A 144,179-nucleotide genomic window follows, 5' to 3' on the forward strand; every position below is an offset into this window, starting at 1 on the left:
AGGTGAGAATGGTGGTGCATTGCTGTGAAGATTCTGCACCTGAACAAATATCTTTGCCTCAAACATCAAGGCTGGATGACATCTATGTCAAGGAAAGTGGCATGTGATTCAGAATAGGGCCATGCGAAATTTTACAGATTGCATTAAGAGTTTCCAAAAATTTTAACAGGTCAGCTTCACTGTGACATCATAGGGCAAAGATATCATCAATGTATCTAAACCAAACCTGGGGCTGAAGGCTTATTGATCCCAGGAAGTCCTCACCAAGAAACCTATGAAGAAATTGCCATTGGAAGGAGCCATTCTTGTTTCCAAGGTCTTGCCTCTGATCGGTTTGCATGTCTACTCCTCAAAGGTAAAGTAGTTGTTGGTAAGTATAAAGTTGATTAAGGTCACCAGAAAGGATGTCATGGGTGTGTAATCAAAAGGCACTGGTTAAAGTAATGTTCAGCAGCAGACAGGTCATATACATGGGGGATGTTGATATAGAGGGAGGTGGCATCAGTGGTGGCAAGAAAGGTGTGTGATGGGAGTGGGATAGGCACAGGTTTCAGATGATCTAGGAAATAGTTGGTGTCTGTAACATAGAATGGCAGTCTTTGCATTATAGGTTGCAAGTGTTGATTAACTAAGGCAGATACATGTCGGTGTGTGCTTTGAACCCAGCAACTCTGGGACAGCTGGGCTGATTGGGTTTGTGTGTATTTGGAAGAAGGTAAAAAGTGAGAGTTTGTGGTTTGGGTGGGGTAAGAAGTTGTATGGACTGAGGTGTTAGTCCTTGTGAGTGGTCTGATGTTTTAAGGAGGGATTGTAGTTCGGTTTGCATCACAGGGAAGAGATATTGATGTCAGATGCCGTACATAGAGGTGTCAGACAGCTGATGTAGACCCTCACTTACATATTCCCTTCAGCCAAGTACCACAGTGGTAGATCCCATTTCTGTTGGAAGGATAATGATGAAGTCATACGTTTTTAGAGAGTGAAGAGCCTGGTGTTCTCCAAAGGAAAGGTTAGGTCTTGTCATAGGGTACTGAGAAATGGTTGTGAAGCAATGCTGGATGTTAGGAATTATTGGAAGGCTTGTAAGGGTTGGTTTTGAAGTAGTGGTGATGGATCAAGATGACATTGTGGTTGGAACTACTCAAGACAGGGTTCAGCGTCAAGTTTACTGCAGGAAAGGTTTTGGAATTGGGTTGCAACGTAATGTCAACTGGAATTACCACTTTCAACTTACAAATATCACTTTTGTGCTTGCTTCCCACTGACTTGGGATGCAACAAGTTTTCCTATAGGTGAAGTGGATCACACTGATTCAGTTTGTTTTGCAGCAAGGCACCTCCAACTTACTGGTCAGGGGGGCACCATGGCCACTGTAGACACAGACAGTGGTCGTGTGTGTGTGTGTGTGTGTGTGTGTGTGTGAGTGTGTGTGTTTGTAGTATTTCAGAAGAAGGTCTTTTGGCCAAAAGCTTAAATGTATAGCAGTCTCTTCGTGTACCTGCCTGTGACTCAACATCTCTTCTATATGGTGAGTAGCAGTCTATCCTTTTCTAATATTGTCGTTATTCCATCCTGGACTTTCCATCGTTTTATTGGTTATGAGGATGGTAATAATGTACTGAGTTCTCCCTGGTTCCTCCTTCTCACTTACACAACATCCACTGTAAAATCAATGATTGTTGATAAGTCCAGTATTTCCTGGAAAGGAGACAGTAGCCATAGGAGATGAGGATTTGAGGTAACTTTAGTGTATCTGGCATGTGCATCTCAGTAGTTTACCCAAAATACATTTGCAGCAGCTTCTAATCATGTGGCAGCAATCAGCATGATTTCTGTGTGTTTACAAAAAGTAGTAAACTCAACTTATGCCCAAGAACAGCACACACTTATGGGCTGCATTTTAGCTGGTGCTATTTATTTCTGAATAATAACAATCATATCATGGATATTAATTTTTGTTATTTATTTGATTGGAAATTTTGATTGTAAGGGTAGACTCATGTCCAAGAAATTACAGTTTTGAAAACTAAAATTAATATAGTAGTAACACTCTTGTATCAAAATATTGCATATATTATATAATGAAAACACAAAATATTAAAGCAAGCAACATTTACCAAACTCACAACTACATATTAACACATTTATGTGACTGTTCACTTTTCTTATGTTGATAAACACACTGAGTTTGATTGTGTATTTGCTCATTAATGAGTTTCTGACTGAACAAACTGCCTTGGCAGACTAAAAGTCAACGCTAGACACAGAAACATACAAAAAGCTGAGAAATGAAAGACTGTTGAACAGTATATTGTATACCAGTATTCTATGAACATTAATTTTAAAGATTGCTACTGTTAGTTGAAAACCTTGAGATCTTTACCTTCGTACAAACACTTAAATATTGGACAGTTTCATCTTTATCACTCCATTTCACAAGTATATTCTTCATACCATTTTGATTCAAACTACCTATTCTTAAAATACGTACGGCGTGTATGAGAAATGTATATGCCATAAGAATTAAATTTAAGGAGATACAAACCAGAAATGCGGCGTGTGTGTTCCCTATTTAATTGAATATTTTTTCTTCCCCTTGATGGAGCAAACAGTACGTTTTGGCGGCAAATCAAGATGGAGATCTTATTATCAGCTCCACTTAATTTTACAAAATCACGAGACTTATGACTGACATTGAAAATTAGAAGAAAAGCGGAATGCTTAGTAGACAAAAACTTAAGAAAAAGGAAACGCGGAATGCTTAGTAGACAAAAATTTAAGAAAAAGTTTCAATGCCACAATCCAATAAAATAGTCTATAAAAGTGGGCCTACATATACTTCGTCCACAATATATATTATTCTTAAGGCAATTAATACTTCAATTTCAAACACACAAGACATGAAAGCAAATTACTTCTTCCAATTTACTCCGGAAAGGTGGAAAGCTGACTACGTACGCAAATGAGCTGTAAATGTCTCACCTACAATACCTAGGCCTTCTTGGTTACTTAGAAGGCACATTTAATAACAACATGTGAAAATAAAGTATTGAGAAAGTGATGGTTCCTTGACAGAACACAGATAACCATGAACAAAATTCTTGATGTGATTATTCTTCACATGGATGTCTCATCCTGAAAAATGCATACTCGTCGCTTTTTGGATCAAAATTATGTATCTTCTCGAAGTTGCAAAGCTGTGCTTTTTCTTCGAGTGTATCTGAATATTCTTTCAGGTGGTCCTTTGTTAGTGATAAAAGATACTTCCTGCTCTCAATTATTACTGTCGCATCCTTACTCGCTACAGATAGTGTTTCTTTACTCAGCACATGTGTCATATTTTGTGATACAACGATAATGTCAAATAACCCCTTGAATTCGCGTTTTTGCAGACAATCTACTTTCTCTGGACTTGTCAAAAATATCACTGTACCATTTTCAACCGGTATTGTTTCATGCTCTTCCGCAGAAGCATTTGACACGGGTACCTTCGTAACTTTCATATCCTTGTCGTCCTCTGAGACCAATGGAGCACTTGTTATTTCTGTAATAACGACTCCACTGTTCGTTTCTCCTTTCACTGGCACATGGACGTACGGAGACTTATTCTGCAGTTCATGGAAATATTGCATCAGATTTCTTTCAGAGATATCAGTTGCTTTCTTCATATACACGCCGTTAGATTTACGATTCATATCTGTCTGGTCGGTTTCCATTCCAAATGCGTAAAATGGGCCACTGACAACATCGCCAATGTATCCGTGATGTCGGAGTTTTCCTTCCATTCTGATGACATAAGCGGCGAGTGTAGGATTGCTAATAGCGTACTCTGTTTCCAGCCACGTAAAGCCAACGCCATTGGTTCTGAATTGTTTGTATTCCTGGAAATTAATGTATTCACTGCCACGGTCTTTCAGAACCATATAATAGTCCCAATCAAATACCCCTTCTCTTGAGTCGTATCGTGAACCCAACATATTACGCAGCCTTTTATCCCAGAGATCGGTCATATCGAAACTACTATCAAGCGATCTCCAGAATTTGAAAATATCTTCCAAGCGATCGCGGTCTCGATATTTTAAGTGGCTGAAGTCGAATAATGGTAGAACTTTTTTCATATGTTCTTCGTCAGTTATCATACGTATTAGATGATTACATTTTTTCGATAGGTATGAGGCCGTGCTTGCTCTGAGGAATGCATTTCCGTATAGCTCCATGAAGATCCTCGTCTTTTCTAAAAGACCCAGTTTCTCAGGAGGTTCAAGAGCCACGGATAGCAGCAACATCTGACGTGCAAGCACTTCAAGATGAAGTTCATAGACAAAAAATCTAACGTGTCTTTTACTATGCGTGTACGACTTTGCTAAGGTTTTTATTACGTGTCTAGCATCACTAGTTCCGATAAGCAAAATATTCAAAGGTGTTCTTTCTGGTAACTCATCTGGAATGAGATTGTCTCCAACACGTTTGGGCTGATTTGTATATAAAACGTGTTGTAAATCAAGAGCTCTTGTCACACCCCAGAACATCCTGGACGAAAGAGAACCTGCAAATAGTAAATATAGCAAGATTTTCTTGCCAAAATAATTTCATGGGAAGGTTTCGATAGAACAGAACAGTTGCTTGGAGTTTTGCTATTGCAATCATTAAAGATGATGTAAAAACTTACTGCGTTATGTCTTTGTTGTACTTAGAAGAAATGCAACCCACTGCGAGCGAAGCATAAGCTTGTTTAAAATTTGGTCTCCTAGGCACACCCAGAGATTAAAGATCCAAGAAGCTGTTGACATATTCTTGCCTAGATACCGTAGCAAGTTGCAACGAAATTGCTTCCTGTAGGTACTGTCACTGGAGAAAAATTTCACTGGATTATTTTCACGCTAACTGCAAACATTAGTTAGCAGATAACTTTTATTCAAAATAAACTCTGTATTAAACTTTTCTTAATATAGTGGCATGGAAAATAGAAATAAAATTGCCCATTGTAATAGCGAATTTTTCACAGGTTAAACGATTCCGTTTTAGAAATGTATAAGTAGACGTCTGATCCCCGAAACCAGTAGTTTGATTTCACTTGTGAGAAAAGTACTCAAGTTAATTTTAATAATTAATATTTGCCATTCACAATGGGTCACCGAGTAGTAAATTCCCCGCAATCTTCAACAATAGTATTGCAAGTCAACGTTACGTCACAACAGTTATGGTTCTACACCACCCAATATACCCATTACGATCTCATCTATTCTCATTTACAAAACTATGAGTGTAAATCATTTGTCGATTACTGGTAGCCATTTAAAAATGTTAATAGACAGGTAGCTTTCATGCAATACACCACAAAAAATTCGCAAAAAGACTGCAACGCACGGGGTCGGCGTCAAATATGTAAATTTTCCTTGTGCAGTGGTTGCACTGTGACCTACGGAGATTGGAGCAAGTAAGTAGTGCATACATAAACATCAACGAAGTTCAGTCCTGAAGTGCAAAAACCGGTTGTTAACAACGTGGAAATTGTTTTATTCATATAGGGCATACTCCAGTTTTTCCTTTTTTTTAGGGTATTCAAATGACGTAGTTTGACGGAAAATACATGATCAAATACAGATGATAATCATAAACGCCGTTTTCTGAAGAGTAGTTTACAAAACAAAATCGCACTCGAGATCTGATGTAAAGCGCCGTCTCTGTTTTCACATGCGTGGGTGCTAAAATTAGGATCATTAAGAACTTTAGCTTGGCGACGGGACCATACGGATCATGAGCCAGTAAGATAAAAGATTCATTTGTCTACGTGTGCTGTGATTAGTGTGTAAATGGCAGTATTCCTCTGAATATCCAAGAAAATGCACGTTTATTTACATATTTGTGGCTGTAGTTCCATGTGCAGGTGTTGGCAACAGACGAACGAAAACACGCTTTGTGTGGGCGATATGGTTCCCGCACTCGCAGAGCTTGTTTGAAATGTTAGTAGAAACTAAGACTGATAACCTTAGTTATCTTGTAGTTTGACCTCTGCCTTTGACTGAATTTCGAAGCATGGAGCCTCACTTACGGTAAGAAAACGGAAAAGATAGAGTTTACTGGATTAAATTATTCATATAACTACAAATAGTTGAACTATTGTGTGTAAAATTTTCATTGCTGTCTAACGTAATTATATATAAAATTGTCGAGGAGATCCCAAATCAATTAGGGAAAACGACGCAGGAGCATGAGTTTTAGTGAGTCCGATAGATACATGTGGTGAATGTTTGTCTGTATGAACTGCAGTGCATCCTGTAGCGAAACTAGCGTCATTTCCTGGTGCACATTGACGTCATAGAAATACGATTTACATTTATATAAACGGCACCTGTAAATCTGGAGAAAAATTGTCCTTCTTGCAGCGACTACTGTCGCTGATCAAAATCTTTTTCTATGTTGGTAAATGTTTGCAGAATACGTACAAACGTTGCAGTATTACATGGTACAGAATTTTTCAGTATTTTGTGGAGATACGTCGCAGCAAAACATTGTTGCATTGTTTTGTTTATTTTGTATTTTACTTTTACGTCATACGTTCCACTGTAGATGGACGTTGAACAACGCCATCTGTTACACAGAGGGAAGTTTATTTTAACGTACCAGTATTCTATCGCTTCCTGTGCATTTGGCAATTTTTCTTTTACCCTTTCTTCCTTCCTTCATATATTATGTTGAGGTAAGTGGAAACGTTCTGCTCATATAATATTATTATTTATTCTAAACTGTGCATGTGGCAAAACATGAGGCCATGATTAAGACAGCCCTGATTCTATTCATCACAGTTGTTTTTCATTGATTTCATGTTAAATTCTTCATAGATACAGGTAGGTCTAACTTTTGTTCTGGAACAGCAAATGCCATCATTTCTCACAAATGAATCTGTGTGATTGCTCTGCATTTATATACCAGGACAAATATTCAGTCTCCCCATGTGAACAGGATGTCAAACAACAGACAAAAGGGACACAATAACTTCATTTCTCAAGGGATAATTTCTTTGAACTTATGAGAACAGCAGCAGCCAATGTGTTTGAAACAGGCTACTTGTACTCTTCTGCTTTGGAAATTGAAATTGGAAGTTTGCCTGTGGGATGCTTAATGCTTTAAAAGATTGAGAAAATTTCAGGTGTTCATAAAAGAAAAATGTCCAAATTGTAGTATGAGAAGAGAGAGGGGAAAAAAAAGGCTTGAGTGTGATAGTATACCTCTCCCTGAAATTTTGACTGTGTTGAAAGGCTGATCTGTAGCCTATCCTGTTATTCTAGGCTTGATTGAAAGTGATAATTTGGTTTTGAGTTGATGAAGCCAACAGATATGATTGTGAAATAAAGATTGTGGTAACATATCTGTAGTGTAACCTGATGTCTGTGTTCTTGCCATATTTAACACATTTTACCATATTCAAGACACTTTATACTAGCAACTAAAACTGCAAGGGCAATTCAGAGAACTTCCATTATGTAAAGGATGAGTCTCAGAGTATATTGGTGCATATTATGTATGTATGTTGTGCAAACTACAAAAAATGCAAGGGGGTCCACTTTGTAACTTTCACCAAAGTAGACACCCGGTAAAGATCTTCTTCCTTGTCCTTCGTCTGTTATCTACATGGGGTTTGCATGTTAAACAGGATTTGATATGTTAGTGGTTTGGGTGGTCAGTTGTCCTTCCAGGCACCGCACACCCCCTCCCACCCTGCAACCCCGCCCCAGTCTGGTATAAAAATTGTGTACCCCATTGTTTGTGTTCCATCTTTGCCATGCTAAAATGTGTGATGTGAGACATGGGTACCAGTCCATTCTTCACCTAGTTGGATGTGGGAGACTGTCTAAAAACCACATCCATGCTGGCTGGCACATTGGTCCTCGCTGTTCATTCAGGGGACGGTTTTAATGTGGGGCCAGTGCTCATGGTGATGTGTGTAGCTTTTTGGGTAAGCCACAATTGGCAAAGATCTAATGATTATTCTTTGAATGAAAGCTTAGAACAAAGGTATGTTTCTTAGCAGAGCAAAAATGAATCGTGTATGCAGACCATGCTGGTTATGTGCAAAGAGAGGAAAATAAAACTAATATACTGTAAGTCACAGTGCATAAAAGTCCAATTTATTTTCAGTATTTGTCTTGGATCATTTTAAAAACAAGATACAAAATATTTTTTGTAGAATGGTTATGTATCTGCAGTCCTATTTTAACTGCAGTAACAGACAGATATTAAGTCTAACAACATTATGAGAAGGATAGTTGCTACTCACCATGTAGTGGAGATGCTGAGTCACAGAGAGGTACAACAAAAAGACTGTCACACAAGAAGCTTTCGCCCAACAAGGCCTTTCTCAGAAACAGAACACACACACACACACACACACACACACACACACACGCACACGCACGACCACAGTCTCTGATAACTAAAGCCAGACTACAAACAGCAGCGCATGATGGGAGAGGCAACCAGATGGGGGTAAGGAAGAGGCTGGGGCAGGGATGGGGAACAATAGCAGGATAAGGGTGGGGGATGATAAAGTGCTTCTGCAGCAGTGTGCAGGGATGACGTGGAAAGAGGGTAGAGCAGCTAGGTGCATTTGGGAGATTAGACAGAGGGTGGGGAGAGAGGGAAGGTAGCGGAGAAGGAGAGAAGCTTGTAGATCACCTACAAATAAATCTGCGTTACAGCTATGGGTACCCACATGGGACCATCCTATGCCAACCTATTCATGAGCCACCTAGAGGAATCCTTCCTAAACACCCAGAATCATAAACTTCTCTCCTGGTTTAGATTCAGTGATAACATCTTCATGATCTGGATTGAGGGTGAAGACACAATATCCACATTCCTCCAGATCCTCAACACTTTCTCCCCCATTTACATCACCTGGTCTTACACATCCCAACAAGCCACCTTCCTCGATAATGACCTCCACCTCAGAAATGGCTACATCATTACCTCTGTCCATATCAAACCTACCAAACACCAGCAATACCTCCACTTCGACAGCTACCACCCATTCCATACCGAGAAGTCCTTTGCATACAACCCAGCCATCCGTGGCTGTCACATCTGTTCTGATGAGTGATCCCTCTCAAAATACACTGAGGGTCTCACCGAGGCCTTTACAGACGCCATCCCCCTCAACCTTCTACAAAAGTAAATCTCCTGTGTCTTATCTTTCCAGCCACCCTCCACCTCGGAAAGTCACACAATCCGGCCACACAGGAGCATTCCCCTCGTGGTTCAGTACCACCCAAGACTGTAGCAACTGAATTACACTCTCCACCAGGGTTTCAACTGTCTCTTATCATGCCCTGAAATAAGAAATGTCCTATCCACTATTCTTCCCACCTCCATCCCCCACAATGGTATTCCTCCCATACATCCTCCCACCTCCATCTACTCTAGTCTGGTCACAAACATTATCTGTCCCGTCAAAGGCAGGGCTACCTGTGAAAGCAGTCATGTGATCTACAAGCTAAGCTGCAACCACTGCGTTTCATTCTACAGGGACATGACAACCAACGAGCTGTCTGTCCGCCTGAATGGCAACTGACAAAGTGTAGCCAAAACCAACTGTACCACCCTGTTGCCGAGAACGCCACCCAACATTACATTCTTCATTTAAATGACTGCTTCACAACCTGTGCCACCTGGATTCTTCCTACCAACACCAGCGTTTCTACAGTGCGCAGGTGGGAACTCTCCGTGCAATATATAACATACGTTCTCATAACCCTAGTGGCCTAAACGTTTGTTAGTCATAGTCCTTACCCATATAGCCCATTCCCTGTTCCCATTCCAGCACTACACAGTCCTGTATTCCACAATCCATCCAGTCTTTTTACTTACCTCCGTCCTGTTGCCTGCTGTTTGTAGACCGTCTTCAGCTGCCAGAGACTGTGGTCATGTGTGTGTGTGTGTTGCATTTCCGTGTGTGTGTGTGTGGGGGGGGGGTTAGATAAAGGCCTTGTTGGCCTTAAGCATATTGTGTGGCAGTCCTTTTGTTGTGCCCATCTGCAACTCAGCATTTCCGCTATATAGTGAGTAGCAACTATCCTTTTTATAATATTGTTTCATTCCATCCCGGATTTACCATTTTAGATATTAATTCTATAAACTTAGTTGAGCTGAAGAACATAATACCTTTTGAGTTTGACTGCTTTATTGAAGTGTTTCCCAGGAAATAGCCAACTTAATCAAGAAGATTGTTGCTAAGATTTATTTCTGAGTCTTCAGCAAGTTAAGAAACCAAGGAGCTCACAATCTAAAAACGGTTTAACATACTGATTCTCCCAGACAGTTAAATCTGCCCTGGTGTTTACCCTTAAGAAATCTGAACCAAACCCTATCCTACCTCATATCAGAGCTCCCAATTCTGTTCCCATATTCTTCTATGCTTACTTCCTCATAATCATGATCCAGCCTCCAGCCCAGCTACATCTATTCCAAATTCAATATTTTGCTATTACCCATACTCATTTTCAAATATCAAACTTACACCTCACAACGCCAAAAGCATTCAACATCTCTTCCAAATTATTCCCTCCTGGAGCAGCTTCTTCTTCTTTTTTTACTTGCTTCATCATTTTTGCCATACTTCTTTCAAGTTATTTACTTTTCTTTTATCTTTTACAAATCACCGTTCTGTAATCAGTATTGTAATAATTTTAAAAACCAAGTAAATATTTTCCCTTTTTTAAATTTTAAAACTATTTATACTAGCTTAAATTCGTGTGCCTGAAGAGTGGCATATTAAACCACTGCCAGCTGACTCTGCTTGCAAGTAACAAGTGAATGAAAGATCAATAGAGGAAAAGAAACAACCACACATTAAAAAAAAAAAAATAATGGCAAGCCTGAAATTTAAAAAGTGCCAGTGCCATTCTTTGAGGGGATTTCTGAACTGCTATTAATATATTTTTCTATATATCATCCATTTGAGCACTGCAACAGTTTTTTCTTACTTTTGGTATATAATAAAGAGCTTCTTTAGATCATCTACCACCCGTTGACCAGGCTACATGTCTGGTTCACCTTTTTTTCTTTGTAATCATTATACATCTTTCACTGATGACTGTTCACCAAGTGGAAGTAGCTCGCTGGAATTTAATTCATTGACAAAATAAAATTATCCATTGAAGTGGAGATGCTGAGTCGCAGATAGGTACAACAAAAAGACACTCACAATTAAAGCTTTCGGTCATTAAGGCCTTTGTCAACAGTAGACATACACATGCACCAGCTAGCGTGTGCACGCACGCGCACACACACACACACACACACACACACACACACACACACACACACACACACAAATGGTTCAAAGGGCTCTGAGCACTATGGGACGTAACTGCTGAGGTCATCAGTCCCCTAGAACTTAGAACTACTTAAACCTAACTAACCTAGGAACATCACACACATCCATTCCCGAGGCAGGATTCGAACCTGCAACCGCAGCAGTCGCGCGGTTCTAGACTGTATCGCCCAGAACCACTCGGTCACTTCGGCCGGCCCCACACAAACATACACACACGTGTGTGTGTGTGTGTGTGTGTGTGTGTGTGTGTGTGTGTGTGTGTGTGTGTGTGTGTGTACGTGTACGTGTGTATGGGCGCACGCGCGCGCATGCGAAAGTGTGTGTCTGGTGTTGACGAAGGCCTTAATGGCTGAAAGCTTTAATTGTGATTCTTTTGGTTCTGCCTATATGCAAATCAGCAGCTCCTAACCTAGGAACATCACACACATCCATGCCCAAGGCAGGATTCGAACCTGCAACCGTAGCGGTCGCGCGGTTCTAGACTGTATTGCCCAGAAGGGCTCGGCCACTTCGGCCGGCTCCACACACACATACGCACACGTGTGTGTGTGTGTGTGTGTGTGTGTGTGTGTGTGTGTGACCGTGTACGTGTACGTGTGTATGGGCGCGCGCATGCGTGCGCGTGTGACACACGCGCGCATGCGAAAGTGTGTGTCTGGTGTTGACGAAAGCCTTAATGGCAGAAAGCTTTAATTGTGATTCTTTTGGCTCTGCCTATATGCAAATCAGCAGCTCCGTTCTATGGTGTATTCTCCTAATATTGTTACGTTCCATCCTGGATTTTCCACTGTATCCAGTGAAGGCATTCCATTTGTTTAGCTTCATCACCTGTTTGAAGGTACTGCACTTGTTGATAATGATAAAGAACTAGTTTATATATTGTTTGACACATTTTTAGACGTGGATCACCCATAGGTGTTGAAACTCTTTGCAGATTTTCATAGGCATACAGTTGTTGAGTATTTCATCCATAATTTGTACAGCTGTGTCAGAACAAATGTGTGTCCTGGTAACTGCACCAGTCTTATGAAGTTTGTATTTTTATACCTCACAAGTAATGAGATAACTTCCACTATGCAACCTGTAAATAGATAATACATGACTTGAGGAAAAACGTTACACACCAGCCCACAGTAAGACCATTACACAACCCGAGAGGCATACTGTTAGAAGAGATTAAGGGTTATGAGTTTCCTGCAAACACAGTTCTGCTTCATTTCAAGTAACAGGTGCATCACAGTGTATGAGTGAAATGGCATAGCAACTGGAAATGCACTCCAAAATTGAAGTATGTGGGACAGTGCGATTCTTTCAAGCAAAACATCTAAATAGCATACACATTCACTGTGAAATTCTGGTTGTATGTGGATCAAATCTAATTTCATATTCAGCTGTAATGAAGTGATGCCAACAATTTATCAAGGCCACACAAACATTTGTAATGTTGATTGTGAAGAAAGGTGAACGACACCGACCACAGATGACAATGTGCAGGCAATCAGAGAAACGATTCATAGCAATCCCAGGTGTCTGTCGCAGACATTGCTCAACAGATGTACATCTCTATAGGCAGTGTCATTCCGTTGTCCAAGATTGTCTGTAGCATCAAAAGTTGTGTTCATGCTGAGTTCTGTGATCAGTGTCACCTACATGAAAAGGGGCAAGGTTTATGTCGTCTCTGGACTTCCTTGAATGTTATTTGTGGGAAGCAATACTTTCTTAAGCTGCATCATTACGGGTGATGAGACATAGGTCCATCATTTCACACCTGCCCCAAAAAATAGACACATCCTCTCACCTCTGTGGAAGAAATGCAAAGTTTCGCCATCGAGAGTGAAGGTTGTGACCATTGTTTTCTTAGGAGTGTGTGTGTGTGCAGGGTTTACATCAAAGTGCACAACCATTATGCAACACTGAGATCTCTGCACACAATGCCCTAAATAACAAGTGGTATGGAAAATTAAGCAAATAGGTTGTTCTCCTACACGAGAAACCATCGCCATACACAATGCGTCCAATGCAGGCTTTGCTTTAAAATTTTCGGTGGTGGTTCTTGAAGCATCCATGATACAGTCCAGATATTGCACAACGCACTTTCATCTTTCTGGTACGCTGAAAGAACATCTGCGACAAAAGAGACGTTTCATTAATGAGGATATTTACACAGCGATTCTCAAATGGTTTTGTGACCAAGGAGCAGGTTTCTATCCTCGAGAAATTTAACTGTTAAATTGTTTACAGAGAAATGGTGACTCTGTGGAAAAATAGTGTCCTGTATCGGTGTCACATTAAAATGTAGTATGGGATTCAATAAAAGTTACTTGGCCTCCCATATTACTGTGTAACTTAAATTTTGAATTAAAAAACAAACCATATATTTAAAGTATCTGCATGACCACAGTTAGCTGGAAGATGTTGTTTCATTTGATTCAGATATCAGAATTGCGATCACTTGTCATTTGACCTCAACACTTCATCCTCAGCCAGCCGCATCCCTGTTCTGTTGACAATTGGACACAATGTTTATACGAGTCTATTGTTTAAATTTCGATGCAGCCACATTCTAAGGGCATGAATGGAGAAGACAGAGCGAGGGACGAAGAGGTATTGAGAAGAGTTGCAGAGAACAGAAACCTCTTAGATACCACAAGAACAAAAAAGAAAAATTGACTGGGCCACATTTTGAGATGGCATTGCTTACTCCAGCAAGGAACTGAAGGGGTGTGTAATGGAAAGACGGGGGAGAAAGAAAGAGATTTCAGCTAAAGGACAGTGTTAGTGAGGAAAGCAATAATGACATGGAGCTAAAAAAGAAAGTGCAAGACAGGTAGAGGTGGCAGAGACCATGCCCAAACTTGCTGCAAGACAGAACAAGTATTGATGATGACATTGTGAGATATATACATTACATTGCAAAGCAGAGGGAATTCTACAATTCAGAAATGCATAAGCAGTTGACGTATTGAAGATACCTTAGAAATATAAAGGGGAAAAAAGACATGCTGTATGTGAATCTTCCTATTGCACCAAATTGTTTTGCCACCCATCGTGGTAACCTTGCAGGGGGTAGTAATTTTGATTTTTAGAGCTCATTTTACAGTTTCATTAACAGAATGAATATGAGCAAGGTATTTCATAACCAGAGTCCATCTTAAAAAAACATTTTATTAGGTGTGTGACCACGTCACTTAAAACTGCCAATGTTTCATATATTGTAACAGACAGTCGTAAGTGGTCACATGCCCAAAAGAATTTTATTGAAAATACCAGTTTCATTCAGGAAATGTAGACAGCATTGCCAAACATGTGGAATTCTAAAGACAACTGGAAGGATATGTAATGAATTAGGGCTTTGAAATACTATATAAGGTTGCCCAGAAATATGTACTTTGCATCAACAGCTAACAAAAGCTGTCATCTAAGGTTTATGTATTGCATTAGTTTGAATGTAAATTACATGTTTCTTTTGCACCCTTTACCATTATTACATGAGTATGGAAGAGATCTGTAGATCAGCTATAGATTCGGTCATTTTGTAAGCTCAGTAGCGTCAGCGTGCCTTCATTGTGTCCTGAAGCTACCCAGGTTCTTCTGCCTCTTTCACATATTTCTGCCACTATCACACGTTTGTGTCTCTATCACATTCCTGCATTACTTTAGGCATTCTGAGTCTTCACATAAAAAATAATATGTCAGAACAAGAGAGATTCTGTCGTGTCCCACGTTTTAGTCACTCCATGCTATTGCATGTTATTGCAATAAAGTCTGATGAGATCCCTCGTGGTGTCAATTTGTAGCGAGTTCTCGCTTTGAAATGCACACTCCCCCTTCCGTCTTCTAACCAAATCATCATATTAGTCATTTTTCATTTTAAAAAAAGCTGTTTTGCATGTCAAATTCAATGGGCCAAATTTGCATACCTCGTCAACTTATTCCAAGTGACAAGCACCATTTTAAATGTATAAAGACATACATTGATAAAAGTGTGTTTTCAGAGGAGAGTATTTCACAATGCTTGGGAGTGGAATGATGGTGAGACTTAGTGCATGGCAACAAAAGTTCCTGATGAACATATTGAACAAGTTGTTACAGTATACGGAAAATAAATAAGCATTTGAATGAATAATGCAGGAAAATTAATGGACATGTAAAATGCATGTACAGCTTTTTTCTTTAAAAAATCACTGTATTAGGGGATTTATTAATAGTGATAAATAATAGGTATTGTATTCTTCAACACTTCTTACCAGAGGTCGTGCTTGCACATCCAGAGTTGGAAACCTTGTAAGAGAGTTGCTGTCATATATAGAAGGCATCATGGAGATTATGGTAACAGTTCATGAATTTCCTGTCTATGCATATAAGGTGACATAAGAAATTAAACATCATTGCATAAGTGTGTAGAATCTTCTTAGTGTATAGAATGTAGAATCAGCTTGTTAATATGGATTTGGCAACATTAGTGGTAGAGGGTGGTTAGGTTTCTTTCCTGTCACGCACGCACTCCCTCCCTCCCTCCCTCCCTTTCTTCCTGGGACAGAATTTGTGTATCCTACCTTTCTGTGTCCCACATGAAAGTCAGAGAATGTTTCCAAATGTTTGTGAATCATGTAACTGAGGGAAGAGGTAGGTACCAGCCCATTATTCACTTAGTCAGATATAATCTGCCTAAAAATCACATCCAGGCTGGCGGGCACACTAGCGCTTGTCATAAATGCACTGGTTGGATTTGATCCAGGGCCGGTGTATGTCCACAAATCCTGGAAGCAGCATGCTGATGCGTGCAGCTGTTCAACTGGGTCCATACGTATATCGAATAATCTAGTAAAACACTTACTGTAAAAAAAAAAAACTGCCCTCATGCCATACATATTATCCTTTAATACTTTATCAAATTTATTCAAAACTGTAAAAACTGAAAAAAAAATAGTTCTTGTGTTCAGGTTAATGTCTAGGCTTTCCTGTAAATGATTCTGGGATCATACCTAGGTATGATACCTTTGGATAGGACATATGCCATTTTATTATCCATCCTCATCCACATAAGCTAGTACACAGTTTATAAAAACTTCAGTGTTGATGATACATTAAGTGCCTAATCTACCTTCTTCTAAGGTATGTGTTAGTCTGTTATTGATACAGTTGTATTCTGGCTTCTCTGTAACTTTTGCTGCATGCTCAAGATTTTGTGTGTGTATGTTGCCTGTGCACATATCTGTAACTGTTGTGCATTTTGTGGTGATCACATGTTTTACTATGTAGCACGTCACTCATAGATTGGTCTTGTGTTCAAAGCTTTTTAGTCACTTCATAGCTAATAACTGTAAGAGAGAGAATGGTTTATTCCATTGGTAACATTGTGTTACAGCAGATACCTGTAAATAGGCAATGTTCGATTTTCAGGGATTGAGTTAAGTAGCACACAAGGTGTGAAAGCTATCATATTTCAACTGTTACAATATGTTGTTGAAAAGGGTGTATTTTTTACTGCTAGTTAGTTCTAACAAGAGAGATTTTTGTAAAATTAACATTAATGGATATTTATTCTTCTTTCATTAGCACTTATTGTGTGAAAGTGTCTTCAGTTTTTTTTATTTCAGAACTTATTTGCAAAACTCCTCTGAAATAGTACATTTTATAATTGTTTCAGTTATCAGCAGTCTCCACATCAAAATCATGTTGTCTGACGCCAATCAGTTTAATGCTGTAGTAATCAAGTTGCATTTTTTGTAGGATACAGTCACTGAATACACACGAAGTCAACAGTTGATAATAATACTTGTTTCTTAACTCCACAGCAAAGGTCTTATCCTGGGGATGGGAAATCCCTTGCTGGACATATCAGCCAAAGTACAAGAATCATTTCTGAAAAAATATGATATGAAACCTAACAATCAAATACTGGCAGAGGAAAAGCACAAACCATTGTATGAAGAGTTAGTGGAAAATTATAAAGTTGAATATACTGTTGGGGGCTCTACACAAAATGCACTCAGAGTTGCACAGGTAAATTGAAAATATAAATGTGAAACACATTTTGTCCCAATATATGTGTGAAATGATTGTAGTGTTAAAATGTTTATCAGTTGCTGTGTTGCCATTTATGAATTGTTGTTGCAATTTTAATGTCTTCCAATAAACTTGTGTAGAAATATTGTTTGTAATATAACTGTTGAGTGGTGTGTGAGTGTGTGTGTGTGTGTGTGTGTGTGTGTGTGTGTGTGTGTGACATATATGTTGAATAATAATAATAAGTCTAATTCAGCCTGTTCCCTTGGTAGTTTCAAATGAGATGTCGTGTATTTGCAAGGTCACATAGTTTTAATCCTTTCAAAGATATATGAGCAGCATTGTGTTATGGATGGGGAAAGGGTTACGAGAGAGAGTTAGTAGCAGACAGAAATACAGCCACAACAGAGCCAACAGAAAAATCAAGAAAAATTTAATAAGATCAGTGGAAACAAGAAAACTGAGTCCTGTAGAATTAAATGATGATTAATTTTATTCTTTTATCTTCTTAACCTTTGACTAAAATTTTCATTTTGTTACCATCTCTCCCTGCTTCTGAAATGGGTAATGTAGTTACTAGATACATTTCAAATGTCTAATCAAAGCAGGAAATCCTGCTGAATGAAATTTTAGTTACACTCCAGCAGCAACATGGAGATGTCACAGCTATTGGAGATCGATCTTTGCCTCCAGCCTTCACAACTGGTGGTGCCGCAGTCTATAAGCTGTCTTCACAAGAAGCACTCTAGGAAGAGGCTATCGCCTCGGAGCTCCTGTTTTGTCACCTAGTTGGACCTCACGACCTCCAGTTGACTATAACCACACACCTACCACATAGAGGACTCACTCTCTTGTGTACTCACATGATGGAATGTTCATTGTACCAGCTACTATCTGTCGTTAACTTTTGCACTGATCTAGGACCGTGTGAGGCTGGCTATCTTCTATTTGTGCAACATCAAACTTATACATTATTGTGTTTCTGCTGTGTCAGTTTAGTAAGTCCAATATACTTGATGAAAAAAATTTCCAACTTTTGCTGCAATTGGTCACTGAAATAACTCAGTGATGACAGATGACAATTTGTTCTGAATTGGGATTCAAACCTGGATTTCCCACTTTACGCAGAGCAGTCGCCTTAACCGCTTTAGCTATCTGAGCACGTCTCCTGCCCAACCTAAATCTCTCTATGCTGAGTAGTGCCCCATATCCATTATTCTTCACACACAGCTGTACTGTATTCCCTCGAGAGATCAAACATTATTGTGCATCTGCACTGAAAGATAAATATGCCGTCAGATGCTTATTTGGGTATGGTGCTTGTTCTTTCATATGTGTATGACTGAACAACATACCATACCTATACAATGAGGTAACAAAAGTCATGGTATAGCGGTATGCACATATGTGGAGCTTGTTTCCAAAAGATACCAAATCCAAATGGGCAAATTGTTGAGTTGTTGCTTTGTTGTGCTTCATGACTTTCCCTGTTTTTAGAAGACCAAATTGATGGTGCAGTGTTTATCTTTAGCATACTAGTGTAGAAGGGGATACAAAATCAACTAAGTGCAAAGTCTATGCATTTCACTCATTTATTTGTGTACATAGAATGAACTAGCCAGAATGCAACCTCAATATGAGTTCTATTTTTGGATGTAGGTTGAGTTAGTTGCTTTTTCTAAGGAGATGGAAATTGCCCTGACTGCTGTGAAGTGATTCGAAGCAGCTACAAGTGTGTGTGTGTGTGTGTGTGTGTGTGTGTGTGTGTGTGTGTGTGCGCGCGTCAGGCTCCTGATAGACAGGTACCAGAGATATCAGACTTAAAGTACTATCCTCAGGAATATAGGACAGGTCATCTCTTGTCAACTCAACTGAGAGTCAGGGAAAATTGAAACTTAGCAAGTGCAACACAACTTTACCTGTTGGGAACCAGGTGGGAAATTTTAGGTGTCTGTCATCAACAGTTGAAACATTTGGTGAAGAGCGGTACGCTGTTGGGAAATAAGAACCACCATGTGCACTCAGTTTTAATAACTGGAGAGGGCCACATTCAACATGTTGTGGAGGCTGTTCTGGCAGCCATTGAGGGTAAAGTGTGCAACCAGTTGCAGACTACACTAGAAAAGACAATGCCTGTCATCTGGGCTCCAGCAGCCATACTTAATAATTTCAGCAACTGCTGAGGGAGGTTGACAAGATTAGCATTGCCCACAGAATGTTATTGAAGTTCATAATATGTAGCTTTGTCTTCAGAACTGAGTCCCCCTAGTTCAGGGTTACCTGGAAGGCATGAACCAGAGACTTCATAGGTTCTGTGTCAAGCTATAGTCTGCTCAAATTTACCTTAGGATTGACAGCTACAATGGAAGTGGTGGTTTGATGGCCATGCAGAAAGCACAGCAAACATTAGGTCAATCTGACAAAACTTGTAGCCACAGCAACCACCCCCAGCTGACAAACATTCACCCCCAGTACTTCCCACATACACTGTGCTTGAGTTTCAGGCCGCTTGCTGTCCTGTATGATCATTCATTGCATCCTGTGCTTTTGTTTTGTTTTTCAAACAATGGAAAATCCAGTATGGAATGTAACAATACCAGAAAAGGAAAGTTGCTACTCACCATATAGCGGAGATGCTGAGTCGCAATAGGCACAATAAAAAGATTCACACAATCATAGCTTTCAGCCATTAAGGCCTTTGTCAGCAGTAGACACACACACACACACACACACACACACACACACACATAAATGCAACTTGCACACACGTCTGCAGTCTCAAAGAGCTGAAACTACCAGCTGCTTGAGTGTATGTGTGTGTGTGTGTGTGTGTGTGTGTGTGTGTGTGTGTGTGTGTCTGCTGCTGACAAAGACCTTAATGGCCGAAAGCAATGATTGTGTGAATCTTTTTATTGTGCCTATCGTGACACAGCATCTCCGCTATATGGTGAGTAGCAAATTTCCTTCTCTAGTATTCTTTTGTTTTTCATGTGTACAGGAATTATTTGATTTGTTGTGACTGTTACTTCTGTGATAATGAACACTGTTAAAGCAGGTTCATCAAAAGTTACGAGAATGAATGAGTACATTGTCATTCTCTTCGCTGGGGTGTACCCATACAAGCTCATTAAACCCCCCAGGGGGTCCACAACTCTTTTGTGGATACGTGCGTAGCGAGCACGGGATCCTAAGCTAATGTGGCCCTCCTTCCTTTCCGGGCTGCATACCTTCCTTTTCCGCATCCTTCCACCCCCATCATCGCCCCCCCCCCTCCCCCCCGCAACCTCTGCCTCTTTCCTTCCCTTTCCCCCCCTCTGAGAGTATGTTTTGTGCCTACATCCGGAGACGAACGCTCGAAAATGTAACACATTCTTTGCTTTCTCTGCTTGCAAGTCTTGGTCCTTCCTTTGTCCTTCTCTTTTCCTTACCTCTTCTCTTTACCCTTTTCTCCGCTGTGGCGTTTGAGACCTCTCTTCTTTCCTTTCCCTTTCTTTGTTTTTCCTCGCTGTGTGTGTCTGAAGGCCAACTCACGCATTTCCATGCGTAGCCGGTGACGGGGTAACGCGTAATTCCCCGCCCCGTGTAGACAGGTAGGACACGTACGTACCCCCTGGTAACGGCCGGGCCCAGGGAGGGGCGATTACCCGAGCTGATACCTTCCGAAAGTGCCGATTGGTCCCTCCGTCCATTTCTCAGGAGGTGTGACCTGAGGTGTGAACAATCACCTAAAGCGGGAGTGCCCTCAGAGAGGCCCCCCACAAGGGAGGAGCGCACCATCGGAGGTGCCGGTAACCATGGGGGATACTTCCGCAATGGTTTCCTCATCTTCTACTATGTCTGCTCACAAGCGTAAGTTCAATGAGTCTCAGCCACAGACAGTTCTTCCATCGTTGCCACAGTTCCTTGTTGTTTCTCGGTCTGACGAAGGTCACGACTTCTCCACAGTCAACCCTTTCATTATTCAGAAAGGTGTCGACACAATTGCAGGTCCTGTAAAGACTTGTTCCAGATTACAAAATGGCACCTTGTTGTTAGAAACAGTCAGTGCCCTCCAGGCACAAAAATTGCTGCATACTTCACTGCTACACACCTTCTCTGTCCGGGTGGAAGCGCACCACACTTTAAATTCCTCACATGGGGTCGTTTATACATGCTCCCTCGACGGATTGTCCGACGAGGAAATTCAACACTACCTCTCTGACCAGGGCATAACGGCTGTTCAATGAGTCATGAAAAGGGTTGACACGAACATCGTTCCAACCCGTACTGTCTTCTTGACATTTGACAGAGTTCAACTCCCATCGAACATAAAAGCAGGCTATGAGATAATTTCCATTCGCCCTTACATCCCAAACCCTACACATTGCTATCAGTGTCAGTGGTTCAATCATATCAGCCAGTCCTGTTCCAATCCGGCCAAATGTGTTACGTGTGGTAAGGATGCCCATGAGGGTGCTTGTCCATCTCCATCCCCTCGTTGCATCAACTGTATGGGTGACCACGCTGCTTCCTCTAGAGATTTCCCCATTTTTAAAGACGAAAAAGTCTTTTAGGAAATCAGAGTGAAGGAAAAGGTGTCGAACTTTGCTGCTCGAAAATTATTGTGATCTCACCTTTAGTGCCACGGTCGTCAGATCGGCCAGTGCAAAGATCGCCCATTCCACCTCCCCACTTTCGCCTGCTCGCTGTATGGCTCACCCTTCATCGGGTTCTGCTAAATCTCGAGCCCAAAAGTCAGGCACCCGGATTTCCAAAAAAGAGCCTACTCGTGAAGATTTTTTACGTACCCCAACTTCACAACCATCGGTTCCTCCTTCATCTAAATATCCTGTTTCCAAGAAGGCTAATAAGAAACCCAGTTCCTCTCCTTCTCCGCCACGGCGTGTCTCATCTACTGCACCACCTTGCGGTAGCCGCTCTCGGCCATCTTCTGTGTCGCCGAGGCGCACTGCTGGCGGCCGATCAACCGACCAATGCCTAGTGGCAGGAGCTGCTCCTGAACAACCTATGGATCAGGATCTTCTGCCTTCGGCTGAATGCCGTTCCACGCTGTCGGTCGCAAGCTCTGAGCAGCCATTGAGTTGAGGGCAACCTTGGTCACATTCTTCCATTTTCTGTCGACCCTATGTCCATTATCCATATGAATATCCGCGGCATTCGAGCCAATCGGGATGAAGTCTCGATCCTCTTACGATCCTACTTGCCGGTCATCTTCTGTCTTCAGGAAACAAAGCTGCGTCCCCACGACCGCTTTGTTTTCCCCCATTTTCAGTCAGTCCGATTTGATCTCCCCTCTGTTGAAGGCACTCCACTACATGGAGGACTCATGATTCTTCTCCATGATACTCTCCATTATCACCCAATCCCCTTAAACACTTCCTTCCAAGCTGTCGCTGTCCGTCTTTCCCTTTCTGGATACACCTTCTCTCTTTGTACTGTTTACATTCCATCGTCCACACCAATGGCACGAGCTGATCTCCTTCATCTTCTTGGTCAGCTTCCACCCCCCTATTTGCTGGTTGGGGACTTCAATGCCCACCACCCGCTTTGGGGATCTCCACATCCTTATCCGTGTGGCTCACTATTGATAGACGTCTTCCTCCAACCGGATCTTGTATGCCTCAACACTGGGGACCCAACATTTTTGTCTGTCTCCATGAAATATTTCTCTCATTCGGACCTTTCGGTCGATATTGTTCCGCTAGCTCGGCGCTTCGAATGGTTCGCCCTTGCTGATACACACTAGAGTGACCACTTTCCATGTGTCCTTCGATTGCAGCCACAACTGCCATATATGCGCCCGCGACACTGGAAGTTTGCCCAAGCCGATTGGACACTTTTTTCGATGACCGTCACTTTCCTAGCGTCGACGATGAGGTCACTCATATTACAGACGTTATTCTTACAGCTGCGGAACGTTCAATACAAGGTTTTGCTTTACTCCTGGAGCAGGAGCAGGGTGGTTGTGGTTGGGGCCTCTCTTCATGTTTTCTCGGTCTGAGACCCAGTGACCACTCCCTGGTGGAAAATTCTTTTTCCAATTTTTAGATTTGGTCTCACCTTTTATGCCATTTACTCTGTGCTTTAACTTCCTTGTTTTATAGTTTGACTCCCCTTACTGGATCCATCCACTTTTAGCAGACCCTCTTTCTTCTGTGAGTAACTTTGGAATCACAGGGCTGATGACTATGCTGTTTGGTCCCATAAACCCCCTCAATTAACCAATCAATTTCAAAATGTGTCAGGGAAAAATGCTATAACTTGTCTGGAAATCAGGGAATTTCACTTGGAAAAACTTGTGGCAACCATGTATACAGATATTAATATTGGTGCCATGAAAGAGTTGAGACTGCTAAAATTGAACAAGATCCCAGGGCTTGATGAAATACTTACCAGATTCTACAGGGAATTTGCATCGGAGTTAACCCCTCTTTTAGCCATAATATACTGCAAATCATTCATACTTTGTGAAGTCGCTAAAAGAAAGCACACATCACACCCTTTAGAAGAACGTCGGAAGTGATCCACAAAACTACTGTCCAACAAAAATGAAATCCGCCTGTTGTAGATTCTTAGAACATCATCTCCACATAAAAAGGTAACTTTAAAAATTTAAAAAAAAGGCAAGGATTCTTGAATAGCCAGTCATTTGAATCCAACTCTTTACTTTTTCTCACATCATTGTGAAAGCCATTGGCCAAGTACCCACTACCACACCAGCAGATATTAACAAAAATACAATCATATTGGATAACAAACAAAATTTGTTACTGGATTTATCATTTTTTGTGGGGAGGACACAGCATGCTATTTTACATGAAGTCTTCAACAGATTTTGAAGTAGCTGCAGGTGTGCCCCAGAGAAATGTTTTGGGATCCTTGCTATTTGCATAGTATAAGAATGACCTAAGACTTTTTACAAATGATGTGTTCTGTGTTATAAAGTAGTGCCTGAAAGAATCTGCAGAAATATACAGTCAGTGCTTTTAAGAGGTGCAAAGATCTTGCTTCAAATTTTCAGAAATGTAAAATTGAGCACTTCTCAAAATGCATAAAACTGTTATCCTATCACAGCAGTAGCAGTGAGTCACAATTGGAATAACTCAACTTAAACAAATATCTAAGTGTAACAATGTGTGGGCATATGAACTGGAATGATCACATTGAATCAGTCATAGGTGAAGCAGGTTCATTGATAGGGTACAAACTCTCACGCAGATCATCCTAGAACCTTGTTGAAATATGTGCAACCCACACAAAATACTGTAGGTTTGTCGGGAGATACTGATCATATGCAAAGAAATGCAACATGAATAGTCACAGGTTTGTTTTACCTATGGCAGAGCATCACAGAAGTTGCCAAAAAACCTGGACCTGCAAAAACCTGTGTATTTAGTTTGAAGGACCAGTGTGAAGTGTGAAATTGCAATGAATTACAAACATCAGCTGTGTACAGGACATCGATAGAAATCAACGGGGAGAGTTGACTGGAATTCGAACCTGGGATATCCTGCTTACTATGCAGGCACTCTAACCCCTAAGCCACTGAGGTCACAGGAATTAGCTCGGCTGCGTGGGCTTATCCCAAGGCCCCCCCCATCCCCAGGCAGACCCACATTCTAAACTTACTCCAGAAACTATGAAAGTAGTGCTCCCTGCCCATTAATCTCAATGCTCATGGCAAGGCGTATTCCTGCAAGAGTTCAAGCATATGTGTGCATTCGTATAGAAATGATCCTTGGCTTGTGATCTCCGTAATTATATGTGTATGTTGTCTGTTCTTTTGGACATGTCCGAAAGAATTGACACAATGGTGGATCATGACAGCCATGAAGAATGAAATTTCAATGAATTGCAAACATCAGCTGTGCACGGAACATTGATAGAAATCAATGGTAGGAGCACCTGCCTGGTAAGCAGGAGATCCCGGGTTCGAATCCCAGTGTGGCACATTTTCAACTCTCCCCGTTGATTTCTATCAACGTCCCATACACAGCTGATGTTTGTAATTCAATGAGATTTCATTCTTTACAGCTGTCATGATCCACCGTGGTGTCTGTTCTTTTGGACATGTCCGAAAGAACAGAAACCATACATATACCAGTATGAAGTGATGAATCTAGAAATAATTACAACTCTTTAATAATCAACTGCAAAGGGATTGCAAAGATAAGATTAGACAAAGTACTGTGTGCACAGAGACATTTAATCAATCATTCTTGGAAAATATGGAATGGGAAAATACTTTATTTTGCTGTGCACTTCACAGTGGTTTGCAGAGTATTGATGTAGATGTTGATAAATTTGTTGAAGGCAGGAGCACCAGAATGCAGAGCCCCACCGTGAACCATAGAAAAGAATAAGGACTCCACATGAGAACAGATGTTATGTTTTGTTATTGCAGTAGTGTAAACACAGATCATCGTAAATTGATTTCTGTTGTTGACAATAAATGATATAGAGGACATGTGTACTGGGAAGTGACTGCAACATGTCTTTGATTACAATTCTTTTCAATTTTTCATTATTATTTTAAGAAGAGGAGTGTTTCCATTTGGCCTGCAGTATGTTATCTGTACTTACTTTAATATTCTTCGAGCCAAGGTGGAAAGAATAATTTCATGTGCAGGAACAGACATGCAAAAACAAACTGTGAGAAATGCTTGCTTTCAGAATTTGAAGTTCCTGTCTGCACTAGAATGGATGGAAGAATGGAGGAAACATGATTGTTAAAGGATAAAGTAAGAGTACCCCCGGGAAATGCTATAGGGCAGGAAGAGAGGGAAATTGGCAGTTGATTGTGTCAAGTTTTGTTGAAATGTCTGTAGCGTGTCATTTGATAAGCATTAGATTTGGCTTTTCTTTTTCTTTTATTTTGCAGTTACTTTTACATATGTTGAATCATTTATCCCCATCTTAAAAGCACCCTAGGAAAAATTATTATAGAAGTATAACTAACAGTTAACATCTGACCTAATTCATTCTTTTCTTTTCACTTCTAGTGGATTCTTTGTGAACCTAATGTTACAGTTTTCATGGGTTGTGTTGGCAAAGACAAATTCAGCACAATTATGGAAACAAAGGCCCGAGCAGAGGGAGTAGATGTGAAATACCAGTATACAGATAAAGAACCTACAGGTTTGTGCTCATTAATTTAGGTCTAATATACAGCTTTAATTGCTCCTCTCATGTAAATATTTATGCTTTTCTTTTTCTCTCAGCTCTCTACTCATGAATGGACATCCATTTTAAGATTTGCATTAAAAAATGTGCTCTCATCAGCTCTTGCCTACATTTGCAGTTAAACAGCACAGTTGTATCCAAGGAATACAGAACAAATGTCCTTTCCTCTGTTACATTTGTTGTGAAATGTAAAGAAAATTATTTGTGAAAATAAGTGATGGGGGAGTTCCTAGTTCATTGCAGCCATCATATTGAATCCTAGTACATTAAATATCTTCGAACTACAATTGCATATGCCACTGAGCTACTGGTTTTATTCCTCTCGTTGGCAGCACCATACAAGTGAAATATAGATTACTCGTTCTACACCCCATGGTACACTCTCCTCGCACCCTGGCTGATCTTTCCATACCTCACCTAACATAAAAATCTTTTGACTTCTTCACCTTGAGCTAACAGAGCATTTAAATCTCACATTTGACAGCTTACCGTAATAAATCTTCGTATTAAAACATGATATGATCAGCACTTCACTATGTTTTAGGACATATGCCCATCATATTAGTTAGTTATGAACTTATGAAACCAATAAGCAATTGCTTACTTTTTAGCATTATGGTATGTTAAAGTAAAATTGGTTGGAGAAAAACCTATATTAATATCAATAGCTCAGATGGAAAACCAGTCCTAAGCAAAGAAGGAAAAGCAGAAAGGTTGAGAGGAGTATATAGAGAGTCTATACAAGGGAGATGTACTTGAAGGCAATATTATGGAAATGCAAGAGGATCTAGATGAAGATGTGAAGGGAGATATAATACTGTGTGAAGAATTTGATAAAGCACTGAAAGACTTAAGCTGAAACAAAGGCCCCGGGAGTAGATAACATTCCATTAGAACTACTGATAGCCTTGGGAGAGCCAGCCATGACAAAACTCTTCCATCTGGTGAGCAAGATCTATGACACAGGAGAACTACCTCCAGATTTTAAAAAGGATATAATAGTTCCAATTTCAAAGAAAGCGGTTGGTGACAGGTGTGAAAATTGTAGAATTATGAGTTTAGTAAGTCACAGTTGCAAATTACTAACACAAATCCTTTACAAAACAATGGAAAAACTGGTAGAAGCTGACCCCGAGGAAGATAAGTTTGGATTCTGGAGAAATGTAGAAACATGTGAGGCAATACTGACCCTACGACTTCTCATAGAAGACAGGATAGGGAAAGGAAAACCTACATTTATAACATTTTTAGATTTGGTGAAACCTTTTGACTATGTTTGACTGGAGTAGTCTCTTTTCAATTCTAAGTATGGCAGGGGTAAAATAAAGGAAGTGAAAAGCTATTTACAATTTACACAGGAACCAGATGGCAGTTATGAGAGTCGAGGGGCGAGAAAGGGAAGCAGTGGTTGAGAAGGGAATGAGCAAGGGTTCTAGCCGATCCTCGATGTTATTCAATCTGCGTATTGAGCAAACATAAATGGAAACAAAGAAAAGTTTCGAGTTGGAATTAAAGTCCAGGGTGGAGAAATAAAAACTTTTAGGTTTGCTAATGATATTGTAATTCTGGCAGAGACAGCAAAGGACTTGGAAGAGCAGTTGAATGGAATGGACAGTGTCTTGAAAGGAAGATATAATATGAACATCAACAAAAGCAAAACAAGGATAATGGAATGTAGTCAAATTAAATCAGGTGATGCTGATGGAATCAGATTAGGAAATGAGACTCTTAAAGTGGTAAAGGAGTTTTGCTATTTGGGGAGCAAAATAACTGATGAGGGTCGAAGTAGAGAGGATATAAAATGTAGACTGGCAATGGCAAGAAAATCATTTCTGAAGAAGAGAAATTTGTTGACAGTGAGTACAGATTTAAGTGTCTTGAAGTCCTTTCTGGAAGTATTTGTATGGAGTGTAGCCCTGTATGGATGTGAAACATGGATGATAGATAGTTTAGTCAAGAAGACAGTAGAGGCTCTTGAAATGTGGTGCTACAGAAGAATGCTGAAGATTAGATGGATAGATCGTGTAACTAATGAGGAAGTACTGAATAGAATTGGGGAGAGGAGGAATTTGTGGTACAGCCTGACCAGAAGAGAAATTTGTGGTACAACCTGACCGGAAGAAGGTATTGGTTGGTAGGACACATTCTGAGACATCAAGGAACCATCAGTTTAGTACTGTAGGGAAGTGTGGAAGGTAAAAATCATAGGCGGAGACCAAGAGATGAGTACACGAAGCGGATTGAGAAGGATGTATGTTACAGCAGATACTCAGAGATGAAGAGGCTTGCACAGGATAGAATAGGATGGAGAGCTGCATCAAACCAGTCTTTGGACTGAAGACGACAACAACAACAACAACAACAAAGTGAAACTGCTTTCCATTTATATGCCAGTTTGCAGGTCACAAAATTACAAACAGTAACAAGGATTTTGAGTTCAGGAAATGGAAATGAGATGGCTGTAGTGAAAGTTGATGCTGTGTCCTGCAATAACAAGTGTCATTTCACTAAATGAAAAGTCAACCCACCCTCAACAGAAATAACATGGGAACGTGTTAAGTAGACGGCGTGAGTGCTGTTATTCAGCCACCATTTCAAAAGAGCAGATAAAATTTGTTTCCATTATTTGAGAATTTGTAGCCCTGTTAAATTTGTAAATGTTTCTTATAAATGTTATGGCTGCACTAGAATGTTATATATTTCACTGCACATCTGACTCCAATGATTATTTCTGTTTTTGTTTAAGGTACCTGTGCCGTTCTCATTACATCAAATGGTGCTGAACGCTCTTTATGTGCCAATCTGGCTGCTGCAAATTGTTTCACAATTGATCATATCAGACATCCAGAGAACAGGAAACTCATAGATAATGCATTGTACTACTATGTATCGGTGCGTAATGTTTTATCGGATATTTTGCCACCATTATTTTTAAATACCTCTAACGTAATATTGAAGCACATACTTTTATATCAATTCATAATCATAGTGATTTCATCTGCACTCATAGTGCAAGTATTTTTTATGGACTCCATATAATGCTGTTAGTTCTGGTTTTGCCAAATATTTGTTTCTTTTGTCTAGTTATACCTTTCCAGGTCACATTATTAACAGAAGGTGCTTCCAGTACAAAAATATGGGTGGCATAATTTTGTTTATGAACTACTGATTGGTGTAATATGCTTGGTTGGAGCAAAATTTAATTTTTTCATGTTTAATATAATAAGTGCTGCAACTGAGTAAAAATTAAAACTATTTTTCGCCAATGAGGAAGAGTATTTGAAGGGGAAGTGACAACCCTTGACTACAGGATTTACAGGCACAATTATTATTAGCATTGTTCGTCCTGACAGAACTGAAATGTCTTGTTTTTTTGGCAGTGATTTTTTTTCTATTGTGTCAATAAAATTATGTAGCAGAAATTCCATTGTGGGATCTGTAACTAATACCACAATTCGTAATTTTGTTTGACTAGTTGATGGCAACAAATACTAAAGCCCCTTTTACACGATCAATTTTCTTGTGTGAGCTGACTATTTGAGACAAGTGAGTCTACTGCAGTGCCTGTGGCGTTTTATTCCTGTAGTGAGTCTTGTCTCTTTCAAGTGGTCATTTTTCGTTTACACATTGATGCCAGAATTGAGTGTGTGGTATGAGCTGTCCGCTGTGCAGTTTGTCATCTGAATAGTGAAAGTGAGGTTATGAGAGATTATCCTTCTCATGAAAAAATCGAAATACTGTAACAAAATGTAGCAACAATCAGAATTGTATGAAGTAGCAAGACTTTTACACAGCCAAGATATAATCATTTGTAGTATATTTTATTTGCAAAGCTCTCACTGAATATTCTTATAGCTTCATGAGAGGTGAATGTTAGGCCAGAAATATAATGGAAATTGGAGCTTGACTCATTGTCTTCATGGTATCACAGGGCTGGGGACAACTGGGAATTTTGGGAAAAACCCGGGAATTTTTAATCTGGGAGAAAACCATGAAAATCCTGGGAATCTTTTAGAACTCTGGGAATTTTTCATTGTTTTAGTCTTGAGTTAAATTTTTGTAATTTTGACTGGTAAAAACTGATACTCTAACAAAGAATACTGCTGTATTCCGCTACTGCAGAATAATACTATGGCAGTAAGATATAAACAAGAGGAAAATACCAGTATGAAACTTAAGATACAAAGAAAATTTGCCATTTACAACAATCAAACATAGTTCGCACACAAGCGTCCACCGACAGCAAAATTTGTCAATCGCTGTAGGACAAAGAGTATACAATACTTCGTAACAACAAACTTCTTTCAATGAGTGTGGTGTCACAACTGCTTAAATTAGGTTTGTTTGAGCAGTTGGCAGTGGTCGCATGCAGAGAGCTGAGCAGGACCTTCTCCTGCTTCTCACTGTTTTGAAATGTGGCTCTTGGGTGTATAAGCTGTAGCTGTAAGCAGCAAGATACTACCCAGAAAAATTGTTCTGGCATACCCAAGCTGCCATATGTGCGGTTGCACAGAGCAGTCGAAGTTGTAGTGGCGAGTAGTCTCCATGTGACCCGCATTTACGTTTTCCGCTTTTGCTGTTCTCTCTTCATTTATGGCTCTCACATTAGATGAAAACAAAACTGATTTGTTTGGCTGGGAGTTATCAAATGAATTAAAATACAGTCTCGTAGTTATGGAAGGCTAAAATATGTTATTAGTTTCAATTTTCTGATTGTATTTTATTTCCATGTTATTGGCAATCAAGTATTAATCACTTTGCAGAACAATCATGCTATTTTTGTTGGTTTGCTAAATAAAAGTGGCTTTTCTTAATCTTTCCTGCAGAGACAGTAAATTTATTTGAAATGAAGTGTTTCATTGCACACCGTTAGCTAATTTCAACTGCTCACTGCATTTCAAGTGCCGTTTTCATTTCTGCCATATGTGGTATTATGGCATAATAAAGAACCAAGCATGAGATAATACAGTGGTGGTACTCCAAGAACATTGGCTTTCCGAAAAACACACTGTAAAGCTTTAACAGAATTTTACATATCTGCCTTCCGTGAGACATTGTGTTTTTCGATCACAGGACATGTTTCAACACTTGTATGGTACCTCTTCAAGGCCTGACTTTATTTCTTAATTTATGTTGTTTATGTCTTAAATTTACAGAACATCATTCTTCAGTAAATTGGAGACTGGTAGCACACCATGTTTTATCAATGTAGCTCCCCACAAGGCTTTATATTTACTCCTAGAGTAGATTATAAACTGCCAATTGCAAAGTTTCTTGGCTTCACACATAACCTTGTTAATTTTATACACTTTGAAACAGTCACAAAAGCTTATTATTCTTAGTTCTGGTGTGTAAAAACAACAGTTTTTTATTTTCTCAAGAAATTGGTATTTGTTCTTACTAGCTTTTTGCAGTGCAAAGTATATGTAAACTTGATTGGAAATGCTACATAACAGTATTTCAGAGTAAAAAAAAAATAAGTATCTGTGATAAAGCCACCTCATAGCAAAATATTAGGGTATGTTAAGGTGTAATGTCTAATTTTTGCCGGCCGGAGTGGCCGAGCGGTTCTAGTCGCTACAGTCTGGAACTGCATGACTGTTACGGTCGCAGGTTCGAATCCTGCCTCGGGCATGGATGTTGTGTTGTCCTTAGGTTAGTTAGGTTTAAGTAGTTGTAAGTTCTAGGGGACTGATGACCTCAGCAGTTATGTCCCGATGTGCTCAGAGCCATTTGAACCATTTGAAATTTGTATAATTTTTAAAAAAATATTGTGCCAAGGACTGCTTTCTAATTTTGCATATCTTGGATAGGATATGATAAAACAATTGTCGTAAGTACAAGAACTCCATATGTCCCATCTGAACAATGTGCCGCACTGCTGCGCATGGTCTTGTGATGCTCCACTGTGCATGAAATCCCAAACAGAAATTGTAGTGATTCGAGAATTTCTGTGTAAATTCTAGAACCACTCAGCCTTCTACCACCTCGAACACATGATATTCTGGATATGAGTGTGGGATGGTAGAATCCTACCTACTGGGCATCACATGTTTCAGTCGCGGGAAGAAAGTAGATGCGACGGACGAAAGGCACCGACAAGTACCTGTCAGGCAATCCATAGATGGATTAGTGAGTGTGTAAGGAAGAACCATGGAGTTTATTTGCAGCTCAGTGCTTATTGTGTCATTGACTATTGTTATTAAAACAAGGACAGTTGAAAAAAACTCTTGACATAGCCTTGCTATAGGCAAGACATTTTTTCTGATTCATGTTCAGAGAAGTTATGGTATCTAACCTAACTTTCTTTTAACTGTAACCCAATTTGTTTCCGATGTTCGGCGGTATGAGAGACTTACAGGAAGTTACATATTTATGTGGAAAGTGAGAGTTTTATTGTGTATGGAGGTTAAATACATTGTTAATTGACGAAAAGTAAAGTTTGTGTGTCTGCTTATTTCATAAGTAGAAAGAGTCAAAAAATTCCTGTACCTAGCGTTTTTCTACGGAGAAGAAGTCAAGAGGGTTTCCAGCACCTGGTAGCCAGTGGAGAAGAGTGGCTGCAAGTTCCAAATAAGTCACCTCGTAAAGAAGTGGAAGGTGGTTTGGGGGAATAAACTGATCCACACTTACACTCTAAGTCATTAGAACATTAGAAAATGCAGTGAAAGGTGTATGAGCAGAGTAAACGCCAAGCAAGGTCTCCCTGTGTCGTCATAGTTGCGCATGTGCAGTGACGCCTTACTTCTGGCACTCTCTGGCAACTGCTCAGACAAACCTATTTGTAACAGGTTGGGGGAAAATGTTGCGAATGGTAGTCTGAGAAGCATTACTTTCAAAGTAAATTTTGTTCTAAGCAAGATGAATTGTGTTACATGTGAGAATGTGTACTGAATTTCTTAAATCACAGATCATTTGACTGTCGTTCAAAACGTAACACTTTATGGGCCAGCCACTTAGAATAGTTTTGGGCCGTAAGACCAGGCATTTACATCATCATTTAAAATTTTACTGGCACATTTGTATTTGATATATCTTAAAGGATAACACACTGTAGCTATACTATGTGTATATTAACGTAAACCATGAAATATGCCTATTTGTGCTGCTATTCGAGAAGTACATCATGTGTCATATGCTCTGAATATCTGTTGTCATTTGCTTGCGAGATAATAAGACATGAGCTATGACTGGCTTAAAAAAGCACATCACAATAACGATTCCAGTGATTTGGAAACCAACATGCTGTTCGGTGGAATTCATAGGTATACTTTCATAATAAAAAAATGTGCGGTGTGTATGTTGCTGCAGGTCAAAGATCTTTCCAAAACACATTTTTTTCTTCTGGATTTCATTTCCTAAAGTTCTGGGAAGCTCTACGCTGGTGTATGAAACCTTTACCTTTCCAAAACACATTTTTTTCTTCTGAATTTCATTTCCTAAAGTTCTGGGAAGCTCTACGCTGGTGTATGAAACCTTTACCTTTCAAAATATTGTTAAATTTTACAGTTCCGACAGAAAGTGTACTATCACTTACCACAGAGAAAGAGTATGTTCACCCAGGAAAAAATTTATTTATAACTGGGAAATCCATGAAAATCTGGAAATTTTTTCTTTCCTTGTCCACTTGTATGATCTGTGTTACCAGCAGTTCTATGGAGACTGTATATAATGTATAATTTGTAGAAATAATAAATTTGTATATAATGTATAATTTGTAGAAATAAAAACCAAAATCTTTGCAAGATTAACAGTAATTGAGGAATTTTGTGGAATGACGACTTAAGTAAAATATATTGAAATCAAGATACGGAACATCAAACATTTTAAATTTTTTTGTGTATTCATTTCAGTCTCTTGCATATGGACTTAATTTTCATTCAAATATAAATGAAATATTGCGGTTTCAAAATATATCATGTAGTAGTATAATATATAAGACCTACTGATTAATTTTAAGACATAATACAGTACCAGACTCATCTTTCTCCATAGATCACTGTATAACACAAAAAATGCAGCGAGAGACAGTGGTCATATTGTGGGAGCTACATTTGTGTTTATGTATGTATGTTGTCTAATTCAGGAGAAGGCCTTTCAGGCGAAAGCTTATTTGTTTAGCAGTCTTTTTGTTGTGCCTGTCTGTGACTCATTATCTCCATTATGTGGTGACCAGCAATCTATTCTTTTCATAGTAATGTCAAAGCAAAATTTCCCATATTTTACCATGACATAATTGTTAAAATCAAAAGTAGTGTTCCCACACATTAAAGTAACAAAGACTATGTTTTTACTAACACATTGCATATCGGCTGCTGCACCATGCTTATTGTTGCAGTTCCTGGTGATTTTCGTAAGACACGCACGAAATGAGCACACCTTTCTTATTTGAAAGTAGCTGTATAATTTGGTTTCTGTGCGATTTCCCCTTGTCATGTCCGCCCCCCTCCCTCCCCTCTGTTGTAATCATGGGCTCATCATGAATTATTGTTATCATTCACACCTCCCTTTTATCTTTCCAAATATACAGCAAAATGTCACCTTGTCTTTGAAATGTAGTGTCACCTATCTATAGATATTTGGCTTCTGTTTGTAGATACTTAAGGAGACCTCTGTTGATTTGCATTGTACCACAATTTCTTGTTTCCCTTTCTAGAAGTGTTTTGGTAATAGCTGTACTGTTGTAATAATTGTTGTAATAAACATGGCACCACATGCCAAGGTGAGATGAAAGTACAGAGAGTATAGCGTCTTGAGGCTTTTTTCCTTCCTCACTATATATATCCAGGTTGGAGAACCATTTACACTTTCACGAACGATATTTCATAAGTTTCCCAGGATTATACATCTGGAAACAAAGCCGCTCTCTCCGTGGTATCAGTGCTTCATCAAGAAAAAGCTCCTGTTCAGGTTTAAATATGGTCAGAAATTTATCTAGTAGTTAGTTTAGCACAGATTCGGATTTGTAAAGTTTGTTTTCCTGACCACACTGTCATTGAAATGCTACTATTTCCTTGTCTACTCAGATCAATTTCTGCTCATTAGCTTCCAGAAAATCTGTGTGTGTATTACAAGATCTGTTGATCAATAGTCCTTCAAATAATCTTTTTTTATTTGCCCCGTCAAGATAATCATGCCCAGAAGTTTTTTTTCATTTCAATAGCAGTGATATTTGTAAATTTGGGATACTTTGGAAATTTTTTATAATGGTTTTCATTTTGTTCATAATACAAGTTTGATTGTGTCCACATCTCATCAAACAGTTCATTCCCTAGAAATAATTCCACCATGCTTATAACGCCATTGATCTTACTGGAATTTCCCTAAATGTTTCTAAAATAATGATCTTGTCCTTTTTCAACCAACTTCCACTGATAGAAGCTTCGTCATCTAAATTGTTCACAATTGTCTCACTTTGGTTGATTATAGCCATGTTTTTTTCTTCTTCACTTCCACTACCACTATCAGTAAAATCATTTGAATCGCTTGGAATGTCAGAACAATTGTCTGCAAACAGTTCAACGAGAATCTCACTTTCCGTCAAATGTTTTCGCATCGTATAGCTCAAGGCAACAACTGCAGTATTGACTGTTATGTTGTACTGATTGTTGGGAGTAAAACAAAAGATAAAAATAAGTTCATGCTGTTGTTCACTGCACTGAACCCTCTAATTCATGGATAACCTTTTGTTAAATTGGAATAGTTACTGGCATGAGTAACAGGTCTCAGAAAACGTGCAGAGCAAAAAACCTAAATTTACGTGATCCATCCACACCAGTTGGACGTGGCAACATGTAAAACTATGAGAGCTGTACGCAATGTGTTAAACAGACATACACAGTCCAATCATTGCTTATGTTTTACGTCAGTATGCAGTAACCACTCACAGACACAGGTGGTAGCACTACCAGTGGAGGATATATAAAGCGTGTGGGAGAATGCAAATAACACTGCAGTCACTGTCGTAATGTAGAAACAGAGCAATTTGTCTGATGTCCAAAAGGGCATGATCGTTGGCTAACTTTTTTAAACTGTTCGCTTGCCGCCATGGTCAAAGTATACCCTGCGTGGCAAAATGGTGCTATCCACAACCGGCGCCAAGGCAACTGTGGTGCACTGTGGACTATAGATGATGGGTGAATGACAGCTGTGGAAACGTGTACAGGCGAGTAAACATGCAACTGTTTAGCAACTGACCACCTGGATGAACCAAGGGGCTTCCAACAGTGTCTCCTCAATGACTGCTCAGTGAACATTTCTGCGTATGGGCCTCCACAACAGGCATCTGGTTCATGCACCCATCTTGACTGCTATTCATTGGTTACGAAGGGTGGAATTTGCATGCTAATACCGCAAGTGTACTTCCACTGAGTGGCCCTGTGGTCTTTTCAGATGAATCACGTTTTATACTCCATCAGACAGACAGCCATTGGTGTGAAACATCTGATAGTAAATACCCTGCAACCAGGAGGGAGTATTATGGTCTGGGGAATGGTTTCGTAGCATTCCCTGGGTGATCTCGTCATTCTGAAGACACAGTGAATCAACACAAGTATGTTTCTATCCCTGGGGACCACATCCATTCCTGCATGCAGTTTGTTCTTCATCAGCATGATGGTATCTTATAGTAGGACAGTAAAATGTGTTCCACAGCTCACAGTATGTGTGGTTCAGAGAGCACCAGGATCAGTTTTCATACTCCCCTATCCACCAAACTTCCAGATTTAAACCCAATTAAGAATCTGTGGTACCATCTCACCAATCGGGCTGTTTGCACCATGGATCCTCAACTGGTACTCTCCAGAAACTCATTGACTCTCTTCCTGCATGTCTTGCAGCAGTCCATGCTGTAAAAGATGATTGTTCAGGCTTTTGACAAGTGGTCACATCAGTATGACTGTACAGTGTATTTACAAAAGTAATAATATATTTAAAAACAAAGATGATGTTACTTACCATATGAAAGCGCTGGCAGGTCGATAGAAACACAAACAGACACATACATACACACAAAATTCAAGCTTTCGCAACAAACTGTTGCCTCATCAGGAAAGAGGGAAGGAGAGGGAAAGACGAAAGTGGGTTTTAAGGGAGAGGGTAAGGAATCATTCCAATCCCGGGAGCGGAAAGACTTACCTTAGGGGGAAAAAAGGACGGGTATACACTCCCGCGCGCACGCACACACACACACACACACACACACACACACACACACATATATATCCATCCACACATATACAGACACAAGCAGACATATTTAAAGACCAAATATGTCTGCTTGTGTCTGTATATGTGTGGATGGATATGTGTGTGTGAGGTGCAAGTGTATACCCGTCCTTTTTTCCCCCTAAGGTAAGTCTTTCCGCTCCCGGGATTGGAATGACTCCTTACCCTCTCCCTTAAAACCCACTTCCTTTCGTCTTTCCCTCTCCTTCCCTCTTTCCTGATGAGGCAACAGTTTGTTGCGAAAGCTTGAATTTTGTGTGTATGTATGTGTCTGTTTGTGTTTCTATCGACCTGCCAGCGCTTTCATATGGTAAGTCACATCATCTTTGTTTTTAAATATATTTTTCCCGCGTGGAATGTTTCCCTCTATTATACAAAAGTAATAACATATGTTAAAGTTGTTAGTTAAGTATTTTTTATAGTAACAAACAAAATGTACGATATTTCTCTTTAAAAAGCTATTAGTAACAATATCATTCACAGTGTGATGTAAATGCATTTTTCCAATTAAGTAAGCAAATAATCATCATCATTATCTTGAACATTTTCCATCCCCAGGCTGGCTCTGTTAGGAATGTAAGCCTCCATCAAGTCCTTTTTTCCCCAGCGCCTTTCTCTATTCATTTTCGTCCAGTCCTTGCCTCTTTTTTCAACACACTCCTCCACACTTTTGAGCCACCTGTCCCTTAGTGTTCCTATTGGTCATTTCCTTCGCATCTCCATTTCTTCTTTTTCGTATGCGCCCATACCGTCTTAGCCGTGATATTTCTGTCCTGCCCTGCAAGTGTTCCTCTTTCACCATTTCCCTTACTCTGCCATTCCTCATCCTCTTCTTGTTAGTCCCATCCTATTTCTGAGGAACTTCATTTCACATGGCTATAATCTGCTTACTGCTCTTTCCTTCATTACCCATCTTTCAGATGCATAGGTCAGTATTGGGGCATAGTAACTTATATATACACTCCTGGAAATTGAAATAAGAACACCGTGAATTCATTGTCCCAGGAAGGGGAAACTTTATTGACACATTCCTGGGGTCAGATACATCACATGATCACACTGACAGAACCACAGGCACATACACACAGACAACAGAGCATGCACAATGTCGGCACTAGTACAGTGTATATCCACCTTTCGCAGCAATGCAGGCTACTATTCTCCCATGGAGACGATCGTAGAGATGCTGGATGTAGTCCTGTGGAACGGCTTGCCATGCCATTTCCACCTGGCGCCTCAGCTGGACCAGCGTTCGTGCTGGACGTGCAGACCGCGTGAGACGACGCTTCATCCAGTCCCAAACATGCTCAATGGGGGACAGATCCGGAGATCTTGCTGGCCAGGGTAGTTGACTTACACCTTCTAGAGCACGTTGGGTGGCACGGGATACATGCGGACGTGCATTGTCCTGTTGGAACAGCAAGTTCCCTTGCCGGTCTAGGAATGGTAGAACGATGGGTTCGATGACGGTTTGGATGTACCGTGCACTATTCAGTGTCCCCTCGACGATCACCAGTGGTGTACGGGCAGTGTAGGAGATCGCTCCCCACACCATGATGCCGGGTGTTGGCCCTGTGTGCCTCGGTCGTATGCAGTCCTGATTGTGGCGCTCACCTGCACGGCGCCAAACACGCATACGACCATCATTGGCACCAAGGCAGAAGCGACTCTCATCGCTGAAGACAACACGTCTCCATTCGTCCCTCCATTCACGCCTGTCGCGACACCACTGGAGGCGGGCTGCACGATGTTGGGGCGTGAGCGGAAGACGGCCTAACGGTGTGCGGGACCGTAGCCCAGCTTCATGGAGACGGTTGCGAATGGTCCTCGCCGATACCCCAGGAGCAACAGTGTCCCTAATTTGCTGGGAAGTGGCGGTGCAGTCCCCTACGGCACTGTGTAGGATCCTACAGTCTTGGCGTGCATCCGTGCGTCGCTGCGGTCCGGTCCCAGGTCGACGGACACGTGCACCTTCCGCCGACCACTGGCGACAACATCGATGTACTGTGGAGACCTCACGCCCCACGTGTTGAGCAATTCGGCGGTATGTCCACCCGGCCTCCCGCATGCCCACTATACGCCCTCGCTCAAAGTCCGTCAACTGCACATACGGTTCACGTCCACGCTGTCGCGGCATGCTACCAGTGTTAAAGACTGCGATGGAGCTCCGTATGCCACGGCAAACTGGCTGACACTGACGGCGGCGGTGCACAAATGCTGCGCAGCTAGCGCCATTCGACGGCCAACACCGCGGTTCCTGGTGTGTCCGCTGTGCCGTGCGTGTGATCATTGCTTGTACAGCCCTCTCGCAGTGTCTGGAGCAAGTATGGTGGGTCTGACACACCGGTGTCAATGTGTTCTTTTTTCCATTTCCAGGAGTGTATATTACTTTTTTTCCACTTTGTGGGACATCTTTGTTCCAAACCATGCTCCTAACGCTTCACAGGAATGCTTCTGCCTGTCTGGCACATTCACTGATCTCCTTATCATTTCTTCTATTTTTGTCTATCATACTTCCCAAGTACTTGACACTTTCCACCTTCATCAGTTGTTCACCTCCGATCCGTATTCAGCTAGTTGGTGTATCTTTCTTTCTAGTTGTAACCAGGATCTCACATTTGTTGTCATTAAATTTCATTCCAGACTGTCTCACAATTTTGTTCCCAAGCATCCAGCTGTTCCTGAATCTCCTCCACTGTGTTTCCCCGGATCATCAAGTCACCTTCGAACACCATTGCTTTTGTCTTGTCTTCCAGTTTTTTCTGCCACATTAGTCATTCTCATCAAAGACTACAATAAAGAGGAGAGGTGACAATGCAGTGCGCTGTTTCACACCAGGCATTTGCTGGAACCAATCCGTCGTTTCATTTCCCACTTTCACGCAAATTTCCTCAGTACACAGGATAAATAAACAAATAAATAGCACAAAATGGCTTCCTCTCAAATGATCTTCATGCAAGGTTATCATCAATCATTTTCTGTTTCACATTCTGAGTATTCATTTTCTTTCACAGGCGCATAGTCTTCTACAGTAGTCTTTAGCATTTCTTGTTCAAAAATATCTTCCTTTTTTGCGTTAGTAATCCCAGCATGTGGTGTATTCACATCACCATTTCAGTCTTCAGCATTGGCCATGTACATTCTCCTTTTCTTAAAAGGAATAAATGTTTCAGTATAAGAAGATGAGACTGAAAGTGAGTTTCTGCTGCAATATAAAATAACATATTTTTATGTTGCAAATTGTCTTTCCTTTGGTTTTCTTGATGTAGTGTGGTGATGAAGCTGATGCCCAGTCCTCAATAATGTCCACTCTTTCTATCACTTCAAAGAATGCTGAATTCTTTCTGCAGCTCTGAAGCACTGTAATATATGGGTGCACATTCTCATTGTTTTCAAAATATCTTAGAATCTTTCTCTGTAGGCCCAATTAAAGTTACACTGAAACGCAGGCAGTGTAGTGCAGCAATGTGAGAAAGTGGCAATCAGTGACGTGATGAAGTCACAATATTGCAAATATCACACACAATACTGTGCAATAATACAACTACATAGCAGATTGCATGTGGTGGTGTTGCTACCTTATTCAGAGGAGTTATAGCACAGTTACTTTGTTTGCGTACAGTATACCGAATAAATTTGGTTGACTTTTACAGCACTGTATTAATTCTTTTTGTTCATAAACTAAGTTAACACTCTACATATAAAATTGGTGTTATATTGTACAGTACAATGTCAAGCAGTCGAAAACATAGCTCCTATACATTAAAAGAAAAACTGGAAGTGCTAAAGCTGCTTGACAACAGGGAAAGTGCAACAAAATTGCCTATTGAATCTGGTGTAGGAAAAGCCACTGTCAGTAGGAAAAAATGGGAGAAAATTGAAAGCTTCTGCAACACATTTGATGATAAAACTTTGGAACAATGCCACAACTCCATAGTGTTGTTGTACGATAAAATTGTTGAAGCTACTTTCTTGTGGTTCACTCAGGAAAGACAAAAAGGTGTTCCTATTAGTGCTACATAGCATCAAGAAAAGACATTACAGCTGAACAAACTCGTGAATGGTGAATCACTGCCAGATATGGTTGGTTAGAGGCTGTTGGAAGAAGAGACACTAGGTATGACAATAATAAATGGAGAAAAGTTGTCAGCTGATGTTGTCATTGCAGATGCATTGTTAGATGAGTTGACACAATTGATATCATCAGAAAATTACTCACCACAGCTAGTTTACAACGCTGATGTAACTAGACTGAGTGTCAAAGCATTCCCTACAAAAGTCTTGCTTCGAAAGAGCATCATCTGCACCAGATTGTGAAATGAATAAATAACAACGTACTGTAGTAGCCCGTAGCAATGACATGTCAAACAAACAAATTGTCACTCATGGTAATTGGAAAGTCTGCAAAACCGTGAGCCCTAAAAGACGCGAATATGAATGCTCTCCTTGTGTACTACAAAACTCAAAAGCTTGGATAATCGGTGTTCAGTTTAGTGAGTGGTTCAAAAAACAATTTATTCCCACTGTCAGAAGATTCAGTACAGAAAATGGACCGCCACCTCGAGCTGTACTTTTGATTGGCACTGCTCCATCTCATCCTTCAAAAATGCAGCTGATCAACATCAAAGCATCTTTTTGCAGCCACATATAATCTCTTTATCTTGAAATCAATGGATAAAGGTGCATTAGAAAACCTATAGCTGAATAACAGGAAAAAGCTTCCGTGATTTGTAACTGAAAGAGAGGACTGTTCTGTCTTAGAAGAAATGAGAAACATAACAATTAAAGACAGCATCTGCTGGCTAGACGAGGCATGGGACACTTCGAACAAACGTCTAATACACGTCATGGAGGAAACTGTGGCCAAATCCCGTGTTGGAAGAAACCCCATCCACTCCCGCATCAGACAACAGTTATATTCTTTAACTTGTTCAAGAAAACCAGGAAGCAAAGATGCATGTGAAAATTACTTTCGAGAATCAGTAATGGATCCATTGTCTCTGTAGACCAAAATTGGCATGACAGCAACTACAAAGGTCATGAAGGAGAAAACTGCAGTTGCCATTAAGCTATGTAGAACCGCACATTGTTGCCATACCAAAGACATGATGTTCTTGAGACACTAGCTCAGTATCGCGTCATAAAGCACATTCAGTTCGTTATGGCAAAAGGAGAATACTTACTTTCCTTTCTTTACACTAAAAATGAGCCTTTTATTTATTTTTTCCTCCATCCCAGATTTTGATCGGATTATCCGAACTTTCAAATCTGTAGGTTTTGTATTATCAGGGTTCCACAGTACTCGTATCTTTAATTTGCCCTCTGTATGAATTCCATAGCAGTATAATGGTTTTAATGTTGTTTAGATCCTGAAGTTTACTCTTTATGACATCACATGGAAAGGAACAAACAGAAGTTCAATCTTCTTTGCTACATCTTCTACAAAATAATAAAATTTGACTGATCATTGTGACAGTGAACATTAAATACGTAGAACGACAGTGCCCTTTTGTAGAATTCACTAACTCTCAGTTTAAGAAGAGGCATTTTACGTGCGTAACCAAATGCGAGCACTAAGGTATCTGTGTTTTCCAAGTTTGGCTGACCTCAAATACATTTCCTTTACTTTATTGTACTGTACAACTCTTATTTTGTTCTCCTAATATACTTCTTTTTCTGAATATCATTTGCTTTGACACGCAGTACAGCTTCGCATTCCCAGCAGATATCATAGGGATCCGTTCTGGTTTTCAAAATAAATACTGGCTATTTCCTCTGAAGAACTTATGAAAAGTTTTATTCTTCACCTGGAGTAACATATTAGGTTAGTGGCGAAAATAATTTTGGAAAAAATTGAATAATTTTGCAGTGCTAAGCTCAGGGTGTCAAAATATTTCCTTTGAGATTTGCCTTGCCAATAATGGAATGAAACAGGTCCCAATTAGATCAGACCATTCCCCATATTTCTGTTGCTACTTTATACAGTCTGTTGCTGTGTTCCCCACTATTATCTTCTGCTGTAAGAGCACTAACATTCAAAATATTTAAAATTGCTTTTAAATTACCCTTCTTAACTTGCCAAATTCTCTGCAATAGAGATTTACACCCTATAGTACAATTCTTGTAGCAGTTTAGGTGATAAATGTATGAAGAGCTACAGTTTCGACTAGACTTAGTTTCATTAGATGTTCTATCATTTCTTCGTTTAGATTCGAACTTAAAATCAATGTTTCTTGCGTGTTCTTTTTTCCTGTAGCCCAAAACCTTTCATGGATCTCTTGTTGACCTTTTGGGATTATTTTTGTAAAACATTCCTTTGCACGGCGTTCCTTACAGACTTAAAATTTCGTAGAACTTACTTGCATTACAGTTTTTGGCGAAACATAACGTTGTCCAGAATTTCTCTTCTTCTTTGCAACCTCTTTCTTCCACTTCCTTTCCTGAATTTTACATTTCCTTGCAATAGTGTGGTTCTCATATTCACTCTCAATATTGGATGTGTTATCATAGTCACTTCCCATATGTTTTTTACAGTTTCTAAGTTAATCTTCCAGTGTGATATTATCAAAAGTCAATTCCATGTTAAACATACCCCATCACTACTAAATAAGTTTCAGCATGGTGCATACGGAACTTATGTTTGTGTGGCATGGAAGTTGTTTGTGTACTATCAGCCTGCTTAGCTGAGTGGTAACGTGCTTGCCTCTCATACAGCTGGCCCAGGTTCGATACACGACCGGGTTGGAGATTTTCTCCGCACATGGACTGGGTGTTGTGTTCTCTTCATCATCATTTCATCCTCATCACCAGCACGCGAGTCGCCTGCCCAATTTGGTGTCGAATGAAATAAGACTTGTGCCCGCCGGCCATACTTGGATACATACGGATGGGGCCTCCGGGCCAACAATGCCATTCGATCATTTCTTTCTTTCTTTCTTTCTTTCTTTCTTCTTCTTCTTCTTCTTCTTCTTCTTCTTCTTCTTCTTCCCCCCCTACTGCCTGCAGAGACCCTTATAACAACAACTTGGCACAGCACAGCTGTCAAATGTTTGTAGTAACCATTGTGTCTGACAAGAGTAATAATATTTTCTCAACAAGAACTTGTTAGTACAGATTCAATATTTGCAGGAAATGGAGAAATGACTCAATGGACTTAAAGTTGTTATTCCAAGAAACGCCTCGATTTATTTTGCCCCAGTCAGCTTATGGGGAAACCACAGCCAAATGAGTTTTTCTGTGTATTAAAAAAAGTACTCATCCCATTTAATCAAATCATTAATTTTTAATTATTGTAATTGATTTGAAATATTTGTGCTAAACTCAAAATAATTTCTGCTTGCATGGGAAATATTTTATTTGAAAAATGTTGAAAATGCAATCATAACAATGGTAAAGGCACCAAAGGTCAGACCTGAAGATTAGATTAGATTTACTTTCATTCCAATTGATCCGTAGTGAGGAGGTCCTCCAGGATGTGGAACATGTCAGAAAAACAACAATACATGACAAATATTTACAACTAAAACAAATAAGCTTATGTACCATTCCACAGGTCCCAAGTTGAATGATCGTCATTTTTTAATGAAAACTATATGAAAGAGTCATTTTACAAATACTAATGCACTGAATTTAAAATTAAAAAGATTTTTTTATTTATTTATATGGTAGTGAATATGTAATATGTAATACAACTACTATAATACTTATTTACAATGAACACATTACTGCACTGAAATTGTGCAGAAGTTATATTGTGCTTTTACACACACACACACACACACACACACACACACACACACAGTGCTGGCAGGTCGATAGACACACAAACACACACACAAAATTCAAGCTTTCGCAACCAACGGTTGCTTCATCAGGAAAGAGGGAAGGAGAGGGAAAGACGAAAGGATGTGGGTTTTAAGGGAGAGGGTAAGGAGTCATTCCAATCCCGGGAGCGGAAAGACTTACCTTAGGGGATTGGAATGACTCCTTACCCTCTCCCTTAAAACCCACATCCTTTCGTCTTTCCCTCTCCTTCCCTCTTTCCTGATGCAGCAACCGTTGGTTGCGAAAGCTTGAATTTTGTGTGTTTGTTTGTGTGTCTGTCAACATGCCAACGCTTTTGTTTGGTAAGTTACATCATCTTTGTATATGAAACGTTCCACGTGGGAAAAATTTATCAAAAAACAAAGATGATGTGACTTACCAAACGAAAGCGCTGGCAGGTCGAAAGACACACAAACATACACACAAAATTCAAGCTTTCGCAACAAACTGTTGCCTCATCAGGAAAGAGGGAAGGAGAGGGAAAGACGAAAGGATGTGGGTTTTAAGGGAGAGGGTAAGGAGTCATTCCAATCCCGGGAGTGGAAAGACTTACCTTAGGGGGAAAAAAGGACGGGTATACACTCGCGCACACACACACATATCCATCCACACATATACATACACAAGCAGACATATTTAAAGGCCAAATATGTCTGCTTGTGTCTGTATATGTGTGGATGGATATGTGTGTGTGTGCGAGTGTATACCCGTCCTTTTTTCCCCCTAAGGTAAGTCTTTCCGCTCCCGGGATTGGAATGACTCCTTACCCTCTCCCTTAAAACCCACATCCTTTTGTCTTTCCCTCTCCTTCCCTCTTTCCTGATGAGGCAACCGTTTGTTGCGAAAGCTTGAATTTGTGTGTGTATGTTTGTATTTGTTTGTGTGTCTTTCGACCTGCCAGCGCTTTCGTTTGGGGTAAGTCACATCATCTTTGTTTTTTGATATATATTATATATACACATATATAATAGAGGGACACATTCCACGTGGGAAAAATATATCTAAAAACAAAGATGATGAGACTTACCAAACAAAAGCGCTGGCAGGTCGATAGACACGCAAACTTTAGCTTGGCGTGATGAATTACCCCAAAAAATAATCCCATATGACATTATGGAATGAAAGTAAGCATAGTAAGCCAGCTTTTTCATTTTTATATCCCCTATGTCTGACAAAATTCACATTGCAAACAGAGATTTGTTAAGACGCTTCAGCAGTTCTGTGGTGTGCTCCTCCCAGTTGAATTCATTATCAAGCTGTAATCCCAAGAATTTAACACTGTCCATTTCTTCTATCTTCTTGTCATCGTATGTTAGACATATACTTGTGGGACACCCCTTACAAGTTCTGAACTGCATGTAGTGTGTTTTTTCAAAGTTTAGTGCCAAGGAATTGGCTATGAACCAGTGATTAATGTCCACAAATATTTTATTTGCTGATCTTTCTAAGACTACACTTGATTTGCTATTTATTGCAATGTTTGTATCATCGGCAAACAAAACGAACTTGGCATCTGGTAATGTTACTGATGAAAGGTCATTGATATACACAAGAAAAAGTAAGGGCCCCAAAATGGAACCTTGTGGGACCCCACATGTAATTAGTTCCCAGTTGGATGATGCCTGATGGCTTGATACATGTCTCTTTCCTAATAACACCCTTTGTTTCCTGCCAGAGATATAAGATTTGAACCATTTTGCAGCATTTCCTGTTACTCTATAATATTCTGATTTACTTGAAAGGATATTGTGATTTACACAGTCAAATGCCTTTGACAGATCACAAAATATACCAGTTGCCTGCAATTTTTTGTCTAATGAATTAAGCACATTTTCACTGTAAGTGTAGATAGCCTTCTCAATATCAGAACCTTTTAGAAATCCAACCTGTGACTTTGACAGTATGTTACTTGAGATAAGATGGTTATAAAGCCGACTGTGCATTACTTTTTCTAAAATTTTTGAGAATGCTGGCAACAGTGAAATTGGACGGAAATTTGATGCTATTTCTTTATCTCCCTTCTTAAACAGTGGCTTAACTTCAGCATATTTCAGCCATTCAGGAAATATTCCACTGATAAACGACTGGTTACACAGATAGCTTAATATGTTACTTAGCTCAGAATCACATTCTTTAATTAACTTTGTTGATATTTCATCATACCCACAAGATGTTTTTGATTTTAAAGATTTTATGATGGACATTATTTCTGTTGCGGTAGTGAGGGTCAAATTCATATTATGGAAGTTACTTGAAATGTCTGCTCTGAAGTATTCCATAGCCGCATCTACCGAACCTGCCAACCCCATCTTTTCAGTAACAGTTATAAAATATTTGTTAAAAAGTTCTGCAACACTATACACATCTGTCATCAATGTATCATTTACTCTTAATGCTATTTGCTCCTCTTCATATCTGGTTCTACCGGTCTCCTCCTTCACTATATCCCATATTGTCTTTATTTTGTTATCTGATATGACTATCTTTTCCTTGTGATATATTTGCTTTGATGTCCGTATTACAGTCTTTAATATTTTGCAGTATTTCTTGTAATGTGCTATAGCATCAACATTGGAACTGTTTCAGATTGACAGATACAGTTTTCTTTATGTTTTACAAGATGCCCCTATTCCTTGAGTAATCCACGGCTTCTTTGTAGACTTTGCTCTAACCTTGGTTACTTTTGGGGGAAAACAGTGTTCGAATAAGGTAAGCACTTTATTAGCAAAAGTGTTATATTTTTCATTCATGCTATGAGTGCTGTAAACACCAATCCAGTGAATGTCTCTGAGGAGTGTCCTAAAATAATCAATTACCCTCTTGAGCTCAGATTTAACAGATTCTATATCCTGTTCAGTATTAACATTTAACAGAAGGATCTGCATGTCATGGTCTGAGAGGCCATTGACTATTGGTTTTATAATATAATTTTGTTCATTGGACTTTTCTATAAAGATATTATCAATGGCTGTTTGTGAGCAATTGGCTACCCTAGTGGGGAACTTTACAGTGGGAATTAAGTTGAATGATAGTGTTACTAACTCAAATAAGTTCTTATTGGGAGAGTCTTTAAGGAAATCTACATTGAAATCACCAGAAACCACTATTTCTTTGTTTTTGGTTGTTAAATGGGCCAGTACAGCTTCAAGGTGGTTTACAAACAGATTAAAGTTACCTGCAGGTGCTTGATATACACTTAATATTATGAAGGATTTTTTGTGAAATTCTACTTCTGTTGCACATGCTTCCATATGCTGTTCTAGGCAAAATTTATGAATGTCTATGTTCTTAAATTTATGACAGTTCCTGATGAATGTGGCAACTCCTCCTTTCTCCATTTCTGATCTACAAAAGTGAGATGCTAACCTAAACCCTGTAACACTTAAAAGTTCTATACACGTGGTCACATGATGTTCAGAGAGGCAGATTATGTCAGCTGGGTTTGAAGACTCTAATTCATTTATGCACATAGTTAATTCATTAATTTTATTTCTCAGTCCTCGAATATTTTGATGCAATAAAGATAGCTGACATTTCACATTAACTGAGTTAAAATTGGGTAGAGTTAAAATATCTGCTGGCTGTTGAAAATTCTTAACCAATAGCTGTTTATGCTGATGTAATAAGCTGGAATTATGTTTTTTGATTTCTTTCTCAAACTGAAGGTTTGTCTTAGTTCTAACCTTTCTTAAAGTTTGCTTTCTTTCTATCCTCCCTACCCTAAAAAAGGGTCTTTTCTGAACCCTATAACGACTGGTATTTTACCACTCATGACAGTGCCTCCCCCCTTTAACTTTCCTGCTATTTCCCCAGCCAATTTACCCTGCCCCTTCCCATTGAGGTGAAGGCCATGCTTGGTATAATCCCACCTACTGAGAGAATCAGCAGGAACCACACCAATATGTGACCCTGCACCCGACATAAGCAGCCATTCCAGCTCCAAATTAATTCTCTTGACAGAAGAGTTCAAATGAGGTCGGTCATGGCACCCAAGAACAGATGCAAACTCAACACTAGTATGCTTCAATGCTGATGCTATCTTTGCCGGGTCACACTCTATACTGTACCCAGGATCTCTGTCAATACTGTTACCTGCCCCACCTACTATAACCATGGTGTCTTCCTTAGTGAAATCTTTGCAAAGTGATCCTACATCCTCTGTCACCTGCTCCAGACCAGCACTAGGTTTAAAAAAATTGGTGACCTGGTATTCTGATCCTAGTTCATCCTGCAAAAGTTGGCCAACACCTCTTCCATGGGAACTACCTAACAACAACACTTTCTTTCTCTTTACTGATTTCCCTACATTCTAACTTCCCTACATTCAATTTGCTGCTGCAAGTTTGTTGTGCTCTGTCTACACCTGCAACTGCTTGAGGTTCACCAGCTTCTAACTGAAGCAACAGGTCAAATCTATTTTCCATATTCACCATGAAGCTGTCAGACAAACTTCTAGGCCTGTTCCTCCTGTTGCCACTTCCCACCTCTCTTTACCCTTCTCCCTCCTTAACCTGTCAAGATCTCCCCTGGCCTCGTCTAACTCAGCCTGAAGGGCGGCAATTTTCCCCTCCTGTTCTAGTATCTTCCTACCTCTACTACAAATCCTACAAAACCACTGATGAATCTCATTTACTTCCCCTATTCCCACGCCACTACAGTCACCCACATGGAAAAAAACTACAGCACCCATCACACCAAAGCCCCGACCTAACAATTCTACGGCAAGTCAAGCACTTTTCACTCATGATAAACGTAATAGTTTATTAAGAATAAGTCAGTTAAATTACAGATAAACACGAAAATATGGTTCCGTTCCACAAATTTGGTCTATACGCAACTATGTGTAAACAAAAACAACAGTGCAAAGTTTCTGAAACAACAGCTTAAACTTTAAGCTACTTTCCGGAAATGCTAGTTAAATAATGAATAGGTATGCTAAGTTAAACTGCTGGAGAGAGCAAAGAACAACTAAACGAAATTCTATAGACTTGATGCAGCAAAACGTAAACAGAAAATACGACTGTACGATCTTTTCGCGTTTTCTGCTATATTACGCAAAGAAAAATGAAACCTTTAATGGTACACTTAAAAGGCACACTAATATACCTATTTACCATGTAATCAGTACTAAACTATATGTTTTATAATCTAAAATGACTTATCTTTACGAGAACACCAAAACTCGCGCTAGTCGCCTGGCTGCAGGATGAAAGAATATTTCATTTTCCGGGAATGGGATAGACTGTTCTGTAAGGAACTTCTCTTAGATCAGACACAAAAAAATGCCCCTTTCACATTTCATCTAGCAAATATACTAAAATATTACGATGAAAATAATCAGTTTTTGACAATATAATGTAACCAGTTAGTTAAAAAAATGCACTCACCAAGCGGTGGCAGGACGACACATACATGAATAAGGGTTTTACTTATGCAAGCTTTCAGAGCCAGTGGCTCCTTCTTCCAACAGAGGGGTTTGGGGAGAAGGAAGAGGGGTGAAGGAAAAGTACTGGATAGGATAGGTAAAGGGGTAGACCTCAGAGCAGTCACCCAGAACCGCAGCTCGGGGGATCCTTTCCGTCCTGTAAGGATCACAGGTTTATGTGGCGCAGGCAGATGTGCAAAATTAAATTCTGAAGTACATGGGGAGGGTGATGGAAGTGGGGTCAACAGGAATAAATATAATTACCGGAGGACAGAATTTGGGGCATCAGATGCTGCAACAATCCACACAGCCATGAAGCTGATGTGGTGTGGAAGGCAGTGAATAAATACAGTAAAGAAGAGATAGAACATAAACTGAGAAAAGTAATGCTATAGAGAATAGCAACAAGTAAAACAGAGGATTGTATTGTGGAAGAAAAGCTGTTCGGCAAAATCAGACAATGGCAATGCCAGGTTGGAATGTCAACAAAGTTAGTAAAAGATAGATTACTACTTGCTGTAAAGGTGTCACATTAAGTTGCAGACAAGTACAATTAAGACACCCATTAGCTATCAGTCTTGTGTAAGTGTCTTTTAATTGTGCCTCTGTGCTACATAATGTATCATCTTGACAGTAAGAAGCAGTGTATCTTTTCCTTACAGAGTTAGTTGTATAATTTGTAATTGTTTCCTAACATACCAGTTTATAAGCAACAGAATGAAAAAAAGTTAATAACAAACTGTTAATGGGAGGCACTGAGTAAGGGATGCACAAGAACTGCAGTGTGTGGGCATTCTGTTTTCTACAGGATGACACTCGGGAGACGGACGGTTTTGAACTGCGTAGTACTGAGGGCTCAGTGGTGGGAGGTGGTCGTGGTGGGGATACTTCTTATCCACACAACACGCCATTTCATTTACTCAGTCACTATGGAGCAGTGGGACTTGCAACCTCGAGTGTTTGTCTGTGACAGTTTCGTGAAAAGTGGTGAGTCTATTATTGCTACACAGCGATTGTTTCATGTGCAGTTTAATGTCGGTCGACATGGATCTGTTCCAAGCCGTAACACAATCCTGAGATGGGACAGAAAACTTCAGATCAACTGGAAACGTACTGGATAAGAAGCATCCTGGCTCGAGACGAAGAGTAACGACACCAGAAAATGTTGAAAGGGGAAGGCAAGCGGCAGTCAGAACCCCAGGATGGTCAGCTATACATCATGCTAGTGAGTTATGAATCAATCGTGAATCGGTTAGACAAATTTTGCATAAAGAATAAAAATTCCATCCCTAGAAAATGCTCATTGTCCAACAACTTAAGGAAACTGATTTTGCTGTATGAGAAGACTTCCCTTACAGAATGCAAGTGATTTTGGGATCGAATGAAAATAAAATTTTATTGATGAGCCATGAAGCTCATTTTCATTTAAAAGGGACTGTGAATAAGCAAAACCTATGTTACGGGGCTCCAGAACATCCACACCTTATCCACCAGTATCCTCTGCACTCAGAAAAAGTAACAGTCTGATGTGCTCTGTTGGCATTATTGGACCTTATTTTTTGAAGAGAACAGGGCCATAGTTACTGTTAATTCGGTTCGTTACATTCGTATTCTTGAAACCAGAACTAAGAAGACGACGAATCCCTTTAAAACACGTTTGGTTCCAGCAGGATGGGGCAACATCGCACACCGCAAACACTTCAATGAAAGTTCTTAGATGCATGTTTCCTGGCCGAATTATCTCATGTTTTGGCAATGTTCCTTAGTCTCCCAGGTCTCCCGACTTGTCAGTATGTGACTTTTTTCTGTGGGGGTACCTTAAGAACTGTGTCTATGACCACAAACTATGGAATTTGGATGAGTTGAAGAATGCAAACATTCAAGAAATTGCTGCCATCCCTGCAGAGGTTTTAGTCTGTGTGATGGAGGATTTTGAGAAGAGTCCTGCATTCGAAATGGTGGACATCACCTTGACGACATTATTTTTCACAAATAACCTTGTTAACTAAAATGGCAAATAATGAGCTTTGATTTTGTGTAAATAAACATGCATTAATTTTAAAGTTGGCTGAGTATTATTTCATTAACAACTGTCCGTCTCTCGTGTGTCACTCTATATGTTCCTCTCAGCATCTCAGTTTCTTAGTGTCAGTTTTGAAGTCAACACGTGATTTTGTGGAACTGATTTTGTGCCAAGAACTGTTTGAAAATTTTATAGATGTACAAATTGATTTCACGAGTTTTTGGGACCTATAAGAAAACTCTGCTAAACATTGAAGCATTCTTAATTTTTCACATATACCTTATTTTAAAAGGAAAAATAAAGAAAAAATGTGTATACAGTGTTCACATGATTTCACCATTTATTTTTTTCCTCAGGGTTTCTTCCTCACTGTGAGCCCAGAATCCATCCTTGAAGTTGCTGATTGTGCACTTAAGAAAGATTCTTTGTTTATGATGAATCTCAGTGCTCCCTTTCTGTCACAATATTACAGTAAGCCAATGATGGAAGCCATGCCCTATGTTGATATTCTGTTTGGAAATGAATTAGTAAGTTTCTTCCTATGAACATTAATTTTTACTATCTTTTTTTCACATATGAATTTCAGAATTTTTTAAATTTATTTTTTTAATTATTGAATTCATTAAATTAATTAGACATAATTTTGTAATTTTAAGAATTATGTTTTACATAGCTAATGCCAATCAGAGTTCTTATTCATACAGAACTTATTGAATGTTTTTTTTTTTCTGGGAATCCATCCTGTTTGTGTTCTGCACACTCCTCCCTTCTCTCCTAAACTTCTCAGTGTACCTTTTTGGCATAATACTCCTTGAAACTAACTATAATGTTTTAAAATAATAACTGAGTGCCTTTAATCACAGTTTGAATCAAAATTATAATGCTTTGATGTCAACAAAACATTGCCAATTTTTGAAAATATAATGTAATTGGATAGATTATAAAACCAAGCAGCGGCAGGAGAACACACATACAAAAATATTGAAATTTGCAAGCTTCTGGAGTCAGTGGCCCCTTCTTCTGGCAGAAGTGTTGAAGGGGAAGGAAGAGGGGTAAAGGAAAAGGATTCATGAGGTGTAGAAAATGGGGAGAGTTTGGAAAAGTCACCCAGAACTCCGGATCAGGGGAGGCTAATCAGATGGGATGAGAAGGAAAGACTGATTGTTGGGGACTTTCCTCCGATGAAGTGGTCCTAGTTTGGCATGTTTTGTCAGGTGAGGAGAATAAGGACACACCATCTGATGAAGAGATGGATTCAATGTAGGCAGCCTCATGTACCTGTGATTAAACTCAGGAAGATGTGCAAATGAAAGACAGTCCTCAGCAATCAGTCTTTGCTTCTCATCCTGTTCGGTAAGTCTCCCCTGACCTGAGGTTCTAGGCAACTTTCTCAAACTCTCCCCATTTCCTCACAAGTTGCTTTTCCTTCACCCCTCTTCCTTCCCCTTCAACCCTTCTGCCAGGTGGAGGAGCCATTTTCAATATCTGTATACATATGTTCTGCTACCAGTGCTTGCTGAGTATATTTTATCTATCCAGTTGCATTATATTTTCAGTAACAAATTGTGTCAGTCTTGATAAATAGACCTTTTTTATTCTGTGCAGCTTCACAATTTAATTAGAAAAATATGGGCAAATGAGAGTGCAGTAGAGCTGTAACCAAGTCCATATCTGGAAAGTGTGAGACTGAGGCTGCCAAGGATTATGTGAGCTAGTGTAAACAATCTAGTAACGTTCGATGTGAAATCCAAATACACGAGCAGGGTCGTTATCAACAGACTGTTATTTTGTGAACTATTAAGTTTCAGAAACAGCAGTGTCGGATGCAACTGACACAGTTGGGTATTTTGCAGAACTGGCTGCACCCATTCCACATGCCTGTTGTGGTCCTGTTGACAAACTTTCAATATGTATACCAGCCGACAGGTCCATATCAATGTCATGGTTGACACGAAAACTAGATCCCTCCCCATTTAACTGACACATGGAGTCGGTAATATCCATATGTCATCTAGATAATCAGTGTGGCGAAAGGAGAGGTACCCGTATCCCTGTCAGGAGATCAGGCAGATGGGCTGCTTGATGGAGTGAATGGTATTAGGCATGGTGTACTTTACATCCAGCCTTGTCAATGGTATCTGCATGGTTGCCTCTGTTAAGGTGAACTGTGGCCTGAGGACAGCAGTCAATTTCTGTATGGCTCCAAACAGGCTGTTAGAGGTCTCAACTTGGCACCATACTGGAGGACAGTAATGTGGGCGTAGGTTGTATAGACGTTGGACAGGAGACAGGAGTGAAGGTGATGGCCTTTGCTAATTGGTATGCTTGGTATTGGGAAGGCAGCTGGGTGGACAGTGTGCCATAGTTGTCAGGGGGGTGTGCTCTGTGCAATGGTGTGGCCAGACCTGATTCCGGTGGCATGTTGGGTGGTCCTGACCAGCTGTGATTTTGATCATTTGGTTCCCCCTTCTCAAAGACGACATCTGGAGCCCATGCAGAAGTATACCTAAATGTGTGGGATAGATGTTGTAGCTGATATAGTAGTAGTAAGGGCTGCTGCTTGGTTCTGGGGGCTCATTGGGCTGGCTGCAGGCATAAAGCAGCATGTATAGCCTGTCTGGCTGCAGCTCTTGACCAGGATGGAACAGCAGGTGTGAGAAAGCTTGTCAGGCCATCATTGCTCACAGCATATCTGCATCTTGAATGTCCTGACCAACTGCTGTACCTCAGAATTGGGCATTGGGAAGGATGATATGGTAGTTGGGTACTGATTTTGAAGGTTGATTCTGTTGAAGGTCCAGATGGCTTGTTAATGTTGAGCCAACAAATTAATGCAGAATATTTTCCAGTGCAGTTAGGGGTGTAACTGAAGAATTTGAGGCCAAAGTGTACACAGAATAATGATCTGACATCCTGCTGCTTCTGTAGTCAAATGTATTGCCACCCTCTTGCATTCAAACAATGACGCAAGGAAAAATCAGACAAGCCAGTGTCCATGGTTTTAGACAAGTGCTTCGGTTACCCTTATTGTGTCAACAACTGTACCTGGTAAAGCAGCAGATTTTGTCATGGTACTTGGGCTCCGTAATGAAATGTAATCCGGAATTTGTCCAACATGTGCCACGTAATCTCTAATCTGAAACCATACGGATTCCATCTAATCAATGTTGGTGTCTATTTTGGTGTCTGTTTTGCATAACAGATTTTGCATGTCAACTTGCTACATGTCAGTTGTAATTAAGACTTTTGCATGTGTAATCATTGCTAGGCAAGGCACAGCTGCATAAAGGCTTCCTGGGGGGCTTCGAACCATTGAAAACTGATATCTTATTTATGAAAGTGATCCAAGAAGTAGGCAATGGGACCACTTTAGTAATTAATTTTCCATAATACTGGACTTTACTCGCAAATGAGATAAGTTCATTCAAATTTTTGTGGGCAAGAAATCTGTCTGTGGCATCTACTTTTTCTGTTGTTGTGGTCAGCCCTGATTCACTTAATAAGTGCCCCAATTAATTACTCCTAGGTTGAAAGAAACTGCATTTACGGAAAAGGCAGTAGAAACTATTTGATTGAAGCTGATGAAAAATAACTAACTAGATTTCGCAAATGTTGCTTTGATATAGTCCCTGTCACTGTATCATCTAAGAAATTCACACACTGTGGTTCCTCTTCCATGAGTTGCACATGAGTGTGGGATGTCCGGGGATAGTTACATGATCATGCTGAATTTTACAGTGTACGACCAGTGACCAGATATCAAATCGGACACAAGCTGGTACTGGAGGTGTCCACATTGTCGTTTTCCAACTCCCTTGATCATTTCATCCTTAGGATCCAAGTCAAGTGTCAGGCCATCAAAAACTTTAGGTCCATACGATCTGGGTCTAGTGCACAGCTAGTGGAAATAGGTTGCAGGCGGTCTCCCCCCCCCCCCCCCCCCCCTCCCAATGAAAATATCCATGTTTAAATGTTGAAAACAGTCAGATGGAAGTTAGAATCAAACTGTAGCTTGAGGGATAATCAAGGCAACATTTAAGTGAAGTGTAGCATTAGTTTTGCAGATAATTCTGCATGTTACCTGACAACATTTCTGAGACATCAAACTCCTGCATCACTTCCTTTATAGTCCAACTTTAAGGTGATAATGTGTTTTGTAATATTGGGCTTCAACAGGAGACAGACTAAACTCATGGTGGGGCTAATGACAGGTCACGGGAACTTTAAAAAGTGCACATATAGTTGCTATAGAAAAAGAAGTCCCATAGCTGTGTGGTGGTGAGACTGATGAAAATGCATCACACCTTATCTTCCAGTGCAAAGTGTTGAAGATAAAAACACAAAATAGTAGGGTCATCTGTTGTCAAGAAATTGTATCTAAAATTAGCAGTAAAGGGCTTTTTAATGCTCTTTAAAGATACTTATTAGCTTTACTAAAATCAAAGGGAGTGAAATAACACAGTAAACCTTGTTTTGGTACAGGTAATAGTGGGCAACGACTGCTGTTATTTTTATCTCCCTGTTCAAATCAACTTGAGATGATAACATCAAAATCTGCTATTTTTCTGACTGCTTTGACAACTGAAACTTTTCTTTCAGTTCTTTAATTGGCAGTCTATGGTCTAAGCATTCAGGACATTCTCTACCTGTACTAGACGTATGAAAATCATTTAGCTCAAAGCCCCCAGCAGCAGCAATCTTACGTGAAGTTGCTTCTTGACTTTCACTTATCTTTCTTTTTGCATAACATCTGACATCCATTGAAATTTCAGGTGAGTTATTGCAGTAGGGTCAAGCCATATGAAGTGATCCAGTTATGGTTGCTTGACTATTTTTAAATGTTTAATCGACATGTAATTATCCATAATTGAGAAGTTCAAAACAGTTTTTAAATAAATTTTTACCTTGCACCACTACTGAATGGTGGCCATTTTTATTTGTAAACGCACAGCGATTTTTCAGTTTGGAGACATTAGCATTAATTTGAATGTCTGTGTGCTGGGTTAAGTTTCAGCACTGCAGTTGACATGATTGGTTTTAGAAAAGTCTTTTCTACAACATTGCTTATTACCCAAAATTCAAAAATAAGCAGTTGAAATGCCCTCAAAAGTTTAGTATTCAAAATTTAGAAAATCCACTTTTTAGACCCAAAAATAAGAACAAGGGGTGATTTATTAGTGTATTTTTTATCTAGTTAGTTATCATAAACTTCTGGCCGTATATAGAGCAAGAACACCGACAAATGTTTCCTTCATTTTTTGTAAATTTTTGGAATGTGAAAATCTTTATTTTTTAAAAAAAGTTTGGGGCTAGTTATGTCTGGTGGGAGTGAATATAAAAATTCGATTTTTGCACATTCTGTGCACTAATGTAATAGCAAAGTACTGTAAAACTTTCAACATTGATATGTGAATGTGAACAAAGATATGAATTTTTGGAAGTGATGAAATATTGACATTATTCTACAATTGATCTTATGGCTGTTGCTTCTTTGAATGGCCTGTTGTTTGATTGTAATATAATTTAGTTAACACTGTCATCCCATATTTAGTTAGTATTATTTATTTTGTTAAATGGTAGGAGCTTTTGGTTTGGTTCTGTGTTGAAAGAAAATTTGCCCATTTATACCTAGGTTTATTCTCAATTAAGTAGCACATTATTACAAGTTCAAAATGATACAAGTAAAATAATAAACATTTAGGATTTCTCTATTATTGAGAAGGCTACAGTTTTGTGCATAAGTTGAATCCTCAAGACAAGTGTGTACAGAAGCTCAGTGGACAGAGTTACAAGTCTGCAGAGGAGCCCAGTAGTCAGTGATAAATCTTTACGTGAACTGTGCACACCCCCCCTACATTTGCTGGGTGTGTCATTGTTGTAGTCAGTCTGTTTAGAAACATTTGTAAGAGTGGGTGTGCATACTTCACTGAGAGTGTAGAATATTTTATGTGCTTTTGTCGTGAATGCATTTTTAACTAACTAAAATAATTTTAACATTAAATAATAAATAAATTTGAAAGGCTAGTCAGAATGCAATAAAATGGATCAACAGTACTCTGTTGGACACATAGTAAGTGAAGTGTGTCACGAAACAGGTTATGGTTCAGTTTCAAAAAACCTTCCAAAATGTTAATGACTTTGATTGAGACAGACAAACTTTGTTTAAATAACGAGCAGGTTCTTTTGTATCACCAGTTTGTGAATATCATGTGGAAAAATATAATGTGAAATACAATCACATTTTTGGGAAAAAATGCTCTTCTCCACTCAAAAAAGCCAGTTATTAGAGGTTTGGGGGAAATAAAGATTGAACATTTATCCTTGTTAAGTGCAAGTAAAACAGCTTCTTGAGTGAAACTTAATGTGATTCCTGGAAATTCCATGAGCACAACTGTTATTCAAATATATTTATTGTGAATCCAAGACCAGATTCATGTAACCTTGTTACTGACTTTTATTCCCAGTGAGGAAGCTATTAGCAAACTGGATTTTGCTTGTTCTAGAAAGAGGTACCTTCTGCATTGAAAATAAGAAAATTGAGTAGCAGAAAAAGAAAAGCAGCTATTGGAAGCAAGGTACAACAAATTTCAGACAAAATTAGAAAAGACTTAGACTCATGCTTCAATAATGCAGATACCAGCAGTAGTTCTTAAAAAGAAGAAAACCTACCTCCAGAATCATCCGACACTGAATATTTGAGCTTAATTGAAAAATTAGAAAGTAAGTGTTTCGTGATACCTAAAAAGGAAAAAGTTAAATTTTTAAGATTGACTCATGCTCAAGAGAAAAAATAGTTGATGAGTTTAATGTTTCTGACTATTTGATTAAACATACCCAGAAATTTAGTGAAAGAGCAAGGCATTCTTCCAGTTTTAGAAAGGAGTAGATAGATGTGAGAGAAGAAACAATTGAAAAGATCCAGCAGTTTTTTGAAGACGATGAAAACAGTGTAATGTGCCCAGGTAGCAAAGATAGCAAAAGAGTCATTATAAATGGAGTTAAAGTAACAAATCAGAAATGACTAATGGTGTCAAATTTAAATTAACTTTATGTAGCTTTCAAAAATGCTAATCCTGAAAGCAAAATTGGAAGGCCAAAATTTTGTAACTTTTGCCCCAAGTTGTGTATTTTGGCCAGCCCCTCAGGAACACACACCATTTGCATTTGTTTATTTCAGAAAATGTCAAACTGGTGGCTGTGGGTGCAAAACTCAGTGATGCTAACTACAAAGAGTTACTAAATTTAATGGTATGTGACACTAACAATTAGGAGTGTATGATGAGTTTGTATGATAATTGCCATGGTAAAGAAACTGCTCTTAAATTGTTTAATGAATCTGAGAGATGAAATGCCTAACAATGTTACCTTCAAACTGTGGGTTACAACTGACAGGACTGAAATGATAACAGTGGTTAAATCTCAGGAAGAGTACTTTGAATCTTAAATTGATAACTTAGAAACTCTCAAAAGTCACCACTATGTTTCTAAAATTCAAAGTAAATTTTTGAAGGACAAAAAAACACAACTTTATGAAACTGAATGCAGTCCTTGCTGATTTTGCAGAAAACTTTACATTTGTGGTTCAGGATGAAATGCAAGTATTTTGGGTCAATTACCAGGCAATAGTGCATCCATTTATTCTGTGCTTCAAAAATGATAAAGACGAAGTTTGCAGTTCTTCAACTTGCATTCTAAGTGACCACTTGGAGCACAACACTTCGGCTGTCCATGTGGTTCAAAAGTATGCGACAAATTACAGAAAAGAAAAGTTGCCCAAGGTTGAAAAGCTCATATACTTTTGAAATGGAAGTGGTAGTCAATACAAGAGCAAAAGAGTTTTTCAGATTTTTGCAACCGCAATGTAGATTTTGGGTTGGAGGCCGAATGGCACTTCTTTGTCTCTTATCACGGTAAACATGCATGCAGTGGAGTAGGAGGTACAACAAAACATGAAGTGAGTAAAGCCAGCTTACAAAGAAAGATCACAGACCATCAAATTCTTACAAATAGACGACATGTGTGCCTTTTGCAAGGATAATTTGAAGGCATCACCTATTTTCTCATCAAGGAAGATGAAGTAGTTCTTCATATCAAAACAATGCTTCAAACCAGATTTGAACACTGTATGACAATAAAAGGAACAAAGTAATTCCTTGGCAGTGCAGAAAATTTAGTTTCATGCCATGTAACATCAGAAACTGACATTTATGAGGATCATTGTGTCAATAAAATTACATCTCTGTCTTTGGCATTTAATGACATAGTGGCATGTGCAGGGTGTATACGACCCGGGACAACCAGCAGATCCAGGAAAAACTTGGGAATTTTTTCATCCGGGAGGAAACTGGGAAAAACCCGGGAATTTTTTAGAATTTCGGGAATTTTTCGTTGTTTTACTTTTCAGTTAAATTTTTGCAATTTTGACTGGTAAGAATCGGTACTCTAACAAAGGATATTATTGTACCACACTACTGCAGAATAATACTGCAACAATGAAATGTGAACGAGAAAAAATATGAAAATAAAACATAAATTTCAAAGGAAATGTGCCATATACAACAACAAAACACAGCGCTCACACAAGCATTTGCCACCAGTAAAATGTGTCAAAGGCTTTACCTCCAATGAGCGTGACGTTACAATTGTTTATATTAGATTCGTTTTAGCCGTTACGAGCGGGCTCATGCGCATGCGCAGTTGAGTGGTGAATGAGTTGTATCTTCACCCTCTTCTGGCTGCAGAAATGTGGCTGTTGGCTGTGTAAGCAGTCGCAGCAAGCAGCTAGGTGCAACCGGGAAGAAATTTACTGCTGTACCCAAGCTGCCAGATTCACGCATGCGCAGCAGGCCCGGATCTATGGGGGAAAGGGGGGGGGGGGGGGGTCAAACCTAGGTATCTGACCCAGGCGACAATTGTGAGGGGGGGGGGGGGGAGTGCCAAATTCATATTCTTGAGGAGAAAAAAACCTTGTTTCACAAAGCGACTAGCATCCAGCACACGTTGGTCCATCGATTATTCATATGATTTTGAAACGCATCCTTATTTGTTTTTTAACATACTCTGTAAGTTGATTTCTGAATGAATCATAAGTTGATTTTTCAACACGTGCATAGTGTATGTGATGTCTATCAGGGTAATCCTAGTCGCATCTAGAAATAGACTGTCCTGCAGGCAAAAGGGGACTGAGCTATACAAGCTGAGCGGAGTAAAGCCAAACGAGTGAACGCCGATCACTGTCTGATTATGTTGTTGATTGGGTTTGCGAATGATCAGCGTTGTTATAATTACTAGGGAAATCCATAGATTCAGACTACTAGAGTGGAAATAAACGACTAACAGGAATAACAGGTAAGGAAGATTACACATTATCTTCTCGGTGTAACCCAAGAAAATGAAATTTTGTCAGAAAATCTTTGGCCAGATCCCTACACTAGTAAGGGCCAGTTGTACGGTCCCCGTCTAGCAGCCGCTTATGTTCTGTTCTGGAAGTAGTGCAGAAAATGGTTTGTACGAACATATAACAACGTCTAACCGGAGAATAATCAGGGATAAGTAAACCAGTGATTCTGGCAGTTAACTGGCAATAAGTTTTGACAAAGGCAGGATTACTTCCAGAATTAGTCATGACATGATTTTTTGTTAGAACGAGGAAGGAGAAGAAACATTGACATCACAGAAATTAGGGAAGAATATGAGGATTCCAAATATATATAAAAATCTCGTACTACTACTTTTTGATCTCGTGCTCGAGAAACGAGCGTATGAATGAAATGTGAAACTATTTTCTAACATAAAGCTTTTTGCTTGTAGTAGGCCTAATAGGCATTTTATGTCGGTCTTCATGAATTATATTCTGTCGTGTTATAAAAATGACCATTTGTGTCAAAACAGCCTCGTTTATTTGGTGTGTGTTACAATTTCGGCAGTGTTAGAAAGACCTATTTTGTTTTATCTAGCAGACAGTGACAAAATAGATGTAATCAGATCGAGAAACCATACCAGTCTTGGGTACTATTTGTATTAACAGCTCACACAGTATTAGACAGGGATATTTCAATTTTTCATGTAGCATAACGTCTGACAAACTTTGAGGTAACAGATTCTTTCGCAGAAAGGAAAGCACGCCATGTTCAGTTGTAGCAAGATTAGAGAGAATATAATGCTAGGAGCTAAGTATTGAAGAAATGTGTACTGTCTTGCTTGTCTCTTGTGTTTACTGGTTTTATGTATCCTATATTTAATTTTATGTCACCAAAAACAGAAATTAATTAGCTAACAGGCAATAAAGAGTGCAGATTTTCTGAAGAGTTCTTCTTCTCCAGATTACAAAATGCGAGTCTTTTTATATAAAAAAAAGGCAGGATGTTAAACCGAGCGACTGGGAGCAGGAGAGGCACCACAGGACATTTTAATTTCCACTGTCCTGAATATAGTTGATTGCATCCAGTACAAAATATACACGTTTCAATTCCACGGAGCGAAATGCAGTGACGTGCAGTAGAAGAATGCTGTGTGAAGAGGGGTGGCACTGCACTGTGGCACACTTAAGACCAAATAACATGTCTTACATTTCCTCGAAAATGTATGTTTTATGTATCAGACTCTCCAGAAAGATGTGCTCTACAAAAGGAGCATATTATTGAAAACACACACACACACACACACACGCTTGAGGGATGGGGCCGGGGGGCCACTATCTTAGTATTGCCTGCCCCGGTTTGTAAATATCGTAGATCCGGGGCTGATGCACAGAGCAGTCTGAGTTATAGTGGGGAAGTGCGTAGTCTCCACGTGACCCGTTTTTACATTTAGTGATTTTGCTGTTTCCTCTTCGTTTACTGCTCTCACTTCAAAACGGATTTCTGTGGCTGGGAACTATCAAGTGAATTAAAATACATTCACATAATTACGGAAGACTAATATATGTTATTAGTTTTAGATTTTATTTTATTTCCACTTTTCTGACAGTCATGCATTAATCGTCTTGTAGAACAATGAAGTTATTTTTGTTGGTTTGCTAAAGATATTCGGTTTTTACTAACCTTTTTGCGCTGAGGCAGTCAATATGTTTGAAACGAAGGTTTTAGTTCCACACTGTCGGCTAATTTCAACTGCTCGCTGCAATTTAAGTACACATTTTCCTCTTCTAGCACTTATGCCATAATAAAGAATCAAAAATGAGTTAATACAGTACTGGTACTCCAAGAAAATTTACATCCTGAAACCCACACTGAAAAGCTTAATATCAGATCAAGGCCTACTTAATTGAGAATCTGAATATACTAATGTGCTTTTTAAGTATGCACTTCAAATGTGCCATTTTAGTGTTGTTCATGAAATTCCGATGCTCTTGGAGTATCCTCTGATGTGTTGTTTCTTTTATTACATGATGCAACATCTTTTAATGTTTTACACGTACAAACATATGGGCTTCCTGCGTCATAGCAGCTGCCAAAGCGTGGTGGCGCCTGTTATCGGGCTCTCTCTGACGACTACTGAAACGAACCTATTTCTAACAGGTCGCGAGAAAATATTGCGAATGGTGGTTTGAAAAGCGTTACTTTCAAAGTAAATTTCCTTTTTCGCAGGCTGAACTATGTGCTAGAATGTACGATGAATTTCTTAAATCACAGAGCGTTTGATGACGAGCCATTTCGAACCCAGAAGATCAGACATTCATGTCGTTATTATGAGCAAATTGATGTAGTGCTACGGGAAGCTCTCTCTCCTCTGCAGTAGCTAATTTATTTGTGGAAAACTTTGAGGACAAATCATTGGACTCTGCTAAAAAATTTACTGGCACATTTATGTGATATATGTTAAAGTGTAACATGCACAGTGAAGATCAACAATATATGTGAAAGCTTTGCTTTTCTTGTAGCAACACTGTGTATATTAATTTAAAACATTAACTTTTCCTGTTTGTGTATATGCGCTACCTAACAGTGATGTTGCTATTAGCTGACTACATCATGTGCCCTGTGGTATGAATAACCACTGTCGTCGACTGGCGGGATCACGTGACATGAGCTACGACTGGCTAACAAAGCGCATCTCAATCTCGATTACAATGGTTCGGAAAGTAACATGCGGCACTTGGTGGAATTCGAATTTATACTTTCGTAGTATGAAGATATGCAGCGTACATGTTGCTGCACATCAAAAATCTTTCCAAAAGGGGTTTTCTTCCCTGAGTTTCATTTTCTAAAGTGCTGGGAAATTCTACGCTCGTGTATAAAAACATAACGATTCAAAGGATTGATAAGTTTTACAGTTCCGAGGGAAAATATACTGTCACTTAATAACACGGAAAAAGTGTGTTTTTCATCCAGGAGAAAGTGTATTATTATTATTATTATTATTATTATTATTATTATTATTTTTTTTTTTTTTTTTTTCCCCACGTGTGCATGCATGTATGATGGATAATGGTGGCTTGCACAAGTTGAAAAAATAAGTTTGTAAATCAATGATGTTTTTGTGCATTTTTATCACCCTGCTGACCCAAGAACAAGAAATCTACTAGTAACAAAGTTTGAATACCAATGAAAAACATATTAAGGAAGCTTTCAGTGCTTGAACTTAACCACAGCAACTGGAAGGTCGTGTTCTTTATCACTAAAGCTGTCTGAAGAAATAAGCGTTCTTAACAATCACTAATAGGGTTAGGCAGCACCACATCTCAGAAGTATGTTAATTGAAAATATTTATCTTAAACTTGTCAATATAAATGTGTAGTCAGTAATTTTTCAAGTTTTTGCATGTAATTTAGTACCTTAACTTCAATAATAATTGATTACGTGTAGTCAATATCGGAAATGAAGTAGGCAACAGCCATAAGATCAATTGTAGTGTAATGTGAATTATTTCCCCATTTTCAAAAATTCATGTCTTTGTTGACAGTAAAATAGCAATGTTGAAATTTTTACAGTACTTTGCTATCATATAGGTGTACAAAATGTGTAAAAATCAAATTTTTATATTCAGTCTCACCAGAGATAACTGGCCTCAAACTTAACAAAAAAATAAGGATTTTCAAATTTCAAAGATTTATAAAAAATCAGGGAAACATTTGTCAGTGTTATCGCTGTATATAAGGCTAGTAGTTTATGATATCTAACTATAGAAAAGAATACACTCTGAAAAATCACTCCTTGATTCTTATTTTTTGGTTAAAAAGCTGATTTTCTAGATTTTCAATACCAAACTTTGTAAGTCATTTTTATGGGTTATTTTTGAATTTAGGGTATTTTGTATAATGAACAATGTTGTAGAGTAGATTTTTATAAAAACAGTTATGTCAACTGCACTGTTTAAACATAACCCATTGCAGAGATTTCAAATTAACCCTGATGTTTCCAAATTGAAAAATCATCGTGCACTTACAAATAAAAATGGCTACCATTCAGTAACAGTGCAAGGTAATTTTTTTTAACTGTTTTGAACTTCTCAATAATAGGGTAATCACATATTTAAAAAAAAAAAAACTATATTTAAAAATGGTCAAGCAACCAACTTAATTTTTATTTTCTGTTGAGTGATTCCAAAGGATGTTCTTCCTTGTATTTATCATTTGATTGTGATGAATCTTACTTCTGTTGCAATTGTATTTTGAGGCAAAGTAATTTCAACACGTTGGGCACATTTTCTGATTGGATTTAACAATAGTTTAAGTGTTTGCAAAGTAACAACACAAAAGGTCTTTTTTACATAATGGTTCTTTGAACCGAAAGGGTTGCAACAGAATTGAATTTCTGTGAAGTCCATTCTTATCCAAAAGCAACGCTTTATGATGAAAGCATATTTGGACATTTTCAACAAGACATAATTCATTTCTGTGATTGAGCACTTGTTACTATTGTTGTTTTGAAAATTCTTTTCTTTCTTTGAAATCTTAATGCAAATGTTGTCAGGTGACATGTAGAATTATCTGCAAAACCAGTGCTACAGTGCATCAAAATGTTGCCTGTAACGTGCATCAAGCTACAGTTTGAGTCTTTCGCTTGACTTTGTTTTCAACTATTAAAAGTGAAAATGCTGGATATATTCGCCTGAAAAAACTTCACATTCATAGGTAGTGATGTCTTGTTGTGAATTCCAAAATAGTGAGAAAAAACCTAAATGAAGAGAGAAACATTTCTAAAAGTCAAAGGCTGAGCAAATTACTTTTTATTTTAAGAAAATCGAAGGCAACTAATAACAGCTTAAACAGATTTGACATAGTTTTCAAACACACATATTAAAAAAATCTATATGTTCTTCACTTGTAATAGCAATCAACACGTTTTTGAACTTGTTTTTCTATCTCTGAAATGGTTTGTCTCAAAAATGGAAAAAAAATTTCCTGGTAAAATAAAATGAGCTCTTTTCAATGATGCAAAGTAAAATTAGTTGTAGGGGGACCCTTTTGAGGTACAGCCTTTCGAAAATCAGACAAAATTAACGATTTTTTTCTCCGACTTTAATCCTTTAGGGTTTTTTTCCATGTATTATGTCTCAAGTTAATTAAGTAAATGAAACGCTATGTAAGAACAATTATCAAATTTTTAATTTTCAAAATGAATGCAGTTGCCATACGTCAGTGCTAGGTGCTTACAGGAGCTAATATTCCACATTTACATAAGCACTGAATATAGGTAGGGCACAAGGGTGCAAGTACCCAGGGGCAAGAGGGACTGCGACCCTTCCCCCCACCTCCTAGCTGCTCTCTGGGAAAGGAAAAAAATGTAGTACAGTTAGATTGTTTTTTTTTCCTAGCCGCCTCTCCCCCTTTCATACTGATGCCCTTGGTAGTCATTACCGTATTTGCATAGATAACTAATCCTTTAGAGTGCAACACTCAGAAAAATATAGATATAACGGCAATATTTATTATATAGGACCAAACTGTTCCACAGAGCTACATCAAGTATCCATGTTAACAGGGGCCAATACCACTTCCTGCTGTATATTCCAGTTTGGCAGCATCCCAGATTTTGGTCCATTTGGTCTGTTACTCCTGAGTACATATACTTTGCAATTACTTGAGGCCTGGGGATTGTCACATGCCTTGTTGTTTCCTGAGAAAACCATAACCAATAAGTTAGCTGCCACATGAGGGATTAATGTGACTACACGATTGTCCATCCAGCAGACATACAGCAGTCGATGGTTTCTATCAATTACTGACATGCTGACTGACTCCAAATGAGGAAAAAATCAACATTAGAAAGTCATTCTGTTGTAAGATCAAGGTGCCGAAAAATGAACTACATTTTTCGTGGCAAGTTTTATGAGGTACTTTGACAGCAAATTGGGATAAATCTACTGTACCCCCAGCACATGTTCAGCAACTAGGCTGTTGTACCTAAAAATCTAAGCAGAGTCATCTAGTTTCAGCATGGAAGTCCCCTTAGGTCATGAGTAACAGTAAATCAAACTTGGTGATGTATTTGTGTCTTGTCATGACATGAAAAAACTGTCCTTTACCAAAGCATTGCTAGTGGCCTGCCATACTACTTGCTGAGATGTAATAATCTTCATCAAAATTGCAGACATTCGAGAGGCCACTTGACATGAAGTGACCCATATTCTTGCGCATGGAGAAAGGAAATGGGTGTACACCACAGAAACAAGACTGACCTGAATGTTTGAAAGACACGTGAGCGTAAAAATTGTTTACACAGTCCAACACAACTATGAACAACTGCCCTTAGGTATAACTGACTACATGATGGAAGTAAAGATCACACTAAGAGGTAGTGTCAGTAACATTAATAATCTCACAGCAAAGAAGTAATTAGCTTATATATGTATCCCAAGCCTTCTTAGATGCGCCAAAACTGTAGAACCCTGTTGGTGGAGGGGATAATGCTGAATAATTTAGTTGCAATACGGGTAGAGGTTGCTGCTCGAGCAGCATTTGTTGCTGTTGGTTCTGATGGTGCAGTAACAGCTACTGCTGTTCTTCTTGCATGTCTAATTGATGCTGCCAGAAGTCAAGGCATTGTTTGTCCAGGAAGCACGTGGAGTACAATCCTCACAGCCTAACTCTGGCCCTGCAGATACACCAAGCCACTGTGTGTAGTGGACAGCTTGTGAGGGTACAACACAGTTGTCATGTAAGTTCAGATCTAGAATTTTCAAAGAATGAGAATGCAAAGATTATCATGATCTAGTGGAACCATTCTAACAACACCCAATGCAAAATACAAATACACAAACAGGATTGTTTTCAGCAGACAGTTATGGTGTGAAATATTAAATTTCATCTGCTCTGATCAGCACGATGCTTAGAACTAGTTCGATCCATTTCATATGCTTGTCCCAGATTTGGTTGTTGGAAAGGGGAATGGGTACACAAAAGTCAACTACCTTACAATATCTGTACTGGACACAGAGTCCATATTGAAATCACTTTCCAGTGGGAATATGAGTTCTGTCATGCCTTTAAAATGTACATAAAAATCTTTCTTGCTATGAAATTAGATAATGCAGTTCCATACGACACACAGAGATTATTGAAACACCATAGCAAGTAGGTTGCTGTAGCAGCTGTTAAGTGAAGAGCATGCAGTAAAAGTCCTGCCTAATATGCAGTACACTCTCAGTAGTTTCTTTGTAATGTTTCCATGCCCATCCTTTCTCTGTCCAAGCTTGTGTTCTGTCTCTAATGACCTCATAACCAACTGGATGTTAATTAAACCCTACTCTTACTTCTTTAAAATTAAATTTTGGGTAAAAAAATTTAATGGTGCTTGTATCTCCAAAAGTGACATTTACTTGCAACATGTAAGGTTACAAGTTTTTTGTTTGAGATTACCTTTGTTTCTTTGAACTGCAGCACACATAAATAATCATGTTTGCTTTTTCAGGAGGCAGCAGCATTTGCAAAATCACAAAAATTTGGAACTGAAGACCTGAGGGAAGTTGCTCTGAAAATTACTCAGCTTCCTAAGCTTAATAAAAAGCGGCCCAGAATAGCAATCATTACACAAGGGGAAAATCCTGTATTGTTAGCAAAAGGTAAGTTTTATTTGACACACTCTGTTTTTCATCAAATTTGAATGTCATAGGTGGCAGAACATACCATCATGGGTACCACATTTGAGGAAATAAGGCGATGGACCAAAAAAAAAAAAGAATGCCTAATACAGTGTAGGAAAACCTTTGGCATTCAAAACAGCTTCCTTTCATCTCCAAATAGATAAATACAGGCCATGTATGGTTTTCAAGGTAATCTTATACCATTCTTCCTGCAAAATAGTGGATAGTGGCAAGTTCAGGTAATGATGATGGATGTGGATAGTGATTACACGCCCTCCTCTCCAAAGTAAACCACAAACGCTCAAAAATATTAAGACCTGATTGTCTCATGTGACACTTCATCACTGTGCTCACATAACCAGTCCTGGATGTTGTGAGCTATGTGAATAGGAGTCCTGTCATCTTGAAACACAGTATCGCCATTGGGGAAACAAACATTGTACCATGGGATGGACCTAATCAGCCAAAATGGTCACAGAATCCTTGGCAGTAATGTGATCAGGCAGAGTAACTATGGAACTCATAGAATGCCATGATCTGGCTGCCCAAATCATCATTTGAACTGCTGCCGTGTTTCACTCTTAGGACATAAACTGAGCCAGAAGTTGGAAACAGTGTGCAACAAGATTCATGTGATCAAATTACATTCTTCCATTGCTCCACAGTACACGTATTTTTATGGCTTCAGCATCATATTTTCCTGTTATGGTCATCTGTGTCACTGATTAATTGTTTCGGAATTCCATCTGACCCTATAATTCCCTGCTTATGGAGTTTCATTCAAGTTGTCTTCATGCGGACAGGGTTTGTGAGTGTTACATTCAGTTCTGCACTGACTGTTGCAGTTTGTCGTCCTTTATTTTTAATCACAATCCTCGTCAAAGCCCCCTGCCCGGGAGGGGGGAGAGGAGGGTCACAACACTTCTGTGAGTACATGCTTGGCTACTATGGGGCCCCAGCCTTTGCAGCACTCCTTCCTTTTCTGTGCTGCAGCCTGTGTTTCCGTTATTTGTTACCCCCCTCAGCCTTTCCATCTGATGGTCTGGAACCTGGTACATGATGTAGGACCCTAGTTCTCCACTTCACTTTTCGTTAATAAATATGTAGTCCCCATGGTTAGGTTTGATCTGTCATCACTTTTCCAAATTTTTCAGAAGTTTAAATCATGCAGTGAAGATTGCCCAGTGTGATGTCTGTTCCACCTTTGTGCCTTTCCACCTTAGCACCCTTCCTTTGCAATAAGGTAGTACACCCAAGCGCCAGCATGGTAGCTGTTGTCCCATTTTGTGTGTGTGTGTGGGGGGGGGGGGGGGGGCAGAGAGGGGGGAGGGGTCATCAAGTACCTGAATAGTAGTAGCCCCCTGACCAAGCAGGTATCACACTATTGATGCCTGAACTGATACCTTCCCATGTAAGCCAAGAAGTGTGTGCCTGTCATGACTGGAGCACAATGACTCCGAGCAATGAATTCCAGGCCAGGTAGCTGTTGCTGTGGCTGGATGGCACCCATGGGAGAGCTTCCATTCAGAGTAGGTGGCACCATGGCATTTACGAAGCTTTCTTCTGCTGGTTGTCACATGGCCCCAGCGGTCTCTTCAGAAGGAAAGCACTCATTCAATGCAGAGAGACAGGAGCCCAAAATGTTTTCTTCCTTGGCTACACCATGGGAGGAACATCGGGCTGAGCAACAAGTAGAGAAATAATCTCCGCAATACCTAGTTTATACAAGGACAGGTGGGGAATCTTTTTTGGTCACAAAGTCATTAATTTTTGTAGAGAATATAGAGGACAAATTTGTGGAAGCTGGAGAAACCTCCAAAGGAAGAGTGGGTCAGTTTTGATTAAAACAGCATCCCCTGGCCAGTCAGGGGCTTTGTATGCTAGTGACAATCTGGATGACATTCTGGTGAGTATCACTCCCCATAACAGCCTAAACATGGCTCAAGACCTCATTTTTCATTTTGACCTTCTCTTGCAGTCTGATGATGAGCTACATGCCAACTAGTAGCAATTGTTTGTACCCTTTGTCCGTCTTGTCCATAGGGGCCAAAGGACAATAGAGATACCACCGGGGCCTTCATCTTGGTCTTTGAGGATTATTCATTGCCTGAAAAGGTCAAGGTGACGGTATACAAATGTGATGTAGAACCATACGTGTGTGTGTGTGTGTGTGTGTGTGTGTGTGCGTGTGTGCGTGTGTGCGTCCGTCCCAATGCCCCCATATGGTGCTTTAAATGTATGAAATTCGGGCACATGTCTTCACATTGCAATGCCAGCTCAGTCTATAGGGATTGCAGAGACTGTTGCATGCAAACATTTCTTGTCTTCTTCAGCTCCCCCCACCCCCCACCCCCTCCCACCCCACCCCCAGCTGCGTCAGCTGTGGATAGCATAATTCCCCCTGCTCACCAGAGTGAACTGTCTTTCACAGAGAGAAAAAAATACAAGAATATAAGACTCTGGACAGACTGACATCCCAAGAGCCCAAGAAAAAGTATGAGCATCTACATCCCGCATACATGACAGTGTCATAGGCTAAAGCTATGATAGCGCCACCCTCCCGTTGGTACTCTCCTCCATTAAGCAATTGGTACTCTCCTCCATTAAGCAACCTGTAGCGAGCCCTCAGGGGTACTCAGTGGTGCCTGCCCCCCTGATAGTTGGAGGCTCTCCTCCTGCTGCTACCACCACACTCACTTGGGGCAATGCCGATCCCCATCCCCCAGCTGAAGACTCATCACCCTCGTCCAACTTCTCACTCCAGTAAGAGGCCTATAGGGACACTCTCCTCCGAGGTTTCTGCCAGTCTGTAACCAGATATCAGCCAGTGGCTGAAGGAGCCACAGACTGCTGGTCATAGGGCTTCATGTTCTTCTTCAGTCCCTGAAACTGATTCATCCAAACCTCATAAAAGAAAAGAGTCTTCGAAGATGGAGGAAATCCCGGTGGCAACATGCCACCAGATCCCACATGTTCTGCTTCTGTGGCCACAACAATGATCCCAGTGGTCCCTGAGCTCCAGATTGCTCCACAAAATGTATGTCAGAACCCTGTTTCCTTGGGCCCTTCAGGCCCTTACAGTACACTGACAGCCTGGTTCTTCAATGGAATTACAGTGGTTTTTTCCACCTCCTGGCTGACCTACAACATCTCTTAGACTCTTCCCCCACTTTCTGCATTGCCCTTTAGGGAACTTGGTTTCCAGCAAAATGGACCCTGGCCCTTTGTGGCTACCAGAGATATTTTAAGAATTGTGCCGATTATGATAGGGTGTCAGGTGGAGTTAACACTTGTGTTGTGAACTCTGTATATAGCAGGCATGTGCCTCTTGATACAACTTTGGAGGCTGTGGCTGTTCAGATAAGGGCATTTCAGGATTTCACCATCTGTAATGTTTATCTCCCTCCCTATGGTGGATTGTCTCAGAATGTATTGTCTGCATTGGTTTCTTGGCTCCCCAACCTTTCCTGATTTGGTTGACTTCAGTGCCCATAACCCCTTTTGGGATGGAGCCATGATCACTGGCCATGGTAAAGACATTGAAAACTTACTGGCAGATTTGGACCTCTGTCTCTTGAATTCTGGTGCCTCTGCATATTTCAGTATGGCACATAGAACTTACTCGGCCATTGATCTTTCTATTTATAGCCCTTGTCTTCTTCATCCATCCACTGGAGAGTCCACAATGGCTTGTGTTGTAGCAACCACTTTCCAGTCCTCCTGTCCCTCCCTCAGCATCACTCCCCTGGGTGGCCATCGAGAGAGGCTCTCCACAATGCCGACTGGGACGCTTTCACCTCCACTGTCACTCTGAGCTCCCCACTAAATGAAAACATTGACGAGGTGGTCCTGAATGCAACAGCAGCCAGTCTATCAGCAGCTGACTTAGCAATCTCTTGTTCTTCAAAAGGTAGTACTTTGGTGGACCTCGGAAATCACTTAGGTCCAACACTATAAGCGGCATCCATCAGTTGAGCATATCATTGCCTTTAAACAGCTCCATGCCGAGGTCCACCACCTAATAAAATGATGGAATCCAGAATGCTGTGAATGATATGTTTCAACCATTGGACCACATACATCTCCTTCGCGGGTTTGGATGGGGATCGAATGCCTCTATGGGTACCAGGCCCCTGCAGGTTTTTCTGGTATTTCCTTTAAGGGCACTGTCTGCACTGCTCCAGATGCTGTTGCCGAACATTTTGCTCTGCATTATGCTCAAGCCTCTGCATTTGAGAACTATAAAGCTGCCTTTTGTGTCCTTAAACAGCAGATTGAACGACTGCACGTATCTTTCACTACACACCACTTGGAAGCCTATAATGCTCCAAGCAGTGAATGGGAATTCTTCAGTGCCTTGGCCCTTTGCCCTGATACAGCCACAGGACCAGACCACATTCACAGCCAAATGCTCAAACACCTATCAGTGGATTGTCAGCATTATGTTCTTACCATCTTCAACTGTATCTGAAGTGAGGGTGAGCTTCCATCTCAAGGACGGGAGAGCATCATCATCTTGGTACTGAAACCAGGTAAGTTTCCCCTAGAGAAGGAAAGCTATTACCCAATTAGTTTCACCAATGTTCTCTCTGAGTTAATCAAATGCATGGTAAGCTGGCGGCTGAGTTGGCTCCTTGAGTCTCGGAGCATTCTGGCTCTGTCCCAGAGTGATTATTGCCAAGGCTCTTCCACTGCTGATAATTTGGTTTGCCTATAGTCTGTCATCTAGACAACAGTTTATTGCTCTCTTCTTCGATCTACAAAAGGCTTTGGACATCACATGGCAACACCACATCCTTGCTACCTGACGTGACTGACCTCCGATTTTTGTCTAGAACTTTTTGTTGCACCATACTTTCCAGGTTCGAGTTGGTACTTCCCACAGTACCCCCGATACCTAAGGAATGGTGTCCCACAGGGGATTAGTGCCCATTAACAGTCTAGCATCACCTGTGGGGTCATCAGTATTACCCTCCTTGTATGTCAGCGATCTTTGCTTGTACTATTGCTCCTCGAGTGTGGGTGTTGCTGAACGTCAAGTGCAGGATGCCGTCCAAAAGGCACAGTTATGAGCCATCACCCACGGCTTTTAGTTTTCCACTGCCAAGATTCACATCACGCATTTCTGTCGTCGTCATCGTGTACTGTTCATCCACAGTCAGAACTTTACCTCGATGACCAATTACTCAATGTGGTGGTGATTTATTGCACTTTGGGGCTGGTCATTGATGCTCATCTGATGTGACTTCCCCATCTTCACCACCTTAAGCAAAGGTTGACCCAAAGCCACATTCTCTTGACGTGAGGACTCACCATACTGCCGATGTGATGCCTGCCAGTCAGTGGCCCGCATCCTGCTAGACTGCCCAAATTTGACTGCTTTGTGCCAATATCTTAAAACGTCCTGACACGCTACCTCTGGTGTTAGTGAACGACGTCAGATTGGTTTACCTGGTTTTAGGTTTCAACCCCGAACGTGGTTCCTAGTCATCTCTGTGAAGTGGGGCATTTTAGCCTCATTAATCTCCTGAGAAGTTGGAGGGGCACGTCTCGCCTGCTCTGGCCCAGGCTCAGGCCATTGCTCAGTGGTCTGGCCTGGCCCGGCCCCTACTCTTCCCGACTTCATATTCTCCTTGTTCTTATATGTTTGCCGTTTTTAATGTTTCGTCTTTCCTAAAGTTTTATCATCTTGTATCTGTTGCTCATTCCTTTGGGTAATGGATGGTGAGGTGGTGCTGATGGGAGTGCAGAGGGTGCATCACCCACCGCATACCATGCTCCAGGGACCACTAACTGCATTCTGAGCAGAGCGGCTCTCTCACCTGATTTGATTTCATCTCCGTCGTATTGTATCTTGCCTAAATTTAGGCTTCCCAGGATTAGGCTGTTGTATCTTTCTTCTGAGTGTTATTCCTGTTTCTATACATATCAGATGAAGGGACTGATGACCTTACAGTTTGGTTCCTGTAACTCCAACAACCAACAAATCAACCTCTTCAATGACTGTCCACCAGGATCACTCAACACGCACTTTTTCGAAACACCCAACAGTTCCACTACATTGATTATGGAAGCACCCACTATGTGAGTACCAACAATTTGCCCATGTTCGAATGTGGAAGAGCTCTGACATAATGCACTCACAACTACACAGAACACTGTTGTGACCATGAATGACACTTGGAATTATTGAGGACAGATGCTGTTAGTGGCCAGATACAACAGTGCTATCTGCAGGCAGGCATCTGCATTTATGTTCAGGCATGTATTTCTTGAGGTGTTTCCATATTTTTGTCCACCCACAGCATGCAATCTTATAACGCCACACTTCCTGACATGCTATCATAATACATTATAATTCAAAGTGTGCCTTTTTGAAAATACATTGGAAATATCACACCCAGAAACTCTTAGTATTACATACTGGAATACAAAAAGAAAAAGTGTGTTAAATACAGCAATATTGGTTAAATCCAATTCGTCAGACTTGTACAATTCTGCAGTCAGCTAGTTGAAATGAAGGAAAGTCACATGCTGTGAGTGCGTAGCCTCTAGCAGCCAAAATATGACCCAGGCACATGATTTATAAAAAATAAAAACACACTAAAATTGCAATTTTTATTACATTTCTCAGTACAAATGAACGTCATTATGTAGTGTCTCTCTATTAGTAAATTACACTAATAACTGAATATGGATAGTCATTTCAGCAGACTACAGTATACCGTATACACTTTAGCATAACTGCACTGTAATACAATAAGATACAGTGCACATTCATTGCTTCATCGTCAGCATCAAAACTCGACACTTAACACTTAACTGTGACCACTGCTTCAATAGCCTTTGATATTAGAGGAACTAGCAAAGGTTCTGGCTCATCCTAAGCTTCATTTTCTTCTTGTTTCTCTGCCATCTGGTCCTGCAACACTTAATAAGCTGTCATAGACTGGCAGACAGCAACACCTTCATCACATTCAACATGTGCATTGAAGCTACGGAAGTCAATGTTCTCTTCTTGCCCCATTTTTTGCTGCCACTTTTCAACTGCAATTCTTTCATTTCCTGTTGTGATGTTTTTTGTTAGTATCTGATGAAAGCCAGCTTTCTTGAAATACAGGGTGATTCAAAAAGAATACCACAACTTTAAAAATGTGTATTTAATGAAAGAAACATAATATAACCTTCTGTTATACATCATTACAAAGAGTATTTAAAAAGGTTTTTTTTCACTCAAAAACAAGTTCAGAGATGTTCAATATGGCCCCCTCCAGACACTCGAGCAATATCAACCCGATACTCCAACTCGTTCCACACTCTCTGTAGCATATCAGGCGTAACAGTTTGGATAGCTGCTGTTATTTCTCGTTTCAAATCATCAATGGTGGCTGGGAGAGGTGGCCGAAACACCATATCCTTAACATACCCCCATAAGTAAAAATCGCAGGGGGTAAGATCAGGGCTTCTTGGAGGCCAGTGATGACGTGCTCTGTCACGGGCTGCCTGGCGGCCGATCCATCGCCTCGGGTAGTTGACGTTCAGGTAGTTACAGACAGATAAGTGCCAATGTGGTGGCGCTCCATCCTGCTGAAATATGAATTGTTGTGCTTCTTGTTTGAGCTGAGGGAACAGCCAATTCTCTAACATCTCCAGATACTGTAGTCCAGTTACAGTAGCACCTTCGAAGGTAGCACCTTCGAAGAAAAAGGGACCAAAAACTTTATTGGCTGAAATGGCACAGAAAACCTTCACCTTAGGCGAGTCACGTTCATACTGAGTTGTTTCCCGCGGATTCTCAGTGCCCCATATACAGACATTGTGACGGTTGACTTTCCCGTTAGTGTGGAAAGTTGCTTCATCACTAAACACAATCTTTGAAACGAAAGATTCATCTGTTTCCATTTGAGCAAGGATAAAATCACAGAAATCAATTCGTTTAATCTTATCAGCTGCAGACAGTGCTTGAACCAATTTCAGACGATAAGGTTTCATAACTAACCTTTTTCGTAGGACTCTCCATACAGTTGATTGTGGAATTTGCAGCTCTCTGCTAGCTCTGCGAGTCGATTTTCCTGGGCTGCGAACAAATGCTTGCTGGATGCGTGCTACATTTTCATCTCTCGTTCTCGGCCGTCCAGAACTTTTCCCTTTGCACAAACACCCATTCTCTGTAAACTGTTTATACCAACGTTTAATACACCACCTATCAGGAGGTTTAACACCATACTTCGTTCGAAATGCACGCTGAACAACTGTCGTCGATTCACTTCTGCCATACTCAATAACACAAAAAGCTTTCTGTTGAGCGGTCGCCATCTTAGCATCAACTGACGCTGACGCCTAGTCAGCAGCGCCTCAAGCGAACAAATGTACAACTAAATGAAACTTTATAGCTCCCTTAATTCGCCGACAGATAGTGCTTAGCTCTGCCTTTTGTCGTTGCAGAGTTTTAAATTCCTAAAGTTGTTGTATTCTTTTTGAATCACCCTGTATTTTGGGATTGTGCCTCCTTGCATGAAGCCCCAGACACTTCTTACAAAATGCATAGCATCCAAGCACATTTAGCAAGAATTCCATTCCGGTTGCGCAACGGCGCTGATAACTGCCGCGCCGAGTGCTTATCAGTAGCAGCATCTGGTACTGAGGCAGCTGCATGCTCATTCGACTCGAGGCAGCCACACGCTACGCATCGCCATGCCGTATAGGAGGAGAATGTATAGAAGAAGGACTTGCATTACCTTTCTCATTGTAGGGCAGACCAGCTTCTTCTATACAGTTGTTTGTGGCATTGTGCAATGTCTTGCTTGAATGGCATGAGGTGACTTGCATAGTTGGTAGGAAAAAACACTACATGTATATAAAACAGTGGAAACTTCAGTTAGGGAGAAGGATAGTTTGCTAATCACCATGGAGTTTGCAGAGAGGCAATGAAAAGACTGTTACACATTTAGCTTTTGTCCAAAACCTTCTTTGGAAAAGGAAAGACACCACACATTCATTCACACTAGCAAGCACACCTCACACACACACACACACACACACACACACACACACCACCACCACCACCACCATCTCCAGCAGCTTGAGCCGGAACGCAACTGTCATGTGAACGGAAGCAGCTATCTGGAGGGGACGAAGAAGAGGAAGGGATAGCAAGGTATGGGTGGAGGGAGAGAAGAGCACTGTCTGTTGGAGTGTGCAGTGACTAGATGGAGGCATGACAAGACTGCCACAAGGCACAGTGTCAAGAGGATATGAGGTGAGGGGGAGTGAAAAAGGAGAGAAGCAGGATAGGGGAAAGGCAGGCAGATGTATTGGCAGAGTGCTGCTCACAATGAGGGTGAGGATACATGAATAGGGGGGAGGTGATACGTTGGGCAGAGGGGGCAGTAACTGTTGGGTGGAGGGGTGGAGATAGCTGGTTACTGTACTTTGAGGCCAAGATAATTCTGGGAGCAGAGAATGTGTTGTAAGGATAACACTTGTGTGTGCAGTTCAAAAAAGCTAGTGCTGGATGGGCTCATCCAAAAGGCCCAGATTCTGAAGCAGCCTTTGAAATAAAGCATGATGTGTTCAGCTGAATGCTGTACCACGAGGTGGTTCACTTTGCTCTTGGCCACAGTTTGGTGGTGGCTGTCCATCCTGGTAAACAGCTGGTTGGTGGTCATACCAGTAAAAAAGGATGTGCAGTGATTGCAGCGAGCTGATGTATGGGATGGCTGCTTTCACAGGTAGCCCAACATCTGATCAGGTAGGATAAGACTGGAATAGAAAGAGCTGAGTAGGTAGATCGGGCAGGTCTTGCATGTGGGTCTTCCACAGAAATATGATCCCTGTGGCAAGGGCTTGGGATTGGGAGTGGCGTAGGGATGGAGAAGAATATTGTGAAGGTTGGGTGGGCGATGGACCACTTTAAGAGGCGTGGAAAGGATCTAAGGTAGGATCTCCCTCGTTTCAGGGGATGCTGATAGGTAATTTAAGTTCTGACAAAGGCTGTGACTCAGTTGTTTCATTCTGGGGTGGTGTTAGGGGATGAAGGTGGCACTCCTTCGCAGCTAATTCTTGAGTAGTGATAGGATTTGGGGTGTGTTTGAAAATGGCACAGGAGATCTGTTTGCGTACTAGGTCTGGGGGCAGTGCCTGTCTGTGAAGGCCTTGGTGAGATGCTCAGCATACTAGGCAAGGGAGTTATTGTCATTGCAGATATGCCATGCCTGGGTGGTCAGGCAGTATGGGAGGGACTTTTTTTGTGTGAAAGGGATTGCAGCTGTTGAAATGCTGTTACTATTGGTGGTTGGTGGGTTTAATGTGGACAGAGGTGTGGATAGAGGATAGAGCCATCGGAAAGGAGGAGGGCAACGTCCAGGGTGGTGACACACTGGTTTGAGGAGGACCAGCTGAAGCAGGTGGGAGGGTAGGCATTGAAGTTTTGAAGGAATGAGGAGAGGGTGTCTTGACCCTGAGTGCAGATTATGAAAATGCCATCAGTGAACCTGAACCAGACTAGGGGATTGGTGTTTTAGGAGGCTACAAAAGTCTCCTCTAGATGATCCCTAAACAGATAGGCATAGGAGGTTGCCATGTGGGCGCCAATGGCTGTTCCACAAATTGATTTGTATACTTTCTCTTCAAAGGAGAAGTAATTGCAAGATAGGATAAAGTTAGTAAGGTGTATGAGGTGTATGGTTCAGACTCTGAAAGATGTTTTGAAAGGTAGTGTTCAGTAGCAGCAAGACTATGGGTATGAGGGATATTGGTGTATAGGGAATTGGTTTCAATAGTGATGAGTAGGAATCCAGGAAGTAAAGTGGTAGGAATGTTAGAGAGTCGGCGAAGGAAGTGGTTGGTATCTTTGATGTGGGAGGCTATATTACGAGCAATTGGTTGGAGATGTTGGTCTGTGAGAGCCAAAATTCTTTCAATGAGGCACAATAACCAGTTACAATGGGTCGCACAGGATTGTTGGGTATGGGGATTATGTGGAGCATGTGAAAGGTGAGTGTGTGGGGTGTCACAGGGGTGAGAAGGGAAATGGACTGAGGGGAGAAGTTCTGGGAAGAGCTTAAGGCTTCAAGCAGGTATAGATTATGTTGGACTTCTGGGGTGGGATCACTCTGGCAGAGTGTATAGGTGGAGCAGTTAGGTAATTCACAGAGGCCTTCGGCCAAGTAGTCACGGTGATTCATAACAATAGTGGCGGAAACCTTGTCTATAGATTGGATGATTAGGTCAGGATTAGATTTGAGGTTTTATGTGGATGTCCTTCCTTCTGCTGAAAAGTTGGTGTTCTTAGGAAGGGACATGGGGGAAGATGGTGTGAGGCAAAGTAGAAGGTAAGGAATTCCTGGAAGGTGACCAAGGGGTGGTTAAGTGGGAGGGGAGAATCATAGTTGGCTGGTGATATGAACTGGGAGAGGCAGGACTCAATTTTGTGATTAGGTTGCCTGTGGTTGGAGGGATCAGTGCAAAGAAGTGTTTCCATTACTGGGATCAGGAGAAGAAGAGTAGGTCTTTGACAAGTCCAACACAGTTAAATTCGGGTGTAGGGCTAAAGGCACGGATTTGGATAGGAGTGGAATTCTGTGGGGCTGAGGATTTTGGTGGACTGTTGGTAGAGAGTTCTGGGGAATGCGGCAAGTTGAAAAGGTCAGCTAGGCAGGGTTTGCATGCTTCAAGAGATTTTTCAAGGAGGGACACTGGACAGGATAGGGGTTGGCTAGTGGTGGCTCGAGGCAGTTGTAGGATGTCAGCAGGTTGATTAAATTATGGAATAGACCATTGGGGTGGGGGGGGGGGGGGCGGGATTCCACAGTTTAGGCAGCATTTAAGGACCACAATGTGGGACTGGGTTTTAGCCAGGAAAGGAATATCTTTCTGAACTGTGCAGAAACATGGAGCGGGGTTCATTTTGGTAGGGATGGTGTATGGGAAATGGAAATGAGCAAATGAAGGTGTTCGATGGTTGTGAGGGGAGCTGGATTACAGAAAAGATGCATAGAAATACCTAAAGACATGCAAAAGCATGCACAGATATTTAAAAATATGCACAAATGCTTGAAATATGTCGGAATACACACAAATACATTAAAAACATGGGCGAAAGGGAGCAGATGAGGTATGGGAATGTGCGTGTGTTGGGATAAGTGAAGAGAGGGTCAAGGGAGATTGGTTAGTAGGAATAATTATAATTATCAGTGGATAAAATCAGAGGCATCAAATGCTGCATCAGCAATCCGCATGGTCACTTAGCCGTGTGTTGTGTGTGGATGAGATTGGCCTTCCTGTTCACGTCTCCTCACTCTCATTGCATGCCACCCTTTTCCATTTTCCATGCCACCCACTTGTCCTTCCCTTTCCCTGCTCCTCCTTTTGCACCTTTCACTGCTCCTTCTTTTGCACTCCTCACCCCCCTCCCCTTCCACACCCCACACTGGCCTGCCCGACAGACTCTCAACACTGCACTTGGTGGCAATCTTGTTGTTACCCACACTTTTGCATTAGTCGTATATTTATGTGGAAATGATTACATATTTTTAAAGTGCCATGGAATCTTCACCTTTCCAGTTATTTGTGGCACCAAATTTCCTGTTTCACTTTCATTACAGTATAATAAGACAGTTAGCCCCTCTTCACACTAAATTTTCTGCTGTGACATTTCCCTCTCCTCAGCTCAAAAATTTTTGTCAGGCAGAAGGTGAAAAACAAAGAGCCTGTTTCATGTACATTAAAAACATCATTAGGTCTATACCTTTCTACATTTGACGAAAAAGTATTGTTTCATGACTGAACAGTGTCAACACTTCCAGTCTCACCTCAAGCATATTTATATACTAAATTATTTCTGTCCTTGAATCTTTCTGTCCAACCATTGGGTGCTTTGAAATCTATGAGTCACAATTTTTGTGCCAAATACATTGCTTTAGCATAACCCATGGTACCATTAGTTGGAATATTCAAACCAGGAGATGGTATTATTTATTTAGTAGCACATATTGCATTTATGGAAACTGACCATCGCACACTTGTTTTAGTTTGCTGTTTCCTCATTCCAGACCTGCTACTTCATTGAATTTTCATTTGCCCACTGTTATAAGGAATGTTAATAGAGGAATGTTCAGTTCTTGTGCAGTATCAACATGCTTCTTGTGTGAATTTTGTCCACTTTCTGAACAATGTTCCATGTTTCTTTGTTAACTGTCTTTTTGTCCATGACATATCATTACACAATTTGATAGGAGAAGAAGGAAACAAAAAATGGAAGCCATTGGCACTTTTGCCAACCTGTATGAACTACTTCTACACGTCATTTTTTACCACAGTAAATAATCTGTATGATGCACATAGTTGCCAGCATTGAACGGCACTGTCTCCCCACACGTTTCCACACCCAACATCCTCAAACATACTACTCCAACACTCCCAGAACTCATAGCATCAGAAGTGTCAGTGTCCAAGCAGAACCAATACCGCCAAATTTGAGTGCATAAAACAGTGAGGGAGAATGTATAAACGAGTAGTAGTTTTAACATGTGTTTAATACAACCGGGACTGGGACTTTCAAAATGGTCATACTATGCTGGAAATGGCAGTAGGAGGGACGTACTAACGAGATTTCACTGTATATTTATATCAGCATATTATAGGAGAATATTGTCTTCTACTAATACTGTAATGAGGAACTACTAAGTCTGCATTGTTTCAAGTTTTGCCATTAATTTAATTCTTTAATGATTTGAATTTTTAAAATATACTTGTATTTCTCATTTTCAGATGGTATTGTCAATGAATTTTCAGTCACTCACTTACCTCCAGAAAAAGTGATTGATACAAATGGTGCAGGAGATGCATTTGTTGGAGGTAAGAGACAATGTCATAATTTTCCTTAATATGCAACATGTATTACTTCAACTGACAAAGTGTCAAATCTGTTTGCATTCACCATCAAAAACTGTAGGCACCCAGCAGGAATAAAGAAAACAGAATCAAACTGCAGGTATTGCAAAGCTCTGTACCCGCATCAGTTTGAAATAACAATACACACCATAATGACAGTTTCAGCAATATGCTATACCTCCTCAGGTTATGATACGTGAACCACTTTATGAATATTGTATGTCCCCACTCCCCAACTCAAGTTTCCCAGTAGCTGATGAAATCTTCTCATGTTATCAGCCAGGTTGTGGTGACAACATGATGCCATGTCTGTGCTGATAAACTTAGACAATTTCATCAATGAAATTTGCTGAGAAAGCCAGCATTCCCATATTGCCAGTAGTTATTTTAATTGACTTTCTGTACTCTGTATATGAAAATTGTATTTGGCATCCAAGCTGAACACTAATTTGTTTCGATATATAATGCTTCCCACAAGACCACCTCAGTGTGATACAGGCAGTCCATCTGGAATGTACTCTATGTGAATAAGTAATGTATACTAATATATAAAGGGGAAATGTTACTAGCAAAAATCTTGAAAACTTCTTGACTGATTTACTTCAGATTTTTACATGATACTACACTCCTGGAAATTGAAATAAGAACACCGTGAATTCATTGTCCCAGGAAGGGGAAACTTTATTGACACATTCCTGGGGTCAGATACATCACATGATCATACTGACCGAACCACAGGCACATACACACAGACAACAGAGCATGCACAATGTCGGCACTAGTACAGTGTATATCCACCTTTCGCAGCAATGCAGGCTGCTATTCTCCCATGGAGACGATCGTAGAGATGCTGGATGTAGTCCTGTGGAACAGCTTGCCATGCCATTTCCACCTGGCGCCTCAGTTGGACCAGCGTTCGTGCTGGACGCTTCATCCAGTCCCAAACATGCTCAATGGGGGACAGATCCGGAGATCTTGCTGGCCAGGGTAGTTGACTTACACCTTCTAGAGCACGTTGGGTGGCACGGTATACATGCGGACGTGCATTGTCCTGTTGGAACAGCAAGTTCCCTTGCCGGTCTAGGAATGGTAGAACAATGGGTTCGATGACGGTTTGGATGTACCGTGCACTATTCAGTGTCCCCTCGACGATCACCAGTGGTGTATGGCCAGTGTAGGAGATCGCTCCCCACACCATGATGCCGGGTGTTGGCCCTGTGTGCCTCAGTCGTATGCAGTCCTGATTGTGGCGCTCACCTGCACGGCGCCAAACACGCATACGACCATCATTGGCACCAAGGCAGAAGCGACTCTCATCGCTGAAGACGACACGTCTCCATTCGTCCCTCCATTCACGCCTGTCGCGACACCACTGGAGGCAGGCTGCACGATGTTGGGGCGTGAGCGGAAGACGGCCTAACGGTGTGCGGGACCGTAGCCCAGCTTCATGGAGACGGTTGCAAATGGTCCTCGCCGATACCCCAGGAGCAACAGTGTCCCTAATTTGCTGGGAAGTGGCGGTGCGGTCCCCTACGGCACTGCGTAGGATCCTACGGTCTTGGCGTGCATCCATGCGTCGCTGCGGTCCGGTCCCAGGTCGACGGGCACGTGCACCTTCCGCCGACCACTGGCGCCAACATCGATGTACTGTGGAGACCTCACGCCCCACGCCCACGTGTTGAGCAATTCGGCGGTATGTCCACCCGGCCTCCCGCATGCCCACTATACGCCCTCGCTCAAAGTCCGTCAACTGCACATACGGTTCACGTCCACGCTGTCGCGGCATGCTACCAGTGTTAAAGACTGCGATGGAGCTCCGTATGCCACGGCAAACTGGCTGACACTGACAGCGGCGGTGCACAAATGCTGCGCAGCTAGCGCCATTCGACGGCCAACACCGCGGTTCCTGGTGTGTCCGCTGTGCCGTGCGTGTGATCATTGCTTGTACAGCCCTCTCGCAGTGTCCGGAGCAAGTATGGTGGGTCTGACACACCGGTGTCAATGTGTTCTTTTTTCCATTTCCAGGAGTGTATAATAAATGTTCAGATGGGCATAGGTTCCACACTAGGTGTTTATAAATTAGTTATACAAAAGTAACCTTTAATTGTGAAAAAGATAAAGAAGTGTTTGACACAGCAGTCATTCCAGTATATCTTCAAATTTTATTTACAAATGTTTAGTATAGCAACCTTTTGTAACATGACAGATGTCCCTTTTGTAATCATTTTCTTGCCAAATCCCAAGAAGCAAGTCTTGATGTATGGTGGCAATTGCTTGTGTTATCCGTTGTTGCAGCTCGTCCACATTTCTCGGAAGCAGAACAACAAACTCTGTCTTCAGTGTAACCCCATACACAGAATTGCATTGTGGTTAAATCAGGTGAACATAAGAGGCCAAGATTTGTTCCACCACATCCAATTCAAGTTGGCACATTTCTACAGAGATATGCGACGTTGTCATGATGATAATGTGGACACGCGCCATATTTCTGGAAAATAATTCTGTGCCTACATCCTATTGTAACTGAGGGATTAGATAATGTTCAAGCAAGTCCAGTTGTGATATTCCAGTTGCAGTTAACTTGGCAAAAAAGAAAGGAACGTAAATCTTGTTACAGCTTACGGCACAAAAAACATTTACCTTTGACAATTCCCTTACATGCTACACAACAGTAACGTATGAATTAACCTTGAAGATAAGCCACATTCAATACTGTATCAAACATTTCTGTAAATTATTTACCTTCTTTACAATTAAAGGATACTTTTGTATAATTAACTTACAAACACTGTGTATTTGTTTTTAAACAGCAGTGTACAGGTTTTCTCTTAAAACTGACTGTGAGGAAGAAAACGCGGTGCTGTGAAAATGGCCAGTTTCATTTCCTTTCTTGCAGTTGGTTTTAACTATGATAGCTTAAATTGAATGAGTAAGCCAGTTGGGATCATTGGTGTATGGGATATGACAGGAACTTCTCCAGCTGCTGGATCTGTGAGGATAGCAGCTTCAGCAACATTATTTCACATAGTTTTCATGTGTGAACTGGTAGCATTACAAAAATTTTCGGAAAATTCAAATTCTAATCATAAGCCGATAAGCCACATATACAATTTGCTTAATATATAGGTTTTCTGTGAAAACCAGCTGCAAGGAAGAAAAAAAACAGCACACTGTCGTATATACCATTTTTGATTGAAATAAAATACATGGAGGAATAATATATATGAGAGAAAATGTTTGTGTAGTAGTTTAAATGCTTTACTATCTTAATTAAAACCGACTGCAAGAAAGAAAATGGAATGACACATTTTCACAGCACAGCACTGCATTTTCTTTCTCACTGTCAGTTTTAACAGAAAACTTGTACATTGTTGATTAAAAAAATATACAGCCTATGTCTCCAGAATGAGATTTTCACTCTGCAGCGGAGTGTGCGCTGATATGAAACTTCCTGGCAGATTAAAACTGTGTGCCCGACCGAGACTCGAACTCGGGACCTTTGCCTTTCGCGGGCAAGTGCTCTAACCAACTGAGCTACCGAAGCACGACTCACGCCCGGTACTCACAGCTTTACTTCTGCCAGTACCTCGTCCCCTACCTTCCAAACTTTACAGAAGCTCTCCTGCGAAACTTGCAGAACTAGCACTCCTGAAAGAAAAGATATTGTGGAGACATGGCTTAGCCACAGCCTGGGGGATGTTTCCAGAATGAGATTTTCACTCTGCAGCGGAGTGTGCGCTGATATGAAACTTCCTGGCAGATTAAAACTGTGTGCCCGACCGAGACTCGAACTCGGGACCTTTGCCTTTCGCGGGCAAGTGCTCTAACCAACTGAGCTACCGAAGCACGCAGGAGAGCTTCTGTAAAGTTTGGAAGGTAGGAGACGAGGTACTGGCAGAAGTAAAGCTGTGAGTACCGGGCGTGAGTCGTGCTTCGGTAGCTCAGTTGGTTAGAGCACTTGCCCGCGAAAGGCAAAGGTCCCGAGTTCGAGTCTCGGTCGAGCCTATGTCTGTTTGAATGTTTATTAGAGTATCTTGTAAAATATATGAAATAAATCGGCCAAGAACTTTTGGAGATCTTAGTCATTCATATTCTATATTTTTTGCTATAATTTTGAATTCCGTGCCTTCAAAGCAGGCAAAGTCGCCACGAGAAGTAAAATTTGCTTCCTGACATGATTCCCAAGAGTACCCCAAACTAGCACATACATCCAATCCTCATACATATTTAGCGGTTGTGAACCATTGCAGGTTCGCTAGTGTTTTATTAGAAGACAAGCAGGATGCTACCTCATTAAAAACATGAGATATATTCAAATGGTTGGAATTGGGAGCCCCTGTTGACATTTATTTCCGTGTTTGCTAATTAGCTTTTGGTTTTTAAAAAACCTTGTGCAAAACAGAAATTTTTCCCACCGAAACAACCCCACCCCTTCTCTTTTCACTCAGATGTGCTATGGCAGGTATTTGTCATCTTCTGTGAGTCTTTGTTTATTTCTGTAAGATATTATACGAAGTTTATGGTTGTTTTTCTATTTTAAATCTGAAAACTGGGGCATGCATTTTTATTTTGGTTCCTCACCTGCAAATACTATTATCCACTCTTGAACAGCGTGCGAAAAAAGAAAAAACACCACTCATATCTTTCCGTGCAAGCTCTGATTTCCCTCATTTTATTATGATGATCGTTTCTCCCTATGTAGGCCAGCATCAACGAAGTATTTTCGCATTCGGAGGAGAAAGCTGGTGATTGAAATAGCATGAATACGTCCTGCCGCATTGAAAAACTCCTCTGTTTTGTTATCATGTCCGTTACACTATGTCACCTATTTCTTGACAATACAAAATGTGCTGCTCTTCTTTGAATTTTTGAATGTGCTACATTAATCCATCTCGTAAGATCCTACACCACACAGCAGTACTCCAAAAGACGGACAGGCATAGTGTAGGCTGTCTCTTTAGTAGATCTGTTGCATCTTCTAAGTGTTGTGCCAATAGAAGGCAATCTTTGGTTCACCTTCCATATAACATTTTCTATTTGTTCTTTCCAATTTAAGTTTTCGTAATTGTAATTCCTAGGTATTTAGTTGAACTTTACGGCCTTTAGATTTGATTGATTAATTGTGTAACCAAAGTTAAACGGAGTCCATCCACTCATGTGGATGACCTCACATTTTTCATTATTTATGGTCAATTCCCAATTTTTGCACCACACAGATATAGTATCTAAATTGTTTTGCAGTTGGTTTAGATCTTCTGATGACTTGATGATAAACAACAGCATCATCTGCAAACATCCTAAGATGGCTGCTCAGATTGTCTTCTAAATCTTTTATAAAGATAAGGAAAGAATGTTTTCTATGCTGCTGTGATTTGTTGTTAGATTGTAATTATATACACTTTTTCACACCATTTACATTCCCCACACACTTTGTAGAAAACATTTTCATATGTGGAATGAGATTCAGGAGTAAACTTGTGGTGCCATACTCACCAAGAGATGCAGCATCATTGGTGCCATTCTCGTGTTTCATGTTTTCTTTTTGCCCACTGTAGTGTACATTTTGAATGTTTGATGCAATTGTTGTGTATTCATTCCAAGCTTTCTTCCTCATATTATTGCTTGCTATATGTGGCAGTCCTCCTCTGCTGTAATCTTTTTTAGACTATTGCTTTCTCTGAGGACCTTGAGATCAATTTCAGTATTACTTCGATGCCAGTTTTCCTCTATGAGATGATCTGAAAATATATAGTTTGTATTTTCTCCTTCCCAGAATACCTAGTTTTAAAGTTCCTGCCCTTGTTTGGCATGTGTAGACAGATTTTTATGAACTACGTATTAACTGATAAGAGTTAAGCTTTTTGTAATTTGTCTGTAGAAGTGTTGTTGGTGTTGAGATTTTTCTGTACAAAGTTGTTATGTGGTATTTATGTTGTTGTCCCCCTGCCCTCTCCCCATGGATATGTTTTTTGCTGTATGTTCGTATCTGCAACAGTGTTCCTTGTAAGGTGAACACTTTTCAAGGAGCACTGCATGCCACCTACATAAAAAAAACCATAGGATGGGGAACATATTGCTTACGTGTGTCCATCATGTGTTGATATTCCTGGGTCTTTTGTTGTAGTTTGTTGTTTAGTTTGTTTATCATTTGTGTATCGTACATTCTCTCTGGATACTTGGTGCATTGTGCTTAGAAGCTGTGTGTAGTTCAGTTTATCCACAGTGGTCCTGTGAAGACTGTAACATATATCTGGAACTTGAATGTTTGTGTGTCATTAGGTGATTGGATTGATAGTGTGTGGTTGTACTCATAGTTGTGAGTTTCCTGTGTGTTTCAGAGTTATGTTTTTTGTTGATTCTATGTATGGTGATATGTAGGAAATTTAGTTTCATGTGTGCTACTATCTGTGTGGTGAATTTATGAGCTAGCTTTGTTTTTGTCACTGTGCAGCTGATTTATCCGAGTGTCTGTTTCATCTAACAAACAACTGAGGTTATCTACATAGTAGTGTGACTATATAAAGTTGTATTGTTCTGGATGTTTAAATTTGCTGAATATTTTGTGTCAATTGCGATTCAGAAATATATTGACAAGCGAGCCACTGACAGGTGAACCCATTGAGGGGCCTTATTTTTTCTGGCAATTCATTGCTTTTTTGAAGGTTCCTGTTGTGGAAGTGTACAGTTTGTGTAGTAATGTATGAGTGTGGCATACTAGTGATAAGATGTTGCATGTTTGAAGTTGGCTACTGTTCTAATTGGAACATTTTTTAAATGCATTTTACTGTTTTGCTATTCACCACATAGAGTAGGCACTGATTCTCAGACAGGTACAATGAGAATGAATGCTGAAATTATTTCAGCTTTCAGGAAGCCCTTCTCCTGAAATAAAAAATAACACCACATTCATGCCTCAGCACATAGAGACTGGCCATGTATGTGCGAGTTGTGCTTGTGGAATGTGATATGTTTCCTACTTCTGAAGCAGAAATATTTCTAGCATTCTTTTTCATTGTGCCTGTCTGCGACTCAACACCTTCTCTGTGTCTTGAGTAAGTGTCTGCCCTTTCCGTATTGTTGTTATTCCATCCTGGACTTTGTTTATTTTTGTTCAACAGTTTAGGTTGGGTACTTTGGAGCTGCAAAATTCTGACACGAATTCTTTGGTGACGAATGGAAAAATTGGTAGAAGCTGACCTTGGGGAAGATCAGTTTGGATTCCGTAAAAATGTTGGAACACGTTAGGCAATACTGACGCTATGACTTATCTTAGAAGATAGGCTGAGGAAAGGCAAACCTACATTTCTAGCATTTGTAGACTTAGAGAAAGCTTTGGACAGTGTTCACTGGAATACTTTCTTTCAAATTCTGAAGGTGGCAGGCGTCAAATACAGAGAGCGAGAGGCTATTTACAATTTGTACAGAAACCAGATGGCTGTTATAAGAGACGAGGGGTATGGAAGGGAAGCAGTGGTTGGGAAGGGAGTGAGACACAGTTGTAGCCTATCTCTGATATTATTCAATCTATATATTGAGCAGGAAGTAAAGGAAACAAAAGAAAATTTTGGAGTAGGGATTAAAATCCATGGAGAAGAAATACAAACTTTGAGATTTGCCGATGAAATTGTATTTCTGTCAGAGACAGCAAAGGACCTGGAAGAATAGTTGAACAGAATCAGTGTCTTAAAAGGAGGATATAAGATGAACATAAACAAAAGCAAAATGAGGATAATGGAATGTAGTCTAATTAAATAAGATGAACATAAACAAAAGCAAAATGAGGATAATGGAATGTAGTCTAATTAAATCAGGTTGATGCTGAGGGAACTTATTTATTTACATGTCAAGTTCTGTAGGACCAAATTGAGGAGCAAACCTCCGAGGTCATGGAACGTGTCAGTACATGTAATTACAACATAAAAGTAATAACAGATAAAAATAAAATGTTTATGAACCCAAAAAAAAGTCAAGCCATATTTTTAAGTAAACACAATCAACAGTACAATGAGAATCAGCTTAATTTTTCAAGGAACTCTTCGTCAGAATAGAAGCGAGTGACCCAGTGACCCATGAGGAAACTCATCAGTTTAAATTTGAAAGTGTGTGGATTACTGCTAAGATTTTTTAATTCTAACGGTAGCTTATCAAAAATGGATGCAGCAGTATACTGCACACCTTGCTGCACAAGAGTTAAGGAAGTCCGATCCAAATGCAGGTTTGATTTCTGCCGAGTATTAACTGAGTGAAAGCTGCTTATTCGTGGGAATAAGTTAAAATTGTTAACAAGAAATGACACTAAGGAATATACAGGGTGTTTCCCTAAATGTGTTTGCCTCTGTAAGGTACAAAGTAATAGGTAATGGAAATATTTATTTTGGTAGGTCACCATAAGAAACATTACACAGTCTGTGGAGCTATGAACATAGTTTATTGTGTTATTATCCAAAGAGTTACAGCAAAAAGATACAATTTTTTAAATGGAACAATAGTTGTTTCTATTGTGCGCTGGAATCAGTAACACCAGCTGTGTATACATCAATTTAAATTACATTCCTATCACTTTTAGTTTGGGAGCTACAACCCTTCAGAGTTTCAGGGGCAGATACCACACGTTGTACATAATACATGGCTGTGTGGTGGGTGATGGATGTTCTGGCGGTAGGAAGTTGATTTAAACGAGATGTTCAAATTTGTGTCCATGTTCCTGAATGCACAATGCAAAGCACCTTCTAAAGGATCTGCTGACGAGATGTAACATTGCCGATTCCACAGAGCAACATGTGTCCTTGATGTGCTGTTTTAAATCATCGGGGGATGTGGGCTCAGTGACATAAACACAAACCTTTAGGTATCCCCACAAAAAGAAATCTAATGGTGTTAAATCGGGCAACCTTGTGGGCCATGAATGAGGACCATGGTGCCCCAACCACCTTCCTTCAAACCTGTTGTTTAGTTCTTCCAGAACAGCACGTGCAGAATGGGGTGGGTGACCGTCGTGGTGCATCGACATATGGACTCTCGTGTGTAGACACACATGTTCAAGGAGACCACCCAAAGTGTTGACTATAAACGCGTGATATAACTCACCTGTCAGTGTACTGGGAATTAGTGTGGACTGATGATTTCATCCCCAAGGATTCCACACCATACATTAATAGACCACCTACATTGACGGTTGACAGGTCGTACCTGCGGAGGATTGTCTGCAGCCCAGTAGTGCACATTCACTGCACCATAATTTGTGAACGTGGACTCATCAGAGAACATAACACCTTGTAAAGACCCCAGCATAAAATTACGCATGGCCCATTCACAGAATACAACTCTCACACAGAAATCATTCCCATGCAGCTCCTGGGTCAGTGACAGGCGGTACGGGTGAAACCTGTGGCCGTGTACTATAGGCCACACAGATGTTGAGATTGACACCAGCGACTGCAGCAATGGCTTGTAAGCTGACATGAGGATCGTGGTGTATTGCAGCTAAAACAAACACCTCTGTTTCCTCACTTCTTACAGTTCTTTGTCTGTTACTGCGGCGCTTTACCAAGCTGCCTTTTTTCTGAAATCGTTTTTCAGTACGTTGGAATGTAATGGCTGCCGGAGCTCTTCGCCTAGGATATCTCACAGCCTATGCCGTGGCTGCTTCAGTGGCATTGTGTCAGCACTCGTTAAGCATCAGCAACATGTTACCGTACTCGTTGTTCGTGTATGCCATCGTCATCCGATGTCATTAACTGTGGTATATTGTGCCCCGGTTGTTTGTGTGGCTCGAGCTGTCTGGTATGCAGCCATGTGCGGTGCCAGTCGGCAGTCCAACAATGCACCAAGGAAGCTTCTTGGAGCATGACACCAGCAACGTTACAATTCGGTCGCACCACATTTAGAAGGCGCATTGCGTTATGCACAGTTTGTGTGGTGTCTGCCCCTGAAACTTTGAAGGGTTGTAGCTCCCAAACTAAAAGCGATAGAAATGTAATTTAAATTTGTGTATACACAGCTGGCGTTAGTGATTCCAGTTCATGATAGAAACAACTATTGTTCCATTTAAAAAATTGTATCTTTTTGCTGTAACTCCTTGGATAATAACACAATAAACAATGTTCATAGCTCTGCAGACTGTGTAACGCATCTTGTGGTGACCTACTGCAATAAATATTTCCATCACCTGTTACTTTGTAACTTACAGAGGAAAACACATTTAGTGAAACACCCTGTATATATTGAGAAGCCAATGTCAAAATACCCAGACTCGTGAACAGCGATCGGCAAGAGGTTCATGAACTTACACCACTTATTGCCTGAACTGCCCATTTCTGAGCCAAAAATATCCTTTTAGAATGTGAAGAGTTACCCCAAAATATAATACCATACAACATAACCGAATAAAAGTACGCAAAGTATACTAATTTTTGTGTTGAATGATCGGTCACTTCAAACACCATTTGAGTAGTGAAAATGGCAGCATTAAGTCTTTGAACAAGATCCTGAACATGGGCTTTCCATGACGTTTAACTATCTGAAAACTAAAAATTTGAACTGTTCAGTTTCACTAATCATATGCCTATTCTGTCAAATTAAAACATCACATTTTGTTGAATCGTGTGTTACAAACTATGAAAACTCAGTCTTACTGTGATTTAGTGTTAGTTTATTTTCTTCAAGCCATGAACTTATGTCATGAACTGCACCATTTGAAACAGAGCCAGTGTTGCACACAACATCCTTTACTTCCAAGCTAGTGTCATCAGCAAACAGAAATATTTTAGAAAAGGAAAGTTGCTACTCACCGTATAGCAGAGATGCTGAGTCACGATAGGCACAATAAAAAGATTCACACAATTAAAGCTAATGCCATTAAGGCCTTTGTCAGCAGTAGACACACACACACAAACGCAACTTGCACACACGCCTGCAGTCTCAGAGAGCTGAGACCACACTGCGAACAGCAGCAGCAGTGCATGATGCCAGTGGCGACTGGGTGCGGGAACGGAGGAGGCTGGGGCGGTGAGGGGTAGTATGGTGGGAGTGGCGGACAGTCAGATGTTGCAGTTTAGACGGAGGGCAGGAGTGAAGGTGTGGAGGGGGAGGGGGTAAGAAGCGGAAAGGAGAGAAATAAAAGAAATTAAAAGGCTGAGTGTGGTGGTGAAATGACGGCTATGTAGTGCTGGAATGGGTACAGGGAGGGGGCTGGATGGGTGAGGACAGTGACCAATGAAGGTTGAGGCCATGAGTATTACGGGAACGTAGGATGTACAGCAGGGAAAGTTCTCACCTGCGCAATTCAGAAAAGCTAGTGTTGGTGGGAAGGATTCATATGGCACAGGCTGTGAAGCAGTCATTAAGATACCATGTTTGGCAGCATGTTCAGCAACAGGGTGGTCCACTTGTTTCTCGGCCACAGTTTGTCGGTGGCCGTTCATGCGGACAGACAGCTTGTTGGTTGTCATGCCTACATAGAATGCAGCACAGAGGTTGCAGCTTAGCTTGTAAATCACATGACTGGTTTCACAGGTAGCCCTGCCTTTGATGGGATAGGTGATGTTAGTGACCGGACTGGAGTAGGTGGTGGTAGGAGGATGTATGGGACAGGTCTTGCATCTAGGTCTATTACAGGGGTATGAGCCATGAGGTATGGGATTTGGAGCAAGGGTTGTGTAAGGATGGACGAGTATATTGTGCAGGTTCGGTGGGCGGCGGAATACCACGGTAGGGGGGGTGGGAAGGATAGTGGGCAGGACGTTTCTCATTTCAGGGCACGACGAGAGGTAATCAAAACCCTGGCGGAGAATGTAATTCAGTTGCTCCAGTCCGGATGGTACTGAGTTACAAGAGGAATGATCCTCTGTGGCTGGACTATGGGACTTTGGGAGGTGGTGGGAGACTGGAAAGATAAGGCAGAGGAGATCTGTTTTTGTACGAGGATGGGAGGATAATTACGGTCAGCGAGGCTTCAGTGAGACCCTCGATATATTTTGCGAGGGACTGCTCATCACTGCAGATGCAACGACCACGGGTGGCTAGGCTGTACGGAAGGGACTTCTTGATATGGAATGGGTGGCAGTTGTCGAAGTGGAGGTATTGCTGGTGGTTAGTATGTTTGATATGGACGGTGGTACTGATGTAACCATCTCTGAGGTGAAGGTCAACATCTAGGAAGGTGGCTTGTTGGGTTGAGTAGGACCAGGTGAAGCAAATGGGTGAGAAGTTGTTGAGGTTCTGGAGGAATGTGAATAAGGTGTGTGTGTGTGTGTGTGTGTGTGTGTGTGTGTGTGTGTGTGTGCGTGTGTGTATGTGTGTCTACTGCTGACAAAGGCCTTAATGGCCGAAAGCTTTAATTGTGTGAATCTTTATTGTGCCTATCGCGACTCAGCATCTCCGATATATGGTGAGCAGCAACTTTCCTTCTCTGGTATTGTTACATTCCATAGTGGCCTCAACAGTGATCCCTGGGGCACTTGACCGTACCCCACTCAGACTCCAAATCACAGCCATTCTCAACACTTGAATAATGGCCTTTTGCGGCCTGTTGCTATTGTAAGAGGTGAACCAGTTGTGAGATACCCCCCGTGTTCCGTAGTGGTCCAACTTCTGGAGCAATATTTTGTGGTCAACACAATCAAACACCTTAGTTAAATAAAAAAATATGCCTAGTGTTTGAAACCGTTTGTTTGACCCATCTAGTACCTCACAGAGAAAAGAGAATATAGCATTTTCAGTTGTTAAACAACTCCTGAAGCGGAACTGTACATTTGATAGCAAATCGTGTTATATAAAATGATCAGTTAACCTTACGTGCACAGCCTTTTCAATAACTTTAGCAAACACTGTGGCATAGAAATAGGTCTAAGATTGATTAGGAAAAAGTAGCAGATGAGTGTTGCTATTTAGGGAACAAAATAACTGATGATGGTCGAAGTAGAGAGGGTATAAAATACAGACTGGCAATGGCAAGAAAAGTGTTTCTGAAGAAGAGGAATGTATTAACATTGAGTATAGATTTATGTGTCAGGAAGTCTTTTCTAAAACTATTTACCATGTATGGATGTGAAACATGGGAATAGTTTAGACAAAAAGAGAATAGAAGCTTTCAAAATGTGGTGCTACAGAAGAATGCTGAAGGTTACATGGGTAGATCATGTAACTAATGAGGTGGTACTGAATAGAATTGGGCACAACTTGAGCAGAAGAAGGGATCGATTGGTAGGACACGTTCTGAGGCATCAAGGGATCGCCAATTTAGTACTGGAGGGAAGTGTGGAGGGTAAAAATTGTAGAGGGAGACCAATAGATGAATACACTAAGCTTATTCAGAAGGATGTACAATGCAGTAGTTACTTGGAGATGAAGAAGCTTGCGCAGAATAGAGCAGCATGGAGAGCTGCATCAAACCAGTTTGTGGACTGAAGACCGCAACAACAACAACAAATTGGAGCTCCATTGGGTTATGTATTGGGGGTGAAATTTTGTGATGGTAATTTTGAGAGTTTTTAATAGTCTCTGTATGTTTCTTTTGTTCCTCATGGTTGGATTACTGACTAATTTTATGATAGTGTTCTCATGTAGGAATTCTTGTGTTTTGCTGATTTATTCTGTTTGTCTCATAGCTACTAGTGTGTTTCCATGGGCAGCATCCACTACACTTTTGCAGATCACCTCATTTATGAAAATCATCACCCAAATAAGTCATCACCTCAGGAAAGCAGTAGTCTCTACCAGAACTTTACAACAAGATAGTACTACCACACAGAAAAAGCAGTAATACAAGGGAGGAATCTTTTGAGTGAATACGCCTGACACTTATACAGTAAAATTACAGTAAAATACTATCTCTCTCTCTCTCTCTCTCTCTCTCTCTCTCTCACACACACACACACACACACACACACACACACACGAGCACTTGCACAAAACATGGCAAATCAAGTTTACTCCCATATCTTGTTGTGTGTATGAAAAGTATGATACTAGTTGAGAGTGAGGTGTAAAATGTATGAAAAAAGTGTGTGTAGTTATAATCGAACAATAAATCGCGCCAATTATGTACAACAGGATGGAAAACGCAAATTCAGCCCACACACCGCTAGTACTGTCAGAAAAATGTTTCATAATTAATAACTCTACAGCCAAATTGTTCAGACTAATTTGCAGGTGACGTGCTGTAAAACTATAACTAGGCATAAATGCAACCCAACCTATACAAATCAGCAATTGATGTATCCTGGGATTTTGTAAAAGTTAATTTAAACAGCAAGACACTTGGAATGCAAACAGCTAAACGAAATCTTAAGTTATGTGGCCAAAGCAAAAGGTTTGCTCTTTGTGTGCTTAAAAAAACAGGTGCTCAATTTTCAGCAAAATAAAACATATCCTGAATTAACAATAACAAAAAAACATGAGGCTATTTCAGTGCATTACACAGGGAATAAAGTCATACACACGAAACGCTAATGAAAATGAAAATGAGGAAAGAAACACAAAACGGAAAATGCAACCACATTGTGAATCCACAACACAAATTAGTAAAGAAGTCTGGATGGGTGCCCAACACTATGTAACTGACATAAAATTAGCAATTGACATAAAACTAACAAAACAGCGTAAAAACTTATATTACACAACATTGGGACTAGACTACAACACTACCTCACTCTGTTCTCAACCACTGCTTCCTTTCCACTTCCGCAGACTATTTATAACTACGGTGTAATTTTGATACATGTTGTAGATAACCTTTTGCTCCCTGTACAGGGTGTTTGCAAATTAAGTATGCTATAGTAACCTTTAATTTTGAAAAAGTCAAATAACTTACAGCAGAAATGTTTTATACAGAACTGCCATACGCAAATGATTTATTCCAACAGTCATCCTGGCGTTGCATAACAAAGCAGAGAATGCACGTTGTTGTATATGGTTTCATTAATCACGTTCCACTTCTACAGTTTAGAGACAATTCAGGACAAAATATTGCAAGCTACCAAGTGAAAGACAAACTGTTATTAATTAATACAATCATTTCACCGAAACTGGCTGTGTATCACATGGGAAGCCAAGTCATGGTCATTCAGAAGTCTCTAACACAGCAATTGCACATGTTTGGCAGTCTTTCTTTCTACACTCACACTAGGCACATTCAATTCCAAAATGGCACATCTTGTTGATTTACCTGGACTATGAATGTAAGACTGCCGAACTTGTCTTAGAGAATCAAAGCTTTTAACAAAATACTTTATTTATGATCACTTGATAAAGATTGTGAATCTGACAGTGTTCTTTTCAATATGTTTGTGCAGGAACTAAAATTTTTACCAAGTACTAACTTCAGCAGCACATATGCTTATTTGCTGCATAAAACTATTTTTTATGGTGGTGCAACAAGTACACAGAAATCACTGTGTATTTGGCATCCTTCCCATTCCGATTCACCTCATGCCCTTCTGGCTAGCACCACATGTGAGGACGTTAAACCTACAACACACATCTGCTCCAGACGGAAGTGACTCAATGCAGCATGCATTTTTATTTTGACGTATTTAGGTGTTTTGTATTATAACTTGGAGTATGCCATTTCAAAATGACGGCACATTGAAAATTAACATTTCACTCTTTTCATTATATGTCATTGACGAATCATCAATGAAGTAAGCCTTCAAGTGAGTGGGACTTCGTTGTAAATGTAGTACAAGTATGTTCTGCAATATTCAATATTGTTTACATTTCTGTCTGATCAAAAAATGAAGAATGAAATAAATATTTAGTTGCATATTTCCAAATATGTGGCAATTTCAGAGTATGTTCTTAGTCAGGAATCTTGGAGGACAACTTAAATACATAATTCCTTGCTTGTCACAAATATTTGGTTATTCATTTCCGAATATGTCACTATGTTCGAGGGTGTGGTTAAGTAGGAACTTTCTGAGAACAGCTTAAATTGCTGCAAGTGAAACGAGCAGCAATGACATTAATGTTCCTTGTTGCCAAACATATTTAACCGTTTAGGAAAAGTGGAGGACAGGGGTTGTCCAGGATAAGAAAAGAGCTGTACAGACCTCCTTGTTGACCATGCGGAATGCCATGAGCTGTTGGCGAATCCACTTCTCGTAAGCAACCCAGTCTTCCGCTTCAGGGGGGAGGGGGCTTACAGTGGGAGCAGAGGCTGGTTCAGCATAACCTATAACCATTCCAATATGGCTGCAGTACACTGCTGTTGTTGGGTGATTGGCTAAAGTAGAGCTGACAACTAAAAGTAGATCTGAATTGCAGTGAATCCTCAGGATCCAGAACATCCTACCCTCACTAATTAACTGTATTGGGTCGTGGAGTGAAAACAAGACTACACAGAGAGTAATAACATGACTGGAATACATTTGACAACTGAGAGCTCGGAGGCCTGAGTCTATGCATATAAAGATACAATTTCTGGCAGGTGTCGCTGCTGTCACACTGCGCATGTGTGTCAGACTTGATGACAAGGGGTTACTACACCCACCCCACCCCACCCCAGCAAGGACCATGGTTCATAGTCCTTTCCATTCTTGGGAATTGGAATTACTGCATTCTTTGTGAATTTTTTAAATATTTTGCAAGTCTAAGAGCAGCCCTCTCTCTTTTACTAATAAAATTAGTGTTAAAAATTGCAATCAGTCAGGGTCAGAGAAATGTGCAACCTACTAGAAATTTGGCTTCGTGACATGTTAAAGGGGTGACCACATGTCACTTCATTTACCACACTTAAGCCAGCTTGGTTGTAGAATTGTTGTTTACTCGCAGTTGATGAGAATTGCAAAATACGAGAACATTTGCAAATAAAATTAATAAAATAGAAAAGTTAGGTAGTTGAAGACAACAAGTATTTATGATTGATATTGAATAACATTTTTTTAATTCAATAAAACCAATTAACATAAAAATAAAAGTGACCAGTTATTTGTAACAGTCTTTTTATGATGTTTCACATAACACCTCTGAATTTACAATACTTGACCGTACTAACATGGCAAATGACTTTATTAATATCTGATTTAAAAATATTTAATTAACCTACTAAAAACATTGAATATTGTAAAGTAACTAAGGCAGAAAACATGTAATGGATGTGCCTATGCTGTGTTCACTGCGTAATATATGTTACTGTTTGAATTATATATTCTGGCTTAATTTGTTTGACTGCAGTTTTGTTTGTTGCTTGTAACACTATAACTATTTAGTACATTAAAGCATGGTATTCGGAGGCTTTACTGTAAAGAAATGTGTTTCATTTGCCACCTCATTTGCATTTCTAACACCTCAGGTTCTCATATATTAATTTGTTAAGGAAATTAGTTTAAATGACTGTAAGTAATAGTGCTATGACTTGTGTAGCTTTTTTGCATATAAAGACATCTTAAGAGGCAATGGACACTTGTCTTTGGAACACTCAATTTGCTAGATTTGGAATTAATGTTGCACTACTAGGTCATGTGACTCTAAATATCCAAGATATTTACATAGACATATTTATTTCAGTGAGAATACTCAGCATGACACCCTTTTTATTCTATGCTTGTGGATGTGTTATATGTTGATGGCAGTGAGATCCACTGTGTGTTTACATGTCTGTCTTGCCTTGTCTTTACCAGACAGCCTGTAGCAATCACTCTGCCCTTTGGGCAAGACTGTCACCAACTTGCTGTTAGGTGCACTTGTGTAAAAATGAGCATTCCTGTGTATGCCCTCATTGCCATTACCTTACGTGTCTCATATATTTTGCATACAAGGTGGAATAGTTTTGTTGTTGTATGTTCTCCCAAAAATATATGTAATTGGAGGAAATTTCACCTACTTCAGGTGCCTTGTTTCGACTCAGGTCCTTCGGCGCTTTGCCAAATGTCTCTCACAGTTCTATATTTCCCATCTCCTCTTCACCTAATTCCTCTTCCCTCCCAATAATAATGTCTTCAAGGCCAACGCCCTTGTCGAAGAGGGTGAAGGACCAGACAGAGGTTCAGGGCATTACCTTGCCCGTGAGATGGGAAACTGCTCCCAAAAGGTGGAAGAATCAGCAGTTATCAACAGCGTGAGGATGCAGAAGAAAATGGAAACCACTGCATTAAAAGACATGTAATGTGTATTCTCACGGCATGTGGCCTGTAATAAGAAAAGTGTCATGATGATCTCTCCATTGGCAAAAAATTCTGAATTAGTCCCCCTTTTGGATCTCCAGGAGGGTACTGCCAAGAGGGAAGTGACCATGAGAAAAAGATTGAATAACCTATGGAAAGGTAACTTTCTATGAATAGGGGATTGCAATATCAGAAGTTTGAATATGGTAGGGAAGCTAGAAAATGTGAAAATGGAAATGTTTAAGGCATAATCTAGATACAGTAGTGGCCAGTGAAGGGAAATGGAAAGAAGACAAGTATTTCTGGTCAGATAAGTATAGGGTAATATCAACAGCAGAATGAAATGGTACAACAGGAGTAGGATTTATTATGAATAGGAAGTTGGGGCAGAGAAGAGATACTGTGAATAGTTCAGTGATAGGGTTTTTCTCATCAGAATTGACAGCAACCCAACACCAACAACATTAGTTCAGGTTTACATGACGACGGCAGAAGCAGGAGATGAAGACACAGAGAATCTATATGAAGATATTGAAGAGATAATGGAGTACACAAAGGGAGATGAAAATCTAATAGTCATGGGAAATTGAAATGTGAGTGTAAGGGAAGGAGAAAGAGAAAGGCTTACGGGAGAATATGAACTGTAGGTCATAGGAACGAGAGAGAAAAAAGACTAATTGACTTCTGCAATAAATTGCAGCTAATAAAGTGAATACACAGTTCAAAAATCACAACAGGAGGAAGTGCACGTGGAGAAGGCACGGAGATAAGGGAAGATTTCACTTAGATTACATCATGGTCAGCCAGAGATTCTGAAATCAGATATTGGCTTGTAAGATGTACCCAGGAGCAGATACAGACTCAGATCACAATTTAGTAATGAGAAGATTAGGCTAAAGTTTAAGAGACTAGTCAGGTAGAATCAGAGCGCAAAGAAGTGGGAATGGAAGGTCGTAGAAATGAAGAGACGTGCTTGGAAGTTATCTGAGGCAGAAGACACAGAGATAATGAATAGCTCAGTAAGCAGTTCAGTTGAAGGGGAATGGACATCTCTAAAAAGGGCACTCACAGAAGTTGGAAAGAAAAACATAGGTACAAGGAAGCTAACAGCAAAGAGAGAACAGTCTACATCTACTCTACGTGATTACTCTGCTATTCACAATAAAGTGCCTGGCAGAGGATTCAATGAACCACCTTTAGGTTGTCTCTCTACCGTTCCACTCTTGAATGGCACGCAGGAAAAACAAGCACTTAAATTTTTCTGTGTGAGCCCTGATTGCTCTTATTTTATCATGATGATCGTTTCTCCCAATGTAGGTGGGTGCCAACAGAATGTTTTTGTTTTAATGATTGCCACTCCAATTCACGTATCATGTCTTGTGACACCATCTCCCGTATTTTGCGATAATACAAAATGAGCTGCCCTTCTTTGTACTTTTTTGATGTCACCCGTCAGTCCCACCTGATGCGGATCCCACACCGCACAGCAATACTCCAGAATAGGGTGGACAAGCGTGGTGTAAGGAGTCTCTTTAGTAGACCTGTTGCACCTTCTAACTGTTCTGCCAATGAATCACAGTCTTTGATTGGCTCTACCCACGACAGTATTTATGTGATTGTTCCAATTTAGAGTATTTGTAGTTGTAATCCCTAAGTATTTAGTTGAATTTACAGCCTTCAGATTTGTATGACTTATCGCGTAATCGAAATTTAGCAGATTTCTTTTAGTACTCATGTGAATAACTTCTCTCTTTTCTTTATTCAGGGTCAGTTGCCACTTTTCACACCATACAGATATCTTATCTAAATCATTTTGCAATTTGTTTTGATCATCTGATGACTTTAAAAGACAGTAAATAACAGCATCCTTTGAAAACAATCTGAGTTGGCTACTGAGATCAGGAACAATAGAGGGCCTGTAGCACTTCCTTGGGGAACGCCGGATATTATTTCTGTTTTACTCGATGACTTTCTGTGTATTACTGCAAACCTTGACCTTTCTGACAGGAAATCACAAATTCAGTTGCACAACTGAGGCGATATTCCAAGGGCACGCAGTTTGGTTAGAAGACGCTTGTGAGGAACGGTGTTGAGAGCCTTCTGGAAATCTAAAAAGTGTGCAATCAATTTGACATCCCTTGTCGATAGCACTCATTACTTCACGAGTTTAAAGAGCTTGCTGTTTCGCAAGAACGATATTTTCTGAATCCATGCTTACTACGTGTCAATAAATCGTTTTCTTCGAGGTACTCCATAATGTGCAAATACAGCATATGTTCCAAAACCCTACTGCAAATCGATGTTAGTGATATGGGCCTGTAATTCAATGGATTACTGCTACTTCCATTTTTGGGTATTGGTGTGACTGCAGCAACTTTCCAGTCTTTAGGTACGGATCTTTCTGTGAGCGAGCAGTTGTATGTAATTGGTAAATACGGAGCTATTATATCAGCATACTCTGAGGGTAACCTGACTGGTATACAGTGTGGACCATAAGCCTTGCTTTTATTAAGTGATTTAAGCTGCTTTGCTACACCAAGGATATCTACTTCTGTGTTTCTCATCTTGACAGTTGTTTTTGATTGGAATTCAGAAATATTTACTTCATCTTCTTTGGTGAAGGAGTTTTGGAAAATCGTGTTTAATAACTCTGCTTTAGTGGTGCTGTCATCAGTGACTTCACCATTGTTATCGCGAAGTGAAGGTTTTGGTTGCCTCCTGCCACTGGTGTGCTGTGAGTATGACCAGAATCTCTTTGGGTTTTCTGCCAGATTTCGAGCAGAGTTTCGTTGTGGAAATTATTGAAAGCATCTCGCATTGAAGTACGCACTACATTTCGAACTTCTGCAAAACTTTTCCAGTCTTGGGGATTTTGAATTCTTTTAAATTTTGCATGCTTTTTTCGCTGCTTCTTCAACAGCGATATGACCCGTTTTGTGTACCATGGGGGATCAGTACCATCACTTATTAATTTAGGTGGTGTTTATCTCTCAATTGCTGTCGATACTATCTCTTTGAAATCATTCCACAACTTTTCTACACTTACATGATCAGATTAGAAGGAGTGCAGACTGTATCTTAAAAAGGCGCTAAGAACATTTTTATCAGCTTTTTTAACAGATGTACTTTGCATTTCTTTTTGATGGTTGTTGGAGTTACGGTATTCAGCCTAGCAGCTACTGCCTTGTGGTTGCTAATCCCTGTATTCATCACGACACTCACTATTTGTCGAGGATTATTTTATGCTACGAGGTCAAGTATGCTTTCGCAACCATTTACGCTTCGAGTGGGCTAATGAACTAATTGTTCAAAATAATTTTCTGAGAAAGCATTCAGTACAATTTCAGATGACGTTTTACACTTGCCGCCGGCTGTAAACGTATAATTTTTCCAGCATATCGAGGGTAGATTAAAGTCGCCACCGACTATGAGTGGGGTACCTATTTGAAATGAGACTCTAGTTTTTATTGAACTGTTCAGCAACTATATCTTCTGAGTCAGAGGGTCAGTAAAATGAACCAATTAATAGTTTAGTCCGATTGTCAAGTATAACCTTTACCCATACTATTTCGCAGGAACTATCTACTTCAATTTCACTACAAGGCAAACTACTTCTGACAGCAATAAATACTCCACCTCCAATTGTATTTAATCGATCCTTTCTGAACACTGTTAGAGCATTAGAAAAAAATTCTGATGCGCTTATTTCCCCAGCTTTCTGTACCTATAACTATTTGAGCTTCAGTGCTTTCTATTAGGCCTTGGAGTTCTGGTTCTTTCCCAACACAGCTACGACATTTACAACTACAATACCGATCGTTTCTACAACTAACTTAGTGTGATTTACCTGCCCCCTTCTAGACGGACACCCTTTCTGTGGTTCCCTGATGCCCTCTTGACAGGAGGGCGCCAGAGAAGAACTGCTGTTGTTCTCTATATTCATAAATGATTTGGCGGACAGGGCAGGCAGCAATCTGTGATTGTTTGCTGATGATGCTGTGGTGTACAGTAAGGGGTCGAAGTTGAGAGGCTGTAGGAAGACACAAGATGACTTGAACAAAACTTTTAGTTGGTGTGATGAATGTCAGCTAGCTCTAAATGTGGGGAAAACATGAGTTAATGTGGATGAGTAGGAAAAACAAACCTGTGATGTTCGGATAAAGCATTAGTAGTGTACTGCTTGACACAGTCATGTCCTTTAAATATCTGAGCATAACGTTGCAAAGCGTATTTTAGGAAAGAGTGGTTCACCTGTAAAGGAAATCGCATATAGGACACTTGTGTGACCTATTCTTCTGAACTACTGATTGCGTGTTTGGTATCCGTACCAGGTCGGATTGAAGGAGGACATTGAAGCAATTCAGAGGATGGTTGCTACATTTGTTACCAGTAGGTTTAAATGTTGCGGAGACACTTTGAGAACTCAAATTGGAGTCCCTGAAGAGAAGACGACATTCTTTTCGAAGAATGCTACTGAGAAAATTTAGAGAACCATCGTTTGAAGCTGACTGCCAAATGGTTCTACTGCTGCCAACATACATTGCACGTAAGGACCACAAAGATCAGATTCGAGAAACTAGGGCTCATACAGAGACATATAGAGTCCTTTTTCCCTTGCGAGTGGAACAGGAAAGAAAATGGCTAGTAGTGGTACAGGACATCTTCTGCCACCCACTGTATGGTGGCTTTCAGATTATCTGTGTAGCTGTAAATGTAGATAAAACTGTGGGTAACAGAAGAAATACTTCAGTTGATTGGTGAAAGAAGGAACTACAGAAATGTTCATGGAAATTTAGAAATGTAGAAATACAATTCACTTAGGAATAAAATCAGTAGGAAGTACAGGGAAGCTAAGGTGAAATGGCTACATGAAAAAATGGGAAGAAATCAAAAAAGAAATTTTTATCAGAAAGACAGAACCAGCATATATGAAAGTCAAAACATCATTTGGGGAAATTGAAAACAGTGACTGTAACATTTAGAGTTCAGTGGGAATTCCACTGTTAAATGCAGAGGGGAGAGCAGATAGGTGGAAAGAGTACACTGAAGGCCTCTATGAGGGGGGAGGATTTGTCTGATGATGTGAGAGAAGAAGAAACAGGAGTTGATGGGGAAGAGATGGAGGATCAAGTACTAGTCAGAATTTAAAACAGCTTTGGATGACTTAAGATCAAATGAGGCAGAAGGGATAGACAACATTCTATCAGAATTTTTAAAATCGTTAACAGGAATGGCAACAAAACCACTATTAATGTTGGTTTGGAGAATATGTGTGACTGTCAATATACCATCAGACTTTCAGGGAAACATCACCTGTACAATTCCGAAGACAGCAAGAACTGACAATTGCGAGAATTAATGCACATTCAGCTTAGAAAAGAAAATTCAGGAGCTGTTAGATGATGATCAGTTTGGCTTTAGGAAAGGTAAAGGCACCAGAGAGGCAGTTCTGACATTGTGGTTGATACTGGAAGCAAGACTGATGAAATATCGACATGTTCATAGGATTAGTCTCTCTGGAAAAATCATTCGGCAATGTAAAATGGTGCAAGATGTTCAAAACTGAGAAAAATAGGGATATGCTGTTAGGGAAAATGGGTAATGTACAGTAAATATACAGCACGTAGATGAACCATGAGGTATCAATTAAGGCTGGAAGACCAAGAATGAAGTGCTCAGATTAAAAAGGGTATATGTCTGAGATGTAGTCTTTTGCCCCTACTCTTCAATCTGTACATCAAAGAAGCAATGGCAGAAATTAAAGAAAGGTTCAAGAGTGGGATTAAAAATCAAGATGAAAGGATATCAGTAATAAGATTCGCTGATGATATTGCTGACCTCAGTGAAAGTGAGGAAGAAAAAGATCTGTTGAATAGAATGGTCTAATGAGTACAAAATATGGAATAAGAGTTAATTTAAGAAAGAAAAAAGTAATGAGAAGTGGCAGAAATGAGAACAGCAAAAAATTTGACCTCTGAGTTTGGATCACAAAGTTGAAATTCTGCTACCTAGGAAGTAAAATAACCCATGATAGACAGAGCGAGGAGGACATAAAAAGCAGACGAGCCCTGGCAAAAATAGTATTCCGGACCAAGAGAAGCCTGCTAATATCAAACAAAAGTCTCAATGTGAGGAAGAAATTTCCGAGAATGTGTGTTTGGAACACATCACGACATTGGCTGGTAGCGAAACATGGACTGTGAGAAAACCAGAACAGGAAAGACTCGAAGCATTAGAGATGTGGTGCTACAGAAGAATGTTGAAAATTAGGTGGACTGATAAAAGTTAAGAACTGATTGAGACTCTCCACAGAAATGGTGAGGAAAGTGATGGATGGAAAACACTGACAAGAAGGGAAAAGTTTATACGACACCTGTTAAGACATCAGGGAATAACTTCCATGCTACTAGAGGGGGCTGTAAGGGAAGACATAGACTGGAATGCATCCAGCAGATAATTGAGGATGTAGGTTGCAGTTGCTACTCTGAGATGAAAAGGTTGGCACAGGAGAGGAACTCGTTGCGGATCATATCAGACCAGTCACAAGACTGATGATATAAAAAGGCAAGAAGAAGTCTTCTCTTGTGTACAGTCCAATAATACACCTCTAGTTTTCTCAGATAGAACATTTGGTCTGGGTGTTCAGCACAGTGTTTAGATTGAAGTCCACAGCCACAACACTTGAATTGTGATATGCTAGCATTTGTACGAGAGTGTAACATTCAGACTTTAATCTATATATCTTGTCAATTATTTCTGTCTACGACTTAAGATTTGCTGCCTTGTGTGATCAAAATCACCATCTGTCAGCTTGTTATGTGGCCAGTGGTTGCCACATTTTTCCTGTTGCGCAATATCAACAGTGTTTTTAATGAATATTAGTTCATCCACTAAGCATCTTTTGGATATTATTTGCAATAAATTGGCATGGTGTGAGCTTTGCGTGTACCTTACACCACCTTGTACCTTGATTCAGTGGTCCACATCAACTATCTTAAATTTCATATGTAACTTTATTCTGTTAAAGAGCCGATAGCAAAGATTGCTCTGCTTTCGTGTGTCCAATTAAGTTTTCCTCTCAACCTCTTTTTGTTTCGTCAAATTTTTCATCCATTTCTTCTCATCTCATTCTCTCCCATTTCACAGCAGCTGTAAAACAGGAAATATGTATGAGATAATGTCTAAATAATTAGCAATTGTTGGCTTTACATTTAGAGATAGTAATGAAAATTCGAGTGATTTAACTCTGCTGGATAAATAAAGATTACTGTATGTTGTTCTATTACATTTTTACTGTATTTTTGGTATTGTAACCACAATGAAAAACACATTTATCATTAGAGCTGGTTATCTAAGTAAAGGTTGAAGGCTGACATTAGTTTCGTACATTCTGAAGATCTGGTAGTGTGACAGTGAGCTTCCAGCAGAATTAGAATCTGTAAACAACAATGTTTTTTTAAAAAATAAAATTGAGAGTGCCACCTATTTATGCTTCTCCCTGTTGAGTTACAAAAACAAAACACTTCCGCTAAATGGTTGTCCATTTCTTTTACAAGCTGTGAGTGACTGCCCTGATAAAAGGAGACATTTTTGTAAGAATCGATCAATAGCTTTTGCTCCCAGCATCCTCCACAAAAGGGCCATCTTACAGTTTGTGATTACTACACTTAGAAGTTACATCTAGATCACTATTGTTTTTCCACCTAATATTCTGCTCCTTGTTGCAGGTTTCCTGTCTCAACTAGTTTTAGGAAAACCAGTTGAGACATGCATCCGCTGTGGCGTTTATGCTGCAACTGAGATTATTCAGCGTTATGGCTGTACTTATGAAGGGGTAGCAAATTTTGTGGAATGAGTCAAGTATATTTTTAAGCTGAATATTTTGTTACAGCACACTGCAGACATTGTGTTTTATAGTATTACCTCAGATCTGCTCCCTCTTTCTACACCCTTCATTTAAATATTAATTTAACATATACAAATTTATTGAACAAAAGGGAAGTATGTACAGGAAATGTATTTTATATGATGTGTTCCTTAATATTTAAGGAGACAGATTAAGAAAACTGTTTTTAAATAATTGGGCAATATGTCATGGGTCAGGAAATTTTCTTAGGATAAAAGTATCCTGTGTACGTTAATTTAAGTATCTAGTCCATGTAGGCAGCACCTTTTTTTATGATAATTGCTGGTCACAGGAGTGTTCCTTAATTGTATTACATTACTAAAAAACAAGAAGAGCTTTTAGTACATCATCCATTGATAAGTGAGAAATTAACTGTGTGTGCCATTGAATAAACAACCAAGTAAAATCCTGGGTCATGTTACAGTCTAAATTTATGAAGGGAACCAAATGAAAACTTTTTCCCCATTATTGCATAATTTAACAAAATTGATACAGTAGCCCATAATTTTTCTACGTAATTTCCAATGTGTTCGGTACACATCATTTTCCTAAAAGTTTCAAAGTGCATAGATAGTTTGTAAACAATTCTTCTGACAGAACATAACATAGCATGCCGAACTTCATGTGATCTGTATGTATTTCCTCATGACGCTTCTCAGAGCTGTCCAGTGTTTTGAAAAGCCACTGAACATAAGGTCTGGTAAGTTAAATGTACATTTCAGACATTTAAAATATGCATATTTGCTGGATATAATATTTGTGTGTATACAGACTGAGGAAGGCAGTACTGCAGTTGAGACAGTTGACTTATATTTGTTAAGAGCACAGTTAAAATTGCGTATTGCTGTCCTCAGTCAGTTTTTCCATATTTTCTTCTTAAATAGCTCCATGCAAATGCCTGGAAGGGTCATGCAAAAACAGCTGTAGCCAAATTCTTATCTGGCTCCTCCCAAAAGTTGTCTGCCACTCTTGGGTCCTACCTGTTTCTGTCATTAGTCAGCACATGTGTGTTCTTTGCTTTATATCTATCATTCCCTGCTCTGAAAGTGAGTATCGATGTCCGTTCTGACCTTATTCTCGCATCAGTTATGCGTATGAGTGTGGCAGCCATTTTGATTCAACTATTCTGTTGGTGCTGTGTTCTAGTTATAGATGATAGGCAGTGAATCACTTACAAAACAGATGAAACACTGTTTCCAGCTTAAAAGCAAAAAGCAAAACTGTGCTTCTGTCTTGAAACTCCCTTGTAAAAAATTGTCATTTGATTCTTTCTGATACATGACTTGCAAGCTATGTCATGACTGCTGTGTCCCAAAATTGTTGAGGACAGTCAGATATTTCCTAAGGCACAGCAGAATACATTTTGGTAATTGACTTTATTTCTTTAGAATAACCAGTAACAATACTTAAATTTTTCTAATTAATACCTAAAGATATCATTGCCATCCGCCCTGCCAAGGACCGTATATCATGATGTTTTAAAATTTATCTCAGTACTTCATGGTTGATATCAGGTTTACAGATAAATACCTACATTTGATGAAGTTGTATTTATAAAAGTAATTATCTGCAGTGCTGTGGAATATATCTGAGAAGAAATGATGAAAATTAGATGAATTGTGGAGAAATGTCAAATATTATAAATGCATGGAGTCTAGCCTTCTTTGTATGTGCTACTACAGTGAAAGCTAGTGAGGTACTTTTTATTGTTACTATTACTTTATAAACAAATCTAGAGAAACTGAAAATAATCATGAAGTATTTAAAAGTTTTAGAAAGTGCACACACACTGTGTAAAGAGGTGGAAGAACAAAGGTACACTGAAATGTATCACAAAGGTTGTCCTATACCATTGTGAAGTCTACTGTTTACTTGTTTATCAATATGTTGTTTTGTGATAAGATATTTTGTACAAAATAAGTACTTAATTCCTAGTTTTAGTTTACCTTACAAATCATACCTGTGTGACTGTTTCCTATTTTATTTATGTTTGGGGCTTGCTTTTGCCATGATCCTCTTATACAAAAATAATTTATATTAATAATTGATATTTGTCAGTTCCCTATGAATTGAAGTGCTTCTCGTGATATCCAAACTCAATTGTAGTTTTATTTCAGTTGTGTATTTTAAACTTGAATTTTCATTATTAAGATTGGTTTGGTCTTAAAGTCTCCCATAAAACAAAATATATCCTGGGTAATAGGAAGAGCAGTTCCATGCAATTTAGCAAAGATATTTATTAGGCAATATTTATAGTTACATTATTCAAACACAAACCTTTCATATTCAGGAATGTCTCTTTATTTACCAGTTTCACATTTTAAAGAACTGAAGGTAAAACTTTAAAACATAATTTCTGCTGTTCTCCCATACATCAAGATTGAGGGTATTATTCCACAGCTCATCTTCTAGTGCTAAGTGTTGCACCCTCTATATCAAGGGGATCTCGTGTTCAGTTCCCAGCCATGTTGGAGATTTTCTTTGGCCAAGAACTGGGTGTTTGTGTTGTCCTCACCATTACATCTCATCTTCAAAATGGAAGTCACCGAAGTGGCATCAACTAGAAACATTTGTCCTGTGTGGACGAACATCTCTAGACAGGGTCTCCCAACTAATAATGCCATATGATCACATCATTTTGTTCCTTACGTTTGGCAATCATTCAGTACAAAATTTACAAAAGCAAAACAGTTTCCTTGCACCCTTCATTTTTACTACACAGCAGTATACAGTGTCTTCCCCCAGACTCCCCCCCTCCCATAAAAAAATGTACTCTTGGTAACAGGCAGAGCAGTTCCATGCAATTTAGCAAAGCTGTTAAAACAAATGACCCTACTGTAATGCCATTCCTGAAAAAGAATTTACATTTCAGTTACTGTTTTCGTTTTCACATGTGTCTACAACAATGTTGAAAAAGAAACTTTGATGTTTAACAGGTGGATGATGGAACAGATTCAGCAAGACCCGTTATATATTTTGTTGCCGTTAGGATCATAATGAGTTTAATAAAGCCAATCATTCAGTGATTTAATTGAGATTGCAATTAAATTAATGAATTCACGTAGTACAGGAGAGTGTTCATGGGATTACATTTTAATAACTAAAAAATCTATTCTGTCTAATAAGTATTTAACAAACTTGATGCTGAGACATTTGTGAAAGGCTGTAATAATTCTCAGTCATTATATAGGGGCTCATTTCGAGAATACTGAGGCCTCAGGCTTGTACTTCAATTTGCGTGTCATAGTAACTGTCCTTGAAACAGTTGTCTATAAATTTTCTGTGATATTACACAAAAATAAAGAACATTTTAGGAATAATACAATGTTCTGTGATAGTGGATTATTGAATGTCATATAGTTCCAGGCAATGTGTTAAATGTGGTGAATTGTGATTGCAGGTCATTTAATCTCATAACTTTTAGCTTACTTGTTAAACTGCCTTAATTTACTGATAACAGTAAGATTAATAACCTCTTTATTTAGGTTTCAGTACAGTATGAAGTCTGAGAATACGTTTTAGACCAATTACTACTTTAAATCAAAAGTTGTACAATTTAGTAATTAACTATAGTTTTCACTGTTCTTCAATGGAGTAATAGTACCAGATGTGATTAATTTATATGGAGTATTTCAGGTATTAATGAAAATTTATGAGCATGTAATTTAGTTACAAAATAGTGGCAGTGCTGCATAATATTGTTGACACTTGTGGAGCCATGCGACACTTCTATATTCTTACTTCATAACTGGTTTTGCTGTAGCTTTTCCAAAGCTGGTTACTTCTCCACAGTTTGTGACATCGCCCCAAGAATGGTTATTGGTAATAACTTGTACACTGGACAGACAAGGCCAGAGAGCTTTTGAGGTGAAAATATCACCTCCAAGAAAATAAAATGGGCAAAGGTCCTCTCTTTTTTTTATTCAGATTCATAACTGACTTCATTTTTCACTATACAGTGTTTTAATAATGTTGTTGCACATTCTGAAAGAGTCAGTTGAATCTTAAAACCTAGTATCCACAGTCAAGTCTTTATAATCATCATAATATGTCATTTCATTTTTTTTCTCCTTTGTTATCAACACTGCAGCCTATTGAACAATATTATGTTTAAACATTCCAAAATTGTGCTTTTAGTTGACCAAATATCATATTTGGACTTGTTGCTCAAAATAATTGCACAAATGTTGCAGTGATGATTTACTGAGGAAAATTTCTCATGAGTAAGATGAAATGTGAAATGAATCTCATTTTAGCATTAAATGCCTACATGTATTGTACTGCCTACTAGAGCAGAACAATAAAATTCTAGTTTGTATTTACATTTCCTTGTTTCCACCCAAATTTTCCAAGTATCACACATAGAGTATTTGAAAAGTATATTGTACCCTTTACAAGCTTTTTGGAAGAGATTATTTTTATTCCAAGATTTCCTGTAATTGTAGCATCCTGTGAAGATCATCGTTTACACAGATTATTTAAAGTATGAATTGTGTTCTGATGGATATCTGTGCCTTTAATTGTATAAAATTGTGATTTTTATACATTCTGTAAAATGCTAATGTTTCTATTGTCACACAGCACTGCCTTCATGTGAAATATGTCTGTAACTGTGAAAAACTGTTTTCATTTTTGAAAACATTTGTTGACTTTCATATTTTTTGTGTATAACTACTTGCTGACAAATCGGGATTCATAAATAAAATATGCTATGGTTGCCATAACACTTTAGTGTACTTCTCTCTTTATTTTGTTTTCACTTCGCAAATTGCTGAGCTCCATAGGTACCTTTAAAATTATAGTACACAGATGAAGTGGGAAGAAAACAGTCAATCAGAACACAACCACTGTCCAAATTGACCACAGATATTATTGATCATTTCAATTCTGCTGTTATGTACATACAACATTTGCAAATGCACTATATTTTATTTGTAACATATTTGTTAAGTGGAATTATGAAATGGAAACATCTAGTAATTTAAGAATGACTGCAGGAGACACAACTCTTTGTTTTAGCCTGTATAAGTCTATTGGCAATAATTGAGTTCATGCAAATAGTGAAAGAGGCTCGATTTGGTTGGAGAAACATTCTTAAAGTTAATGGATAAGGAGACTAGATGAGAAAGAAGAGTAAAGTTGAGAGACTAATTATAATTAGAGCCACGCCAAGATTCACTTTGTTAATTTATACCCGGCAACATAACTCAAATGGCAAGAATAATGAAAAATTTGGCATAATATTTAACTGGTTGGAGCCATATTAGTGGACCCAAGTTTAGATTCTGATTCACACAATCTGATTTTCTCTAAACTACTTATAGAAATAATGCCTTTGTCCATATTTGTGTCACATTGCTGAGCTCTTACTTTGTGTCTGCTAAGGCAAGCCTCCCAGCTAGGAGATAAAATGGATAACATATATCTTACAGCATGTGATGTGCACAGACATTAAACAAATGTTATATACACAGGGAGGAGGAGGGGGAAATGTGCGTCACGCTTCCTTTAGCTCAATTGGGAGTTACTGATGAGAGTTTGAGACAGCAGTCATGGATAATGTAGTTTTAAGCCTCCTTAAAAAGAAAAGAAAAATCGCTACAAAAGTAGGGTAAGTGGTGGTAAAAGTACGCATTTTTGGTTTTACTAAATAGTTTTTAAAAAACTTGCAGCAATGTTGTATCAATTATGCATCCATCATCTAGTTTGACATCTTGTTAACATTGTATAAGAACTTCATTTTCATCTAATTATTGTTAGAAGAATAAGAAAAGTTTTCCAAAATGGTAATTTTGCGTTCTTGTACCCGTGTTGTGGAGGTAGAGTACACAGTGTGTACTTTTACCCTCAACTGAAGAAAATAAAAAGGAGTACAAGTAAATACATGGAAAACCAAGTTAGTAACTCTTTATTTTACCCATCATATTCAAAAGTAAATGTTGTGTTGATCTGAGAGTAAGGCCAAAAAATATTAATCTAGGGGAATGCAGTGGTGCAATATTGCTTGTTCTTCCTTGCTTGCTGTATGGATCTCCCATTTTCAATAAGGTCAAGAGCTTGATGGTAGAGTAGCTCTGTTAATGGCTGTTGAGTTTATGTTCTCAGTTGGTTTCTGAAGGAAAAAAAGAAAAATGCCAATATGGAAGACACAATTATATTCTAAGTGTGTTTGAGAGGTAGGTATGTTTGAAGAAACCATTACCCAACAAAAGAAAAACTACAGAAAAGAAAAAGTAATGAAGTTCTCTGAGGTGAGTAATGAGACATCTAAGGTAAATAAGTACCGACAAATAATGCTTGAATACAATAGAAGAGACTACACAAGCCAAAGTTCTGGCACCAAGTTTATCTAATTATGAAATAGATTTTGCCTAACACTCAGTCAGAACTATACAAACTGAACATTGAAAACATACAAAAGCGACTTTCCACATTTTCTCCATCTCTAAACATGTGACTGCCATGAGGTTCAAGAATGGAACTGAGAAGATGGTGATGTATGCATTGTCTGGTGGGAGAATGGTGGATTTCTTTTTTACAGACCTATAAACTTCATTTGTACTCTTGCCCCATCCATGCTTTACCCCCACCTACTGTGTATGTTAACAATTCATGACTGCTAGTATGTACAGAACTTTGTGATCTCTTCTTGGCTCAGGTTACAACACTAAATTCATTAACTGCCTCACAATATCCTCCAATGATGAACATGTGGATATGTTCTTGCCCATAGGGTCACAAAATGTTTAACAGGTGCAGTACCTGTATCTTAAATGCCATTCACCAAGTGAGGTAGTACAGTGGTGAGATGTACAAATGGCAGTTCAAATCACCATCTGGCCAACCAAATTTTAGTTTTCGTATTTTCCTTAAGCACCTAAGGCAGACACTTTGGACTGAGATGTTTTAGATGATATTTGTTTTATTGGCATTAGACCCTGGTCAAGGCATATTTCTCTGTCTAACATTTTGTCTTGTAATTCTGGAGATGACCATCAGAGGTTAGAACAACGGAGGAAGCAGTTAAAATCTCAAACGAGCTCAGAAGACCAAACTGTTCATGTGTATATATGTAATGATCAGTTCGTGACTTCTTCAGACTGCTGCCTAAGATCGCGGAGTCATGCCAATGTGTGTTATGGAGCTTTATTTAGTACTAAGACATGCAGCTTGTTTAATTTCAATCCCTCTACTTTTCCGTTACAGTTATTTTTGTATTTTTTAATTTATAAAGCTTCTCTGCACTTTGGTATCAGGGAAATGAATTTGGTGGTTCCCTGGCTCCAGAGCGTGTATATGTATAAACAGTACGACTTTCTGGGTTTGTTTGATGGTTCATTTGGAGGAAATCGGTAAGTTATTGTCAGAGGATTATGTTGTACTATTTGGTGGCTCAAATGACATGTATTGGAATGCAACTTCAGTAACCTGCAGGAACTAAAGAATTGCTTGAGTTATCTGGGACACACAAACATTATATATGTCAACATTCTGCAGCAATATGATTTACCACCTAGTCATGTGTGAGTAAAGAGATGAGCACTGCAAATGAACAGCTCTTGAACATACACAGGCAGTTTGAAATGTGAATGTTCTGGACATCAATAGCATAGGCCAAAGATACCATATCACACATGGCCGTCATTTGAATAGCCTTAGGAAAAAGTTCTTAACTCGGAAAATAGTAAAAAAGAAAACACATGTAATTCTCACATTATAAAAATGTATCTACCACTACAAAAAAAAGAAAGAAATAGTGATTGATTACAACTGCAACATATTCATGTAGTAGTTAACACTCAAAGAAAGCCTTTTTTACACTAGAGTATAGGGAATGTTACAGAGTAAATATTGTACCCTTTAACAATAATGTAGCTCATGTCAAATCTGTCGTTAAGAAAACTGTCAGAAGTACAGCAGATTACCTGAGAAGCCTAAAAATATTTCACCAAAGTATAAGAAGCCTTTAAATAAGGAAGAGGAACTATTGCTTTCTCTCCAAGAAACGGCAGACACTGTTAAAAATATTGCTGATGTGCTCTGCCTAACTGAACATCACCTGGAAGCTACAGAAATTAATCAAATACATTCAAATAGTTATAGAATTGTTTGTAACTACTGCAAAACCAAGTTAATGCAAGGTGAGGTAGCAATTTATATGCACAATACTCGTAGATCACAAACTATAGATGTATCTCAGTACTGTAATGAACAACATTTTCATTGCTGTGCAGTCAAGTTAGAACTGGAAACTCAGTTCCTCATAAGAATTGCAGTTTATGGGGCACCCATGAGAAACATTGAAAAGTTCCTCTCACAGTTAGAATCAGTTCTTAAAAAACTTTATAGGAATAACAAGTCAGATTATAGTAGGTGGTCTTTTTAACATTAATTTCCTTTCAAATAGTAGTCATTGTTCTCTACCTCCAACCTACTACCGGTGTTTTCATTCCAAACAAGATATATGGGCACAGCAAGACTTTGACTGATAATCTGTTCCTATTACAATTATGTAAAAACATAAGCAATAATAAATGGGCATCTGATTACGCTGCTCAATTGACAACCTTAAAAATCGCCAGTAGAAATACAGTAAATGGCCACCCCCAGGTTAAACATATTAGAATAACAAATACGGAATCTACTAGCTTGTTTAGGAACAGTTTACACCATGAACATGAGGAAGTATACCAGGCAGTTAAAATGAATGAGAAATTCAATTCATTATTATGAAAAGGGAAGTTGCTAATCACCATATAGCGGAGATACGCACAACAAAATGACTGTCACAATATAAGCTTTCGGTCAGCAAGCCACACTTGTGGCTTCAGCTGCCAGGGGCTGCAGTCATGTGTGTAAGTTGCGTTTGCGTGAGTGTGTGTGTGGTGTGTCTGTTGACTATTTTTGACAAAGGCCTTGTTGGCCGAAAGCTTATATTGTGACAGTCTTTTTGTTGTGCCTATCTGCAACTAAGAATCTCTGATCTGTGGTGAACAGCAACTTTCCTTTTCGTAATATTTTTACATTTCATCGATTTTCCATTATTTGATTAAATTCAGTTCATTCCTGGACATATTTCTCAAACATTTTGAAGCCTGCTTCCCCCACAGACAGATTAAAATGAAGTCAGTCTGTTGTGAAAGGAAATAGTGGATAACAGCTAGCATCAAAATATTATGAGCTAAAAAGAGAGAGACCTGTGTATAGAACAAAGGCTAGTACAAACGTAGCAGTGAAACCACATTACCAAAAAATACTGTAAAATTCTAACATATGTAATCAGGAACGGCAAACAAATGCATTATATCAAAAAAATCAGCAAGTCAAACAATAACGTAAAAACCATATGGAACACCATAAAAAGTGAGTCAAATAGAAACATAAAATCTAACAAGCAAGGACTCCAAGTCCTCTGGTAGTGTTCAGACAAGAATAATCAAAAAGCTGCAGCCTCTGATTTAAATAACTTTTTTCTAACTGTAGCTGAAAGAACAGGGAACCATAATAAACAGTCTCCCACCAAAGTCATAAAGCTACTAAATCACACCAAATTCAGCGCTTCAAAGTGTGAACTCCAAAAGAAGTTGAAAAAACCATAAAATTACTTAAAAGCTCTTGATATGATGGAATATCAAATAGGATTCTAAAATCACGTGCAGACTTAGTCATATATTACGCTATTCATGTAACCAGTCAATGAAAAGGGGACATTTCCAGACGGACTAAAACATCCAATAGTGATATCCATCCACAAAAGAGGGGCAAGGAAGGTACCATATCTTTGCTGGTAGTGTTCGAGAGAGTAATTTGTGACAGGATTTATGGCCGTGTGACACAAAATGGCTTATTGACAACCACACAGTTTGGCTTTCATAAGGGATTTTCCACAGAGAGAGCTATATTTAGCCTAACAGATGGAAACACAAGGTGAATTAAATCGCGGAAGGTATTCAATGTGGATCTTTTGTGACCTTGCTAAAGCTTTTGACGGAGTATATCATAACATATTGCTAAAAATGCTTCCACACCCCAGCATCAAAGACAAACCTTTGATGTGGCTAAATTTTATCTACTCAAATTAATGGAGGCAAGTATAACAGTAAACTCAGGGGAAATGTAAAATACAGAGTCCCCCAGGGCTCAATCCTTGGGCCACAGATTTTTATGATCTACATTAATGATTTACCAGTCATAATTAATGACAGAGCAAAAATAGTCATGTTTGCAGATGGCATTCCAATCAAGGGTCCCAACCTCGCAATGCAGGATACAGTCCTGACAGTCACTAACCAAGTACAAAAATGGTTCACAGCAAATAGCCTAACCCTACGTTTTTTCAAAAACTGAAATTATACAGTTTCAGTCAGTAAATAAAAACCTCCAAGTTCCTGAAATGGAGGTCAACAATCAAAAAATCTCTCCCATGGGGCTCGCTGCTCTTTGGTGGGTTCATGCCTACCACTGGGCCCCAGCCTTTGCAGCATCATTTCCCTTTCATGCTGCATGTCTATCCTCTTACTGTTCTTTTTCCCCTCCCTTGGGGAACATGTTTGGCCTGTTTTTTGAAATATGTTCTGCATTTTCTGCAGTAAACATCAGAGTTCTGTCCATTGTTCCTTTTTTCTTTCTTCATTCACCTTCTTCTATTCTTCCTCCACTCCGGCGTTTGAGGTTCCTCCTTTTCTTCTTCCTCCGTATGTGCTTCTGAAGGCCGGCCCATGCATCTGATGCGTAACACATAACTAGGTAACACGTAATTCCCAGTCCCGGGTTGACAGGTAGGGTTCACATGTATCCCCCGGTACAGGTCAGGCCCAGGGAGGGGTGATTGCCTGAGCTGCTACCTTCCCATATTGCCAATTATCCCCTAATACAGGCCAGGCCCAGGGAGGGGTGATTGCCTGAGCTGCTACCTTCCCAAATTGCCGATTGGGCCCTCGCTCAGGTGTTCGTGAGGTGTGAACAATCACCTAAGGCGGGTGCACCCCCTTCTGAAGGGAAGCCCCAGTTGGAAGGAGCGTGCCATTAGAGACACTAGCAACCATGGGGGATTTTCTCACAATGAGCCAATCATCTTCACAGTCAGTGACTATGAAACATAAATGGAATGAGGCTAATGATTCAAAGACCTTCCCAACTGGACCATGGTTTCTCGTGGTTTCACATACTGAAGATGGTCAGTCCTTCTTTATGGTAAATCCGTATATAATTCAGAAGGGTGTTGATGCAATTGCTGGCCGTGTAAAATCCTGCTCTCATTTATGCAATGGCACTTTGCTTTTGGAAACTTCTTCCGATTCTCAAGCACAACAATTGCTTGCAGCTTTGCTCCTCCATGGCCATCCTGTTTGTGTCAAGGTCCATCGAATGCTGAATTCTTCTCATGGTGTTATTTGCGCTAAGCTGCTCACTGGTCTGATCGAGGCAGAAATCCAAATGTCACTGCCGTCCATTGGGTCATGAAAAAAGTTGATACCTCCTTAGTGCCTCTCTTTCTCACTTTTGATAGAGTGGTTCTTCCATCAAAGATCAAAGCTGGTTATGAAGTTATTACAGTCAGACCATATATTCCGAACCCAATTCGCTGCTACCAGAGTCATAATTACAACCACACTCAAGTGTCCTGTTGGCATCCAGCTAAATGTGTAACCTGTGGTAGGGACACTCGGGAGAGTGATTGTCCGCCTCCTTCCGCCGCTGCATCAACTGCAGTGGCGACCAGGCCACCTTCTCCCGCGATTGTGCCATGTATCTTGATGAGTGGGCTGTCCAAGAGATCCAGGTGAAGGAAAAAGTGCCTTACTCAGTCACCCACAAGTTACTGGTTAGTTGGAAACCCTGCATTTTACCATCTGGCATCTACAGTGCTATACTTGCTACATCTCACTCCACAAAGCTCATGGTCATGCAGACATGTGACCTCAAATTTAGCACCAAGGTTGTGAAATCACCCAGTGCCATGGCAGCATCCCCATCTTCTCCTCCAGCTGTGCAACACACCACCAAACTATTGCCTCCTCTCTGACAGTGTTGCCGACAGCAGAAGGATGCGGACACTTCTGTAGACTTCATGGAGCAGAATTCTTCTGCCACTGTGCCCTGTTGAAGCGAGTCTTTGAAGGCTGGCACTCGGCAACTGCCCCTTGTCACGAATCTCCTCCAATGGAACATTCATGGCCTTCAGTCCAACAAAGACGATTTAAGGCTGCTCTTAGAATCCACTTGTTCTCTGCTTTCAGGTAACAAAATTGCAACCTCACAACCACTAACTCTTGCATTTCTTCCCAGTCCGTTTTGACCTTCCCCCCAAAGTTGACATTCCTCTCATGGGAGAGTCATGCTGCTCATACGGGATAATGTTCATAGTCAACCCATCTCAATGACTACCCACCTTCAAGCTGTTGCAGTTCACCTTTTCCTTCCCCACTTGACCTTTTTCCTTTGCAGCATTTACATCCCTCCATCATTCAATGCCACCAGGGCAGACTTCCTCCAGCTTATTGGGCGCTCCTTTCTGCTGCTCGGTGACTTTAATGTGCACCATCCCCTTTTGGGGTTCTCCCAGAACCTGTTCAAGAGGCGCCCTCTTGGCTCACCACCTTAATCAACCTAACCTCTTTCGTCTTAACACAGGAGGACCCACGTTCCTTTCAGACTCCAAGGACCCACGTTCCTTTCAGACTGCATGCACACCTATTCCCATTTGGACCTATCCTTCTGCACTGCATAGCTGGCCCATCATCTCGAGTGGTCCATTCTGTCTGACACATACTCGTGTGACCATTTCCGTGTGCTATCCGTTTGCTGACTCCTACTCCACCTAAGTGTACACCAAAATGGCAGCTTACTGAGGCTGACCGGAGGCTTTCTTCCTCCCTGGCGACCTTCGACGAACAACATTTCTCCAGTTGTGAGGACCAGGTGGAATATCTTAAGAATGTTATCCTTAACCACTGCAGACTGTTCCATTCCTCACACTTCCTCTTTACCATGCCGTGTCCTGGTCCCTTGGTGGACTGAGGTGAGCTGTGGTACAATTTGTGTGCAGAGACGTGCTCTTCATGTTTTTAACCATCATCCTACAATGGAAAACTGCATTCATTATAAACAGATGCATGCACAGTGTTGCATTCTTCAGGATAGCAAAATAGTTAGCTGGATTTCAGTCATTAGTTCTTTTAACAATTCCTCTCCCTCTTCCATCATGTGGGCCAATCTCAAGATCCATTCTCTGATTTTGGGCCTGACAGTAGCAGACGATGTCACCGTGGACCCTATTGCTATCTCCAACACCTTGAGCCACCTTTTTGCACAGATTTCGAGCTCCTCCCGCCATCATCTTACCTTCCTCCATTGGAAATGAGTGGAGGAGACTCAGGTGTTACCCTTCTCTGAGTTGTGCGTGCTATAATGCCAGCTTTACTGTGAGGGAGCTAGATCATGCTCTGACGCCATCCTGGTCCTCTGCCCCAGAGCTAGACGATGTTCACATTCAGATTTAGTCGCATCTTTCTCTTGTGGCCAAGCACCTTCTGCTTAATACATACAACCGCATATGGGCAAAGGGCATGTTTCCCATATGCTGGCATGAAGCCATCGTCGTACCCATACCTAGGCCCGGTAAGGACAAATACCTTCCTTCTAGCTACCGTCCAATGTCTCTCACCAGCTATGTTTGCAAGGTGTTAGAACGTATGATTCATGCCCAGTTAGTATGGTGGCTAGAGTCTCGCAACTACACAGTGTGGATTTCGAGTGTGACACTCTGCAGTTGACCATCTCGTCAGTTTGTTCACTCGTGATGAATGGTTTCCTGGAAATCCCAGACTGTGGTGGTGTTTTTCAATTTGGAGAAAGCCTATGACACCTACTAGAAGACTGGTATACTCCGTACTCTGTACATGTGGGGCTTCCGTGGCCAACTGTCCCATCTCCTTCAGGAATTTTTAAAGAACAAGTTTTCAAGGTACGTGTGGGTTCTGCCTTGTCAGACACCTTTACCCAGGAAAGCGATATGCCTCAGCATTCCATACTGAGTGTCGTCCTCTTTGCTATCGCCATAACCCTATAAGGGCCTGTCTCCCGCCAGGCATCTCCGGCTCCCTTTTCATTGATGATTTTGCCATCTGTTGTAGTTCTGCATGGACTTCTCTCATTGAGCGGCGCCTTCAGTGATGTCTCGATCACCTTTACTCGTGGAACATCAACAATGGGTTTCATTTTTCCACTGACAAAACCATTTGTATGAGTTTCTGGTGGTGCCATTGGTTTCTTCCACTGTCTTTAAATCTTGGGCCTGTTGTTCTTCCATTCGTTGAAACTATGAAATTCCTGGGGCTCATGCTCGATAGGAAACTCTCTTGGTACTCCCACATGTTGTACCTGTCAGCTCGCTGTATGTGGTCCCTCAGCATCCTACGTGTCCTCAATCATACTTCCTGGGGTGCAGATTGAGCCACCCTCCTCCATTTGTACAGCTCCCTTGTCTGTTCGAAACTAGACTATGGGTGTTTCATTCACACGGGTGCACGTCCATCCCTCTTACACCATCTCAATACTGTCCACCATCATGGCATCCGTTTGACCACTGGCACCTTTTACACTAGCCCCGTTGAGAGCCTGTATGCAGAAGCTGCCCAACTACCACTGTCGTACCACAGAGACTTTCCCCTCAGCTGACATGCATGCCGTTTGTCCGCCATGTGTGGCCACCCATCCTATGCCTCCTCCTTCAATGACTCCCTTGATCACCAGTATGGGATGCATCCCTCTTCTCTGTTACATCCTAGAGTTCGCTTTTGGCTCATGCTCCGACAGCTCAACTTTACGTTACCTGCAACTTTCCCAGTGGGTGTGAACCCATCATCACCTTGGCTTTGTGCGGCTGCCAGTGTTCACCTTAGCCTTGATTTGCTTCCTAAGGACACTGCTCCAGCCTGGCTCTATTGCCTTCAGTTTCACAACCTTCGCGTGGAATTTCGCGATAGTATGTTTGTGCTCACTGATGACTGCTGGACTGACTGTGGTGTTGGGTGTGCCTTCATCATTGGCAGCTTCTGGAATACTGCTCAGTATATACAACAGAGCTCTTCACCCTGTGTCAGGCCATGCAGTACATCCGGTGTCACAGGATTTTCAGTTGCGTTATCTGCTCAGACACTCTCAGTGCCCTTCAAAGCCTCTGTGTGCATCCCTTAGTGCAATGGGTCCAGGAAAGCTCACTCTTGATGGAACTACTGTGATGTTTATGTGGGTTCCTGGTCACGCCAGTCTGACAGGAAATGAGGCTGCTACCAAGGCTGCAGTCCTCATACCTCAGCCTGCTAGTTCTTACATTCCCTCCAATGATCTCTGTGTTGCTGTCTATCAGAAGGTGGTGTCACCACTGGTCCTCCCTTCACAGGAACAAGCTCTGGGCTATTAAGGCTCTCCCAGCATCTTGGATGACCTCCTCGTGGCCCTCTCACTGTGAGGAGATCATTTTAACTAGATTGCGTACTGGGCACTGTCTCCTTAACATTGCACCGAGCGAGATGGCGCAGTGGTTAGCACACTGGACTCGCATTCGGGAGGACGACGGTTCAATCCCGTCTCCAGCCATCCTGATTTAGGTTTTCCGTGATTTCCCTAAATCGTTTCAGGCAAATGCTGGGATGGTTCCTTTCAAAGGGCACGGCCGATTTCCTTCCCCATCCTTCCCTAACCCGAGCTAGCGCTCCGTCTCTAATGACCTCGTTGTCGACGGGACGTTAAACAACACTAACCTAACCTAACCTCACCTAACCTTAACATTGCCATTTGTTAAGTGGTGCTCCCCCACCACTTTGTGCACATTGCTTCCAACTTTTAACTGCTTACAATCCCATTTGTGTTTCCGTCTGAGTTATCGGCCGTTTTAGCGAACAACATGCGAGCTGTCGACCACGTTTTACTTTTTATCTGTCATAGCAATATGGTAAAGGTCGTTGAATTTTTAGTTTTGGACCTCCCTTTCTCTATGGTGTATTTTATAGACCTTTCTCCATGCCCTTGTCTTAGCTGTTTTCTCTTCCATTAATTGGGATTGGTGTGTAGTCATTTTTAATTCCCCCCTTTGTCTTCGTGTTATACAGTTTTAACATGGGCGCTTATGATCCTAGTTGTTTTTGCATCCTAAAACCAAACAAAACAAAAAATTTATGAAACCACACATAGAAAATTCCTAGGCATCTAGATAGGTGGACAGAACAAATTGATCAGCTTGTCAAAAAACTTAGCACAGTGTGTTTTTCCCTGAGAGCTATTTCAACAGAAACAGTGACGCTGATATGTGGGGTCTCTAACAGAACATAATGCAGAGGTCTCTTTAAGACTCAGGATATTTACTGTTACAAGTCAATGTATATAATCACTAATGATGTTTGTAGCCAGCAACAAGGACTTATTCCAGAAAAACTGTGACACTCACAAGCAGAACACAATAAAGGGAAAAAATTTCCACCAATGCTCTGCAACTTCAACAAGAGTCCACAGGGGAGTAGCTGAGTGAGGAATAAAAGTATATAACAAGCTTCTCATCTGTATAAAAAAGGAAATTGATAACATACAGGTATTGAGAAGGAAACTAAAAACATTCCACAGAGAACAAACTTATTACAAAATGAATGAATTCCTAGAGTAATAAGGCATCCTTTTGAGTAAAAATAAAGGAAAGAAAATAACAGAGATGCTGAGTCACAGATAGGCACAACAAAAAGACTCTCACAATTAAAGCTTTGTCAACAATAGACACACAAACACACACGCAAACGCAACTCGCGCACATGACTGCAGTCTCATGCAGCTGAAAGCACACTGCAGTGTGGTGTGTGTGTGTGAGAGAGAGAGAGAGAGAGAGAGAGAGAGAGAGATCTGTTGTTGATGAAGGACTTAATGCTTAATGGCTGAAAGCTTTAATTGTGAGTCTTTTTGTTGTGCCTATCTGCGTCTCAGTATCTCCACTATATGGTGAGTAGGAACTTTCTTTTTCATAATATTGTTACATCCAATCCTGGATTTTCCATTGTTTGATAAAGAAAAGAAAATCTTTACTTATGTCGTGAAGACAAAATTGTGTACTTCTGACATAAATTATATTGATAAAATGTAAATTTATTTATATAATACATTAAAATGTGTACCACCATTTATTCTACACAATTAAGATTCACTTGAACTTACTTATGTGATGAAGGTAAAAATTTTGTGTGAACTTGTACCAGTAAAATGCAGGTTATATTGTCTGCAATCAACTGTTCATGGAAAATAAGTACTTGTGTGATATATAAAATGTTCACATGGTGTTGCATTATTTCATTTGGCTTATCCTATATAGCTAGTACACCAATTGTACAATATGTAATCAGCAAGACCAAATAAAAAATCAAATCAAATTGAAGCAGCCACGCCATGCCCACTTTAGATGTTACAGCTCTTCTTTCACCATAAGGGACGCAGTGATTTCTTTACGTCCTACAGGATAACATTCGTAGTCCGTCACCAGAGCTGGTTTGCAGTGATAATCTTTCACACACAAACTGCACAGTGAATCAAGTGTCATTCATGACAAGATCAAACTGAAGATTATCATTATGTTTGAAATCGGTAATTGAATAAACACATATTAGCGATCAGAGACTTTTGCTGTTCTTCCAGTGAGAAAGTTGTTAAGAAGATTATGAAATTAATTTTGGTAGCATCTGTGACATCATTATTATATTGTGTCACACATGAACACATTTTATTTGAGATCCTCCATCTGCGACAGCACATGAACACTTGTATGCTGCCTCCAGGATTTCAGTTCCAACTGCTTAGTTTAATAGGAGCAAAACACTGTATGTGCTTTCAGGCCAATATTTCTGTGTAATTTGAGCATAGTATATTTTTGCATGTGGCTTTGTGAAACCTAAGATTTATCAATGTATATTGCAAGACTATTGTCTTCAGCATGCAGTAACGCATTTTACACAAAACTTCGTTCTTGCTGCTATAATATCTCTGCACATCATTACACTTTCTGAACCAAAAACAACGTGAGTGGAGAAGACAAAGAACTGAGATCTCTGAGCCAGAATAATTATTTTTTCATTGAGATCACTCTGCAATTTTCTAGCCCTCATATACTCTCCTCCATCGTAGTACTGAAGTAAGTTCAAAGCACTAACTTTTTGTCAAAACCGCCAAATTCTGTAAGTTCTGTTTTCTTTTATATCCCTTTCTTGGAGACTCAAAACATGTGCTTACATCTAAAGATTCTGTCAGTGTTACTGTACTATTAATATATAATACACTAGATTTGTAAATACCGCAAGTTTTTGTTGTCATTTTATGAACTTACAGAAAATTTATATTATTCATGCTTTTGGCCAGATTAGTGAAAAATCTTCAGTATGTTCAAAATGACAATTTTAGATTGCTTTCAATTATTTTTTTGCCCTTTATGCACACTGATCGGAGTAGCACTATGCAAGGCCCTTGCTCCTGCATTTTGCGCACTACCAAACCCACATCAATGCACCATTTCACGGAAGACTGAAACCAGACATGAATACACGATATCACACGGAGACTCAGGACATTCAGCTGGCATTGACCTACTGCACTGTCAACAGTGTACATATGGCATCAATGCTATGAGGCAGGCGAATCACAGCATTTAGCCCCAGCAGACTGCAGGAGCAGATGTGACCTCGAAGTGTCTAATTTAGTAGAAATCCCTGGGTAACATACTGTGAGGGATACTTAGTTTAAGCAGCAAACAAAGAAAATATGAAAAATTGGGAAATCAGACAGGCAAAATGGAATACAGATGCCGAGAAAATGAAGTTGACAGGAACTGGATGTGTAAAATGGCTAATGAGGAATAGCTACAGGACAAATGCTAGGCTGTAGTAGCATGTACAACTAGAGGAAAGATAGATGGTGCCTATAGCAAAATTAAAGAAACCCTTGGAGAAAACAGAAGCAGCTGCATGAATATCAAGTGTTCAGATGGTTTAGTCAGTATCAAGCTAAGAACAGAAAGCTGAAATGTGGGAGAAATAGATATAGGGTCTATAAAAGGAAAATAAACTTGCAGACAGAGAAAGGGAAGGGGAAGTTGCTGAGGTGAAAGTGGGAGACATGATACTGTAACAGGAATATGACAGAGCACTAAAAGATGTAAGTAAAAAAAAAAAAGCTGGAGATCTATTGGGAGAACCAGCGACCCACCTGGTGTGCAAAATGTGTGAGACAGGTGAAATACCCTCAGACTTCAGGAAGAATGTAATAATTCCAATTCCAATGTGAATACTATCGAACCATGGCAGGACTGACCCTACAACCTACCCAAGGTATCCAATACTGGGTCAAGGGGTTGACGTCACCCTGCTCTCCCCAGAAACGAAAAAATGTAGCGTAGTCAGGTGTTTTCCTTTCAAGAAAATGATTTAAAATTTAGCATTACGCAGGTTTTTAACTGTGTCAGATCTGAAACCTTTTCTTATGACTACTTACAAGTCACCATACATCTTCCAGAATATTTTTAATACTTAAGACCTCCCCCCCCCCCTTTCAAGTTTGCCTCCCTCTCCCTCCTACAAACTGTGATAAGGGTGCTTTGGGACTCACTCTAAAAGACAAGTTAAAGAAAGCCAAACCTACATTTATAGCATTTGTATAATTAAAAAAAGTTTTTGACAAAGTTGACTGAGTACAGTCTTCAAAATTATGACTGTAGCAGGGATAATGTTTACCAGTAGGGAGCAAAAGCTTATCTACAAACACCAGACTGCCATTACAGGAGTTGAAGGACATGAAAGGGAATCCATAGTTGAGAAGGAAGTGAGACAAGGTTAAATAAAGCCAGTTCCCAATATTATTCAATCTGTACATCAAGTGAGATGTGAAAGAAATCAAGGAGATCTTTGGAGAGGGAATGAAAGTTCATAGACAATAAATAAAAGGTTTAAGGTTTTCCAGTGGCATTGTAATAATTAGACATAATTTTCATTTCAGTTGCTCCATAGTGAGGAGATCCTCTGGGATATGGAAGATGTCAGAAAACAAGAATACATAATAAATATTTACAAAATAATGCCAGATATGCTAATGTACCTTCCACAGGTGCCATGCAAAATTGCCCTTGTGGATATGTAATGGGTTTAAAAAATCTTAAGGATATTTACATTTAAAAGGATATAAAACTTGTCACTAAATATTAATTTTGAATTCACTTAGGTGCATATGATAATACTTGGGCTATTGTAGCCCAGTGTCATTAAATAAAAAAATAAAATACAAAACAATTTACAGCACTCATTTACAATGATTGCATTACAGCACAAAATTTGTCCAGAAGTCAGATTGTATGCAATATTCGCATTATGTGGTGTTATTAATAACATACACGCATCAGTTGGTTCAGCTACAATATTTATCAAGGGAGCAGAGGGGGTTGGCCACCAATAAATCCTCTAGACTCTTCTCAAACTGAATTTTATTATTTGTTAAAGTATTTATGGCTTCTGGCATGTTATTGAAAATGTATGTTGCTGAATAGTGGATACCTTTTTGAACCAAAGTAAGTGACTTTAAATCTTTGTGATTTCCATCAGAAACATGAAAGAACTTGGCAGAGCAGTTGAATGGAATGGTTAGGGTCTTGAAAACATGTTATAAGATGAACATTAACTGATGTAAACCAAGGGCAATGGAATGTAGTCAAATTAAATCAGGTGATCATGAGGGAATTATGTTATGGGAAATGAGACACTAAAAGTAGTAGATAGGATTTCTGTTTGGGCAGCACAGTAACTGATGACAGTTGAAACAGAGAGAATATCACATGCAGACTAGCAATAGTAAGAAAGACATTTCTGGAAAATAGGAATTTGTCAACATCTAATATCAGTTCAAGCATTTGGAATTCTTTTCTGAAATTTGTCTGGAGGGTAGCTTTGTATGCAAGTGAAACATGGACAAGACAAGCAGTTCAGATAGGAAGAGAATAATAGAAGCTTCTGAAAAGGGGTGCTGTAGAAGAAGACTTAAGGATTATGTGGTAGATTGAACAAAAATGAGGAGTAGTATTGGGATAAAGCCAATCCTGAGCCATTTCATTTGTGCAGGTTGCATACATTCAAGTGTAAATTATCCCCCTTCCCCTCACCATAGCTTGTTATTATACTAATTGATTTATGACCCGTTGGGGGTTGATGTATGATCCCCTGGTGATACTTTTAAGATACCCCTTCCCCATCCCTCTTAGAAATCTTGAACCCTCTCCCCCTCCCCCTCACTGATATAATCACATTTTTATATCAAATTAATTGCCTAAGTAATTAAATTGATCAATTAATTATCTCCTCCCCCCCCCCCCTGGTAAATCCCTGAGTCCTCCAATCCTCCACTTCCCCCCTCCCTTTCCCACATCTCATCTGTGCTTGAGAGGAAGGATCTCACAACACAAAATTCAAATCATTATCAATAATATATTGTTCAGTTCAATTTGCATATCCTTTATTTAATGATTTTGCTGGAGACAAGGCTCCCCCACTGGATAGAGCTCATGTCTGCATCCACCACCTCCATTTACCATGGCGTAATAACTGTAAACACTGAGGAATGGAATGAAGTGCAGTTTTGATGTCTGTTGTCCAGGCACCGGGCAGAGTGCAGAGCACGCATCTCGTGGGGTGCATACATTTCAGCAAGTAATGGTGATGCATTTCGACCCACATAGAGACTGCTGTCTGTGTTTTTTGAAATGGCTGGTCAATCCACAGTGCAACAGACAACTTCATCCTTCATTCCACTACCTCAGACCAAATGAACCAGATGTGCTCACCTTGGTGTATGAGGCTCAACTAAAATGGGTTTATTTCCCCCCACCACCTCCCTCAGGAACCATTAGGAATGCAGCACCTCCCCTCCCCCACCTGAATGCTACATCCGAACACATGATCGATGATGTCAGGAACCAGGAAGCATCAACAGCAGCCAAGATCCTCATCTGCCTCCATCTTCCAGAAGAGGTGTAAAAGCAAGTGCATGTGGTTTAGTTACATGTCTTTTCCCAGTTCCATGTCTTTGTTCAATTACATGTCTTTTCCTATGGATTATTATTGTTTCTACTTCTTCTTTTTTCAATGATGTCTGGCATGTGCAGACCAGCACCCCATCATGTCTGGGCCAACAGCAGCAGCACTGTGGCTCATGTAGCACACCTGACCAGCATGTTGGAACAGGACAACAAGCTACTATTATCAATCCATCTCATCAATGAAGACACCCCAACTCTTAAAAGAATAGTGCTGGGGCCCCTACACCACCCCAGTCCAGGTCAGTATTGGTTTCCAAGGCATTCACCATCCCAGAACATTCTGTGGTTACTTCAAGGACAGTGTGTTGATGTGGTAGATGAGAAGCTGTTATTCCTCCCAGTGCTCTAATACTTTTCTCTTCAGTTTATAATTTAACTGCTAGTGATTCAGAGCACTTAAAGATTGGTATTGAAGCCCCAGTGGACATCGACTGGGGTATAGCATTAAAGTTTGAAAATGCATTGAGAAGTATTGAATTGCAGTTTACAAAGGTGAAACGGGATGAACTGTGTCATTCAGAACTCTACGTGAATCAACAGATGACCTCCAAGTATTGACCATCTCATCCACGCTCAGGCATTAACTGTGCTGGCCTAAAACTATCTGTAACATTATTGTATGATGGCACGGCACTCAAGATGAAATCTGGAGGTCAATCCATTTATCTGCAACACTCCATCATTAAAAACTTGTTTGGCCTATGAATTATGCTATCCCTTGGGTTGGAAGAGCTAAACTGTGTCCTACTGTGCGTTAATACGTTAAACGCAGCCAAAACCTCTCAGACAAACAGAAGCTAAACGATGTCAAAGTTAGCGTAAGGAGGGCTATGCGTGAAGCGTTCATTGAATTCGAAAGTGAAATTCTATGTACCGACTTGACAGAAAATCCTAGGAAGTTCTGGTCTTACGTTAAATCAGTAAGTGGCTCTAAACAGCATATCCAAACACTACGGGATGATGATGGCATTGAAACAGAGGATGACACGCGTAAAGCTGAAATACTAAACACCTTTTTCCAAAGCTGTTTCACAGAGGAAGACCGCACTGCAGTTCCTTCTCTAAATCCTCGCACAAACGAAAAAATGGCTGACATCGAAATAAGTGTCCAAGGAATAGAAAAGCAACTGGAATCACTCAATAGAGGAAAGTCCACTGGACCTGACGGGATACCAATTCGATTCTACACAGAGTACGCGAAAGAACTTGCCCCCCTTCTAACAGCCGTGTACCGCAAGTCTCTAGAGGAACGGAGGGTTCCAAATGATTGGAAAAGAACATAGATAGTCCCAGTCTTCAAGAAGGGTCGTCGAGCAGATGCACAAAACTATAGACCTATATCTCTGATGTCGATCTCTTGTAGAATTTTAGAATATGTTTTTTGCTCGCGTATCATGTCATTTCTGGAAACCCAGAATCTACTATGTAGGAATCAACATGGATTCCGGAAACAGCGATCGTGTGAGACCCAACTCGCTTTATTTGTTCATGAGACCCAGAAAATATTAGATACAGGCTCCCAGGTAGATGCTATTTGTCTTGACTTCCGGAAGGCGTTCGATACAGTTCCGCACTGTCGCCTGATAAACAAAGTAAGAGCCTACGGAATATCAGACCAGCTGTGTGGCTGGATTGAAGAGTTTTTAGCAAACAGAACACAGCATGTTGTTATCAATGGAGAGACGTCTACAGACGTTAAAGTAACCTCTGGCGTGTCACAGGGGAGTGTTATGGGACCATTGCTTTTCACAATATATATAAATGACCTAGTAGATAGTGTCGGAAGTTCCATGCGGCTTTTCGCGGATGATGCTGTAGTATACAGAGAAGTTGCAGCATTAGAAAATTGTAGCGAAATGCAGGAAGATCTGCAGCGGATAGGCACTTGGTGCAGGGAGTGGCAACTGACCCTTAACATAGACAAATGTAATGTATTGCGAATACATAAAAAGAAGGATCCTTTATTGTATGATTATATGATAGCGGAACAAACACTGGTAGCAGTTACTTCTGTAAAATATCTGGGAGTATGCGTGCGGAACGATTTGAAGTGGAATGATCATATAAAACTAATTGTTGGTAAGGCGGGTACCAGGTTGAGATTCATTGGGAGAGTGCTTAGAAAATGTAGTCCATCAACAAAACACTCGTTCGACCTATACTTGAGTATTGCTCATCAGTGTGGGATCCGTACCAGATCGGTCTGACGGAGGAGATAGAGAAGATCCAAAGAAGAGCGGCGCGTTTCGTCACAGGGTTATTTGGTAACCGTGATAGCGTTACGGAGATGTTTAATAAACTCAAGTGGCAGACTCTAAAAGAGAGGCGCTCTGCATCGCGGTGTAGCTTGCTCGCCAGGTTTCGAGAGGGTGCGTTTCTGGATGAGGTATCGAATATATTGCTTCCCCCTACTTATACCTCCCGAGGAGATCACGAATGTAAAATTAGAGAGATTAGAGCGTGCACGGAGGCTTTCAGACAGTCGTTCTTCCCGCGAACCATACGCGACTGGAACAGGAAAGGGAGGTAATGACAGTGGCACGTAAAGTGCCCTCCGCCACACACCGTTGGGTGGCTTGCGGAGTATCAATGTAGATGTAGAATACTATGTATAAAGACACTGTGAACTGTCTCCATATGTATAGTGTTCTTGCAGTTAATGTAGGAAACTGCATCAATATGGTGTCAAAAGGATAAGCTGTAGGAATACCTATCAGTTTGAGAGAAATACATGATGAATTTTGTGCATACTTGAAAGCTTTATTTGCTAAATTCTGTACAGATGTGAAGATAAAGAAAGAAACATTGATGTTTTTAATGTGCACCCACTGTATGGCTGTTGAATAAAAATATGTATATTACCACAAACTGCATTTTATTTTGTTCATACCCCTCATAATAATGTTACTGCTACCAATATTTCCACTGCAATGTCTAGAATATCACAGCAGCACCAAGCTGACTGAATCACCTCATCACCACAGTCTGCGTCTTCAGTCATTGTTAAACTGAATGATAGATGAAACTTTTCATGTGTAGATATACACTGTAGATTAGTTGATATATATACACTCCTGGAAATGGAAAAAAGAACACATTGACACCGGTGTGTCAGACCCACCATACTTGCTCCGGACACTGCGAGAGGGCTGTACAAGCAATGATCACACGCACGGCACAGCGGACACACCAGGAACCGCGGTGTTGGCCGTCGAATGGCGCTAGCTGCGCAGCATTTGTGCACCGCCGCCGTCAGTGTCAGCCAGTTTGCCATGGCATACGGAGCTCCATCGCAGTCTTTAACACTGGTAGCATGCCGCGACAGCGTGGACGTGAACCGTATGGGCCGTTGACGGACTTTGAGCGAGGGCGTATAGTGGGCATGCGGGAGGCCGGGTGGACGTACCGCCGAATTGCTCAACATGTGGGGCGTGAGGTCTCCATAGTACATCGATGTTGTCGCCAGTGGTCGGCGGAAGGTGCACGTGCCTGTCGACCTGGGACCGGACCGCAGCGACGCACGGATGCACGCCAAGACCGTAGGATCCTACGCAGTGCCGTAGGGGACCGCACCGCAACTTCCCAGCAAATTAGGGACACTGCTGCTCCTGGGGTATCGGCGAGGACCATTCGCAACCGTCTCCATGAAGCTAGGCTACGGTCCTGCACACCGTTAGGCCGTCTTCCGCTCACGCCCCAACATCGTGCAGCCCGCCTCCAGTGGTGTCGCGACAGGCGTGAATGGAGGGACGAATGGAGACGTGTCGTCTTCAGCGATGAGAGTCGCTTCTGCCTTGGTGTCACTGATGGTCGTATGCGTGTTTGGCGCCGTGCAGGTGAGCGCCACAATCAGGACTGCATACGACCGAGGCACACAGGGCCAACACCCGGCATCATGGTGTGGGGAGCGATCTCCTACACTGGCCGTACACCACTGGTGATCGTTGAGGGGACACTGAATAGTGCACGGTACATCCAAACCGTCATCGAACCCATCGTTCTACCATTCCTAGACCGGCAAGGGAACTTGCTGTTCCAACAGGACAATGCACGTCCGCATGTATCCCGTGCCACCCAACGTGCTCTAGAAGGTGTAAGTCAACTACCCTGGCCAGCAAGATCTCCGGATCTGTCCCCCATTGAGCATGTTTGGGACTGGATGAAGCGTCGTCTCACGCGGTCTGCACGTCCAGCACGAACGCTGGTCCAACTGAGGCGCCAGGTGGAAATGGCATGGCAAGCTGTTCCACAGGACTACATCCAGCATCTCTACGATCGTCTCCATGGGAGAATAGCAGCCTGCATTGCTGCGAAAGGTGGATATACACTGTACTAGTGCCGACATTGTGCATGCTCTGTTGCCTGTGTCTATGTGCCTGTGGTTCTGTCAGTGTGATCATGTGATGTATCTGATCCCAGGAATGTGTCAATAAAGTTTCCCCTTCCTGGGACAATGAATTCACGGTGTTCTTATTTCAATTTCCAGGAGTGTATTTTCTATAAAAGCCCATTGCACACCAAAACCTGATGTAGTCAGTATCACGGTGGGTTGGGAGGGGGAGGGGGTCAAATATCAGGACTTTGTTGTAAGTGACTGGTCCTGTGATGGTGCAGAAGAAGACTGGAATAGTATTCGAGTGATAATTGTAGATCTCTCCAACTGTGCCAAGACAAATGTTGTCATGGCACTGCTAACACACCTGGATGGAATTCACTTTGAGTATGTATACGTATTTTCAAAACCGCTGTTTCAGTCCAAGTACCAGTTACTGGCAGTTGTTGTTGGCGTAATATACATGACATTTATTCAAAGCAATCAAATCCCCCCCACCACAAAAAGTAAAGCCAAACACCATGTTAATATTTGATGATGTTTCTGTGGAAAACCAGGATCAAATTCTACAATATTTCTGTTTAGATCATCATATGGGCATTGATGTATTTTATTTGAATCAAACGTATTCCAGAATCTTGAAACAGTTGGTGAGGGATAATGCAAATCTCATTATAGCTTGCAAACAAGAAAACTTGAATTTACAATACATTTACTGGACACATATAGGAACCGACATAACGTGCAATGATTTTGTAAAGATACGAGTGAACTGCTGGACTAGCACACAGTGTGGGTTTCTCATTACTGATAAATGAACAAAACTGAATGATGGCAGGTATAGATGGAATTTCCAGGAGTTCTTTATATATAGCTATGAAAAAATGGATGGTTATGTTAGTTCACATCATAAAATGGGCAAATTTGCACATATGTCAAGCACTCAGCCCGAGGGAATAGGTGCGCATCGACAGGTAATGTGTCTATACATAGATGGAAAATTTCAACCTCTCAAACATAAAGTTAAGAACCTAGAGCCATATGCCCAGACCCATCTGAGACTGATCAGTGACTTCGATGCTAGGATTAAGGAACTAGAGATATACAGTTGTGTTGTTCTGAAAAGGAAAGTAGACGATTTAGCTATAAAGGCTGATGGAATTGAAACAAATTTACATGATTTAACTGTAAAGGTTGGTAGACCGGGTGGAAAGTGTACAATGTGTATCCTGCAAAGGAGACTGCTTAGTATATAACAAGATGTTGACTAAGCATAACATCATCGCAGCACGGAAGGCATTCGAGAGAAGTTACAACTGCAAAGGTTAGGACACTTTCATCAAGAGCAGACACAGAGAGGAACATAAAACAGTTACTGAATCTCTCAATGAACTCTCAGTGAAATTACACAACAATGGCGACATTGCTGATTCCATTAACAGTCACAGTGATGCTAGGACAGGCAAAACATTTGGTGTCAGTGATGAAAAGCCATAGATGTTGGGCATGCAGCCTATAAGTTTAAAAGAAAAAACATACGGATAGGTGATAGGGAATTTCAAAGAAGAACCAGTCATTTTCTTAAATCCCTCAAAAATATAAATTATTCTCTCAAAGATCTAGAAATGTATGGCAAAATACTGCAATTTACTGGTATACATAGGAAACTGGGAAACCAGAACAGTGTGAAATACAGAACCATTGTAAACCTATATTAGATGCTTGACATAGCATTCATGGGGGTACTGACATCCAGCATAAAAGAGTCAGCAATCGTCTCCTGCAGTATATATGCTATGATGATCTCAATGAGCTTATAGATCAGCTGCGACTGCTCATGGCATCAGCTGCTGCTGGTATTACTGCTCATTTGAATGAGGTTGTTTTATTAATCTCTGAGATTAGAGAGAGAGGTGTAATCGAATAAATATGGACACAGTAGTTCAAGAACTGCACAAACCAGTATGCTAAACGTACCCTCATAGGCATGTTGTGATCAAAGGTTTGGATGACTTACAGCAGGGTGATCTAGTAGATGTGCAAGAATATTCACATGTGAATAATGCATTCAAATATTTTTAATAGTTATTGATACTCCAAGTTTGCTTGGGTATCACCTGTTAAAACAAAAATGGGGAGAGAGATCGCGGGGATATTTGAGTGTTTGTTGCAGACAGGGACAAGTCAGCGCACAGACAATCTCCAAACTGATAACAATGGAGAGTTTTACAGTAGGTATTTCAGGAACCTGACACAGAGGAATAGAATACGTCACTATTCAATGTCCACTCACCCAAAGGTGAATAATGTGAAACATCTGAACAGAACAATAAAGGGTCCAATGTGGATGTGTTTTAATCTTTGCAGCTCATACAAAAAGATGGAGCCCTCACAGAAATAATTGCAAAGTATAATTGAACCACATGTAGCACAATAAAAATGAGACCAATCGATGTTTGTGGTAATGGACTCATGAATATGATATACCATAACATCAAAATTCTGTATCCACTTAGACAGAAATTTAATATAGGTGATTTGGTGCATATCACAAAACACAATACAGCATTTGAGAAGTCATACCTCACAAACTGGTTGAGTGATATATTCATAATTTCCAAAGTACAGAGAATAAATCCCAGAACTTACATCTTAGAAGGATAGCAGTGGCACTGAAATTTTGGGATGCTTTTACACAGAGGAAATGCAGATGAGTTCAAAACAACATGTGTTTCTCATAGAGTGGGTCATAAGATTTCGACAGAATAGAGTACTAGTTAAATGGCTTGGTTTTCCTACAACACAAATGAGCTGGATTGATGCTGATGATTTGCTATATAATGGGGTGCACAGAGTGCAACCAGCACAGTAGCTAACATGCATGATAGGAGACACTTTACTGGTGGGGGTATTCTCAACAAACTTTCAAGTCAAACTGCACATTCCACAGTGTGTATGGACCTGGTACAAAGCTTCAAAAGTGTTTGACACATGGTGATAAGGCAATTAACCTGGTTGACAAGGCATGTTTGGAACACGACATTGCATACGCAAAACATAAAGATGCCACAGGAGATCACTCTGCAAATGGAACTTTAGCTGATAAAGCCAAGGTAATACGTGCGAGAAAGGATATTGGTATAGGGCAGTGCATTGCAGCATTTGTAGTCAATAAAACCATGCATGGTAAAATTAAGTTGGGCTTGGGTGTGAATTTCAAGCAAGTCATGAGTGCTGCACGTTGTGCACTAAAGAAGAAGAAGAAGCCAGGATAGGTGTGCCAAAAAAAACTGTATCCTGACAGGAAAGTAATCAGCTGAAAGTATCCTGGAGCATAAAGAACCGGTTAAACCACCCCGGGTTCTGCCAATACCCAAGACATCAGGCAGAATTATCCCCTTCCTCATTCCTGCCCTCACAGGTCTCTCAGTGTCAGGCTCACTAGCTGGTGGTGCTGCAGCTCTTGCCATAAGAATCAAGAATGTATGGAGCTCCCAGGAGCAGCTAGAGGAAGCAAGAAAACATAATTGCATGATGGGAAGTAGCGGCCATTGGAAAAGAACTACACCTGAAACCATACAATAAAGGACTAGGTCTCTTTGTAAATAAAAAAAATCATTAGCTATCCTACTGGATAGACTATGTTCAGATTCATATCTGATAAAATTTTTTATAAAAAAAATGCAGTGTTCCAAGATTCCATGATATTTTTATGTAGGATACATTACCAAAGACTATGCAGAAATCTGGAGAAAGTGGAACTGTGAATTCAGATGTTGCTGAGGGACCAGGAACCCACTGGGTTACATATGTTAAGAAAAATAGAAGTAACATCTACTATTGGAGACCTGCAGCCAGCAGAAGAGTTACAATGATACTTCACTGACAAAAGACATGTGTTCTGCAATTGTCATCACTGTGCAGACTTTAATACTTACTTGTGTACGCATCTGTGCATCATCCACTCTTCCTCCTAATGGCTATGAAGAATGATATACCAAGCGAGGTGGCGCAGTGGTTAGACACTGGACTTGCATTCGGGAGGACGACAGTTCAATCCCGCATCCGGCCATCCTGATTTAGGTTTTCCGTGATTTCCCTAAATCACTCCAGGCAAATGCCGGGATGGTTCCTCTGAAAGGGCACGGCTGACTTCCCTTCCCCATCCTTCCCTAATCCGATGAGACCGATGACCACGCTGTCTGGTCTCCTTCCCCAAACAACCAACCAACCAACCAAGAATGATATCTAAGGAGGTCCGTTAAATGTCCACTCATCAGTTAAGGTTCAGATGCAATGTCATATAATCGGACTTTAGAAGTAAGATCATCAGTATTACATGCCAATTACTTCCAACATGCTTTTACACAGAGGAAATGCAGATGAGTTCAAAACAACATGTGTTTCTCATAGAGGATATAAAATGTAGACTGGCAATGGCAAGGAAAGTGTTTCCAAAGAAGAGAAATTTGTTAACATCAAGTATTGATTTAAGTGTCAGGAAGTCGTTTCTGAAAGTATTTGTATGGAGTGCAGCCATGTATGGAATTGAAACATGGACGATAAATAGTTTGGACAAGAAGAGAATAGAAGCTTTTGAAATGTGGTGCTACAAAAGAATGCTGAAGATTAGATGGGTAGATCAAATAACTAATGAGGAGGTATTGAATAGAATTGGGGAGAAGAGGAGTTCGTGGCACAACTTGACTAGAAGAAGGGATCGGTTGGTAGGACATGTTCTGAGGCATCAAGGGATCACCAATTTGGTACTGGAGGGCAGCGTGGAGGGTAAACATCGTAGAGGGAGACCAAGAGATGAATACACTAAGCAGATTCAGAAGGATGTAGGCTGCAGTAGGTACTGGGAGATGAAGAAACTTGCACAGGATAGAGTAGCATGGAGAGCTGCATCAAACCAGTCTCAAGACTGAAGACCACAACAACAACTTCCAACAATTGATTTAAGAAACAGGGAGTGGAGTATTGTGCTGATTGGACTTGTGACATACAACAGCATTCTGAAAATCACAGAGGCTAACAATAAACTAAAACTGAAAACTAATGGTGGAAAAGAAACTGTAGAAATAGAACCTGGTGCATATGGTACTAACGAGTGAAATGACGTTTTAAAATGGCGTGGAAAAGGGACTATGCTATGTGCAAACATCAAAGCACCTAAATCTGAAACAAAGACACCAAATGCAGTGACAGACTTTAACCAGAAAGGTTCATAGGATGGCTACTGGGTTTCACAAAAGGATAGGATTTGAAGAAGGACCCTAATAAATTTTACAGATCTGACCACTCAAGGGATATATTTCCTATCGGTATGATCTATGTCAAGTGGAACATTGCAACAATCACTTATCTCAACAATAGATTGATTCATGCAGTTTACAGATGCTTCCCATGAGTTGGAGCAGGGTATAATATTGTTCAGCCCCTACCAATGATGTTTACCTCCCAGTAACAGTTCACCCTCCCCCCATGAACCATGGACCTTGCCGTTGGTGGGTAGGCTTGCGTGACCATAGGTGCAATCACAACGGAGGGGTATCTGTTGAGAGGCCAGACAAACGTGTGGTTCCTGAAGAGGGGCAGCAACCTTTTCAGTAGTTGCAGGGGCAACAGTCTGGATGATTGACTGATCTGGCCTTGTAACACTAACCAAAACGGCCTTGCTGTGCTGGTACTGCGAACGCCTGAAAGCAAGGGGAAACTACAGCCGTAATTTTTCCCGAGGGTATGCAGCTTTACTGTATGGTTAAATGATGATGGCATCCTCTTGAGTAAAATATTCCAGAGGTAAAATAGTCCCCCATTCGGATCTCCAGGCGGGGACTACGTAAGAGGACGTCGTTATCAGGAGAAAGAAAACTGGCGTTCTACCGATCGGAGCGTGGAATGTCAGATCCCTTAATCGGGCAGGTAAGTTAGAAAATTTAAAATGGGAAATGGATAGGTTAAAGTTAGTATAGTGGGAATTAGTGAAGTTCGGTGGCAGGAGGAACAAGACTTTTGGTCAGGTGAATACAGGGTTATAAATACAAAATCAAATAGAGGTAATGCAGGAGTAGGTTTAATAATGAATAAAAAATTAGGAGTGCGGGCAAGTTACTACAAACAGCATAGTGAACACATTATTGTGGCTAAGATAGACACGAAGCTGATGCCTACTACAGTAGTACAAGTTTATATGCCAACTAGCTCTGCAGAGGATGAAGAAATTGATGAAATGTATGATGAGATAAAAGAAATTCTTCCGATAGTGAAGGGAGACAAAAATTCAATAGTCATCGGTGACTGGAACTCGGGAGTAGGAAAAGGGAGAGAAGGAAACATAGTAGGTGAATATGGATTGGGGTTAAGAAATGAAAGAGGAAGCCGCCTGGTAGAATTTTCCACAGAGCATAACTTAATCATAGCTAACACTTGGTTCAAGAACCATGAAGGAAGGTTGTATATATGGAAGAATCCTGTAGATACTAGTAGGTATCAGATAGATTATATAATGGTAAGACAGAGATTTAGGAACCAGATTTTAAATTGTAAGACATTTCCAGGGGCAGATGTGGACTCTGACCACAATCTATTGGTTATGAACTGTAGATTAAAACTGAAGAAACTGCAAAAAGGTGGGAATTTAAGGAGATGGGACCTGGATAAACTGACTAAACCAGAGGTTGTACAGAGTTTCAGGGAGAGCATAAGGGAACAATTGACAGGACTGGGGGAAAGAAATACAGTAGAAGAAGAATGGGTAGCTCTGAGGGATGAAGTAGTGAAGGCAGCAGAGGATCAAGTAGGTAAAAAGACAAGGGCTAGTAGAAATCCTTGGGTAACAGAAGAAATATTGAATTTAATTGATGAAAGGAGAAAATATAAAAATGCAGTAAATGAAGCAGGCAAAAAGGAATACAAACATCTCAAAAATGAGATTGACAGGAAGTGCAAAATGGCTAAGCAGGCATGGCTAGAGGACAAATGTAAGGATGTAGAGGCTTATCTCACTAGGGGTAAGATAGATACAGCCTACAGGAAAATTAAAGAGACCTTTGGAGAAAAGAGAGCCACTTGTATGAATATCAAGAGCTCAGATGGAAACCCAGTTCTAAGCAAAGAGGGGAAAGCAGAAAGGTGGAAGGAGTATATAGAGGGTCTATACTAGGGCGATGTACTTGAGGACAATATTATGGAAATGGAAGAGGATGTAGATGAAGATGAAATGGGAGATAAGATACTGCGTGAAGAGTTTGACAGAGCACTGAAAGACCTGAGTCAAAACAAGGCCCCGGGAATAGACGACATTCCATTAGAACTACTGACGGTCTTGGGAGAGCCAGTCCTGACAAAACTCTACCATCTGGTGAGCAAGATGTGTGAGACAGGCGAAATACCCTCAGACTTCAAGAAGAATATAATAATTCCAATCCCAAAGAGAGCAGGTGTTGACAGATGTGAAAATTACCGAACTATCAGTTTAATAAGTCACAGCTGCAAACTATTAATTCAAATTCTTTACAGACAAATGGAAAAACTGGTAGAAGCCGACCTCGGGGAAGATCAGTTTGGATTCCGTAGAAATGTTGGAACACGTGAGGCAATACTGACCTTATGATTTATCTTAGAAGAAAGATTAAGGAAAGGCAAACCTATGTTTCTAGCATTTGTAAACTTAGAGAAAGCTTTTGACAATGTTGGCTGGAATACTCTCTTTCAAATTCTAAAGGTGGCAGGGGTAAAATACAGGGAGCGAAAGGCTATTTACAAATTGTACAGAAACCAGATGGC

At 40.2% G+C, this 144,179-nt stretch overlaps 2 protein-coding genes across 4 annotated transcripts; one reads left to right on the forward strand and one right to left on the reverse strand.

Moving 5' to 3' along the window:
- Positions 1–2,801: 2,801 nt before the first annotated feature.
- On the reverse strand, positions 2,802–4,770 carry LOC126455472 (dynein axonemal assembly factor 3). The gene is made up of 2 exons (XM_050091226.1): positions 4,670–4,770; positions 2,802–4,546 (listed from the first exon to the last, which is right to left on the reverse strand). The coding sequence occupies exon 2, from the start codon at positions 4,527–4,529 to the stop codon at positions 3,111–3,113; it is 1,419 nt and encodes a 472-aa protein (XP_049947183.1). The 5' UTR covers positions 4,530–4,546; positions 4,670–4,770; the 3' UTR covers positions 2,802–3,110.
- Positions 4,771–5,533: 763 nt separating this feature from the next.
- LOC126456861 (uncharacterized) lies at positions 5,534–114,676 on the forward strand. 3 transcript variants are annotated; one of them, XM_050092675.1, is made up of 9 exons: positions 5,534–5,765; positions 5,876–6,053; positions 17,134–17,341; positions 26,347–26,482; positions 29,274–29,419; positions 53,382–53,552; positions 69,879–70,029; positions 83,821–83,907; positions 109,772–114,676. In XM_050092675.1, exons 2-9 carry the CDS (start codon positions 6,037–6,039, stop codon positions 109,897–109,899), a joined length of 1,044 nt encoding a protein of 347 aa, XP_049948632.1. In that variant the 5' UTR covers positions 5,534–5,765; positions 5,876–6,036; the 3' UTR covers positions 109,900–114,676. The 3 variants fall into 3 exon arrangements, with proteins under 3 accessions (XP_049948632.1, XP_049948634.1, XP_049948633.1); XM_050092676.1 differs by lacking the exons at positions 5,534–5,765; positions 5,876–6,053 and adding exons at positions 6,450–6,466; positions 6,571–6,700; XM_050092677.1 differs by lacking the exon at positions 5,876–6,053 and having other exon boundaries at positions 5,683–5,765.
- Positions 114,677–144,179: the final 29,503 nt, after the last annotated feature.

This window comes from Schistocerca serialis, chromosome 2, assembly GCF_023864345.2.
Source record: "Schistocerca serialis cubense isolate TAMUIC-IGC-003099 chromosome 2, iqSchSeri2.2, whole genome shotgun sequence".
Lineage (NCBI taxonomy): Eukaryota > Metazoa > Arthropoda > Insecta > Orthoptera > Acrididae > Schistocerca > Schistocerca serialis.

What these genes read in the sequence shown, in the direction of transcription:
- LOC126455472 (XM_050091226.1), bottom strand. Translation starts at nt 4,529, where the DNA reads ATGTTCTGGGGTGTGACAAGAGCTCTTGATTTACAACACGTTTTATAT.
- LOC126456861 (XM_050092675.1), top strand. An exon ending in TACAGATAAAGAACCTACAG is followed by an intron (nt 26,483 to 29,273) that starts GTTTGTGCTCAT and finishes TTTTTGTTTAAG; the next exon opens with GTACCTGTGCCGTTCTCATT. An exon ending in CATTGTACTACTATGTATCG is followed by an intron (nt 29,420 to 53,381) that starts GTGCGTAATGTT and finishes TTTTTTCCTCAG; the next exon opens with GGTTTCTTCCTCACTGTGAG.